Raw genomic sequence first — 119,994 nt, 5'->3', positions numbered from 1 at the left:
ATAAGATTTTATATTAAGAAAAATTGAAATTTTGGAGTTGATACAAGCCCATGTATGAAATTTAGTCTAAAAATGGTTTCCATGTTGACTTCTGAGTAAATTTTATTATTTAAATGCAAAGTTACTGTATATGAGACATTAAAGTATACTCCCACAACTTAATTTGCCATCTTTACAGAGGGAATTATATGTATTTAATGTGATATTTAATAGAAAAGGAAATTCAACTTTTAGAATTTGTTTCATTCTGTTGTAAATCATCTTCCCGAATTGTTGAATTTTACAGCAGTGCCATCAAATATGGAAGAATGATCCTAATTGATTGTTACATATCTGATAATTTTTAGAAAATTAGCTCTCAATTTTAGCAATCAATACTGGAATAATATACGGTCAGTGAAACATCTTACACCATTTTAAAGTGCAATTGTCACTGTAAATTTAACATTTTTCTTCCACTGAATTCCCATAACTGCATATCAGTTATTCTCTCTAAATACTATGCATTTGATCATACAGTCTTTAACTTGTTCAGTTTCTGAGTGATATCTTTTGCTGCCTAGAAACTCAGGTACCCCAAGTTGTGTGGAGCTGAAGGAACGTCTTTCCCTGAATTTGGGAGAGAAAAACACTTTTTACCTTTTGCAAAAGTAGCTTTTTCACCCCTACCCAACAACACAAATCACAAGTATTTCAGGCATGGCAAAAAGCATTTATTAAGGGGGTTGAGTCTTTTTATAGAGTACAGAAACAAATGATACATTCGGTATATGTGATACATTAGAAAGCAACTAATCAAACAATAACAAACTGATTACACGTGAGAATTGAACAATAGAAAATACTGATTACAGATAACATTCCACAAGTGGCAAATTTATGGGTTATATCACTCCCTTTCCCAGCCAGGTTTGTATCTTTTTTTAAAACTTGCATGTGTATTCAAGGGCTTTCAGAATACACTATTGTGGTATATGGAATAATACAATTTGTAAAAATAATAATACCAATTATTATTGATATTATAAGGCAAAATCATATAGATCTTGGTTGGGGGAGATTTTAAGGTATAAATACTAATATTAGTTAATAGCAAAGTTTAAGCTAGTGAGTAACACAATGATAAATAATTAAACTAACATGAAGACAGAAAGAGACAGTTAACACAGGTAAAGGTTTAAATGTGTAAAAGCCTTGGGCCAATGAGGTGGCTTACAAGTAAGAACTCTTTCAAAAGAAACAAAGGGAAGCAATTGGTCTCTAACTAATTAGCCTAACACTGACCAACAGAGGAGACATATGAACAAAGGCTCCTCCAGGGTGTGCTAAGCAAGGAGATAGAGTAAATGTAACCATATGAGATATTGTCCTATGAGGATTTCACTGTGTGAAAACCTTGGAATGTTTCAAATGCTTCAAAATAGGCTTTTACAAGCATAAGCAAAATAAGATAGAGGGGTCCAGGGAATGAGGCGGTCGGAAGATTGTGCGTCTGAGTGCCCAGCCAATGGGTAAACAGGCCAGAAAGGAGAAGGGGGAGGCTGGACAGGGAAAGGTATAAGAAAGTGTGTATTTGTAATTTTGTGTGTGGCATCTTTCCTTTTGATCGGACTCTGCGTAGCCTGGTCAAGGTGCCCACCGCGCTTTGCAAACCGCTTCAAATAAAGTAAGTTCCTTTTCAGAAATCTCTGGTCCAGTTCTCGTGTTTTTCATATCTAACAAATTGGCGCCCAACGTGGGGCTCTGCACAGCACCTCGGGGCCGGATGGGGGCCACGGTCTGACCTCCTGGAAGACGCGTCCTACCCGGTTTTAGGTAGCCAGGAGGGCGGAACGTGGAGACTCCGGCCTGAGAGCAGAGGTGTTCGAGCCAAACGAACAAAAAGGACGGACCATCGGAGCACTCTGAAAAGGAAAAAGGAAGGGTGAGGGATGTCAGAAGGGTGATGTTGCAGCCCCTGTAAAAGGCCGGGAAACTCCACGCGTGGACCCAGGTGAGTAGACTTGGTGGAAACAGAGCGCCACTTTAAGACACCTGGGCGGTTGGGGGATTGGGTAGGTCTCTCCAGGTTCGGAGATCCAGTGAAAGTGTGTGTGTGTGACGCCCCGAGGGCCTCAGAGGCTGGCAAGGCGGAGCGAGAGTGGATCCCCGAAACGCCGCGGTTCCATACCCCCGAGAGGGGATTGGCCGGAGAAGGGGAGAAGCGGAAGTGAATAACTGGATCGAGGAAAAACTGGGAAGGGAGAGGCTGAGGAACCAATAAAGGCAGCGGTAAATTCCCTTCTGGGTAACTCCCGAGGTTGTTGTGTCCGCTCTGGGACGATTGGGAACGCTTCTTGAAACTCTTCTCGATGCCATAGGTTGAGGTTGGACTTTAAAACTAGCCAGCGCTTGCTGGGAGGCCAGCCCGGTTTTACCCCCGACAGTCAGAGGCTTAAAATTGCTGAAAAGCACATCCAGCGTGGGCTGGAGTACTCTACTTTGGGTGTAAAACAACCAGATGATCGAGAAGGGGCCCCATAATCCGGGTGAAGGAAGGCGATAACCAAATATGGGCAACACTAAAAGTTCCGGAGGAAAGGAACGGTCCCTTCAAAGTATACCTAAAGAGTCCGCTCGGACTCTTGTTGGAGAATTGGGAAAAGAAACCCTATAGAAAAATGGTAAAGAAATGGCAATTAGGTAAAGAAGTCACTCAGTTAAAGGACTATGTGGGAGGGAATGGTCTCACGGACCAGGTGCCTTATGTAGAAGTCTAGTATCATGTGTCTTGGGAAGGGCCAGACCCGCCCACAGGCATTTTTGTAAGTAAAGAGAACAGCAGCGATGAGGAATGCCTTCGAGAGGGGCTAGTGCTGATCAAGGATCAGGGTGAGAGAAGGCAGTAACCAAGATGGGCTGAGGAGAATATAGAGGATTTCTTAAAGGAAACGCAGAAAATCTATGTACAAAAAGAAACAGTGAAAAACGTAAGCAGAAGGGCAGGATCAGGGTAGCAACAATAAGGGAGGTTATGGAACAAAGGGAACACAGCAGGACGCCGCCACTCAGAGATGAGGAAAGTATAGGTGTGGAAATGGCGGGGAAGAAGAGAACTGGTAGAAATCAATCCTGGGAGTCCTTCAGGACTGTCAGAGAGTAGTATGAGTATGCGGAAAATGTTTTCTGTTTGTAGGTAGTTGCCTGTGTATTGGTATGTATATTTGTTGAGGGAAATGGTGCAGAGAGTCTGTGTGTGTGCTCATGTATGTGTATGTGGCATGGGCATCTGTCCTGAGCTGAGGAGAGAAAAGCTATGTGAGCTTGTCCCTTAAGGAGTTAAATGTGAGTCTGTCCCTTTATAGAACTGAATTCCTCCGCAGTAAAAGGGGAATGCGTCAAGTTTTTGGAAATCCATAGCTCTGGCCAGGCTGCGGGTCTTCCAAATTTTTGGCTATGCCATCCCGTCTGTTATTTGCTGTGAATGGAGGGACATGGGATTTGATTGTGCCATGTGTTCAGTGCTGTGAGTAGGTGACCACTTTAATTTGTGTGGAAGGGAATTGAGTAAAAGTGAATTAAATAAAGTGAAGGAGAAATAAGAATGAACTTGTGATGTTGAGATGACTCGAGAGAAAGAATGCCTATGGGGTGGTACACAATTTTGGAAAAATATGGTTAGAGAGGGGACTAAAGGGAAAGAAGTTTTTCCCTGTAATAACACCACAATTACAGGAGCTTAAGTAAAGTTATCCTAACCCCAGAGGAAGAAGCAAGCTGGATTACCCATGGGGCAGTAACAATAAACTAATGTTGCCAGAAGGGATAGAAATAGTAACTAAACCAATTATGCAAAGGGCATACCAAAGGTCACACTGAGGAACACAAGCCTTGTGTTTTGTGTTGTTTGCTTAATTCGAATTTGGAAACAAGAGCTGAGGATTGGCAACTGTATGTGGATGGAAGGTTGGATGGATGAAGTGTCAGTGATTTAGTTGAGAGTCTGTGGATTGGATTGATGCAAACCCACAATCCAAGGTGACAAGATATTCAGACTTTGTTATCAGTCTTCCCGACACTGGAGGAACAGAGGATGGTTATTGAAATAGGACAGAAAAGGGAAAGGTTGGGAGGATATTCTGGCAGAGCCCATAAATGAACAGGGTGTTTGCAGGGCAACCCCAGGAGGAAGAGAGAAAAAGAAAGATGAAATGCCTTGTTTTTAACTCAAGGTTTGCGGCCCCAAAGAGGGGGAGGCAGGGGGAGTTCTCGGAAGATTGGGTCGAGGAGGTATCCCATGGAATGGAGGGCTCGGGAAACAGACAGGCACGAAAAGGCCCTGGAGAGACGCAAGCTCTCTGGAAAGGGAGTTAAATCACAATAGGGCAGTTGACTGTGGATTGTCTCCAATAGGCATGGGAGCAGCTAGATTCATCTTGATGGGAGCTATCGCCCTTTTAATAAAGCATTCCTTTCTCCTGGCTGAGAGGCAGGGAGGAAGAGCTTCTGTGTTCTTGCAGGGCTGTGATGGATTGCATGTGGCAACAGCCTGTTGAGGCATTGGTGTGCGGTTTTCTTTTTAAGAACATATGTTTGTCTGAATGTGCGCATACATGTAAGGTTGAGAAACTGTTTTGAGTTGTGAAAAGAGAGTTGAGAGATTGTGTGAGTCTATTCCTTAGGTTTTGTGTGTGTGTGTTGTGATTTATGTAATTTGAATGCATATGATGGGAAAGTTGAAAGGTTTTTGTCAATCCTTTCCCACTTTTTTTAATTGTTTGAGGTGTATGTGTGTTTCATTATTTGCCCAGTCTCACCCAAACTTCCCCCTTCAGTCTGCCTCTTGCCTGCTTGTTACAGGCTTGAGGATCCAGATGAGGGGACAGAAGGGTGACAGAGGGGAGGGGCAATGCTTTTACAGAAGATCCTTTACTCCCCCATCTTTTTAGGATTCTTCCTTTTGCAGTGCCTTTACACACATCAGGGACAATCTTTTAAGTTTCAGAGATTTCTCTTTCTGCAGCTGCTGCTGTAGGGGGGGGAAATGTGGGCAGTTTCAGAGAAGCAATGACTCAAAGAAGGGGGGGGGCACCCCTTTGCTCTCACAGCTCCACTCTGCTCTGCCCCTGCCATTCTAGTTTTTAGAAAAGTGTTTTTTTTTATAAATTTTATATGGATTAAATTTTAATCCCTCCTCAACATGGCACATGATGATAAAAACAGGAGAGGGAGGAAAAAAAAAAAAATTTTGGACAACATATGGTTTTAGTAGAGCTTCCATGGACTGGTATGATCTACCTGAATTTTTGTTTTTGTTTTTGTTTTGACAATTTTGGTTATGGAAACAGTCCAAACACTAGATGGGCTCTTATGTCAATGCTTTCTTTTTGTTGTGATTGTTTTACAAGTTTTGATTTTAAAGAAGTTATTGGGAAATTAAAAATTGGCAAGTGAAGTATATAATATGGTTTTATTAGAAAAGAGAAATGAAGTTGTTAAAATTAGAGGTTTGGCTCTAAAAGTCTTGACCCAATTCTGGGGCTTTTGGAAAAGACTTGTTATTTAAACAATTGGGTTAGGTGGCGAAGAGATGGCTAGCCTACCTACTTAGGGTGGTGTTTTGCTAGGGCAGAAAAATTAGTTTTATCCAAAATAGTTTTTAGATATATCCCAAAACTACACTTACCAATCTAGTCACATGGGACAAACGCTTTAGGGGATTGTGTGTCTAGAATATTTATTTGTCCTGGAATCTTTTTGAAAGCCAAACAGGTGTGTGTGAGAAATATGTGGTATGCCAAAAGGACAACCCAAAGACCAACCAGGTTCAACTCCAGGGGAACCTCCAAAGGGGGGTGGCCCTGGGGTGAACTGTTTCTTAGAATGGGTGAAAGGCTTTCTTTATAGGCTGAAAAGACACTTGGAGGGGCTAGGACCAAAGGCAGCATTAACATGGACACAGGCCTTTTTAGTGACAATACTAAGTCTCTGGATTGCTCCTAAGAAAAGACTAGGAGTCAGTCCATTTGAGATGGGTGACTCTATCTTGGAATTCTTAGTGGAGAAGTAGGAGACATGCATGCCATGGGGAAGAAATTTGTCTGCAAGCATTTGAAACAGTTATCTGCGCAAGTCTTGTCCTTGTCTCCCTATCTACAGGAACACAGAGTCCAACTGTTGGAACAGCAGACGCATCCTTTTAAGTCTGGAAATCGAGTTAAACCAGACGGAGGGGAGTCAGCAACTGAGTTGGGAGAAACCCTAAAGAAGACACTGGTGTTGCCAAATACTGCTGGACACTGAACTGTGCAGAAAAAGAAAAAATGCGCCTGAACTTTTTTGTCTAATACCTTGTAGTTTTGATGACCATACGGGTCCCTGAACCTGGAAAAGAGAGTCACAGGGTTCAAGGGAAGCTTTGAAGATGCACTCAATTTAGAACAATAGGGAATTTATATTTTCATATGAAAAGGTATTAAGATACAATTCTGAAATCCAGCCTACCTGTAGTATGGAACTATGGTTAATCCACTGGTTTGAATTTGTTAGCCTTATAGGCTGGCGCCTGAGTCACGAGTGGACTGATGAACAACTATTGAAGGAGGGTGAAAAATTTAACACCTTAATAGCTTTAACTCAGAAAATAGCTTGTCAGGCTACATATCTTAATTGCTGGTTGTGTGGGTTGACAACTCTTCATGGTGGACATGCATTTAGAAAAGGCTGATGGGCTCTTAAAGAGGGCAGTGGCAAAATTGGCTCAGGAGGCGAAATTGAGGTGGCCCCAGGCCTTGCCAATTGCTCTCCTGAGAATAAGTATTCAGACATCCGAAAGACTGGGGCTCTCCCCTTTTGAGATAATATAAAGTCTTACGGGGGAAGAGAAAGCTCCAGCTTTAGGTTTGCCAACCTCAAGAAGCCTTTTGTTTTGTTTTGTTTTGTTTTGTTTTGTTTGCTTCCGAAAACAAAGGGGTTGCAAATGGGGTACTAACTCAGAAATTGGGAAATTGAAAACGGCCTGTGGCAAACTTCTCTAAGCAGCTGAAGCACAAGGCTGGCCAGCTTGCTTGTGAGCAGCAGCTAAGTGGCCATTCCATTTACTCTTGCATTTAAAAGGGGTACTTTAAAACCCAGAAGGAATAAGAGGGATGCACCGGGAGGATCATTTGACAGTGAAGTGTGTGTAGACAGGGTGGGAGTGCCTAGGGGAGTGCCGGATGAGTTCAGGGCTAGAGGCCAAACTTTGGCGGGATTTGAATCCTTTCTGTTTTGGTGGGTGATGGTCTACCGGGGATGTGGATTGGATCAACTAAATCTATTGTGGCCAACAGGGGTTCATGAACTGTACCGGAGATGTTGTGAAGGGTATTGCAGAATGGGTGGATGCCACTAGTGGGGTGGCCTGGGAGAGTGGAATGGCATTGGATGTGCTGTTGGCAGAGAAAGGGGGAGTCTGTGTGGTGCTGGGGAGGGGAGCTGTTGTGCCTTTATTCCGGGCAGCACAGCCCCCGATGGAACTGTTGCTTGGGCCTTGCAGGGTCTGGCTGCACTGTCTGGGGAGTTGGCTGAGGGTTCGGGGGTAGACACCTCCCTTGCAGGGTTGCTGGATTCTTGGTTTGGTGGATGGAAAGGGCCCCTAGATATAGGACAAGAGGGATTTGGGGGCGGGGGTGTTATTCAGTAGTTGGAAACAAGCTCTAATGATGGGGATCCTATCCCCCTTATCAAAAGCATTGTCCAAAGTACAATCAAAAGCATGATGCCTCCAAAATCAATAATGTACCAAAGCTTGGGGAGCCACGATACTCAAGGATATCTAGAGGCAAGAAACGTTTTACAACAATTCGAGTTACAAATTGAACAAACTGATAAAAATTAAAAGGGGGGATTGTGGTATATGGAATAATACAATTTGTAAAAATAATAATACCAATTATTATTGATATTATAAGGCAAAATCATATAGATCTTGGTTGGGGGAGATTTTAAGGTATAAATACTAATATTAGTTAATAGCAAAGTTTAAGCTAGTGAGTAACACAATGATAAATAATTAAACTAACATGAAGACAGAAAGAGACAGTTAACACAGGTAAAGGTTTAAATGTGTAAAAGCCTTGGGCCAATGAGGTGGCTTACAAGTAAGAACTCTTTCAAAAGAAACAAAGGGAAGCAATTGGTCTCTAACTAATTAGCCTAACACTGACCAACAGAGGAGACATATGAACAAAGGCTCCTCCAGGGTGTGCTAAGCAAGGAGATAGAGTAAATGTAACCATATGAGATATTGTCCTATGAGGATTTCACTGTGTGAAAACCTTGGAATGTTTCAAATGCTTCAAAATAGGCTTTTACAAGCATAAGCAAAATAAGATAGAGGGGTCCAGGGAATGAGGCGGTCGGAAGATTGTGCGTCTGAGTGCCCAGCCAATGGGTAAACAGGCCAGAAAGGAGAAGGGGGAGGCTGGACAGGGAAAGGTATAAGAAAGTGTGTATTTGTAATTTTGTGTGTGGCATCTTTCCTTTTGATCGGACTCTGCGTAGCCTGGTCAAGGTGCCCACCGCGCTTTGCAAACCGCTTCAAATAAAGTAAGTTCCTTTTCAGAAATCTCTGGTCCAGTTCTCGTGTTTTTCATATCTAACACTATTGTTTAGTTGCTGAAAAGGCAAGTTCTCGCATATGAAAAGAAATGGCCTTGGCTCAGAAGAAAAAAACATGCTTTCCTAAAGTTAGCGAAGAGGCCTAGACTGCCATGTTAAAAATGCTACATCACCTTTTTAAAATGCTAATAATGAAGCCTAAAATTCCAGGTAACATTACCAACTAGGAGCAGAACTACTGGACCTTTCTGGATCCTTCATGCACCTTGGGCAGACCACTTGAAAGGGTCCACCATCTATACTGAAGTCAAAGGCAGCTCAGAAGTGGTTTGATGAGGAAATTATTTAACCACAACAGTATAAGTTAATGTCTTTCACTTCCAGATCACAATTCATCAGGTCTGAAGTAAAGACCAGATCTAGTGTATACCCTCCCACATGTGTCAGAGCTGAGATTACCTGAGAAGGCCCATGGTTGCCATGGAGACCATGAATATACAAGTTTCACCAGACTTCTCTCCCAGGGCATTTTGGGAGTTCCAACACCAGCCCTGAAATGACAATCAGGAGCTTGTGAAGGGTCACTGCCATGCAGCTAAGTACTCAGCATCCCAGCAGTAACACCAGCTTGACTCAACAGTCCAATTAGAAGCACTCTCAACTTGTTACCTCTAGGGCAGTGCTTACAGCCATTGCTTTTACCCAGCCAAACTGGTGTGGCTGATACAGGACGCAAAACCAGGGTGGGCAAATTACTGACAAGGTTATATTCCCACTGCTAGGTCAGTGTGCTCATTCACTACAAAAGATGGATGTGATCTTTGGTGTACTGCCTGCCTGTTAGGGCTCTATATAGAGATTTCCCATTTGGCCACTGTGATCATTTTGCACAGCATTTTGGCAATAAAGTTGCTCAGATTTGCTGTAGTCTTGACTCCAAGTAGGCAGAATCCTTGGTAGAAAAAGTTTGACAATTTTCAGTGGCAATTCCTCTTGGAAGTTTTGAATAAAATGAACCCTGGAGAAGAGTTTCAAGCCTGGGTTAAAAGTATGTATCAGCAGCAAAAAGCAAAGATTATGGCTAGCGGAACAGTCTCTGCAGATTTTCAAATTAATAAAGGAACAGGCAAGGATATCCACTCCTTTATCATTCATCATTGTGTTAGAAATACTGATGAAAAGGTCCAAGGTGATAAATAACAGGTCTCAAAATTCACAGAGAGGAATATGAGCTTAAATGTTAGGCAGATGAGGTAGTATTAACTATCATATGACCACAAAAGACAATAAAACAGTTAATGAAAATGATTCATAGTTTTGGAGAATACTCTGGATATAAAATCAACATTAAAAAACCAAAAATAATTACAAGATTTTTAACGCAAGGAGAAATCAATCTTCTGCAAGAATATGGCTGTCAGATAGCTCACTCAGCAAAATACCTTGTTTTGCACCTGACAGGTTACAGCCAAGAAATATATAAAACCTATGTTAAATTATGGCAAGAGAAAAGATTTTGAAAAGTGGAGGAAAGTTATCTTGGTTAAGATCAATTGCAATAATCAAAATGAATGTACTACCCAAGATAAACTATTTCAAATGGCGCCAATAAGAATTTCAGAGAGAAATCATTTTCCTCAATAAATAAATGAACAAGTAAAATGTTTTTGACATATTTAATTGGGTTCTCTTTATCTAGTTTTAGGAGTTGTGTGGAGAACAGATCACATTTTAGGTCATATTTATGCAGATGTTGAAAATTCAAAAGGATTCAAACTTCTAAGCACCACTGTATCTACAGTAACTCAAGTTTTCATTGCCACCCAGTGGGACTATTACGATGTACTATGGGGTTGCCCTTAAAGTTCACTTAGAAATTGCAAATAGTCCATAATGCAGCTCCCAACTCACTGGCTCTTGGCGCAAGGAGTATGTAACACTGATTCTGTGAGACCTGCATTGGTTGCCTGTTGGTTTTCAGGTACAGTTTAACATGCTTATTTTGACCTATAAAGTTCTTCATGGATTAGTACCTGGGTATATGCAGGACCACCTGCTCCAACCAGAACTGACCTGACCCAGAAAATCCTTTAGGAAGAAATTACTTTTGGTTCCACACTTCCAAGAAGTTGGGGGGGATAGTGGGGTAAAAGCTAGAAGACACTTTTCCTTGGTAGCACCAATAGTTTTGAGTAACTCCTGATGGCAATCAGGCTGGCTTCTCCTTATTGACCATCAGGAAGACATTGAAAATGAGTTATTTCAGAGGGCATTAATCTAGCTTAAGAAATGTGCCATCTTTTATTCCTTTGTTTCCTTATTTGTTACTGTTTTATTTCTAGGGTTTTATGATTTTTTTTTAGCCATACCTTGGATGTTTTAAACTGTTACATACTAGTGAAACTGCTGGGAGTCATTAGTGGGGTATAAGTCTAGTTAATTAATTAATTGAAATACTCAAGATCTATTAGCAATACCACAGGACACTGAGTAGCTAAATGTCATGAATGACTGCTAGAAATAGTATTGCATCATAATTACATTAAACTTTAGAGCTACTGTATAACTAAATCTATGTTCATTCTTCATTTCTCAACTTGCAATTCTGTTATATGGCATTTCTATACAGTGATTTCAGCCCTTTCCAAATTGGATTAAAAATAGTAATTTCCTTTTTTGGATATTGACCATTAAATTAGCAAATATTTTATTTTGGCTGCACAACTGGAATTATATTTAAAAATTCTCTTTTGGGAGGGCTTTTAGTTTTTTAAAAATATCTACTAAACCATAAGTAGGATCGGTGGTCTATGGCTATCTAACTGTAAATATAACAATGTTCAATGGTATGTAGAATAGTATTTGCTGACAGGTCAAAGTATGGTATACAACAAGAAAGGAAATTGATCTTCCAAGAAACGTTTATTTTTTTTATTTGTTTCACTGACAAACATTTCAGCTTTTTGTTACTCAATGACCTGTAAGAGTTAAATGAAAAAATAAGCAATTTTCAAAATTTTAAATCAGATTATGGGGTCTTGAGTTACATTGTTTAAAATCAAATAGCCAGCTCCACATAGTCTCTGAAAAACTGACATAAATTAAGCACAAAACAAGTTTAGTTTTGGTAAAATACTGGATAATTAGATCCATCTTTGCCAATTTGTTTACATATTTATTGCAGATACTGACAAGACTTTTAGTGAGAGGTTTGATTTTCAGTACAATGTGGACATTATCTGTGCAAGTTTCCACACTGAAAATGCATTCCAACTATATGGAAACACGCATCATTCTTTAAAATTGAAGAACTGTTTTTTGCTTTCAATCATCATCCACAGTAGGCTTGATTGTCACTCCTCTTCTAATCTGTCCCCATCCAATTAAACTGCAAGACAACAAAAGCAGATCAGAATTACTTAGAGGCATTTAAAATAAATTAGAATAAAACAAGATCCTCTAAATACAGTATATAAGATAATTTTATTTGAATTCCTAATTGTTTTCAAATTAATTACTTAACTTTGTGAACAAGTATCACTTCATGAACATCACATGAAGAAACGGGGAAATTCCAGGCTTATGCAGGCCACTCTCTGAGGCCCTCGGGTAAAAATATTTCCTCCGAGTTAGAGGCAGGAAGCCATCCTTCAGCATTAGAGAGTTACCTGAGCAACACAGTTTGGTTCAGATGGCAAGGACTTTTTCCCCAACTCCTGACATTAACCTGCCCAACTGGGAAGTCTGACACCAAGTTCTCCACCTTTCTATAACTGAAGGTAGTTAACAGCCTTGTGTGGTGCAGAGTAGTAGGTGGCAATATTGCAGCTGAAACTCTCCCCATGACCTGGGTTTGATCCCAGTGGAAGCTGGATTCTCAGGTAGCCAGCTCGGGTCAACTCAGCCTTCCATCCTTCCGAGGTCGGTAAAATGAGTACCCAGCTTGCTGGGGAAGGTGACGACTGAGGAAAGCAATGGCAAACCACCCCACTCTATAGTCTGCTAAGAAAACGTCGCGAAAGCAGCATCCCCCCAAAGGGTCAGACATGACTCAGTGCTTGCACAGGGGAGAAGTTAATTCTGCTTTACAGTTTGTGTTCTTTTTCTTCTCTAATTCTAAAGTTGACATCTAATTCAGTTACTTGATCACAGTTTAGTACAGAATATAAACCAAACTATTTTTACTCCCAGACTTGTTGACTTTCTTTTCCAATTTCAGCCTTTTGGATTCTGTTGATTTCTGTTGTAGTGGGGGAAAAAAGAAAAGACTCTGCAATCAAAATGACCTAAAAGAGTCCTACTGGTAGTCCAGAACATCCCACAAGCTCTCCCATTAAGTAAGGAATGTGGGTGATTATGAAGGAGAGTGTATTTTAACATCCTAACTCAGAGGGATAAAGTAAAAATATCCAACATCTCTTTCCCGGCCTCTATACAGAAACAAGCAGTAAGAAACTTATATTGGAATCACGTTTGCAGTTTATTCCTTCTCCTTTATAGACACTTAACATAGCAGGTATGTGTTCTTGCACTTCCTGAAACACAAACTCCTGATAGCTATGATGCCCAAATGGCAAAAATAAAGACTCCCCCCCCCCCGCCACTTTCGTTTAGCCTGAAATCCTGACCATTCAGAAGAGGCTGGATAAATATTTTTATTCTATCCTTTTATCTATCTGTCATTAAGTAATCCTTCCCAGAGTTATATTCATTATGCACTCAGGATTTATTTATCACTGTTTTCATTTATGATTTATTACATTTTCTCTAGTTACCATATTCCAGATTTGTGTGTACATCCATGTGTGCACAAAATTCTTGAAATATGAAAACATTTAATTCAAGGATAAGTAATACTAATCTTTAACATTTTAAAACAAATCTCCCAGATGGGCTGATTTAAACAGAATGGGCCAATGCAAACGCTAGAAATCATTTCCCATTCTAGATAATTCAGGAATCACCTTTGGAATGCTGGGACTGGTCCATTCCCAGAAAAAAAACCTTAGATGTTCAAAAGTCAGATCGCTTCAACATGAAATGTTTTATACATTGCTGTATACAGGTAGTCCTCACTTAATGACTGCAATTGGGACCAGTAACTCTGTCGCTAAGCAACGTGGTTGTTAAGTGAAACATCATGTGACTGCACCTGACTCACATCAGTTCTGCTGCAGTTGTTAAGCGAATCACCCATAATCGTTAAGCGCAATGTCATGTGACCGCGACTTGCAACTTACTGCTGGCTTCCCTACTGACTTTGTCAGAAGCCAGCTACGAAGGTCACAAATGGTGATCATGTGACCGCGGGACTTTACTGGATGTAAAAGCATGCCAATTGCCAAGTGCCTAATTGCAGTCACATGACCATGGGGAAACTGCAGCCATCATAAGTTCAAGGACCAGGCATCAACCAAGGACTACCTGTATTGCATTTATTTAGCACCTTTATCATTTTATTACATTTGTTAGGAAGTATTAATGGCAACAACAATGATCTAGAACAGAGTTATCTGATATTTCAATACGTGGAGTATTATTACTATAATACTTCCTATTTTCTTGCATCTTAGAATTTTTACCATTATACAGTATATACAAATTACAATCTCTAAATGGTGGTTCTTATGTTGCTAAAACAATACCATTTGTGCAGAAGAGGAGACATCAGGAACACAAAGGTTTGCAAAAATACAAAAGTTATCTGAAAATATTATGGAGGAAATTCCTCTCAACAAAGTAATGAAGATACAGCATCATTCGCAGCATCTACAGAATGGCAATTGTCAGGATAGAGGGAGAAATGGAAAACCATTGGGTAGATTGGAAAGGAATATCTTACTTATCAGCATGTCAAAACATTGCATTCAGTGTGCTTTGAAACATGTTGTTACAGGACCGACTTAATTACTTATTTACAATTAGTATTCTTAATTATAATGGATTACATCCAGCAGATTAGATACTAACTTTACATTATCTGTCATTTGTGCTATATATAGCACAATAATTTGTGTTTAGTTTAAAATATATTCACGGTGATAATCTATTATATATTATTTCAGTATGTTTTATTTCAAATCAACTTACCGCCAGTGTTTCTCAACTCTTCGACTAAGGGCAATTTTTTCTCCTACTTCAGTGCATACAGGATTAGTTAGCACTATTTTCCCCAGATCAGCTTTCACTGCACTGACCCGTCCTCCGGTTGAAAGAGATCCTATGTTTACCATTAGGACTTCATTTTTGGATAATTTTTGTACCTACAGCAAGTAGTAAAGAATTTCAAAGACATATGCAACTTTATCATTTTAAATTTGCAAGCATCCCTTTTAAAATATAAGGAATTAACAGAATTTCAATGCCCCACAGTTTTACCAGAAACAGTTTAACTAACCTTGGCAGCTTTCTTGTCCCCTTCAGTACGGACACCCAGTAGTCGTCTCAACAAGAAGTAGGAAATTTCAAGTTCTGTGAATATTTCAGGTAATGCTTCAACTGCACCTAGAACTTGCCCTACCATTCGATCAGCTCGGCACAAAGTTGGGTCAATCTTGGTACCAACACCTAATAACAAAATACTTTTATTTGAAAAAAGCTACAAGTTTTCAATCATTAAGTTACATTTAAGTCACCAGGGAGCATTCAGTGCTTTTGGAATATTTATTTATTTATTTAAATTTATTAGCTGCCCAACTCCAATGAATTTTCTTTTTCTTGGCTCTTGTAAGAATAGCTTGGCAATGTAATGAATTTGCCAAAAATATATGCTGCTTTTTAGGCTACGTACAGTCAGGACCAGAAATATTGGAACAAGGATAACTGTTTTGGTATTTGGCCTCTGTATACCACCACATTGAAGTTGAAAGGAAACATACCCAGATGGGAGTGAAGTCAGGACTTTCAGCTGTAATTCAAGGGGTTTGACAAAAGTGGGGCACTAACCATTCAGGAAGTACAGCCAGTGGCATAAATACACCCCCATCGTTGGTGGCTCATAAGTAATGGAACAAACCAACATCATTACAAACGTAAGGATTGCCTTTAATACCTGGATGAAAATCCTTTGCAATCAATGACTGCCTGAAGTCTGGAAACCATGGACATGACCAAATGCTGAGTTTCCTCCCTCGAGATGTTTTGCCAGCCCTTTACTGCAGCTGCCTTTAGCTGCTGGTTGTTTGTGGGTCTTTCTGCCTTCAGTCTTGTCTTCAGTAAGTGAAAAGCATTCTCGGTTGGGTTAAGATCAGGTGACTGACTTGGCCATTGAAGAACATCCTATTTCTTTGCCTTGAGAAACTCTTTGGTAGCTTTTGCTGTATGTTTTGGGTCATTATCCATCTGCAATACGAAGCAGCGTCCTATCAGTTTGGCAGCATTTGGCTGAATCTGAGCAGAAAGTATAGCCCTATACACTTCAGAATTCATCCTGCTGCTTTTATCAGCAGTCAGGTCATCAAAAAACACCAGTGACCCGGTTCCATTGGCAGCCATACGTGCCCATGCCATAACACTGCCTCCACCATGTTTGACAGATGATGTGGTATGCTTTGGATCATGACCTGTTCCTTTCCTTCTCCATACTTTTCTCTTCCCATCATTCTGGTGCAAGTTAATCTTGGTTTCATCAGTCCAAAGAATCTTATTCCAGAACTGGGCAGGCTTTTTTAGATGTTTGCTGGCAAAGTCTAATCTGGCCTCTGTTCTTGAGCGTTACCAGTGGTTTGCACCTTGTTGTGAAGCCTCTGTATTTACATTCATAAAGCCGTCTCTTGACTAGAGATGTTGACAATGACATGCCTACCTCCTCAAGAGCATTCTTGACCTGCCTAGATGTTGTGAAAGGGTTCCTCTTCACTATGAGCAGAATTCTGCGGTCATCTACTTTAGTTGTCTTCTGTTGACTTCCAGACCGTTTGCTGTTGCTGAGCTTGCCAGTTAATTCCTTCTTTTTCAGGATGTTCCAAACTGTTGTATTGGCCACTCCCAATGTTTTTGCTCTCTCTGATGGGTTTGTTTTCTCAGCCTAATGATGGCCTCCTTCTCTCACATGGACACCTCTTTGGACCTCATTTGAGAGTTCCAGTGAACAGATACCAAATGCAGATGTAACAGAACCACCTCCAGGCCTCTTATCTGCTTGATTGGTCATGAGGTACCCAGGAAACAGGCCACACCTGGCCATGCAGCTGCTTGTCAGCCATTCGTTCCATTACTTATGAGCCACCAATGATGGGTGTGTGTGTATGCCACTGATGGGGTGTATTTATGCCACTGGCTGTACTTCCTTAATGGTTAGTGCCTCCCTTTTGTCAAACCCCTTGAATTACAGCTGAAAGTCCTGACTTCACTCCCATCAGGGTGTGTTTCCTTTCAACTTCAATGTGTTGCTGTACAGAGGCCAAATGCCAAAACAGTTACCTTCGTTCAAATATTTCTGGTCCTGACTCTATATGATTAACTCTTCTGAAGTTTATTTGATTAGCTTTGTAATTTTATATTATTTGCACTACTCTATAAATATGTATTAATATATGAACATTATAACATTTGTTGAATTCTAGAGGATTTGAAAGACACTAAATTGTTCACACATTCTCGGAAAAAAGTGAAAGCTGGTAAGGACACAGCTGACAGTAAAACAGCATCACTGCCACGAATATAGCCTCCTTAAATCATGTACACAGCAAAACAAACATAAGTGTTGTAACAGTCATAGTTTCCTTTCCCCTTCAACCAAGAGCCATTGGAAAATGAGCTAAAACTAAAAAACAGACTTAAATATTCCTCTTGTTGACAGATCTTCATTCTATCTACCACCTCATGCTGTTCATATATATTAAGTGAAACTAAATTGAAAAGTATTCAGTTTTAGCTGAGTTACTTTATATGTACATAATGTACATAGCCCCACTTTAAAAATAGTTTTAGAAAGTATAGACACATTTATAGCTGTTGCGTAAAAAAGATGCTGCTGGAAGTGTATGTTCGTAGGCACAGCCTTATTTTGGTATTTTCCATGATCTCTTAAGCATAAATGCAAAACAAACATACCAATAAGGCCTCCTGGTACAGCATATTGCAGATCATTATGTTCTGCAAACAGAGATACAATTTTGGAGAAGATAGGCTTGCACATAAGTTTTCCATCATTATCCTTTGAGACAATGCCAGGTCTCACCTCAAGTTCCTGGCCAACCTAGTAATAAAAGGTATAAGGAAGGAAGGTAATTACATATCAATTTCTCTATAGTGCATTAGTAACAGATTTTATTTATTGAACAGAACTAAAACATATCTTATAATAGAAAGCAATGCATTTTCATGAATGTTAGCATTTAGCTCTGAAACACACAAAAAGGATATGTGAAGCATTGTTCCTTAGTTGTACCACTATACATTTTATTATCTGTAATAGCACAAAAAGCACAAAATGATACCTGAAGTTTTAGCATTATTTAAGAGTAAAATGTCAATTATTCTATAATTCTAATTGTTTATGTCTGTATGCTATAGCCATGGATTATACAGGTCCATGTAGAACATTGATCTTCTCATTGATGGTAGCTTTTTCTCCTGAAAAGGGCCTCTTTGCTGACCATGGCTCTGAATGGGCAATGGAACGGGTCTATCTTGGCAGGTAGTCAGTCCTCTTTGGGGAGGAAGTGTACGGACAGGATGCCCATGACTGTGACTTCTCTAGTCCCTGGAGAAAACATCTGATATGTCCAGGACACTAGAGTAGAAGGTGTACTAAAAAATAATTCAGACAGTAGTCATTGAAGAGTAAAACCTGAATGTAACTTGTGTTCCAGAACTAGACAGGGCTAGACCTTGGAGGGATTTATCCCCTTACTCTAACTTTTAGTCTCAATTCTAATCCTATCTTCCAGAGCAATTATAAGAAGTACCCAACTTAGAATACAAACCTGCACTATAGGAAAATTGATTTACTTTGAATTGATTTATATTTAGCACAAGTATCAGTCTTTTTTTAAAAAGTAAAACTTTTATCACCTATTTGTAATATCTGAGGTATAACACAATTAAATAAAGCATTTGTTGCCAACTGTAAAATCTTCACTTTTCTCTATTTGTTTTAAACAAAACAGAGATCAGAAATATTAAATTAGGAAAATTAAATCATCATCCAGAGACACTCATGACTAGTTTCAGAAGCAGTGGGAATGCTTGTTTTTCCCCAATCATCAGTGTATATGATAAACATAATGGAAATGAAGGAGATATCATAAATAGTTTAGAGTAGGGCATGGGGATCACTGTTTCAATGAAAAAGCCAAGCATTCCATAGACCACATCAAAGACCTTGGGAAAATCTCATTTATTCCATTCTTGAGCTACTGTCATTAGCACAAATTCATACTACACACATAGTATTACATCTAAAACTATGTGAGCAGACTGTGATTCATCCAACAGGACTTCTTTTTACTCTCCTCCCCTTCATGTTCCCCAAATAGGTTCTGGAGAGTCCCCCAAATTCCAGATATGCAGAGGGAACAGGAGGAAGAATATAATCTGTTGGCATATATTCAATCAGCAAGTAAACCACTATAACTCTATCCTTAATATAAATGTTAACAACCTGATAATCAGCATGGGAAAGATACATTACCTTTAATACACCTTTTAGAATACTACCACCAGCTACACCTCCCTTCAAGTCATCAACTTCACATCCAGGCTTGTTAACATCAAAAGATCTAATAACTGAAAAGGATATACTCTATTAGGTTCAGCTTAAAGTTGATGCAATAAAACCTTAAGCATTTTACTATTATAATATATTGATTGATTGATTGATCAAACTCTGGATCGAATGCTTTTTCAAACCACTGATTTGGTGTAGTGTTGGCATAATATTTTTTTTTGGAAATGGTAAGACTATCTGGTTTTGAAAAAAAACTCTGTACATAAAGAAATGTCTAGACATGTATGTGACTCCTTCCCCAAAATATAGTTTCTTGACAGACCTGTCCTTCATGCAGTAGGTATATTATCACAAACTATTGAAACGAACATTGTGTGACTAGAAACAAATTCCTTATAGACAGCCTACCCACTTAGGAAAATATGTCTGACAAGGTTGAATTCAAAAACAGGTTACTAATTGTAGGAGGACAAAGTAATATCAGATTTATTTCTCTTGAACAGAAACTTTCAAGACACATGGTAATTTACAAACTGGAATTTCAAAATCAGTTTGTAGGAGCCACCTGTTTTCTTGAATAAGGACCTTATGAACATGAGCCAAACCTCTTTGTGATTTGACAAATAACTCTCTATGGATAATAGAGTTCTACTTGTAATCTGCTAAAACGCTGCTGTCCGAAAATTAATAAATATTGGCCCTATGAAATCAATGTGATTAAATTTAATTTATCACAACTATGCTTACCATCACTCCATTAAATAAGAGGGTCCAGAAAGTTACATCACTAAGAAGTTATAAAATGTGTTACATAAATACACACTATTTTTAATGTGTTTCAACTCATTTAGATATATGTGTTAGTAAAGGTAAAGGTTTCCCTTGACATTAAGTCCAGTCGTGTCTGACTCTAGGGAGCGGTGCTCATCTCCGTTTCAAAGCCGAAGAGCCGGCATTGTCCGTAGACACTTCCGTGGTCATGTGGCCAGCATGACTACACGGAACACCGTTACCTGCCCGCCGAAGCGGTACCTATTAATCTACTCACATTTGCATGTTTTCGAACTGCTAGGTTGGCAGGAGCTGGGACTAGCAACAGGAGCTCACCCCGTCACGCGGATTCGAACCGCCATAACTCACTTAGAATTAATGATATATAGCACTAAGTTGAATCCAAGTAAATTTTTGTCATATCAAAATATTTCCTATAATGTCTATGTAGGAAAGATGTTATGTTAACAGTAGTAAAGATGCTATGCTATGTAGGAAAGGTGCTATGTTAACAGTAGTAACAATGAGTATGGTAAATACCTATTTATCACATCATTTAACTAAATTCCTGTGTCAGCATATGTTGTTCTATGTAGAAGCAAACAGTGACTCAAACAGACATACCAATAAGCCTTGGTTCTGATGTGAAGTCTCTTAAAGGCACTGGAATTTTCTTTACAATGTATTCACAAACAACTTCAATGTTGTATTTTAGCTGTGCTGAGATTGGAATAATTGGAGCTCCTTCTGCAACTGTACCTATTTCAGCAGACAGTTATACATTATAATACTTGTAAAGCTCTATTTATTATGATTAACATATTATAAATTCCAGCATAAAACATTTCTATAATCTACAGAACAATACATACTATTCTTGGACAAGAAAAAAGAAAAAAAAACATACAGATTCACTTACAGAATGGTTTGTTTAAAAAAAAGTTGGCTCAGGAGAAATAAACGTAATTTGCAATAAATCAATTCTACCCCTAGAAAATAGATGCTTGAGGATGAATGTCTGAGATTCAGTGTCCAAGGAGACTTGATTTGTGTGCTTCGAAGAGCCCTTCATCCATAATCAGGGCTAGGAAAGAATTTGTAATGGAGTAATGCTTCCTTCAGCTGAAGCATCCCAGTTCATCTGTCTTTCTTCAATTTGAAGTAGTAGCTGCAATTAGCCAACACCCCCCAAATTCCTTCTCTGAGTAATCAGTAAGAGGGAGATTTTCTAATGATAAAAATGGCTTTTCTGGCTTCTCCTTGACCAAAAGTAACTGAGAATTTTCAGGATTATTTTGTACTAGGAAGCATTTGTATATTCCTCTACTTCCTGAATTGAATTAAGGAGTTCTATGTAAGAAAAAACAAAGACTAGCATGAAAAGGATTAAAAGGATAAAAACTCATCCTCAGTTTATTTTTACCACCAATGTCTGAAAATCCCTTACATTAAAAAAAAAAGCCAAGAAGCAAATGGATGTCTGAGACAGATTAAGGTTTTTTACTCATGTTTTTGTTACAATTAAGACTGCAAGAGTATTTAGTGCAAAAACTGAGTCCATAATTTTGCTTGAGAACAGATAAGCAAAGGACAGTAACAACATACAGTACAACGCTTTCTTTGAGATAAGCACTCTACAATGACTTGAAATCAGTTGGGTAAATGTTTATTTACAGTATCACTGAGATTTCTGTTTTGGTAAATGATACTCTAAACAGATACAGGTTATTAAAAACAGAAAATCTAGTAAACCTTTAAAATTTCAAGTAGGAGTATGGTTGTAAAATGTACCAACACCAGTTGCAGATTCTATACAGATAGCACTGTTGCAATTGAATTGAATTGCCTGTCTCTATCCATCATATATTTGTTGGCTCAATGTTTAAATGCCCCATTGCAGATTAAAAGTGATTGGATTATACGGTGCTAATGCTCAACCAAGCTACCAGAAGTACTACAGAGACTGCTTGGTATGTGCATCTGTGCAAAGGGCCCATTGCTGAACCTATTCTTCTAGATTTCTTGTACCTCATCAGCTTGTCAAAAATTTTCCACTGTTAATTCTAAAAACTATTACAGCATGGTATAGAATTAAGAAATTATAACTTTGCTTAATACTTATGCTAAAGACATAATTCTTAATAATCAATACTTAGCCTGGGATTTCTGACAGAGGAAGGGTGTAAAAGTTCTCTCTTTAGTTTTAGGCATCGGCAACTGTGCCAAGCAACAGGACTTCATCATTTCTATCAGATCACAAACTACTCCCATAAATCCCTCACAAAAGACAGAGCTTCAGAAGGTGGCAAGGCACAGGACTGCTTGGCTACACAGCTAAAGCATGCAAGGCTACTTGAAGGTAATCTGAGGTACACCAGGCTGATAAGGGCCAACTATGCTTAATGTAAGATCTTTTAAGAAGCGACTTTGGCAAGCCTAAGGCACTGGTGCAATCTTCATATATGAGAGTCTGGCTTGACTCCCTCCTTGTCAAAGTCCTTGCTATAAAGAAACTCCTGGCATTTGACTAGTCCTTTTTCTGGAATCCCCCATTTGTTTAACCCTTAGTCACTTGTTTGTTTCCTTTTGGAGTTCTGACCTTGGGTTACATTTACTAAAATTAGTTAATAAATTTACAAAATTAGCTTGACAGATTTGATGATATGGCAATAACTCTGAAAATGAGCTGCTGTTTGTGAGGCCAGGCAAAGAGTTGGCTTGCAGTAAACAAGAAAGACTTCTTGATTTTGATCTGAAAACTCACCTTGCACAAATGCTAGAATTTGTTCATACTGTTCTTTGGCTTGGCTCTCTTTTACCAAATCAATTTTATTTTGTAGAATTAGAATGTGTTTCAGTTTCATAATTTCAATAGCAGCTAAGTGTTCTGAGGTCTGTGGCTGAGGACATGATTCATTGCCAGCTGGAATAACAGAAAAACAAGTAATATTTACAGCAGAATATAGAAGACCGATCACTATCTTAATGAAAGGCTAAAATGCAGGGTGCTAATCCTCCTGTAAATTAAAGTTAGTTAGAAATAAGTAGAACACCTGAGAGTGAAACTTTACAAGTGAATTACACGTAATGAGTAAATATGAAGTTTACCTTATAATAAATATTACAATTAAACGTTATTTACAAGCATCTGAAGTTCATCACTCTAATTGTTTATTTCATTAACCATGGTGCTATATTTTTGTGCTATCTTGTTATGAGTAGACATTGATAACCTGCACAAATCTTACTATGTAATCCAGGAAATGCATCCTTATATCAATATGAATAAACACTAGCACAACCATATTTTTGTAAACCCCTGCATTTCATGATAATGTACGTGTGTATGTGTGTGACAAAAAAAGAGAGAATATGTGGATGTGAGGCTGACCGAATACGTTCACTGTAAACTAATCAGTGCAGTATCTAGAAAGAGAGCTGGCAATGGATTTCTACCTCACACTGCTCTAAATTTCACTTTCCTCCTTTCTCAAGCAGAGATGAGAGGAAGCCCACTTTATGGGTCTGCTAATGTCAGCCACCAATTTTATGGCTATTCTAATGCTCAGCAGAGGGGAAGCTCTCAATCCTTATTCCAGGAGATTGAGAAGAGAACAATCGGTATGCATAGGATGTGACTCCAGAAGCATGTCCTTCTCTATGTTTGTATGGAATATGAGGGGTGCAGCTCTCCATGATCTAAATGCATACTTCTGGGACCATTCTCTTTGCCTTTTCTTGTTCAAGAATGATGACTTAATTGGAAGATAGGTATGGATGTAAAAGGAAATGTAGAAACTACCTATTTTTCCAGCAGGGAAAGTAGCACATAAGGTTTTGAAGAAGTTAATATATGATTAAATTCCATCAGGCAATAAGGTTTAAAGGTTATACAGCAGTGATTAAATCTTCTTAGACGATACTAGGAAAAATGATGAGGATGAAATGAGAATTACTTTGCTTTCTCTACTGGTGGTTGCCCCTTTCTCTGCCCTCTTTGTCCCAATAGGTACTTGCCACTATCTTTTTAGGAATGCATATAATTATATCTACCAACAAAATCCCTCCAGAATGTTGCCTATTCCAGCATAACACAACATAATGTATCTTGCAAGCACAATATTAACAGTAAAATTCCTTAGCCATAAATATGCCCTGGGTCTATACCAATATCAACTCCTACAATAATAATTACCTATTAACAGTAGAGCTGCATCCATGACAGCTGCTCCATTCAACATAGTAGCCATCAGAATGTCATGGCCAGGACAATCCACGAAAGAGACATGTCTGTCATTTTAAGGGAAGAATGATATTAAAATAATTAGGTGTAAAAATGTAAAAACATGAATTCTGACACATAGTAAATGTGAAAAAAAGATCTGTTATATCTTCTTAAAGAGACTACAAAATTCTAATACAGAATACAGCTTTCTCATAAATTTAAAACTGATCCATTCTTCCAATTGTGCAATCGTATATTAAGTTTTAATTATTAATTTCATAATGATTTTAAATGTCATACTGCATTAGGATAATAGTGTGTGTGTGTATACACACACACACACACACACTTTCTCTCTCCCTATTTTGTCCTGTGCTATGTATTTACATATTTTATGGGTTTAAATAAAAACAGATTTGTATTTTGCTTAGAGCACACAAAGAATGTATTTTCATTTTTTTCTAATAGAATGTGTTATGTTTGAAATATTAGCATTAATGAACTGAGATGTGTAACATAATTACAAATAAACGAGGCACAGCAGAATTTATGGAAATGCTTAGTTAAGATTATCAGCACACTGTTTCCATGTCTAATCACTGAAAACAACTAATACCAAACTGAAATTCAAAAAGACTACCACCTTTTCTCAGTGCAATTTCTTCAATACTGGCTTCCACCACTCAAATTTCAACTGCTTGCTATTTACCAAGGATACAGGAATGTCAAAGAGTAAACAAAAATGGCAGACTCTATTTTTCTTTACTGCCTTTCAGAAAAGTTTCTATAGGCAGTCTTGAATGAATTCCTAGTCAACTTGCTGCCATAATAGCAAACCAACATATAGCTGACCCCTTAGTGGTGTCATGAAAATCAAGATTTAACTGTACCTACTTACATATATTCTCACACACAAAATTTATACATAAAAAACAAATCATGTTGAACTAGACTTGTCACCTGACTAGTTTAAAATTCCCTTTGGTCCCAGAAATATCTGTGGGGAATTCATCAGGTGTACTACTCCCACAAGATCGGTAACATTCTGGTCGGGAACAATTTGGATCATCAAGCTTGTAAATCTAAAGAGAAAGGCAATATAAAGATTAAGTTTACTACTGACCGGTGGAGTTTAAAGAAAGCAATATGATGGCTCAAATAAAAACTGTTAATTTGATTAGATGTACACTAGTGACAAACCTTAGCATTGGCATAGCCGAGCTTGATAGTGATATTTCTTTCCAGTTCATTTTTGAATCTGACTGTGTGAACTCCAGAAATAGCTTTTACTACTGTTGATTTTCCATGAGCTACATGGCCAATTGTACCTAGATTTGAAAAACAAAAGTTGTCAATTTCATAAAAATTCTCTAAGCAGTGAATGAATTTTATAATCTTCAACATCCATCTTAAATATTTTCACTATGTTATCCCAATGCATTTATGAAAAACTCAAGTAATTTTTCTTGTAATGGACAACAGAACTAGAACCACACAGAACAGCATTTCAAAATCTAGATTATGTCCTCTATGAACCAACATTTCCTTTCCATGTTAACTGAGACACTAGCCAAATTAACCAATTTAACAACAACAAAAAAAGTATTACCTCATTGTACTCCAAGTCTAGCTGTAGCAGTATTAACATATTTTATATGAGAATTGCAATTAGGAGCAAGGCCAAAAAGATGATATATCATTTTATTTATTAATTAAATAAAACTAATTATCCCACCCTTATTATTTTTATAAATAACTCAAGGCGGCGAACATACCTAATACTCCTTCTTCCTCCTATTTTCTCCACAACCACCACCCTGTGAGGTGAGTTGGGCTGAGAGAGAGTGACTGGCCCAAGGTCACCCAGCCAGCTTTCATGCCTAAGGAGGGACTAGAACTCTCAGTCTCCTGGTTTCTAGCCCGTTGCCTTAACCACTAGACCAAACTAGCTCATTTCATATGCATATCCAGTAATTCTGAAACTAGTCTTATTATATTACATGCATTCATGGAAAAATATTTCAGTGAGCAGCATAAACCGATAGCCTGGTTTAATACTGGCAGCAACTTTTTTATTTACAATTAACCTCCTTCTATTTGAGAAAACATCAGTTGTATAATAAAATATCTTTTGAATCCTAGCCTTACTGCTCTTTCTCTCTCTCGCTCTCTCTCATACACACACACACAGACATTACTTAGAAAAAATTCAAAGAACGAACCAGAGTGGTACAGAGAGGATAAGAACCAAATGAAGCCTGCCTATTGAAAATGCAATACAATTCAGGAATCAAATTCTCTATGCAATCATAACCGTTATGGGGAAAAAACCCCATTTAAGATCCACAAATTAAAACAAATTCAGACTACTTAGGTGGTGAATTTAAAAAACTGAACAAAGTCAAGCCATAAAGCATATGTATCCCAGGAAAAAGAAGTTCAAAAGTTTTATGTCAAACCTATACCCACAGATATATATATATTTACTCTGATTAGAATTGATTAAAACAATGATAGGATTATGATTTGTGATCCAATTAAACAATACATAGTACACACTCAGGGCCACATGCACTTATGCCTTATAGACTCACACTTTAGGTTAAACTTTAAACTAAAAAAAACCCCAAAACATATCTTACAGTACTTTCTAAAAGCTCCTACTGGAGTATTGTATGGTGAGTGGCATGCAATTAATATTGGTCAGCTCCTTCTAGTTATAATTTGCTATATCTTACCTATATTAATTGTAGCTTGTCTACTGATGACTTCTGGTGACAGAGGTGTTAACTTAGTAACATCCTGCAGAGAACAGATTATTAGTGAATTCCAGAGCATTAAAGATCCCAAAATGCATATAGGATCTTTTTGTTTCCATAATACAGAAAAGGACAAAAAAAATCTCAAGTCCAGGTTTTGCTGTGCAAGTAAAATTATACTTTGGGTACCAGCTCTACTAAGAATTATATACATAGTTTAAGGTTATATTTTGCAACTAAATAAAACTGAATTTTAATACAGTAGCTTTTTTCCCTTCCTTCAATGCTTTTATGAGATTTTTAAATATGAACTCTGAAATAATGTTTAAGAAGCATTTATATCAATTAAATATTTACTAGCTATTCATGTCATAAAACATCTAATTAGCTATAAAGCTTGCCTACAATACAAAGGACTTAAGTTGATGTCCTGTGATTTAAAGCTGAAATTAATTCATCAAAATATTGTTTTTCATATCTACTGGACACCATATAGAATGTTTCATTAAGGATGGACTAAGGATGGACTATTTGCATTGGCATTGCAAGATATTTATACAAATCGTTGACATAATTATTGAGAAAACTCAATAATGTACATATATTATACTGAATTATATGCCGACTACTTGGAATTTAACATGTTCAGAACAAAGATGGGGTTTTCGTGCTCTAACAATAGGAAGAAATAATTCCTAGGACATGGAAAAATACTATAATTTCAGACATAAAGGATTGGATTTCAGAGATGTGTAGCAATTTTTGAGAAAATTATATATTTGGTTAATCAAAAAATGTCACACTAACTCTCCCTTTGGGAAAAAAATTTGAACAGGCTTGGTCAACATTAAAAGCCTAGTTTTTCATTTTAAAGATTTACAAAATTAGGTGAATTTGGGATATAGTTGTAATTACAGTTTGTGTCTTCATGTTATATATTTTCTTCTGTAAAGTTTTTCTTTGCTTTTGTGTATGGTAAATTGTTTGTTTTTATTTTACACTATTTTATATATGTTTGTTTGAAAATGAATCAATAAAAGTATTTGGGTTTTGGAAAAAAAATGCAAAGTGCTTCATGTTTTTTTTATTTGTCCTGTAATGTAGAATTAATATAGTCCTATTTTTCAAGTAGGAGAAGTAATGTGAAAAATGTCCAAGGCTACTTGATAAAAATATTAAATTACTTATTTATCATAAGATCACAACTACAGTTGCAAAGCAACAAATATACTACATTGCAAACATGCAGTGTAGTTGAGTAATATATTTTCCCTAAAGGATTCCAAACAATTTTAGATGCAACAAATATCTAAAAATATCAAAATCACACTATGCAATGAAAGCCACAGCTCATTTTACTTTTTATACAAAACAAATGCCAGCTTGCTACTCTTAGTGAAACAATGGGAGTCTGAATATTACACACATTTTTGCATCACAAAAAGCTCTGGTTTAAGCCTTAACCCATGTGAATTCAATCAACTGTAACTTATTTGATGAACTATAAATAAACTGTGACTAGTTACAGTGTAAAAATCCTGTCACAATCAGGCTGGTTTGCTTTAACTTAGTATATTGTTTGAACTGAATCACTATGATTTGTAAGTCACAGCTTACGGCAGGGGCAGGCAAACCTTCAGTTAACAAGGGATTCCCCCAATATTCTTTGAGGGGAGAGGGGACCATGGGCATAGCGATGATACAAAGCATGTAGGGCAATGGAACATATCTGATCAGGGCTAGGATTTTCGATTTCTCCTGGTCTCTGGGTGATAATTTTTTTTAAAAAATTGTTCTATTATTTTAGTATTTTAAAATATTGAAGTACTCATATATTTCTCAACTCAAATGGGAACATACCATGCTGACAATTTTTCATAATCATCAGCAGCAGCGTTGGGGGCCACAATTACTAGAAGGCCAGCTGTGGCTTGGGAATGCACATTAATTATTCTTTTATGGTATGACTTTTTATGCAAACCTGAGCGACGGTGACTTAAGTAAAACATAGCTTAGTATGCTATGGGAACTCAGCTTCTTTCTGTTCCACCATGTATTGGTTGCACTACAAAAAGGAGTGAAATGAGAAGGAAATAACCCCTATGAACACAACTATATAACATCGAAATTCAGTTACCGATAGAGATCACTCTTCTTTCGCTGGAACAAGCTTATAAAGGCAGGATGTCATTTTGCCTGGCATTGTGGCTTTGCACTTACGCACTAAATGAAATAAAGCTGCTGTATGTAGGGAAAAAGAAGTGTGAGAACATTTGGGAGATTTCCTTTCCACCGCCTTCCACCGAACCGTTTCATAAAGCCTTTCCTTCTCATTCTAACTACCCTTTGATGGGAACAAAAAGACAGCAGTGACGAGGCGAGGCAGATTTTCTGAACTCCCGACCACCACCTAGACCTTCGATTGCCGGGCACAGAACAGCGCACGGCAACCTCTGGGAACACTGCACCCCTCAGCCGACGCGGCTTCCCCATTTCGAATTCCCTTCTCACCAAAGTAGTCAGGTCTTGCCGGGAAAGGTGCGGCTGCCCCAGTGTCACTCCCGCTTCATCCCCCGCCATCTTGCCTGAAAGGAAGTTAGGAGCCCGAAGAGCCTGCCTGACCTTCCACTACAAGAGTCAGCGATTTCACTAGCACGCAGCTTATTCACAGACGATGTTGCAGAATATCTAGGAACAGAATTACATCCCGCCACCTTGTTTCGTCCAGGCAGGGGCTTGGAAAGAATTCGCAGTTGGCTCAGGCAAGAATAAGGGCAGCTCAAGAAGGACCCCGGGCCTGGCTGATGCAACCGGCGCTTGTGAGGAAAGGCGCGACAGCGGCAGAGTGGGTTCTCTTCGGGCGGCTGAGAAGTGGGTGGTGCTAACGGCCGTGAGTTTGTGACCGAACCGGAAGCATCGTTGCTTAGGGATGTCTCGTTAGAGCTATAATTTTTCCCAATATTCTATCGCAGTGGTGCTAAATATATACATAAAGACTTAGTAAGTTGGACAAATTGCGCTATCGTACCCTTGATAGGATTTTCCTCAGAATTCATTGGTGGGGTGTGCCTGTTGCTAATTTGGACCAGGCTTCCTAATTTGATGTGTGATCCTTAATCATCATCATTCTAAACCTCTGTTAGCTTAACCATACTTTATAAAACGCAACTTCGTTTGTACAGCATGCTAAACTAGTTTCCCAACCACAATGGTTTCATAAAAATACGCATGTGCGGATGAGCTATCCTCTGCCCCCTTTTCCTATGTATTTCTGACTTTCACTTCACACTAACAGGAAATGAAATAAATTGCTAATACTCCCATGCCATATTTTTGCTACAAATATTCACTAGATTTTCGTTTGCTAAAACTAACCAACTCTGAACTTTTGTGACAAGATGAATCTCCCTTATTTAAAAAATGACATTTTCCAATATTAAAAATCCCTTTGAGACCTGTGTCAACCATTTTACAATCAGATACTATCATAAAGCTTCTATGGTTATAGGGTGCAACAGCAATTAAAGGGGAGGTGGGGCATGGGAATAGGAGGTGATAGTTTCTTTAAAAAATGCAATTTTTTTTTTATGCTGCAGGATCTGGGATTTACTGTAAGGATACTTCCTTATTACCACTATTTCCACTGCACTGAAATAATAGAATCTCATCATTCTCCTTCATTTATTTATGGAAGCCTGAAAAATGATCTGATGTTATGCACTTGGCTCCTGCATTTTTCAAAAGTTCCAAATAATTTTTGGAACATGCATAGCTCTATTAGAGGTTTGGTGCTGCTTTTCAAGTGGGAGAGTCCTTTGGTGGAACTGTCCTAGGTAAATTCAAAGTTTTGACAGTTCCTCTGAAGAGCTCAGAACAACTTAATATAATGTGTTCTGGGCCCTGTATGAAGCAAGGCCCAGAATATATCAAGTTCCTCTGAGCTCTTCAGATGAACTGTGGTACAAACATAACAGAAAGAAAGGTTATTGCAAGAATGATTTTGAGTCAGATAGTAACAAAGTATGTACAATATTGGGAATCAATTAGGATTTGATTCTTCGGTGTTGCTATCTTCTGTTGGTTGTTGTCTTTTCTTGTTTTTGATACTGGACACTGCTCAGAGTAGTTTTTATATTGGGAGGCTTTACAAATCTAATAAATAAATGGGAAAAATAAAAAACTAAATATAGGGTTTAGGGTTCAGATACTAGGCCTAATTCCATACTTAAATGTGTACTTTGAACACCATTAATACAATTCAGAAATTGATTTAAAGAAAGTCATAATGCACACTGGGACGGGAGTCTAATGCCATAAATGTTGAATGATTGCACGCATGGTAGTCTACACTGAGATTTCATGTGCAAGACTAGAACAGAGGTACTTTAACACCGGTATGATTCACTCCACAGAAGAAATTTCTCCTTTATGGTATTGCTTAACAATGGAGACCAAAACACCCATCAATGGAAACACAAATTACATTAATTTCAGTACAGGGGACTTCAGTAGCACACCTAAAATGGGGTGAGAATGCAACCCCCTTATATAGGCTTATGCAAATCAAAGTATACATGTAATCCATGAGGTCAGAGGTACTGAGGTAATAAAGATGGGACTACAAAGACAATGATGTTATTAAAAATACAGAGACTGTGTGTTAGAATAGCCATTCCTGTTAAACTTGTTATTTGTAAGTGTTACCTCCCTTGGCCTTGTTTTTTGGAGCTTTCCTCAACTTCAAATATCACTTCTTGTTATCAACATTCCTTTGCCTTCTAAGCATTTTTATGGCTGAACTGGTATTTTTATTGCTTCTCTAAGAGGCCCATGAAAGGTGATAGGGGAGACAGTGATCTGCTTAGCCTAACTAATACCATTTTCTCCTTCATATATTCCCGCCATTGTGCAAGGGGAAATGAATGAAACAATGGAATAGTATTATGTATGCTAAATAGCACTGATGTTAAATACATTAGTATAAGCGACTAGGTTCCATGTTGTGATGCGCTAAAACGAATGGCTAGGTTTTGGCCCAGTATTGTACAGATATAACCTATTTATTGTAAAGCAGCTTAGTTAATTCAGTAAGTCATGGTTTAATAAGCCTGAGTTAAGGTACTATAAACACGATCGCAATGTCTCTGATTATGGTCACTGGCCAATATTGCTTATATAACATTCCCTTGTACTTTATATTAATTAACTTGAAAAAAGAACCATTATCTATTTTGTTCTTACCAGAAAAAAAGGAATTAACATTACTTTATCTGCCCAGAAGTGCAACCTTCTGGATGTTGTTGGAGTCTAATGCCCATAATTTTTTATCATTGCCAGTTGCACCCTACATTCTATTTAAGACCGTACCTGAAAGCACAGTATCAGCCACCTGATTTTTCTCTCTCTGCCTCCTTGTTTTGTTTACTATCTATCCTCATTAAGACTATTTTGTGTCCCTGTGTTGACTAATAAAGGTATTGCCCCAGTTGTTTTTGGAATGAATCTGTATTAATAATCTTAAGGCCATAGCTACACCATAGACTTAGCATTTTATTTACTCTTTCTCTACAGGAAGTCATTCCTGGCAAGGTGAGCTGTGAAGTTGTGATAGCATGTTAATGTCTAGAAAGATTAAATAAAAATTTAGACAGATATCGTCTGTCACACAATCATGCTTTCAGTCTAACTTGTTTCATCTAACTGTTACGAGGAAAAAATGATGTGGAAGATTGTTTCCCTGAGCATTTATTACAAATGTAATAAATAATGTCTATCTCCTTCCAACATTAAACACCTTTATTAAACTACAGTTTCCCTAAATATAAAGGACATATGACAATTTAAGTATAAAGTTTATATAGAGATAACTTGTTCACAGAGTCAGTATAAGTCGAGGGAGACTTGACTATGTGGTAAGTGATATCCTTTACAGAACTGTAAATTTATTTCTTGAGGTGTATGTACACCCCATGAAATAAGGCCGTTTCTTACCTCGTTTAAAATACGCATTAATAAGGGATTTGTAGCCAAGGCCAAACAGGCTATGAAACTTTGCGTGGAAAAGGCTACCTACCTACCTCGCTCAAGATCCCAACCCCCCATAATGTGAAGCAAATTTTGTGAACTCCCAAAGAGCACAAGCTAGGGCCATCCTATCGGCGAAGAAGAGGCCAAATAAGAAACGCGGCGATGAATGAAAATCCCAAGGGGAGGAGATTCAGAGGCCAGGGGCGCCGGGCGAGGTGGGGCTAAGTGTTGCGTGCGCGGTTGGCGGCTTTTGTGAGGCAGCGGCGGTAGCGAATAGGGCGGCTCCGTAAGGGGTGGCTGATATGCGTGAAATGGGAAGGTGGCGACACTGGGAAATTGCGACGCCCTCAGCAGCAGTAGCGACTTCGTATTCATGGAGATTTTTCCTCCTTCTTCTCTGTGTTTCTCTGCCTTTCCTAAGGTGGTGGTGGTGGTGGCGGTGGCAGCGGCGGCAGCAGAAGCAACAGCGGAAGTGACGGTCAGTGTGGGGTGCTTGTCGTTGGGGGAAGATGCCGACTGTGGCTGTGCTAGGCAGACCAGAAGGTAAACAACTGTGACAGGGAAGGGAGAGGCAGGGATTCTGGGAGGGGGGCGAAGCAGGGCCCGGCGAAAGCCGGTGCCCGGACGTTGTCGCCGAAAGAGGCCTTTCTCACGAACGCGTTGACGAAGAGGGAGCCGAAGCGCGACACCTCAGTTGCCATGTTCACCTACTTTAGTCCCACTGTGAGACTGTCCTTCTCCTCTGTCTTTATGTTCCCCAGAGACCGCCCCTCTTCGTAGGGTCAGCGGGAATAGCTGTGCTTCAGAGCTGCTGAGAGGTAGGTGAAGCTGGGACCGGGTGTTCTTCACCCTCATTGCCCTCCCTTCTCCTGGCCTCCTCTTTGCTGCTCTTTTAGTCTTCTTGGGTTGTACTTTTCCCTTGGATCCTTCTCAGATAAAGCTTTTCTACTTCTTATTACCCTTTTGCTACCATGTTTGGCCCAAAATGAGTGCATAAACTAGGCCTTTTTACTTTTTTCCTAATTCCTAATTTTGAAGGTGCATTTTAAGAAGAGAGCAACGTCTTCGTTGAGATTTCTGACACAAAAAGACTGGAATGATTTCCTGATTATATGATGCTGCTATCCCACATGGTGGGGGATGTTTTTTTGACTACCCTTCTTGCTAACTGAGAACTTGGGTACTGGCTTTAGGCATTTGTATAGTATCTTTTCCTTTCAGATATCTTTATTTTGTTGTGTGGCATTTATTTTCTCTCCTTTAATTATTCAGCAAAACCATAAATAAGGTGGGAAAGAAGGTTGGAATATGGGCTGGCCTTATGTATCTGTGTAAATGTATCAGTGATGTTTTCAGAGAACTCCAGCCTATTATATCTAAAATATCTTTCCCATTTTCCTTATCCATATTTTAATCCTGAGTGATATGAACTTCTCAGCCTTTTGGCTAAGATCAAGTGCAGATATGAACTATTTGGATTTAATTTCAATTTCAGTCCGATCCCATCCCCTGCCCCAAGCAATATTTGGAAAATGCCTGAAAATTTCTGTTAGTGTGAATTATTTGATAGTACTGTAATCCAATATTGACAGTATGTTAAGCATTCAAGTAATTGGCATGCTAATTAGCTTTGAACCCTTGATATATTTGAGCTATATGTAACTTTCTTTGAGCTTAGTTAACCTGCCATCCATTTAAACAGGGAAAAAGGAAAAATAACTTATTTTGAGATGATGTATGTATATTCTGCAATACTGTTCCCTTTTCGGTATGTGTAAGCAAACAGCACTATATTTTTTGCAGTGCCATTTATTATTTTTGTTGTTAACATCTCATATTAAAAATAGTTTAATGGGGCATTTTTAAAATAATCAGGTCCCAATTTTGCTCCTTATTAACCCGATTACCCAATCAAATGCTTGTTTATAGGACAGGAATAAAAGCTGACACCAATGCATCATTTTTTAAGAGAAACAAAATATGCTATACGGTTAGTCCACAGTTGGCTTTTTCAATTAGTTTAAATGACTGTTTCAACTAATTTTATAATGAAAATAATAAAAGTAGAAGAAATAAGCATTGGCCTTAAGTCCAATAAGGTTATGGAGTAATACAAATGACTTTTCCCATGACATCACTTCATCCATAATGTCATTCATAATTCTGATATGGATTGTAGTGTGTATATTTGCTTTCAGCCTTTTGTACAGGAACTGTTTCTAGAACAGGCTATTTTACATTCACAGTTAATTGGTTCTAGGCAGGAATCTTGAATGTATGGGAAAAATAATTCATTGCAGTTTCTATATCATATTTTTATTTTCTGGTGATAGAAGTAGACAGATTTTTTATTGTTCCTTATCGTTCCTGGACATAAACAGTCTGGTATGTTATATGTTGTTATGAGCCATCTGTGATTAGTAGAACATGTTCACATTTTACCCTGCAGTAAGTATTAGTATTAGGTTTACAGAATATTGGAAGCTGGAGTCCATACTATTGGACAGTGCCCAGGTTGGGGATGGTTGTACTAGCTCCTGGATATCAGCATGGCCTTATTCTGTTTTTTTAATCACAGGGTAGATACAGTATAATAATATATCTACACGTTACTAATTTCAGAAAATCAGTATGTTGTATCACTAGAAATTAGGAAAAACCTGGGCTAAGTATGAAAACAGGAATTTGGAAGTGTGTCCTTGTGATTTTCAGTTCATATACTGTACTTGTAGACAAACTGGATAGCTAGCTTGTTGTGGCAATTGAAATGCGATAAAAATACTTGAAAAATGTGTCTAGCTGAGAGTGTTTGATGGACCTGAGTGGACATATGACTATTTTACATGAATATTTTCTTTAAACTAGAAAAAATGTATTGTCCAGTCATATGCCGTAAAATAGATACTTTAAGAAGTGAACACCTACTGCAACATTAGTAGTGTGTAGCTTGGAGTTATACAATAATATTATACCTTTCTTGTTTTTGTATATATGATCCATAGTGTATACTACTTACAACAGAGTTAAGGGACTTGGAGCATTCTAGCTTTTGCAGGGTTGTAGAAGGTATTCTAAGCTTGAAAGGGCCATTTTTAGTATTTTAGTTTTCTTTGGAGTTTGTTTTGAATGTGGAATTCAAAACATTTGGTGTTTTACATAAGCAAAGGCTTCAAAATGTGTTTATATGTTTATTATGGATTTTTTTTTTTAAATGCTTATTTTATAATAAGCTGGATGGTAAATAGCACTCATCACAGACCTTTTGGCCTCAAGATAAAACATGAGTGAGCAAGGAGTTGTTTCAAATGATCATTGTTCTCTGTGGTAGAACATTCAAGAGATGTCAGGTTTTGTTTGGTGAGAGGCCAACCCAATCAAATATTCTGCTATAACATTTCAAATGGTGCTGGTTGTAGTTATACTGACTCCTATAAACTACCAATCCTAGCTTTCCTCACCACTAGCTATGCTGCTGTGTCTCATGGGAGTTGCTGGTTTCTACCTTTTATTTACAAAATGGATTATGTGCCTGTATGAAGATTCTCAGTAGAAACTACTGCCAGAGCATGCTCAAGTCAGTGTAAAGAATCTGTAAAGGTCTATATTGCAACTTGTTTTGATTTGCATTTTACTGTTTTCAAATGTAGTGGCTGACACTGGATAGAATCTTTGTCTCTGTGTCTCCCACTCCATTCTCTTATTTAAATGTTGGTAACTTAATTTCATATCCTCTAAAATACTTTGAAGGAATGTCCTATATCCTGTCTGACTACTCAGGGTGGAATAATGTGAAAGACATGCTGGAACTGCATTTGGGATATTTGTTTCAACTCTTTCCTCCCTGGTCTCTCCAGAGTTAGAATAAGTCGAGAGATTTAAAAAAAACTTTCTATGATAAAATGAAAAGTGTAAGAGTTAAATAAACAGTGTATGAAAGTATGAATCATAGTTCTCTTTAAAAAAAATTGCAACAAACCAAACTGAAATAAAATGACTTTAGTGTAATTTAGAAGTTTGCTATGTTTGACAAGAAAGTTTCTTGACTATGTATCATGAAAAAATGCATGAAAATATTTACTAACAGTTCATTGGGTACTTTAAAGATCTAAATTATAACACATTTTCATGCCAATTAATAGGACAATCATAAGTATTTCTGTACTTCTCAGCTTGACTGACTCCTGAGGGTTTTCAATAAAAATTAAAAACATTATCAACAATCTATAAGAAATACAGAAGAAAGAATAGACATGGCTGTCCAATGTGAAAAACATTCCATCCCACAGTGATCAACTTCTGAATGCCCTTTCCAACAGTATATTTCTTACTGTCTTGCAAAGATCAAGAGGGAAAGTATCACACATACCTGTAGGGGCAAGTTGTTCCATAGTGTGGGTCCATGCTCCTTTAATTTCTGACAGGAGTGGAACCTTAAACATCCCCTCCCTATGTGCATTCGTGGACTGGGCAGATTCTCTTCGGAGGAAATAGCTTGTGAAGTATTCTAAAGCCAAGCCTTATAGAGCTTTATAAGTCAAAATCAGCATTTTGAATTGCACTCGGAAGGCTAGCTTTAGCCAGTTCAGTGATCAGAAAATAGATATTATGCTCACATGTCTCTTGCCTGCTAGCATCCTGGTTACCACGTTTTTATCAGCTTCAGCTCCTGAATTATTTTCAGAGGCAGCATCAAGAAAAGTACATTGCAGTAATTTAAGCATGTAGTAATGAGGGCATGTTGCCAGGGCCTTTGGCCTCTCTGCCAATGGCTTTCATCTACTGTTTGAACTGGAGACATGAGTCCAAGAGGATTCCAAGTTAGGGAACTGTTCATTCAATGGGAGGATGATCCAATCCAGAGCTAATGGTGGGGCCATATTTGAGCCAGGGTGTTTTTTTGACAAACAGCAACTCCATCTTGCTGGGATTTAGTCTGAACTTTTGTCTATCATCCAGACCCTCACAGCCTTCAAAAAACAGGTTAAGATTTCCACAGCAGCCCTGGCTCAACCTGGAGTGGTGATGTACAGTTATATATCATCAGCATACTGAAAATACCTTACCCAAAACAGATGGATGATCATTCCCAGCAGCTTCATATATGTGTTAAAGAGCAGTGGGGGCCTTATGTGTTGGAGGCACTGTTTATTAATAATGATATTACTGTGATGTAACCGAACTGATGTTACTTGTACTTCAGTTCATGTTTTGAAATACTTTTTTCCTCAACCTGTTAATTACAGTTGAATGACTGATAAAAAAAATACTGTACAAAACTTTCCTGAACAAGTAAACTTACTGGTATGTTATGAAGTTATATTATTTTCTTTAAAAGGCTATGCATTTTAGTATTTTAGTTATATACAGATGGTTAGGTGTGTGAAGCAAAAGGAAACTTATTCTCTAATTGTGTGATCATACTGGCTTTTATCTTACTTTAGTTAGCTGGAGTAAGATAGTAAGTAACAAGGTGAATCTTTGCTGTGAAGGTAGCCTGGGGAGCACACTGTCCAGTGAAATGTGTTTACAAAGCAAAGTAAAACAGTTTTGATCTGCAACAAAATGCTAAAGCTTTGGGAAGTTCCTTTTCAGAATTCTAGCTGTCTGGGTTCTAGGATATTCAATTCACTCTTGAGTTTTCTATTTTTTTTAATTGCATGCATTTTCTCTTGTTTTCTCTTGTCCAAGATATGGTGGCATTGGACATTGTGTTATAAATCTCATCCCTCCTCCTCCCTCCCCACAGTCAAGTAAGAAGGAGATTTGGGCTTGAGAGACAGAGGGAGATAAATTATTTCAGTCACTAGCCAGCATATAGCTGGGTCTGAAAAGGCATCTACCCCAAGAGTTGCAACCCACCCCTCCCATTCTTTTCTTTTTTTTAAGATTCGTGTTTATCTGTATACATGAATTTTATCCTTTATATAAAAAATAAACTCTGTCACATTATACTTGTTGTAGTTCATTCCTTAGGTGTCAGATTGATCTTGAAATCTCATCTTGAAATGTCATACAGTGCATTTTAACTATTGGTATTAATAAGAGTTGCACACATAAAGTAAAAAAGGCTATTTGCTTTTTTGTCTAAAGGAGGAATTGGGTTGTTCCAATTCGAACTGAAGTGTCACCAACAAAATTGCATTGCCAGACAAATTTCTGTCTGTCTGCCTATGAGTATTCCGTGTTATGAACCATCACCTGCAATCTGGGGTAGTTCTGTAAATTCATATTAGCAGAATATGGCTGAAAGCAAAGAGGAACTGAGGAGCCTTATGATGAAGGTGAAAGAAGAAAGTGCAAAAGCTGGCTTGCAGCTAAACCTCAAAAAAACCAAGATTATGGCAACCAGCTTGATTGAGAACTGGCAAATAGAGGGAGAAAATGTAGAAGCAGTGAAAGACTTTGTATTTCTAGGTGCGAAGATTACTGCAGATGCTGACTGCAGTCAGGAAATCAGAAGACTCTTAATCCTTGGGAGAAGAGCAATGACAAATCTCGATAAAATAGTTAAGAGCAGAGACCATCACACTGACAACAAAGGTCCGCATAGTTAAAGCAATGGTGTTCCCTGTAGTAACATATGGCTGCGAGAGCTGGACCATAAGGAAGGCTGAGAGAAGGAAGATCGATGCTTTTGAACTTGGTGTTGGAGGAAAATTCTGAGAGTGCCTTGGACTGCAAGAAGATCAAACCAGTCCATAATCCAGGAAAGAAAGCCAGACTGCTCACCTGAGGGAATGATATTAAAGGCAAAACTGAAATACTTTGGCCACATAGTGAGAAGACAGGACACCCTGGAGAAGATGCTGATGCTAGGGAGAGTGGAAGGCAAAAGGAAGAGGGGCCGACCAAGGGCAAGGTGGATGGATGATATTCTAGAGGTGACGGACTCGTCCCTGGGGGAGCTGGGGGTGTTGACTGACAGGAAGCTCTGGCGTGGGCTGGTCCATGAAGTCACGAAGAGTCGGAAGCAACTAAATGAATAAACAACAACTGACTTCATATTTGAACTAGACCCTACAGTGCAAGCTTCTATCTGTCTGTTCAGAAGTAAGATTCAGAAATAATTCATGGGTCCCCCAGTACCAGAATGTAAGCTTGTGATTATTAATTCTCAGTATTATCACAAGAATTTAGTTATTTACATGATTTCTATCTTATAATTTGAAAATACCATTCTATGTTATTGATTTAACAAAAATAAAAAAATATACTGTAAATATTAAAACATACAAAATAAATATAAGTTGAAAATAACAGCAATCTAATTAGACTAAAGCCATGCAACTTAAAATTTCAAAAAAAAGTTCTTGATTTTTTTAAAATTCAGTTTACTGTGTCAGACATTTATGAAAAGTCCTTATGGGTCTTAGAAGGCTTCTCTGAAGAGGGTATTTTGAATTCAGGTCCTTGGAGAGATGCCCCAGATTATTACTGCACTGACCTATTTGAAGGTACAGGAGGAGGAGAAGAATTCAAAGATAACTGTTTTAAAAATCTTTAAACTTGTGTTGTGACTCTGCATGCTCCTTGTGCATAAATGCTATATTAGGAAATTTATCATTTGGACTTTGCTGATATCTATAGAAATTGTAAGCAAATTCTTCATATGTTGAAACGATAAAGGGAAAATAACAGTAAGTTTAACTGTAATTTGTCCCATTTCCAAACTATGTTTAAAAGATTGGGGATTAGCAACATAATTGCTTATTTCACATTGCCAAATCTTCCCTGGAATGAGCATTCTATTAATTGCAGTAGAGGTGCAATTGTCTAATTCTTTATCTCTTTTAGCAGCTGAAATATTGTGGATTTAACCTGAGCTCAATATTTTATAAGGCTGGATTTGGTCCTCTATGCTACCTTATGATTGAAGCTGTTAAACTTCAGACAAGTTTTAGGATCATCTTAAGACAAGATGATCTTAAGACAAGACTTAACTTCAGACAAGTTTAGGATCATCTTAAACCAGTATGAATGTATTTGTATGATACAATGTCTCTAAAAAAGCTCAAATGAATGAAAGAAAAATGTAAGAGTGCAAGAGTATATGCAGTGCAAGCTGAAATATGATTACATTCTGTTCTGTGTATATGAAATTAGTGGCTCAGAGGAATGCTTTTTGAGGATGTGCTAATAACTTTCAAACTAGTTTGTCGTTAATATAGTCTTTTACCTTCATCAGTAAAATATCTCCAAGTGCAATTATGAGCCACTTACTTTGGAATCACTGGGTAACCAGTTTTAAGATAAAATTCATAATCCTTTTTTGGATTAACTCATCTGCTTAGTCATACCTATGTTCCTCATTTGTGCAAATACAGGTAGTCCTTACTTAACAACCACACTTGGGACCAGCAACTCCATCATGAAGTGACATGGTGGTTAAGTGAGAGATCACGTGACTACAGTGGACTTACGACCTCACTTCTGCCATGGTCATTAAGCGAGACATCATATGACTGTGACTTACTGCCGGCTTCTCCGTAGACTGTATTTGTTGGAAGCCAGCTGTGAAGCGCACAAATGGCGATCATGTGACTGCAGGATGCTGTGACGGTCATAAGTGCGAGGACCGGTTATAAAGTTACTTTTCTTTGGTCACTAAGCAGGACATTCATTAAGCGAGGAATACCTGTAGGCAACTAAAAGAAAGAACCTAAACTACTGATTTCTTCAGATAGTAGACTACTGAGTCCTTACTTGTCCTAATAGAGAATATATGAAGCTCAGGGTTGAAATGTGAAGATTTTGGTGCTCTTTGAGCTTGATTGTTTGCTTGCAGACATTTCATTACCCAACTAGGCAATATCGGTGCAAGTGAGTGTGGGGTTTGCTGCCTTTTTATATATAGTAGCTTGCCCTGCCAGTTTTGGTGGGGGTGTAGTTTCCTCCTTGCTAGTTCCTTAATTAAAGTATTGTTTTCTGCTGATTGTTTGTCTGGTGTTGATCTCTGCTTATCTGAGTGTTGGCTGTTGGAGGGATGTGTTTTAGTTTCCTTCCTAGGTTTTTTAGTGTGTCTTTTGAATGGTATGTAAATGTGGTTTATCTCTGTTGATGGCTGATTTGTCTGAATGTCAAACTTCCAGGAATTCCCTATCATTTTTCAGTTTGGCTTGATCTAAAGTGCTAATAGTTTCCCAGTTGACATTGTGATTGAGTCTGTCCATGTGTTGTGAGATTAAGGAGTTTTCGTCATATCTTCTGACTGCTAGTTGGTGTTTGTGGATGCATTGTGCTAGTCTTCTGCCTGGCTGTCCTACATAGTGGCGGTTGCAATGTATGTTGTAGATGACTCCTATTTTCTTTTCTTGGTCTTTTGGTTTGCTTAAGATGTTTTGGAGGGGTTTAGTTGATTTGCATGCCACAGTGATGCTGATTGGTTGTAGTAGTCTGCTGGTAGTCCCTGAGATGTTTTTGATGTATGGGGGGCTGCTATCCTTTTCATAGGTTCTACTGGTTGTGTTGTAGCAGGTTGTGTGGTCAGGCATATTTTGATAAAGTTGTGTGAGTATCCATTTTGTTGTTACTTGTCCCAGCCAATGAGATGGGCTTAAAGTTCAGTAACCACAATTAAAATACAATTAGCTGTCTGACTTAATTATCTGTTATTTTGGTAACAGGGTGTCCCTATGTAATATATTGTCCTTGATGCAGAATCAATGCACTTGCCGTTGCTTATAATTGGTGTTGGCAGAAGATTCAGTGCTGATTGATACATCGACCCAAGTTAGCTTGTGTTTTTTAATAGGACTATTAAACCAGACATTTTATCATCTTTGTAGCACTTGTTTGAATTTCTCCCAGGATAACATCCTTTATGAGCTATATTATCAGAACCCCAAACTGTTATTCCATGAAACCTTGTACATCTGTGTTAAGTGATCCTCTTTCAAGCCCTGAGGTTTTGAAGCAGTTTGAAAATGGTATTCATGTTAATACCTTAAATATAATAAAAGTACTGATAATTCATGTGCTGTCTATTTTCTGATAGAAACTATGATTTTACCATGTACTGATTTATGTCTATCCAGTTTCCAAGGCAAAACAGTAGCTTACTTCCCTGGATTGACTGGATAGATTTGAATCTGCTCCATTCCAATTTTTTTCTGGGCCCTCCAAGAAGGTATAATTTTGATTTATTTCACTGGGTATCAGGGATACCGCAAAAGGTGGAAACACAGCAGCTACCGAGGAAAAGACAAAATTACTCCCTAAATCTCACTGTTTATATAAATAGTTAGGAACTTCTATGTTCTTTTGCATGAAACACTGTGATGAGGAAGCAGTAATACCGGATTTAATCTTGGATTTGACAATAGAGCTATCAAAGTGACTCTTCTGGCCATTTATTGGTTGCCTTAGTCACCAGCCTCCTGGAGGCTGGAGAAATGCCTTAATTTATCACTCATTCTATCATAATACCTTACTCTTATCTTCACATGTGATGGTCTTTTCTGAGTTGCTTCAGCTGGTGCAGTAATAGATTTATTTTATAGAAAAGATCAATGTTCTCATCTGTTACATATCTGCTGCAACTCCCATCAAAACCCACTTGGAAAAAACATAATTGTTTATCAAGTCTTATTTCCTTTATATGAATCCTTTCAATTTATCAATTTGCAATTTGGAATGGTTTGACTCCATTGAAGTTATCGTAGTTGCAATTTGCTTCACTTTCTGTCCCCAAAAGACAATGTTACAGGGACTTCTAAAATAAGATTTCAAAGTAATGTTGCTTGAAAAGCTTTGCATTGATTTCAGAGAAATTTGGTATGATTTGACAAAGCTCTAGCTTGCTTTCATATTCCTTCCCATTCTGTAAAAGTAAGTCAAAAATAAAGTTGTTTTGTTATTCTAGTTTATCATGGGAAAAATATAGCTATGATTTTCTAAACATTGCTCCAGTTCTAGGTGTTGAGTCAGATGAGATTACATCCTGAGCAATCAATGTTGGATTGGATAATATGCATATTTCTTGAAACACTTTGGATGCAGTATTGTGCATTTCACTTGGTTCTATGTTGTGCTTTTGATTTAACACTTTGTATATATATGTGTCATGTTTACCACTATTAGTAGTAAGTTTCTTTCTTTAAGTTTTGTTCATTATTAATTTGAGCAAGAGCCCTTTCATTATTATTTAGTATTTGTAGTACTCTATCTATAATTCATTTTTGATGGCTGCTGTTTATCAAGTACTGAAATATTAATTAGGTATGTAAAAAGTCTGTATAACCCTTTATTTTATGGTAGTTTCACTTAGCGTTTTTCAAACATTTTTCAGAAATGTTACAAAACTTCTAATTACTTTACATTTTTGTTGGTGTTACTAACTCTACTTTGTGTTTTACTACATTCTTGTTATAGACCAAGCTATTTGCCTATAAATCAAAAGTATGTACTGAACCATTTTCTGATTTTCAAAATGTCAGCATTGTCAAATAATATTTAGTGAGTTTAGTCAGCTAAGGTATAGTATCATTAGGAAAAACACTGAATCCTACAATTAGATTCAGACTGTGCCAATGAGTATATTTTAAAATAGTTTAATTTCTCAATGCTCATATTAGACAAAATTGATATTTTGATTAAAAATATTGGGAGTAATGAGTTATATTTGTATTGCTACAAGTTCAGCATTTCTTGTTTTCATGTGAAATGATGCCTATTCCATTATTGAGTGACAGGTTAAACATAGGTAAACTGGAGAGAGTAACTAAGAAGCTGAATATCTTACAACTTATTGCATGACTCAGTATAATATTGTAGGTAAGGCAGCAGCTGTCTCTGGGCTTTTAGATGACTTTACTTATAATACAGAGAGCCAGTTTGGTGTAGTTGTTTAAGGCACTGGGCTGGAAACCAAGAAACTGTGAGTTCTGGTCCTGCCTTAGACACAAAGCCACCTGGATGACATTAGACCACTTACTTTCTCTGTGCCCTAGGAAGAAGGCAGTAGCAAACTACTTCTAAAAATATTGCCAGATAAACTGCTTGGACTTTTCTAGGCAGTCACCAGGAGTCAAGAATGACTCGAAGACATTAAAAAAAAACTTACTAAATTTAGTATCTTCTGCCCTAAGATCCCTTTATTTGCAAATAAGGCTGCTCTTTGTTCAAGCTTAATATTTCCTGGTTTAAACCTACTTCATGCCAATGACACAGGATTATAGTTAATACGCATAGTGTAAAAGTTGGGAATAAAGAGTTTAGAAGTTAATACTGAAACAAATCTTTCTTCAACTGATTGTTACAACTGCTTCACTTTCGCTAAAGCAAGATTTTGTATACTGACTTGCTGTATAAAATGCCAGTTAATATTATTCAAGAGTAGAAAATGAAACAATGGATTAAATATTAAGGTGTTTCTAACCTTCAAGAAATTTATGAAATTCTAAAGTTTTCTTTATTTACATTTTTTCCAGGTGATTCATGGCAGGGGACGTGGAAGGATTTAGTTCCTCCATCCATGACACCAGCGTCTCAGCTGGGTTCAGAACACTGTATGAGGAGGGATTACTGCTTGATGTCACCCTTGTTATTGAGGATCACCAATTTCAAGCTCATAAAGCACTTCTTGCCACCCAAAGTGATTACTTCAGGATTATGTTTACTGCTGATATGAGGGAACGAGACCAGGACAAAATCCACTTAAAAGGACTGACAGCAACTGGCTTTAGCCATGTTCTCCAGTTCATGTACTATGGAACTATTGAACTGAGTATGAGCACTGTTCATGAAATCCTGCAGGCTGCTATGTATGTTCAACTTATTGAAGTGGTGAAGTTCTGCTGCTCCTTTCTCTTAGCAAAAATATGTTTGGAAAACTGTGCAGAAATTATGAGACTTTTAGATGACTTTGGTGTAAACATCGAAGGAGTAAGAGAAAAGCTGGATTCCTTTTTGTTAGAAAATTTTGTGCCTCTCATGGCCAGACCTGATTTTTTGTCCTATCTCAGTTTTGAAAAGCTTATGACTTACTTGGATAATGATCATCTGAGCAGATTCCCAGAGATAGAACTCTACGAGGCTGTTCAGGCTTGGCTGCGGCATGATAGAAGACGCTGGAGGCATACCGACACCATCATTCAGAACATCAGGTTTTGTTTGATGACACCATCCAGTGTTTTTGAAAAGGTTGGTGCATTTGAAAGCAGTAGATAGTATTCATGTGTTTAGGGCAGCATGCTATTCATAAGTAAAATTCCCAAAATTAGTGGAAGGGGAAATATAAGACAGTGTTTTAGAAAGTAGAACCTTGAAATCATGTCTGAAATGAGTGCCATTTAATTTTAAAAGCAAAGTTTCCCAGTTAAAAGCTAAAAGGATTTACAACCAGGAAACAGGTAGGTTTACAGTTTTTCTGAGTATCAGTGAAAATGAAAACCATTCAGTAGTGAAAGACTGTGTTTATGATAATCAGTGAAATCTATGGTTTGCAGATACTGATGTGTATGAATATGGCACAGTTGTGGAAATCTTACATATTTCAAAATAAATACACTGTCAGGGTTTTGGCTTCCTCCTAAAAAATGGAAGTTTAAAAATGTAAGGGTGTACTAGAAAAAGAAACTTAGCATTTATCTTTAGGTGTTGAACCTGATCTGTTGATTTGATAGATACACCATTTGTACAGGAGCTCAAGGTGGCATACATAGTGCTCTCTTCTTGTCCTTATTTTCTTGGTTATGACAGTGTCAGTGTAGGATCTAAGTTGTAATTTAAAAAAAATCTAGGGGTCTTTATTAAGTTTAAATAGTTGATGTGCTCAAGAACTGTAGGTGAACTCTGATATCAGCTGTTCATGCTGGTACGTATAGGGAATCTGGCACTCTTTTTATTCTGACTCTTTGTAGAAAAAGATATGAGGGGCTAAGTTTTTGTTCTCTTTTCTGTTCTTTCATAAGAATAAATTGGAGGCTCTGTTTGTTTGGGATATAACATAAATTGTTTGCTTGGGATATAAATTGTGTTCCTTTTCCAGCATTGTTCTTCTTCAGTGGCGAAGCAGTGGGGATTGTGGTAGATGTGCACTAGGTTGAGGCTGATACAGATCTTTGGAGGATATGGTTGTTGGAGTGTAAGAAATAGCTTGAATCATTTAGGGGCTAGTTTATTGAACAGGTTTACTAATTAAGCAGAGGAGGCTTTATCATATGACTTTAGGAGTTTAGCACAGTTTGACTCTAGAAAGACTCTTTAAATTGGAAAGGTCAGAAAATATTAAAGAAGAATAAACAGAATATGAATAAGGGATGAAGCAACAGAGAAACATGATATTGCTTAAACAAATTAAATGCAGAGAAAGTTAAATATGGCCAAATATAAGTGTTTCCTTTTTATGTAGTTAAAGGATGGGTCTTCTCTGGTTACTTGTGCATCAGAAGCACGCGTAGCCTGTAAGGGATGTAGCATCCTGCTTGGATAGGATACCTACCTCCCCCTTCCCTAAATCTGATTATATAAACAGTCCTTCTATAATTTCCAAATAAAAACTGTTAGTATCATAGTGTAATATTGGAAAACAAATCTCAAGATATAGCTCATGTACTACTGTGTTATACAGAGTTATATTTTTTGACAGCCTCAACTTATCGGTGGTAGGCTGAAAATCTTGCCCAGGAATGTGTGAATATCTCTTTTGGTACTAGAATGTAATGTGATTAATCTAATTTTAAAAAGTATAGCGATGGAGAAATGATAGCTTTTTAGATGTTGCTGACCTACAACTCCCAGAAGAGTTAGCATGCCTAAACAGTTGAAAGAGATGCTGGGGCTTATAGGCTAGCATATCTGGAGAGCTGTAAGTTTCCATATTCCTGTAATAGATTTTAAGAAAGCAAACTCTTCTCATATATATCTTTTGTCTATGCATAATCTGTTATTTTATAGACAGAGCTTTAATTAATACATAGTACTTCTGAAATACCTTTATGTAATCAAGTATAAATTCTGCACTTGCTATTCAGCTGCCACTAATACATAAATATAATTTGTAAAATTGAAGTTATCTGCAAACTATAATAGTGTCATGTCAGGTAAAGATGTTACGTCAACTGCACAGTTTTCTCTTAATATCTATAGAATTATTATGCCTGTTAAAAATATGCAACATGCTAAAATCCATGTATATTTTGATAAAGGTATGTGTTAGATGAAACTTAATTGATGTGGTTGACATTAAAAGCAAATTTTAGAGCAAAGAGAGTCTTTATTACTGTATTTTGTATTTTCATGTTAAGGTACTTTATATATATTTCTAAAATCAGATTTTATAACAAAGGCAAACTTTATTAACACATGTTGTATGTTCACCTTAAGGTACAATATATATATATATATATAAAAACACAGTATGTGTCTGTGTGTGTATATATATCTTAAATGAGATTGTGTGCTTTGAGCTAAAAGTGAAATGACTACATCCTAAGAGATCAAGCTAAGTAACCAATAGTAATGCAAGTATATTTTCCAACATTTAACCATAATGCTACATACTGAATTTTTAAAAAATAAATATTTAAAAATAAATATTCTGATTGTTGTGTACTGTAATCATTGGTTACAAATATTTGAATTGGTGAAACTTCTAAACTTTAATTTGTTTTCCATATATGATATTTTGCTTATTGCTTCATTCACTTTTAGATATTTACTAGACAACTCATGACCCATTGGGTCATTGTTTCAGAGATATTTCCTTACCAGATTCCTCAATGCCTTCAACAATGGTAGAGCTTCTTTTTTTTTAAAACAATTTTATTAAATTTAAATAATCTAAATAAAGAGTCCCCCTTTTGGGGGGAGATGGGCGGTAATAGAAATATAAATAATAAAAATAAAAAAATAAAAAAATTTCAGAAAAAGATAAAAGATACAAAAAAAATTACAAGAAGAAAAAAAAGGAACTAAAAAGTGAAAAAACAAGAGAAACATTTTTAGATAGATTACAAAAAAAGTGACTTCTGACTTTAAACGTCAAGGATATACAGAAATTTCCCATAATCAATCCCTTACTCTATATTAAACCGAAATCACATTATTTCTACAAATCAACCCCTTAGCACATTGTAAAAATCACTAAGTACCATTGCTTCCTCCCTTTATATTAAAAAAAAGAAAAAATATAAATCACCTAATTAACTCCCCCCCAAAAATAACACTTAATTATTCCTATACTACTATTCTATACATTCCTGTCTACTATAATAAAAATAAAAAATAAAAAAACATGTAAATTGTCCACCATTATAATTAATAATACAAAAAACATGAATACAAAAAAATGAAGAAAAAACCTTAATAATTATAATCCTAATCATTAACAGTAAAGTCATCCAAAACCATATGACCATCCAAATAAATAAATTTTAGTTCCTTAACCCACTTCAAAGTAGACCAAGACATTTACATATCCCCATAATAGGCACAAAGCTATTTTCTTAAAGAAATCAAACAGCCCAACTGCTCCCCTCACAAACACAGACTTCTCTCCAGAAAACCTCCCATACATAATAACTGCTTCTTTTCCATAACATTCCATCAAAAAGCCAAATTCACTCATAACTTGCAGCTCAATTTTTCCGTTTAGGTTCTTCAGTTCAGCATTGCCATTTTCCTCCAGGATTTCAACACAAGCCCAAATCTCACTCTTAGGAGAGAGAATTCCACCACGGTTAGAGTCTTCAGATTCATCCACATCATCCCCAACCAGATGGCATATTTCAGACCACATATTTTCCGCAATGCTCTGAATGTCTTGCAGAATACCTTGGCAGGAATCAGAAAGAATCTGCTTAATATCTGCTTTGATACCTTGGCAACGGTCAGAGAAAGCCTGGCTAAGATCCTCCATTTTTGAAGCAGTAAGTTATGCCCCCACCCCCAGATACTTAACCAGCAAAAGTGAGAGTCAATGGAAAATTTCCAAACTGAATTAAGATAACAGACAGTTCCCAGAGAAAGTAGTGGCAGGAAAGTAAAAGTTCAGAATGGCAGATTCAACGTGTAGGAACAATGCCAAAATCTTCAAAATTAGCACAAAAATAATAACAGGGAGATGATAACACACTCTCGACCCTCCTTAGTATTAGGTGGAAAGCAAAATCCAAAGCTTTAAAGATTTTTTTTTAAAAAAATGATCACAAAAATAATGATAAGCACAAGAGAGATCATTTCACCTTAATGTAGAAAGCTGTTATGGAGATTGCAGGTGAGGAAGGGGGGGCGCCTTCCAAGGGAAGAAGCTCCCTTCCTCACCTGCAATCTCCATAACAAAAGCCTCTCTTAAGGTACAAATACTTTAAAAAAATAATAAATTGGGTGCTTTAGCAATGGGGTGGCTGGATTTAATGTCCCTTTAAGGGCTGTAGCGCGGCTCGGAAATGATGAATTCCTAGCCTCCTGGCGAAGTCTTACCCATTGATTGTGCACGCTGTCCATGATCTCCTGGCTGCAACTCGCCGTCCGGAGGACAAATGGGTTGATTCCAAGCATTTTCCTTAATCCAGAAAAACGCTCTGGGCTAGAGGAGAAACCATCCTGAGCCCGAAAAAGCTGCCACAATGCCAGTTCTGCCCATGGAGCTCACAGGCACAGCTGCTCAGTCTGCCATATTCCCACTGGAAGTCAAAAATGGTAGAGCTTCTAATGTACTGGAAAAGTTCTTAAAAGTTCAGGGAGAGATGTATCTGTCTTGAAAGTAGCCCATGTTGAACTGTATAGCCCAGTCAAACATCAGGAGTTGACCACAGGAAATGTTTTATTTTGTACTATGTCATAAAATGTTTTATGATAATCTTTATGTTATAAAATGTTTTATAATATTTGCCAAATTTCTATTCCATGGGGGTCATGGGTCCCAGATTTTGGATTCATTCTGTAAGTTAGCCCATTTGAGATACCTTGGTTCAAAAATTGTTGGCCTATAACACACTGTTTCTCCCAGTTAAAGGTAACAAAGTACAAACATGAGAGTTTTAGTAGTTTATTTATTTATTTATTTATTACATTTCTTCACTGCCCATCTTGGCAAGCAACTATGGGCGGTTATAGATATCAGTATGTAGATACCTGTTTTTTCATCCTTTTGTCTCCAGGTTTAGTTCTTTTTTTAGTCTATGCATTTGTATTCTATCTGCCTGCCTGCCTGCCTGCCTTGGTATAAGTTCATATACCTCATCTATTAATAAGGCTAACGTATAAAGAATCTGTAATTCTTCTAGCTTCCAAAAGACTTTTTTTTCCCATTAAAGCTTTGAGAACTTGTCACCTTAAAGTACTGCACTTTTATTGCTGTCCCTCATCTCCTATCTGCAGTGTAGACTTAGTCTCATTTGTATAAGTAGTCCTTGCTTAATGATTTCCCTGTTCAACAACTTCAAGGTTACAACAGTGCCGAAAAAGTAACTTTACGTCCGGTCCTCACACTTATGACCATTGCGGTATCCCCATGGTCACGTGATCAAGATTCAGGGACTTTGCAACTGGTGGGTGTTTACAACTGTCACAATGTACCACGGTCACATGATCGCCATTTGCTCACCTCCCAGCCAGCTTCCGACAAGCAGAGTCAGTGGAGAAGCTGGCAGTAAAATCACAAAATGCTTTGTTCTAGCACCATCTCTTTTATCCTGTGAATTGTTAAGTAAATGTAAAAGATATCTTGGTACGCATATTTTGAGTGGGGTGGTGAAAGAGAGGAATGGGGTGATAGATGCTCAGGCTAACAGCTGATAGCATTGAGACCCAGGATGGCAATAAAGGACTCTTAAACAAATAGTGACAAAGGAATTAAAAGTCCCAGAAGTATTTAGGCCTGCATTGGCAGAATAGAGAAGGAAGTGTTTCTTTTTTATGAAATGGGTCCAATTAAAAAAGGAACTTGGTATGGACCAAACAAAACTGTATAAAGGAGTTATTATATAAACTGATATTTGGTTTGCTTCTATATTCAGATTTCATTTTTTATGAATATAATAGGTAGTCTGTTCAAGCAAGAACCATGTTGTACACCAATTGCTTTACTGTAGTGATCCAAAGTTTAATTCGTGTAAATGATATATGAAATAAACTTCATTAATTAGTAAATAATGGACTTCTGGTCAGAACATGGCAACATGCTAGACAAAGCTCTGAGAAGCTTGTCCTAGCTGCGCTCGGTGTGCGGTGGGTCTTGGAGGAAGAGTGACCACCGAAATACTCCCCTGGATAAGGAGAGTTCAGAAGATTTCCCGAAAGGGTTGCGGATCGCTGCTCCTCTCGGCTCTGTCGTCCTTTCCACCACGAAAGAAGTGGTGAGTTGAAGCGGCGAAAGCAACTGGGGAACAACGAACTCTGTGGAACGCAGCAAACCTCAAAGTAGAGACTTTAGCGTCAGCTTACTCTGACTTCTTAGATCACTTAGAGGGGAGGAGGAGGATTTTTATTTTTTCCCTCCCCCTCTCCTGTTTGGCTTTTTTTTTGTTTTCTTCTGAATTTATTATTATCTAAGATTTATCTCTGGACTTTACTTGTGGATGCTGGTGAACTGCTTTCCATTCTTTGCCATGAAACTGTTAAATGGTGGAAAATAAGAAATGGACTTTGCCTGGATTTGGGTTTTTTTTAATGAATTTTGATTAGAAGACTTTTTGAATACAAAAAAAGTTTACCCCTCTTTTGGGATTACACTGAACTTAATACAGTTTGTGAATTACGGTTTAAGAAGAGAGACTTTTTAAAGTCTGATAGTAGTGATACTATATTTTTATAATGGCCCCAAGAGGGTGGAAAGAGAAAGAGAGAAAGATTTTAGAAGACTTTCATTAGAAATACCAGAGGGATCCTCTATAGAAATGCAAAAGGTATTAGATGCAATTACAACACTGGGTCACCAAGTGGATAAAAAAATGGAAGATATGAAGAGAGAGTTGACTCAGGATTTAAAACATGAATTTAGGAAGGAGGTTCAAAAAGTCAAAGAAGCTGTAGACAGTATGTTTAATTGATCTTAAAGAAACACAAGGACGAGTGCAGAAGTTAGAATTTATATCAGAAACGATTGTTAAAGATATAGATTGAAATTTAGATGTAATTGCTTTAGTGGAAATGAGGGAGAAAGAATATATTTTGAGACTGAGAGCAGTTCCTGAACAACTGGATGAGAATATAAGGGAAAGGATTGTCTCTGCATTAGCTAATCTGTTGGAGATGAGAGAGCAGGATTTTGACCCTGAAATCGATAAAATTTTTAGAGTTAACTCAAGTTATGCTAGAGAAAGAAAAGTCCCAAGAGACATATTGATACATTTTGTGATAAAAATTACAAGAGATCAAGTTCTGAAAAGATATTATAATACTGGATTGAAAGTAGAAGGAAAAGGAGTGATTATTTTAAAAGAAATACCTTTAAGAATATTAAGAAAAAGAAAAGATTACTCCTTCCTTACAGATAAATTAAAGCAACATAATATTTTGTTCAGATGGGAGAAATTAGAAGGGGTAACTCTTATGTATAAGGAGCAAAGATTTAGATTAAATTCTATCCCAAAGGCGAGAGCATTCTTAGAGAAATATAAGACAGGTTTAAGTGCTGCAGGTAAAGATTTAGAAGAAAAAGAAACTGTTTTAGAAGACACTGAAACAGGTGGTGATCTATATGAGTTGGGGGCTTCTGGATCAGATTAAAAAAAAAACATAAACATGTCTATGGATTATAAATAACTTGGAATATAAATGGAGCAAACTTTCCCCAAAAGAGGAAGAAGATTTTCCATTCTTTGAAGAAACTGAAATTGGATATAATTTGCTTGCAAGACACTCATATTTGTAAAAAAGATATCAAGTACCTGATTCATAAGCAACTTGGAGAAGAATTTATTTCAGCTGGATTAAAGAAAACTAAGGGTGTTGTCTTTTATATACAACCAAAATTGAATCCACAATTTATATTGACTGATGATGAAGGAAGATACATTGGAGTTGAAGTTAATATACAAGGGACTAAAATGTTGATTATTGGACTTTATGCCCCAAATGTGGAAAAAGGAATATTTTATAAAAACTTAATGGATAAATTGTTGGATTTACCTTATGAGAATTGGTGCCTCATGGGAGATTGGAATGGGGTAATCACCCCGATGGAAGATAGACAACCTCAAAAAGGACTGAGACTTATGCAGGGAAAATTACCCCAAACATTTTTTGATCTGAAAAATATGTTTGATTTACAAGAGGTATGGATACTTTTGAATGGAAATTCTAGGGAATATACATACTTTTCTGAGAGATTTAGATCATTTTCTCAAATTGATACGTTTCTGATCTCTCAAAATCAGATGATGGATGTTATTAAAGCTGAAATATTACCTAAGACCTTTTCAGATCATAACCCAGTCATGTTGACTATGAAAGGGAAAGGGAATACATTTCGATGGAGATTAAATGAGACAATTTTAAGGAAAATCGAAATAGTTGATATTTGGAAAAAAAAAGTTAAGAGAATTTTTTCAATTGAATCTAGATAAAGGCGCTAATATATATACTGTCTGGGATGCCAGTAAGGCATATATGAGGGGTTATTTTATACAGTATAATGCTCAGATGAGACAAAAACAAGATAAAATTCAACTGATTTTAGATGAAATTAAAAATAAAGAGACTGATTTGAGAGAGAATCCATTCGATGAGACCTTGATAACCCAAATTAAATTTTTACAAAAACAAATATCAATGTTGATGATACAGGAATTAGAGATTCAGATGAAATTTGTGAAACAGAAACATTTTGAATTTGCAAATAAACCAGGTAGATGGTTAGTTTATAAATTACATAAACAAAGACAAAAGAACTTAATCTTTAAAATACAACATGAGGGGAGGGACTTGATGGATAATGTAGGTATTCAAGATGCATTCTATAGCTACTATTCAACATTATATAAAAAGCAGGATGTTCTGATAGAAGACATTGACAAATATCTGAGTAAACAAAAATTATCTCTTCTAACTGATTACAGAGGCTAATACTTAATGGTCCCATAACATTAGAGGAAATAACTGCTCTTAAGAAAATTAAAAGTGGAAAGCACCTGGTCCTGATGGTTTGCCAGTGGCTTATTATAAATGTTTTGGGGATGAGCTTTGCCTCCCTCTACAATTGACTATGAATTCGATTTTAAAAACGGGTGTAATGCCAGAATCTTGGAAGGAAGCTAATATTGCATTGATTCCAAAAGATCAACAAGATTTGACTTTAGTGAAGAATTACAGACCAATATCTTTATTGAACAATGATTATAAAATATTTACAACAGGGTTGGCGGAAAGAATGAAAATTATTCTTAAGGACTTTATCCATCAGGACCAGGTGGGTTTTTTGCCTAAAAGGCAAATCCGAGATAATGTATGAAATGTTTTGGACATACTGGAGTATTTGGAACAATGTAACAAAAAACAGGCTGCTTTGATATTTTTAGATGCTGAAAAAGCCTTCGACAATTTAAATTGGTCTTTTGTGTTTAAAATATTGGAATCTATGAATTTTGGGGAAAACTTTATTAAATGGATTAAATCAATATATATCCCTCAAATGGCTAAAATAATTGTCAATGGGATCCTTAGCAAACCATGTGAAATTCAAAAAGGTACAAGACAGGGCTGCCCCCTCTCTCCACTCTTGTCTATATTGGTATTAGAGGTGTTACTTCGAGATATTGGGCAGGATGAGGGCATTTCTGGTATACGTGTTAAGAAAGAAGTTTATAAATTAAGAGCTTTTGCTGATGACCTTGTTATTACTTTACAAAATCCATTGGATGGGATTGAGGTATTAATGGAAAAATTGAAAGAATCTGGGTTGCTAGCAGGATTTAAAGTGAATCTACAGAAAACAAAAGTTTTGACCAAGAATATGGATTGGTATCAACAAAAGAGCTTGGAAGAATTAACTGGATTTACAATAGAGAAAAAAGTGAAATATTTGGGAATATATCTAACAGCAAAGAATGTTAATTTATTTCAGAATAATTATATCTCACTTCGGTTAGATATAAAAAAAGATTTGGATTGATGGGAAAAATTACAATTGTCATTATTAGGTAGAATATCAGTGATTAAAATGAATGTTTTGCCAAGAATCTTATATCTTTTTCAGACAATACCTATATTGGCTACAGAAACGCCCTTTAAGCTATGGCAACACAACATCTCTAAATTTGTATGGCAAGGGAAGAAACCTAGAATAAAATATAAGGTATTGCAAGATGCGAAAGAAAGAGGTGGTCTGGGCCTTCCAGATCTTAAGTTGTATTATGCTGCTTGTTGTTTAGTATGGCTTAAGGAATGGATAGTTTTGAAGGATGACAAATTATTGAACTTAAAAGGCCATAATTTAAGATTTGGATGGCACGGATATTTATGGTATGGTAAAGTCAAAGTTAACGTGGACTTTAAAAACCACTATGTTAGACGATCTTTGCTAAGGATTTGGAACAAATATTGACAAATTCTATGTCCTAGGATGCCCTTGTGGACCTCTCCACAAGAGGCATTTTATAGAATGGAAACAAGAGATAAAGATAAATGGTTGAGTTACCAGGATTTATTAGAAAAAGAACAAGGAGAATACAAAATCAAATCGAAAGAACAACTTGCTTTAGAAGGATATACCTTTCAATGGTTTTCTTATATACAACTAACAGAGAAATTTTAGATAAAAAGACTTTGGATTTCAACAGAATAAGTCAGAATTTGAAGTACAACTTTGTGAAACAGATGAACATTTAATTGCTAAAATGTATAAATTATTGCTGAGGGGAAATGGTGGAAGAACAAGTGAAACAATGCATGATTAAATGGGCGAAAAACCTTGGTCATAATATATCTATACAGCAATGGGAACATATGTGGTCTAAAGGGTTGAAATTTACCCTCTGTTATAATCTCAAGGAAAACTTTTATAAGATGATGTTCCGTTGGTATATGACCCCCCAAAAACTCTCTAAAATGTATGGGAATGTTTCCAATGTTTGCTGGAAATGTAATAAACAAGAAGGGTCGTTTTACCATATGTGGTGGATGTGCGAGGTTGCAAAGAAATTTTGGTCCCAAATACATGTGTTGATGCAGAGTATATTAAAGATATAGGTACCATTGAAGCCAGAATTATTTTTGTTGGGGATATTGGATTTACAAATAGAAAAGCACCTTGTCAGAATTGTACAATATATGATCACCGCAGCAAGACTTCTTTATGCACAATTCTGGAAAACTCAGATTTTACCAACAATACAAGAATGGTTATTAAAATTGATGGACATGGCAGAAAATGACAAATTGACTTGTCTGTTGAAAGAAAACTTAAGTTGTTATTATCTCAAAGAGTGGAAACCATTATTGGATTATTTATGAAATGCAGAAGGGGCAAAGCTTACTTGGGGATTTGAAGATTAGATTGTAAATATAATAGGGTATATTAGACAAAGAATTATTTCTATATAGTTTATGAAAAACTAGTACTTAGGATAGATTCTTATGTTCTTATGACCAGAGATAGTGTCATGAGTACTGATGGTGAGCAGGAGGGGGCCCCTATCCAGGGGGGAAAACGCATGCGTAGTACTGAGGAGTTAAGCAGCCATTCAAAGAGAGACAGATCAGACCCGCCTTGACTTTGGGGGTTTATCTGTCTGGGTTTTTTCCACACTTCTTCAGTTTGTTAGGATTTTCTGTCTAATGTAGCAGTAATAAAACACTAGAGACCTATTCCTTGTCTCAGCGTGGTTCCTGACTGTTAGGACAGATAGATTGGAAGTTATTTATCTTTCATACTTTTTTCGGTCTTTACTATACTTTTTCTATACTATACATACTTTACTACACTTTTTCTTTTCTTTTTCTTAATTTTGTATTTCTATTTCCTTTTCTATTTCTAACTTTTAATTATGTATTTACAATTTCAATAAAAATTCAAAAAGATTAATTAGTAAATAATCATTCTCATGGTGAAGACAAGTAATAGGGATGTAACTTACATTATTTTTCAGGCTGTCTTAAAGATGGAACTTTAGAAATAAAAATGTTAAAACTTAAGCTTTCCTTGTAACTATGACTTTTCAAGTTAGGTTGTCCTAAATCTCAAATAGGTTTATTTCAAGATCACTTTCATTTAATGTAATTTACAAGAAGACACTTACCAACTAAAAATACATTTCTAGTTTGGCCTTGCTATTTTGATAGATAAGATATGAGATAGGGAAGCACTCTTGCACTAAGAAAGGCATGTTGTATTAAAAACGAATTCATGCAGGTTGAAAATGAGTCATAATAATTTTCATTCATGTAATTGATAGTAAGGAGACTTTCCCCTATTTTTAGGTAGAGAAATATTTAATTTTAAAATTACAGGTAGTCCTTGCTTAATGATGGTAATTGAGACTGGCAACTCCATCGCTAAGCAATGCAGTCATAAAATGCAGCGTCACATGATCATGCTCTCTTAGATGGCAGTTGTAGTTCCAGTTGCTGTTAGGCAAATCCCACATGGTCACAGCATCCCACGGTCACATGATCGCCATTTGCGACTTCCTGCTGGCTTCCCCATTGACTTACCATGGGATGTTGTTGTTGTTTATTCGTTTAGTCGCTTCCGACTCTTCGTGACTTCATGGACCAGCCCACGCCGGAGCTTCATGTCGGTCGTCAACACCCCCAGCTCCCCCAGGGACGAGTCCGTCACCTCTAGGATATCATCCATCCACCTTGCCCTTGGTCGGCCCCTCTTTCTTTTGCCTTTCACTCTCCCTAGCATCAGCATCTTCTCCAAGGTGTCCTGTCTTCTCATTATGTGGCCAAAGGATTTCAGTTTTGCCTTTAATATCATTCCCTCAAGTGAGCAGTCTGGCTTTATTTCTTGGAGTATGGACTGGTTTGATCTTGCAGTCCAAGTCACGCTCAGAATTTTCCTCCAACACCACAGTTCAAAAGCATCGATCTTCCTTCTCTCAGCCTTCCTTACGGTCCAGCTCTCGCAGCCATATGTTACTACGGAGAACACCATTGCTTTGACTACGCGGACCTTTGTTGTCAGTGTGATGTCTCTGCTCTTAACTATTTTATCGAGAGTTGTCATTGCTTTTCTCCCAAGGATTAAGCGTCTTCTGATTTCCTGACTGCAGTCAGCATCTGCAGTAATCTTCACACCTAGAAATACAAAGTCTTTCACTGCTTCTACATTTTCTCCCTCTATTTGCCAGTTCTCAATCAAGCTGGTTGCCATAATCTTGTTTTTTTTGAGGTTTAGCTGCAAGCCAGCTTTTGCACTTTCTTCTTTCACCTTCATCATAAGGCTCCTCAGTTCCTCTTCGCTTTCAGCCATCAAAGTGGTATCATCTGCATATCTGAGATTGTTAATGTTTCTTCCAGCGATTTTAACTCCAGCCTTGGATTCCTCAAGCCCGGCATGTCGCATGATGTGTTCTGCGTACAAGTTGAATAGGTAGGGTGAGAGTATACAGCCCTGCCGTATTCCTTTCCCAATCTTAAACCAGTCTGTTGTTCCGTGGTCTGTTTTTACTGTTGCTACTTGGTCATTATACAGATTCTTCAGGAGGCAGACAAGATGACTTGGTATCCCCATACCACGAAGAACTTGCCACAATTTGTTATGGTCCACACAGTCAAAGGCTTTAGAATAGTCAATAAAACAGAAATAGATGTTTTTCTGAAACTCCCTGGCTTTTTCCATTATCCAGCGGATATTGGCAATTTGGTCCCTAGTTCCTCTGCCTTTTCTAAACCCAGCTTGTACATCTGGCAATTCTCGGCCCATGAATTGCTGAAGTCTACCTTGCAGGATGTTGAGCATTACCTTACTGGCATGTGAAATGAGTGCCACTGTTCGATAGTTTGAACATTCTTTAGTGTTTCCCTTTTTTGGTATGGGGATATAAGTTGATTTTTTCCAATCTGATGGCCATTCTTGTGTTTTCCAAATTTGCTGGCATATAGCATGCATTACCTTGACAGCATCATCTTGCAAGATTTTGAACAGTTCAGCTAGGATGCCATCGTCTCCTGCTGCCTTGTTATTAACAATGCTTCTTAAGGCCCACTCAACCTCACTCTTCAGGATGTCTGGGTCTTGCTCCCTGACCACACCGTCAAAGCTATCCCCGATATTGTTCTCCTTCCTATTCAGGTCTTCTGTATATTCTTGCCACCTTTTCTTGATCTCTTCTTCTTCTGTTAGGTCCTTGCCATCTTTGTTTTTGATCATGCCCATTTTTGCCTGGAATTTACCTCCGATGTTTCTAATTTTCTGGAAGAGGTCTCTTGTCCTTCTTATTCTATTGTCTTCTTCCACTTCCGCACATTGCTTGTTTAAAAATAATTCCTTATCTCCTCTAGCTAACCTCTGGAATTTTGCATTTAATTGGGCATATCTCCCCCTATCACTGTTGCCCTTTGCTTTCCTTCTTTCTTGGGCTACTTCTAGTGTCTCAGCAGACAGCCATTTTGCCTTCTTGGTTTTCTCTTTATTTGGGATGTATTTTGTTGCCGCCTCCTGAACAATGTTGCAAACTTCTGTCCAGAGTTCTTCCGGGACCCTATCTACTAAGTCCAGTCCCTTAAATCTATTCTTCACCTCCACTGCATATTCCTTAGGAATATTAGTGAGCTCATATCTAGCTGATCTGTGCATCTTCCCTAATCTCTTTAGTCTGATCCTAAATTGTGCAAGAAGAAGTTCGTGATCGGAACTACAGTCAGCTCCAGGTCTTGTTTTTACTGACTGTATAGATGTCTGCCACATTTGGCTGCAAAGGATGTAGTCAATCTGATTTTGGTGTTGTCCATCTGGGGAAGTCCATGTATAAAGCCATCTCTTAGGTTGTTGGAAGAGAGTGTTTGTTATGCAGAGTAAGTTGTGTTGGCAAAATTCTATCAGCCTATGTCCTGCTTCGTTTTGTTCTCCCAGGCCATGCTTACCTGTAATTCCAGGTGTCATTTGACTGCCCACCTTAGCATTCCAGTCTCCTGTGATGAAAATAACATCTCTTTTAGGCGTGTTGTCCAGTAGGTGCTGCAGATCCTCACAGAACTGCTCTACTTCAGCTTCTTCAGCATCTGTGGTTGGGGCGTATATTTGGATCACTGTGATGTTAGATGGCTTGTCCTGAATTCGAATTGAGATCATTCTATCGTTTTTTGGATTATATCCAAGCACTGCTTTAGCCACTTTACTATTAATTATGAAGGCTACTCCATTTCTTCTGTGGTTCTCTTGTCCACAGTAGTAGATCTGGTGGTCATCTGATGTGAAGTGGCCCATTCCAGTCCATTTCAGTTCACTGACGCCCAAAATGTCTATCTTTAATCTTGACATCTCACCAATAACCACATCCAATTTGCCCTGGCTCATAGATCTTACATTCCAGGTTCCAATGGTGTGTTGATCCTTAGAACATCGGACTCGCCGTTCACCACCAGCACCGTCGGCCACTAGCCGTCCTTTCGGCTTTGAGCTAGCTGCGTCATCACGTCTGGGGCTAGTTGAACTCATCCTCTGTTCCTCCCCAGTAGCATTTTGACCATCTTCCGACCTGGGGGTCTCATCTTCCGATGGTATACCGACATATCTCTGGTTGTACTGATCCATTTAGTTTTCAGGGCAAGAATACTGGGGTGGGTTGCCATTACCTTCCCCAGGGATCGCATTTAGTCTGACCTCTCTGTCATGACCTTCCCATCTTGGGTAGCCCTTCACGGTTTGGCTCATGGCATCGTTGAGGTGCTCAAGCTCCAGCACCACGACAAGGTAACGATCCTTTGCTGAAGGGATGCTGCAGCATAATTGCAAGCCATTTGCCAAGTGCCCACAATCACATGACTGCAGGGACACTGCAAGGACTGCAAGTACAAGGAATGGTTGTAAGTTCCCTCATTTAGCACCATCGTAACTTTGAACAGTCGCTGAACGAGTGGTTGCTGAACAAGGACTCCCCGTGGATATGTTCTAAAAAAGTTTATAATCTCAGAGTGGGTTCTCTAAAATCGTTACCGTTTTCTTGTTAATTTTAATTTGTGAAATAAAATCATGTAAGTCCTGCTAGATATAACTGAATGATGATCAACCTTCCATTGTTACTGTGACTGGCACTCTTGTACAACTAAGGAAGAGTTGAAAAGTGTTAAATGCATAAGCAGATCGTGTAAACGGAGATGGATTATCATTAAAGCAAACATGACTATTTACATCTTATTCAAATTCTGAATTTTGCAGGGCCCTAATTTGTAGCTGTGTTGTCAAGTCAAAGCAATATAATGCAATTGGAGAACTTGCCTCAGTGTTAGACTAGACAAGTTTAATATTCTTTAAAAAGCAGAGCTTTGGGGAATTCAGTATCAGTGTTAGGGAATTCACTATTGGTGATGCTGTATATGTATGCTGACTCCCTGAATTAATCAACTAGTGAAATACAAGTTTGTATTTGGCTGATACAGAAATCTTTTGTACTTTAGTTTAGAGTCTGATAACGTTATGCTATAATGAAGCATATTTGTGAATCAGTGTTTGAAAGGTGTGTTTCAGGGGACCAGACATTTAGTTCCTTGTGTTGGACGTTTTTATGGTGTTGGAGAAATATATATCAAAATATGGGGAAAGGGGTTTATTTATTTATTTATTAAAAGTATTGGTGTATTGCTTCTTGTTTAAGAGGATCAGAACTGGTTTACAAATCTAATAAAATTGTTCATTAAAAGATACATGATAGAAGGAGTAAAATGGTAGGAGTTAATGATGAAGAAAGCTAATCTAAAAATGTTAATTTTTTTAAAAAATGCCTAAACAAATCAGTGTAGGGATCTGTCATACTGAAGAAGAGAAAAAATGTTGTAGTGTGGCCACAGCCACCAGAATTGTACAACTTTGAGTAATTCTGTTGAAGAGCAGCAGAGAGGAAGTGATACTGGTTGATCAGATTATTTAACAAGTTCTGCTGGGTTTTTAGGACTTCAGCTAATAAATTGAAGTATTTGTTTCATGATTTCCCTTAATTGGAGAAATTAGGCCAACTTATTTCTGAACAACTTTTCTATAATGTTCTCCTTGGTTAGTATGCTACATACAAAATGATATAGCTGCATATTGTAGGGAGAATCTTTTCTCAACAGTTTTTCCCCTTTGCCCCCAATGGGCCAGTTATGATGGGAAGGGTCCCAGCATGGGGTATTCTTTGTAGAGTTCCCCTCCTTTGAAATAGCTTACCCTCTGAAGCAAAGATAGCCCTCACCCTCATGGACTTCTGGAAGCAAGTGAAAACATGGCTGTCCCTGAAGTCCTTGGGAATAATTATAACCAGCAATGGTATATTCAGTAAATTTAACTTATTACTTTTAGCATTAATTTGAGGTTTAATTGGATTACCATTTAAATTATTATATTGACTTACATTGCATTTTATGTGTAAGTTCTGTAACCTAGTATCTAGGATACCTAAAGTCTGCCTAGTTTCAGGTGATAGATATATTTTGCAAATAAACACACATATTTTGCTCTATCCTTAGGTGAAAACTTCAGAATTTTATCGTTATTCCCGCCAGTTACGGCATGAAGTGGAGCAGGCTATGAATTACTTCCATAGTGTGCATCAACAGCCTTTGATGGAAATGAAATCAAATCGCATTCGTTCTGCCAAACCCCAGACTGCAGTATTTAGAGGAATGATAGGACACAGCATGGTAAATAGCAAAATTCTCCTCCTGCACAAGCCAAGGGTCTGGTGGGAGTTAGAAGGCCCACAGGTACCTTTGAGACCAGACTGCCTTGCTATTGTTAATAACTTTGTATTCTTATTGGGTGGGGAAGAGTTGGGGCCAGATGGTGAATTTCATGCTTCCTCCAAGGTGTTCCGATACGATCCAAGGCAAAACTCTTGGTTGCGAATGGAAGATATGTCTGTACCACGGTCAGAATTTGCTGTTGGTGTTATTGGAAGATACATCTATGCAGTAGCTGGAAGGACAAGAGATGAGACATTTTATTCAACTGAACGATATGATATTACAGAAGATAAGTGGGAGTTTGTAGATCCTTATCCAGTCAATAAATATGGACATGAAGGAACTGTTCTTGGTAGCAAGTTGTACATCACTGGTGGAATAACATCATCATCTACATCCAAGCAGGTGTGTGTGTTTGATCCCAGTAAAGAAGGGACTGTGGAGCAGCGAACAAGGAGGACTCAAGTGGTAACTAATTGTTGGGAAAACAAATGCAAAATGAATTATGCAAGATGTTTTCACAAGATGCTTTCTTATAATGGCAAGCTTTATGTTTTTGGAGGTGTCTGTGTAATCCTGAGAGCCTCGTTTGAGTCTCAAGGGTGCCCTTCTACAGAGGTTTATGACCCAGATACTGATCAATGGACAATTTTGGCTTCTATGCCAATTGGTAGAAGTGGCCATGGTGTGGCTGTTCTGGACAAACAGATAATGGTTCTTGGAGGCCTTTGTTACAATGGTCACTACAGTGATTCAATTCTTACTTTTGATCCTGAAGATAATAAATGGAAAGAAGATGAATATCCAAGAATGCCCTGCAAACTTGATGGTTTACAAGTTTGTAGCCTACATTTTCCTGAGTATGTGCTGGAACATGTTAGACGTTGTAGTTAAAACAAAAGACTCAAGAAGAAAGTATTTATAATTCATGAGAAAAGCAGAGTAGGGGGAAAGAAAACAGATTAAATTTCATTGTCCTGTGTAATATACATCTTAATAAAAAGAAAAAAGTGTACAGGAATGCATCTACAAAGTTTATTAGGAATGCCAATAACTGCAGTTTCATATTAATTTTTTTACATATTGTATGGTCTGAGAGAGGGGAAAATAAAAGTTGTTCTTCCATTTTATGTGTGGTAAACCTATATAATAGACACACACTGACACAGTTCTCTATAAGCAAAAATTTTATTGTTCAGAAATTACTGGAACATACTGTTTTTGAAAGATGGTTTAAAAACAAATGTATTGTGCATTTTAATTTTTTAAACAGGCTAAAATTTCAGCACCCTTACTATAACATATTTTCTTCTAATATAGCAGTGAAATGGGCCTTTTGTTTTATGTACATCATTTGTTCTTTTGATACTTCTTTTTCACTTTTATGCCCCCTTGAGCAAATTTGACACATCACATTTTGATATTGGTCACAATTTAAAATAGTTTTATATTTTTTTATATGATTTTCCTTAATTTTATGCAATAGTTCCACTCAGTCTGCTGAAAAATAAGTTTCTAAAAATAAGAGTTTTTTACAAAAATTCTGGACTGCCTTTGTTTTGTTTGTGAATAAAATTTATGTATACAAACGTGAATATACATGGTCAAGATAAAATGCATATTTTTATGTGCAGCTGAAAGTCTATTTTTACTAGTGCACAGGTATCAGCCATATCTGTAGAATTTTAGCTGTAATGGTATCCTTTCATATGTACATTCATTGGGTAACTGAAAGCTTCATTCCCATTAATGTAATATACGTTTGGTATATGCTAATGGATGCAGTAACGTTTGAAGTTCTTTTAATGCAAATAAGGAAGAAAGCAAACCTACTTGTATGTGTGAATTTTTTTAAAGATATTCCAGTTTATCTTCTTAGTGCTTTGCCCCTGAAGTACCTACCAGAAATGTGTGTATTAATCACAAAAACTGCTCTCTTATGAGCAGATAATTTTCTCCAGGTATTACCAGCTGTTGGCAAAACCAGTTCCTTGCACTGATTAAGCTACTGTCCTTAAAAGCAGAGATTTGACTGACCCAGCATTATTTCAGCAAACTGGAAATATTGCTGGCTTCACTATCCCTAAATAGGATGGCTGGCAGGGGCAGGGACACTATATCCCTTGAAATGTTGTTGAATTACAACGCTTAACCTCAGTCAGCATGGCCAGTAGTTGTAGTTCAGCAACATTTGGAGTTCCCCACCTCTGGACAAGAGCATGTTGCTAAAAGCACTTTCTAAATGTGTAGATACATGTCTGAAAATGAGTGATATCACTTAATCTGAATAGAACTCTGAATTGATACTGAACTTTCACTATCTCTTTAAAGTAATGTGGAAATGTGAAAAATAATACTTGACAATTTGAAACTTGCTGACTCTGGGCAGACTGCTGAGATGGTTTCATGAGACACAATTGCTCATGTAAAACATGGAAATATAAACTGCACAATTTTATTTATAATTGGGAATCTCTGTAGAACAAGTATATGCTATATTCTGGGAGTTTAAAATCATACATGTGATAAGTTCCCAATTTGTATTGTATATAACAGTAACATATTTGGCTGAAGTAAATGAGGCTTTAATGTTTATATAATTGTGCCCTTTCCAGGCTCTTCTCTCTGAAAGATAAATTCATGAGGCAATATTACTTTGTGATTATCTCCAAGATCATGAGTATAAACTACCCCAATAATAATATGCTATATTTACTGAGGTCATACTATATTAAAATGAAAGCTAGACCAAATTTTCCCATTAGTTTCTTGCACACAGCCAATATTTGAATGGTCTTGAATTGCGTATGTTTCTGAAAAAAAGAAGCATCTTACTAGCACAAATTCAAATGCATGTTAAGCCAAAAGTGATTCTATTGTTCTGTGTAACTTATGTTTACATCTGCAGAAGTATATTTTAATGTGAACGTTGGATAGTTACTGACTTTCCTAAGATGCAAACAAAACTAAATTCTGTAATTGGCAACTTCATAAGACAAAACGGAATTTGTGTGTTAGGGAAAACGCAGTGGCAGAGACATATTCTGTTCTGCTCTAAGACAAAACAACCCTGCTCAGAATAGGTTTGAAGGTATATCGGTAAATCTGAAATATAAATAAATAAAATAAATAAAAATATACCATCATTCTCCCATTTTGCTATAAACCCATTCATTTCTGTATTAGTATATAGATAGGGGGAAGTGCAGTTTAATGCACAGCATGTTCCAAGATCTGATGTATAACTTCCCACATCCCATCTTAAGAATTTATGCATTGCTAGAGAACAGTGTAAACCTAAGTCTCTCAAAATAAGTGGAGTTCTGTGGTAACTGCTTGAAATTTTTCTCACCATAAAATTTACTTTTAATTATTTTAGTCAGTCTATTCATTAGACTAAAATTAACTCATTCTAGAAGTGTTTGTAGTAGCAGGATAAAATCAGATTAAAATTGAAGTGGATTTTTCCTAAGTATGTTAGAGCCATTTTCATATGATGTTAATTATAACATGTATGAATAGCAGAGAGGCTTAGGCACTTACTGCACTTGCTTCACTATGGTTGTTACGAGATCAAAGACTTCTGGTTGTAAGAGAATGAGAGTTCTTGATTGTATCTAACTTGGGGAACTTTCATTAGGCTAGGTTTAAACTATAGTTTACCTTCTTGGCTTTTAAGAAATGTTTGAACACAAATGGGAGCTCTAGCCAGTTTTAAAGTGAACTTTACAAGTCGCCTTGCAGCTATATCTGAAAGGGCTTCTAAGCCCAAGGTCTTCACTGCTTATGTGTATAAATGTTTTTATAAAATATGCCAGAACGTGGCTACACATGCAAAGCTCATAAAGGCATTTTTACTCTAGGAGTGCTTTTAACAGAATCCTCCATATCCAAATCTGAAACAAAATAATTTATATAGTATGTGGCCTGATCAATACCTAAATCAGCTTGAATATCATATAGAAGAAATGTTTAAAAAACAAGTAATTTATCATTGAAGGAATAATAAAGTTATGAAATATGTTAATAGATATTTGAACTTATGAACTGCTTTCTCACATTATAAGTTATCTGAAAAGATACATAAAGGTAATGGAACCAGTTACTTAAGATTCTATGGTGCTTGTGATTTCTACTTAATCACTATTTCTCATTCCATTGTAATACAAGAGCCTGGTTTTATGCACATTTAATAAGAAGTTAGCTCAAATGAGTTTACGGTACTTGGGCTGATACTTAAGTTAGCCTACATAGGATGTCAGTCTTAAGTTGTTCAAGCCTGCTCTTACACACACTGGATAAAAAACTTAACCATCTTAACGTGAATTTTGCTGTTCTTGCTTTTTTGATTAAAAGGCAAATACTTTCAGCTTATAAATGCCAGATGACTTCTAACCTATTATCTTCCTTTGGTTCATGATATTATTCTAAACTGTACATTCTTGAAATTCCTATGCATATGAACATAACTTATCAGTTGTTATATACTTAAGGTTACAAGAGAAAAGAATGTAAGAATGTAGCAGATACAGCAAATCACTCACCCTTTTGGTATTAAGAATTGTAATTATTTGGCATTTCTCCATCCATGTCTGTCACAACTATAGTTTGTTGATTCCTGTGCTCTCCTAAAAAGCTCACTATTTGGTTTAAGCCATTTTCATTTGCATTGGTAATTAAAATGCCAAATTTAGTGCCAAAATGGGAGAAAACTAAAAACATGAAAACGATTTTTAGAGGATTTAAGCATAATGCAGTAGACTAAGGCCTGGGCATTTCACTTGGGAGGCTGCATACGTTAGGTATAAAAAAGTAACACTTGGCAGGGTTAGAAGAAAAAAAAAGACTTTATTCTTAGGGACAAATGGTTCTCCAGAACCCCTAGTGTCTTGCAGCAATTAACTAATGTTTACATGTGCTTAATAAATTATTTTTTAAAACATCTTACTCTAGAAAGACTGTTCTTAACTTTTATGACACATTCATGTTGATGCAACTTAATTGTGAATAGCATTTCCCGTATTATCCTAGTGGAGGAAAATAATACAACTAAAATGACAAGGATACTACTTTAAAAAATTAGGCACCAATAAAAACTTTGAGCATGATTTGTATGTCCATTTCTTATGCCAGGTTAGTCAATACTAGAAGAAAAGTTATTTGGTCACACTTAAAACTGTAAAAATCTCTAGGCTAACCTCACAGAGTTCCATCACAGCTAGTTTTTTATTTATGTCATGGAGTAGTTGAATGTGAAAATTTTGTATTTTTTTATTATCACGTAAGTTACTGATGTTCGAAGGCTTTTATTTTTTAATTCCATTTCTGAAATGAGAATGTCTGTACACAATTCAACAATATCACTCCTACCATGGGTATAAACAAGAAAAGGAAATAAGGGCCAATACCTGAAAACAAAATTTGCTTCAAGTTCCACACCAGAAAATGTTTTTCCCCTGTTTTATGGCATCATAGTAATTATAAAGTTTATTCAACTACTATAGAAAGGGACACATACATACATTTGAACGATAATCAGGACTACTTATTCTGAATTATATTAGTAAGTTTTAATTAGGATTAAATTTCATATGTAAGTTTTATAACTAGAATTTCAAATACCACACCAAATAAATTTTGAGAATATAGTAACAAGTTAGAGGAGCTGCTGTTGCAGGATGATTATTTATGCATATCCAGTGTTGCTTTGCAACGTATCTAATAAAATGTTTTCATGTTAATTTGAAGTTACCTTTGAATTGTGCTACAGTAAATTGGAATACTTTGCTCAAATATGCACTGTGCAGTTGTAATAATTTTCCTGAAGCAGTTGTAAAACTGCAATCTTTTAAATTTTTTAAAAAGCATTTTTTTCTTTCTACTTCTCTGCGAACGTTAATCTGACTCATCCTGTGAATGCATTTTGTTCAGCCATGCATATATACTCTATTCTGTTTTTAAGCAAGGTGTAAAAATTGTATATAAATAAGAATGTAAATAAAATATTTTTAATTTTCATTATAGCTTTTCCATTCTTTTTGTTCTTTTGCCATTCTTATGCCTAATGTTTCATGTTCTTAAAGTCATATATATTGGCTTACTTGTGAACATACTCAGTAGTACAATGCTGAGCTGAAATGCAAATAGAACAGTTTGGGCCAGTTGTAAATTTTGACAGTCTAATGAAATTTGACCACTTTAGAGCCCTAATAACTTTGATGGGAGAAAGTAAGGGTGCTGTACTTTCTCTTTGAAAGCAATATTTAAAAGTGCTTAGCTTTGGCTATATACTGTCCATTGATATACTAAAACTAACTTACTATGGCTGTGCAAAGCATTTAAAAGAATTGTTTCATAATGTGTGTTGGAGCCAATTTATTTTATTTTGCAAAAATTTATGGCACCCTTATTGACTGAAGGAATTACTTCTCTTCAGAGCATTAAACTAGTGGCAATCTTTGCAAGGCCCATGTGGCTGTTTTGAAAGCTGTTCTCAGATGTCTTACATGGATAAGCATGCACAGCCATGTTTTGCTGGTTGACTGAGTGGAAGGGTTGCAGTGCATGTATGCAGAAACAACTGGAAGCCACTTTTGAAGCAGCTGTGTAAGTCTTGTGAAAGACCTGGTGATTTCAGTATTTCAAAGATGCTTCCTTCATACTAATGCATGCTGTGAAGCACTTCTTCAGTAACCCTTAATATTTATCAACCTCTTTCTATTATTTCCCATCCAGATGCCTCAAGTTACTGCTTGTAAAGATGCATGTGCTGGTTGGCTATACCATTTTCTTCTTCTCACATAATATCATCACATCTATCAACAGTAACTTGTTTTGTTAGGAATTTCCTGAAGCCAGAGAATTGTGCATATTCATCTGCCATGGTCATGTCTGCACATCAAGAGCAAAAAACTATATGGGGAAGAAAAATTTCAATGGTTGCTACAACCATATGGTTGAAATGGAGGAAGCTTAAAGGAAAAATAAATTTATCACTGATTAATCTTCCCAAATATCTTCAGTTTGGAGTGATCTGGTCCAGTCATAAAGCCTTACTGCTTCTTGCTCCCAGTCTTCAATAGCAAATAGATGTTCGGTCCTTGCATCTCCAGCCGAATGATCACTCAAAGAAGGACTACTTAGGTCCTGAACAACAAAATATAAAAACAGCAAAAATGTAATTTGAAAGCGTTACACATTTCAATCAAAATTCTTGTTTTGCACAGGTAGTATTTAATACAAATGCAGCTATCTACCCTGAGGATTCAACAGAATTTAATGATATTGCAGTTTTTCAAGCTTTAAACCAAAATTAAGCATATTTCTTCCCTCCTGAATTAACCATGCTTTGAGCAATATATCCTTTATGAAAGCAGTAGCTTTGGATATAGGATTCATGTGACCACGGCAGCTGTGTATTTAGATTCTTAATCTCCAAATAAAGTATTAGATTGAAGAGTATTGTTTTTTTGTAAGTAAAAATAACTAGAAAGGTAAGCATGCAAAGTATATCTTTGGCCTTCTTTCCAACTCCTTTAACCAGCAGTGGTCATATAAGCACCTTTTTCTATGTAACAAAACATGTTGCATGTGGGTTTGTGTGTGTACTTCTGCTGTCCCCTTGTGTTATAGCTGTTGTGCTTGTATGTATGCACTGGGAAGCACAGGGTAAGTTTCATATGTTTTGATCTGGCTCACATGATCAGAAGGAGAGGACAGGCAAAGGCTAGCTTAAAATGGAACTGTGAGCAATATTCTGAACCATTGCCCAACTTTTTCCACAGGCAGCTCCTCTTATCCCATGACTGCTAATTGTCCTCAGGTGCCTTTGAGGAGATTTTGTCAAAGGCTTTTTGAAAATTCAAGGATAGAATGCCATTCAGATGCCTGCTGACACTTTAAAAAAACTACATAGGTGAGATAGGGTTTTCTTTTACAAAGGCTTATTTGCCTATGTACTGAGGGTTTTTTTGATTACCAGTTATATTAATCTAGATGGAGCTGATGTTCAGGTGACCAGCCTATAATTTCCTGAATCTTCCTTTAGACCCTTTTTAAAAATTGGTATCAACTTGGCTATTTTCCAGTTCTTTGTAATGCAGATAGCTATTACCAAGTATGTGATATTCTCCACACATGTGCTTTTTCTTGGGGTATGCTCCCCTTGGAATCTGCAAAATCCTCTCCTTTTTACATTGTTTATTTAAAAATCATTTTAATTTAAAACAAAAGAAATGCTGCAAAGGAAATTGTTAATCTCCTGCATGGTTATTTCCAATAATGCCTTTGGACCCAAATGGGTACCATAAACTTTCTTAGAAAATAAAAATAGTGGGTGGTTGCAACTCAAACAATTTTGTCTGAAATTGTGACCACCTTCCCAAGAAAAGGACTTTTAGATTTAGGGGATATCCTAGGTAGAGGCTAGACTTTCAAAATTCCAGATGTACCCACTAGTCCAAAATATTGGGGGGCCCTTGCCTGTCTATATACCCTTGTAAATGTCCACAATTCAGATTCCTGGAGTCTGGATCTTGAATACTTTTCAGTATATTAATTCATTTATTTTATATCCCAGTCTCACAATCTTGCATATGTCTTTCATTTATATCCTACATGACAGGACAAAAGAAACTATGGAACATGGGAAAATGGCAGATTACAAAGTTAAAAGAGATGAAGCTTTGTTTGCAAAGAAAGGAGAAGAGAATGTGTGGACATACTGATGTTACCAAAACAATAAAGCATTGTCTATCAACATTTTAACTGAGCCAGGCCAATATAAAACAGTCTGATTACCAAGTAATAAATCCCACTGAAGTCAGAATGACATCCTTTCAAGTAAAGACCATGATAATAGACTGAACAGTTAGTTTTTAAACTTCTGAGGCAAGATAAGCTATAAGAAATCCTTGGTGAAGTTATTACTTCTGGGCCACTTCGCTTTTGGAAAGTGGGAACTATTTTCTAATAACTGGATTCATAATATGCTCCCAGCCATGTTATCACAAAATTCATTGATCAGCAAAGCACCACCTTTAAAAACATTTTTTATCAGGCTGGATAATTATAGAAAAAATTAGACACAGTAGCTGTTTTATTCTTTTTTCTGATGTGGATTCTATGTACACGTATGCTATCCATATACAAGAAAGCTGTATCATACTCTTTGAAAGCTCTACTAAAAAATAAGTTTTCACAAACCCGGTACTTGACTAAGCCCCTTTAAAACCTATTGGTAGACTTCTAGTGATAAGATCTAGCAGTGCTTATGTGAATACCAAATACTGTGTGTTCTTTATCCTTGCTTACCTCTTCTTCTTTCACAGCTCTATAAACTTCTTTCATTTTTGCAATCTTCTGCCTAGCTTGATTAGAGCGACGTTCTGATGTCCTCTGGGCTGCCTTTCGTTCTCGTCTTGATGGGGAGGTGGTTATGGGACCAGATGACAGAGACCTAGAAAAGAACCTACGTTTTGAATACTATTTTCACAGATCCTACAGTGCCAATGGTACAGTGGATGTGAAATGTCATTATAGAAATATAAAAGTAATTGCTGTGAAAACTATTGTTTTTGTGCTATGAAGCAGGGGTGTATGTAGCAACAGTCATTGGCTTCAAAATGGTGGGCACGGCCAGGTGATTGAAACCCCACCCCTTTTTATGTACATACAGTGCACATAAAAAAAGGTGTGGCCTCAATGACAAAGTGGCACCCACCATTTTGAAGCCAATTAATGTCACTGCAGACACTCCTAGAAGGTCATGTTGCTGACCTAATTTTTTTCTTCCTAGTGAGGAACTTCAGTGCAAATTTACATTGCTATTGCTTTCTCCTCTCCCACTTCTGGTGAGCAGTCACTAAGTAAATTCTATACAGTACAGCTTATCAGAAGTAGAAATATTATACCTTTCTAATAATATCAAATTATTTTTCCCCAAATGATTACCCATTAATTGGAGGATCATAAAGAAATGGGCAAGAAGTGCAAATATCTGTGGATACTTGAAAATCATGGATGCCTTTAAAAATAAATCAGTTCTGAAGATCAGTTCCTGTTTAGGAGGCCTGTGGACAATCATAAAACAAATCACAATGTCAAAAAAAAAAGCCCACATAACTAGTAATGAAAACAAGTAACACAATTGGAGCATATATCCAACTTCCCAGGATGAAGCCATCTAACTTCCTGGTCTCAAAGTCTGAAAGAACATCTAGTTCTTCAGAGTCTTCTTAAAGGCTTACAGGATTGGGGCCAGTTCGAATCTTAAGGGGCAGATCATTCCATAGGGCAGGTGCCACAAATTAAAAGGAAAGTATCCTGGGACCCTGAAGATTGGGGAGCCTGCTGTATGGTTATATTAACTGTTGCTGTTGGTTGTTTTTCTTCCCTTAGCTGCTATTTCTGTTATTTATAATTTTGTTATTCATAATTTATAAAATAAATAATGCCATACACATTTTAGTGGGTTTAGATTTAAGAAATTAGTGTTTGAAATTATAGTTACAAATATGAACTCTTCTTTTCTTGGCGGTAATTCTTATCTGTCTTTAAACAAATAAAAATAAAAGGGAAGAAAGACATTCCAAAGAAAGTTAGCAATCAAATATGGCAACAATTGACAATCTTTACCTAATTTGACAAACAGCCAAGATTTGAGCACGACTTGTTTCTTCATTCTGTGGTTTCAGCAACAGAAATGGAAGTTCCGCTCTAAGTCTAGCAGACAGCTTCCCAGACTGGGCATAATCCATGATGTCATACAATATCATTGCTCTAGGCAGATTTTCCAATGTCAGCCTTCGCCAACAATTATGTCTGCCACCATAATAAGCTGGAGTTTCATCCATATGACTGGCATACTAGAAAGTGATAAACATTTATGAGATGTTAATTTTAATACAATTAAGCAGGTAGCTCAATTATATTATATTATTTATTTATTTATTTATTAAATTTATATGGCCGCCCATGTCACTTGCACATGACTCTGGGCAGATTACATAGTTAAAACACAAGTAAAATCATAATCTTCTACCATTAAAAGTAATTAAACATTAAAAACTACTTTTGAAATACAATAATAAAAAGACAGAGGAGAGTGCATGCTAACAATACAATCATTAAACGGGCTCCATACTTCCTTGAGATCCACAAGCCCAATGGCACATCCACGTTTTAAGGGCCCGCTGGAAGGACTGGGGCTAATCTCACCTTGGGGGGAATGATGTTCCAGAGGGCAGGTGCAACAGCAGAAAAGGCTCTCTTTCTGGATCCTGCTAAACGAAGCTCCTTGGCTGACAGGACCCACAACATGCCCCTCCTGCTAGACCTATGGAATGGGTAGATGTAATTGGGAGAGGCGGTCCCTCAAATAACCTGGCCCCGTGCCAATGTAGGGCTTTAAAGGTCATTACCAGCACCTTGAATTGGACCTGGAAGCAAACTGGCAGCCAATGCAGCTCATGGAGCAAAGCTGTGACATGTTCAGTTCTGGAGCACACACAACTGCCCACGCTGCTTCATTCTATACCAGTTGAAGCTTCCGGATACTCTTCAAGGGCAGCCCCATGTAGAGTGCATTACAGTAACCCATTCAGGAGGTGACTAGGGCATGGATGACTGAGAGTAGGGCCTCCCGATCCAAGAATGGGTGCAACTGGCATACAACATGGAGCCTTGTAAAGGCCCTCCTGGCCGCGACTGCCACTTGCTTGTGAGTCCAGAAGGACTCCCAGATTGTGCACTGAGTCTGTTTGGGATAGTACAACCCCATCCAGCACCAAAGATAGTAAATCTCCTGATACAGAAATTCCCAAAACCCAAAGCCATTCAGTCTTGCCAGGGTTGAAACCTGTTGTTCCCCATCCAGATCCCACAGCCTCCAGGCACCAAAAGAGGACACCAACAGCATCACTTAGCTCACTAGGGGTGGAAATGTATAACTGGGTATCATCAGAATACTGATGGTACTTCACCCTATGGTGACAGATGATCTCACCCAGAGGCTTCATGTAGATTTTAAACAGGAGCGGGGAAAGTACTGAGCCCTGTGGCAGCCCAGATAGTAGGGGCCAGGGGCTGAACCTCTTGCTCCTGATCAACACTGACTGGAACCAGCCTCAGAGGAGAGAAGTAACTCATTGCAATATTGTGCTGCCCACTCCCAGCCTCCAAAGCTTTCCAAGAAGTATACCATGGTTGTTGGTATCGAAAGCTGCTGAGAGGTCAAGTAGAGCAAAGTTGAATGCACTACCCACATCCCACTCCCACCAGAGGTCATCCGAATGCCAATGCCATTTCTGTCCCTTATCCAGACCTGAATCCTGACTGGAAGAGATCCAGATAATTCATGTCATCCAGGATCCTCTGAAGCTGTTGTGCAACCACCTTCTCTAAGAAAGGAAGTGCGATTGGATCCAAGGTCATAGCTGCCCTCTCATTCCAAGCAGTGACTAAGGCCTCAGTGGGACCATGCAGCAGACCATCAGGCATAACCCCTAGCTCCCTTTGGAACCCTTCTGGGTGCACTAATCACCAGGGGCAGACCAATCTAATAGGTCCCACCTTTCTGCAGTGGGGGGGGGGGTAGTGTCAGAAAATCTCATGGCCACCAGGTAGTGATCTGACCAAGATAGGGGGGGTCAAAGAGAGCTCCCCCACTTCCAGATCACATTGCAACTATTCCGACAAGAAGATTAGATCAGGTGTGTGACCGCTGTTCCATGTTGGGCCCTGAATGACATGGCATAGGTCCATGGCTGTCACAGTTGCCATGAACTCCCGACAACCCCACCCTAGACCCTACCCCTAGAGAAGGCAGATTGAAGTCTCCCAGGACCATAAGCCTGGGAAATTCTACTGCCAACCCAGAGACAGAGGCAAGAAGCTCAGGCACAGAGGTTGCTATGCAGCAGGTAGGCTGGTACAGTATTAGAATTCTTGGGCAACAACCTGCTTCTTTTTTTGGAAGCATTCAGTTTAAATTACTAAAAATAATTATTAAAATAATTTAAATAAGGAAAAAATGGAAGACACAAAAGAGATCACTATGGCTGCACGAAAAGTTTACAAAAGTTTTACTGACAATCTGAAAACAAGGGCATCTGCAGTGGAAAGACCGACAGGTTTCTAAAGAAAAGTACTAGAGCTACTATATGTAGTAGAAAGTATGGGGAAGTAGCAAATTACAAGCAGGCCATCTCAGAAAGACAGCCAAGACACTATTCTACTGATTTTTGTGTTTTTCTTTTTGGTTTTATTTCAGAATTGTGTTATGTGTTTTATGTATACATGTAGTAAGTTGTCCAGAGTCTTGAGATTTGGGGAGTGGGAAGGTAAGAGTATAAATTTCATATGGATAAATACTGAACTGTCACTTCCATATAACAAAGTGGGCAGAAACACACTCTACTATAAAGCCATTTTCATTTCTTCTGACAAATATTCCTTGTAACAGATCACATACTACCATTTTTCCATAAACATTTGCATGTCTTAACATTTCTGTTTTCCTATTGTTAGTTTTTTACCATTTATGTACATGTTGCAATCATACAATCTGTTTCCCCCATCAACCAATTCTGTTTTGGTATCTGATTCATTAATTTTCAGAGCTACAGTCCTCATAGAATCTAAAATTTTCTGTAACTTCTTCTGGTTCTCAGCCAGGAACAAGGTGTTTTTTGTATACAAAAGTGCATACACATTTATATCACCAACCATCACACCTCTAATGTCACCACAGTTATTCTCAGTCACTTGGTGAGATGGGCGGCTATAGAAACCGAATAAATAAAAATAATAATAAATAAATATATTAATCTATGAATACATTAAGCTACGAAGGGACCATTATACATTCTCATTTTATTCTCTAATCCATGCTGAACAGCTGCTAAACACTTCCACAGGCTTAACTTTTATCTTATACTGTTTTTATCACATTCACCAAACAAGTTTCTATCCCACTGTGGAAAATGATCCACAACTCCAGCCTAGTCGTTTTATGATACACTTTCTCTAAGTCAATGAACATGCAATAAAAGCATTCATGGTCAAGAGGTAAGTCTGTAAATATTGACCTTCATTGCTTTCATCATGGTTTAGTCAGCTGACTGTTTCACACAATGCTTTCTAGTAAAATAAAGACTAGGCTGTTACATGCAAGATTTTCTGCTAATGGTTGACACAAAACTGGTCATTTTTGGCACCCTGTCTGATTAACAAGATAGTTAATTATGGATTACACTGCAGATATGCTATTTAAATTCATACTTGGCTTAATAATCTTAGTAAAAGAGTGCTCAGTTCAGTTGCAAGTCCCACACCCGCAGGCAATTAAGTGGTTGCTGCTGGGTGGGGAGGGAGCAAGGAGGCTTGAGGGGGAGGGTCAGGGAGGGTGTGCAAGGGTGCACAAGAGGTGCACGTTGGGGAGTGTGCGAGGGTGCATGAGAAGTGTGGCGTGAGTCAGGGAGGATGCAAGTGGGTACGTGAAGTGCCACGCGGGTCAGGTAGGGTGCATGAGGCACCTCCCAGGTCAGGGAGGGAGCACTAGAAGCGCCATGCTAGTTGGGGAGCGTGCACAAAGGGGTGTGCAAGAGGCATCACATGAGATGGGCAGTCACATGAGATGGGGATGTGCACAGAAGTGTTTGAGTGGCCGGCACAGTGCAAGCACAGATGGGTTGGGAGAGGATGAGTGGGTGAGGGAGACTTACCCCAGTGACTTACGACCTGCTGGTTTCCCCATTGACTTTCTGGGGAAGCTGGCAGCAAAGGTAGCAAATGATGATCACGTGGTTGTGGATACTTGGCAACCAGTTATAAGTGTGAATGGGTTGCCAGGCAAGATCATGATCATGTGACTGCAGGGGTTCTCAGACAGCCAGAACTCCAAGGACCTGTTGTAACTACCATTGGAACAGTCACTGACCGAATGGTTGTTGGTCAAGGACTAATGGGATGGGTGGGGAATATGACAGCTATTTTCAAATCCCTGAAGCGTTGTCAAACAGAATATCAGGACCTGTTTTCTATGTTATTGTCTCAGAGTGTAAGATATGAAATGATGATCTTAAGTTACAGGAAAGTAGACTCTGATTTAATATTAGGAAAAAGCTTCTTAATAACATGAGCAGTTAAACAGTGGTACCATTTATACCAAATGGTAGTGGGTCCCTTCAACAGAACATTCAAGCAGAACTGGGCAACCATATATTTGAGATGCTTTAATTTGGATTCTGAACTCAGCAGGGGATTAGACTTGGTTGCCAGAATGGACCTTTACTACTCTATGATTTTTTTTTTCAAATACATATTCCCATGAGATTGATAAATCTAAGCACTGCTTACTTGCATGTAGTCTCTTACTGTAGCAATGTCTATTTCCTCTGTTATTCCATGCATTTTATACTGAAGTTCATCTTGAAGAATCTGATTATAATATGTCCGATATCCCATTAATTTGCAAGCATCAGCAGCTGCCTGGCAAATATTAGAAAATATAGAGTAAATAAGCGATAATATATCCTCTAAGGATGAGGTCAGATGCTTAATGGAAAATATCCTTATTTTTAAAATAAAAGTGCATTTCCTCTTCTCCCACAAATCTAGTCCAACATCTAATTTAGCACATCATGGGGAGGCCAATATGTTGAAAGTTTGATAATCCAATCTTCTCTCTCATACCATTTGGGGTGTGGGTGCGGGGGAAGCACTGGGTGAAGTATTGTGACCCAGCTCTTATATGCTCTTTATCTGCTTGAGGAAACCTTTCTTTGTGTTGTTTTCAGGCTATGGAATGAAATCCCTTGGAAGTTATATTCAACTTGCACTTCTCTGCCTTTAGAATAGCAACCAAGACACATCTCTTTCACCATATTTTAACTGTTAATTAATTTTACAATCAGGTTCAAATTTTTTAAATTTTGTCTTCCATATTTTAATTACTGTTACTGATGACTAAACGATATTTTTACTGTAACTACTGAGTAGAAAAGCAAGATGTAAATCAAATAAATATATATAGTCTGGGGGAGAAATATATGATTTTTAACTGTTTTACTACCAAGGTTTACATTACTGAGCTAGTTACTTACTAAGTAATATCTTAGATATTTAATAGTACTACTGCTATAGCCAAGTCTCCATATTTGCAGGATCTGTATTCATGAACATGTTTTTGTGGTGGTAGTTGTAAAGTTTATTATACTAACCTTCTTCTACATAGGGCCAGAGGCCATGCCTCTGCCGCCATTTCCTCCTCCACCACCACCTCATGGCTCGCTCTCGCCAGTGCCAGGTGGAGAATTTGTTAATCTGCCTGCACTGAGGTGGCTAATGAAGCCGTCACCAAAACTACTTCCAAAGGAGGTAGACAGCACTCTCTCCCTGTCTCTCACAGACTGGATGAATATATTTCTTTTTGGGACCACAGGCCACATGATTTCAGGTAGCAGGCCACATCTGAAGTGTTAAGGCATATGTAAAAAACTTCTAGGGCTATTTGGGTAAGAGTACAAATTTTCGCGGAATTTCACATTTTTGCAGAAAGTGTTGACATTTAATCCCTGAGAATTCAGACACCCAATTGTATTCATAAAATAATTGTTTCTTTAAAAAACCTTAAAGTATTTTGCTAATTTATCACATTCAAGAACCACCTATTAAAAAGAGTTTTAACAGATAGATTAAAAGGTAAAGGTAAAGACATCCTTAAATCATATTCAATTTGAATATTAAATAATAATTGTTAAATCTGCAATTTATGACAAGTAAGTTACATGTGTACTCCAGCTGAAATAGCATATGATATAGATATTAAACATGCAAAAAAGTTTGGTTAAATAGAAAATTATCAGAATGAACAGTAGATTACCTTACTTGCCAATGTTATTACTCTTTTTCCACTGATGTATTGGTTGCTTCGGGTTCCTGTTTTAGAAAATATCTTGAATACAATAAAAGGGGGGAAATCAGACCCAGCAAATCTGAAGGGAGAAAATACAAAAATTGAGTATCTATTTTTATGGAAAATTTATTTTTTATGTTCTGCCTTAGAAGTCGTAACTCATTTAAATATTTCTTATTCAAATGATATGATTGACAATTATTTTAAACATTCTTCTGTGGCTGCAAATTAAGGCAACCAAAAGAACATTTCTGATCTAAGCACAATGTAAAAATATATTCCTTGAAATAAATTATTCTTTATCATAGTCTCAGTCAGCATAGGTACTCTATGCACAAATTCCTTTCTGTAGTTGAGTCCATTACAGTAAATATTTCTGTTATGGAAAAAAAATTTTTTTTCCAGCTGTCCGCATCCAATTCCTAAGAACTCAGTGAATGTCTCCCCTTTCTGAATTAGAACTGACTAGCTACTTCTGAAAAAATAGATGATTTCTCAGCAACCATAATAAAAACTACCTCTGAATGTACAGTATACCTCTTGCTTCATCTTTCCTATGAGCAAGTGATCAGTTTAGTCACATCAATATTTGTTTGGCTGGACCACATGAATGTGTTAAAGGCTATAGACAGAGGCATAATTTTAGAAAATAGGATATAATTTCCATGTTCAGAAGGAAGGAAGGAAGGAAGGAAGGAAGGAAGGAAGGAAGGAAGGAAGGAAGGAAGGAAGGAAGGAAGGAAGGAAGGAAGGAAGGAAGGGAAGGGAAGGGAAGGGAAGGGAAGGGAAGGGAAGGGAAGGGAAGGGAAGGGAAGGGAAGGGAAGAGTCCCTCCGGTGGGAGGAGATGGGGGGTGACAAATTTGATAAACAAACAAACAAACAAAATCATTCGATAGAATCTATACCACTTCAGACTCTCCATTTGTAAATTTGAATGCTCTCCCATGGCATAAATAAATACTTTCTGAAAACAGATTAAGGTGCAAGGTATTAATCTCTTTTCCCCCACATCTCTTATTTTGCTATTAGTGTGGATTCTATTATTTCTCCTTAACCACAGTCTGATCCATGGACTGTTTGAACAATATGGTAAAAAAACCCACAATTGGCTTAATAGTGTGGAACACAGTGGCTCTTTCCCTAATGTTATGTTTGACTCTGCTACCTGTAAAATATGAACAGTGCTTAAAATGCACTGATTCCAGTGGGACTTCTGTGTACACAAAAACATTGTCAAATTTATTTATTTATTTATTTATTACTCATATTTAGCCACCGCCCATCTCCGCCAGAAGAGGGACAAATTGACCAAAAGTAATCTTATACATGGAACCAAGGGAAATAAATATACTAATTTTACCTGAATCGGACTTTATACTGAATAGTAGGTTCTTTAAGAAGTTCAGCCTCCAAAGGACTCACTCTTTTTAAAATGTCATAGCTAATACAATGCTCCTGAAAGAAATACAGTATTTGCCCAATGGATTTGCAACATTTTATTTGTATAACTACCATTAGCATTCTATTTACAAAGAGAAAACAAATGTGTTATGATCACTGTGAACCCAAATTGAGACTAATAAGAAAAAACAGAGAGGTATGCTTAAGTATGCTTAAGATTTAGAAACAGAAATATTTGGGGAAGGTTGCTAACAAATAGCCCAATGAAGACTCAGTATACTCAGTATTTATGCAATTTTGAGTGTCACTGGGATGAGGAAGTGGGAAAGAGAGGGGTATGGAAAACCCTGAAAGAAAGGGTAGTTATATTGCTATTTGGAGGAAATACTGAATAGCATGATCCATACTACAATATTACAGTTCTAGTTTTCATATTTTTCATTAAGGAAAAGAACATCTGCTTTTCAGTAAATTTTAATTAGAAAGTTGAGATATTTGTTAGCACTGGATCTAAGACTACCAAATCATCCCATCTTTAGGCAAAATAACAATAATTGTAGTATTATAAGATAAAGCCGTTCAACTCTAAAAATAAATTTTGCAATGTATAATTTGTAATTACTGCAAATGTAGGGCAGAGATAGGCCAGGGCTGCATTGTTTTCAGCGGAACAAGAGACAGGGTGAGACAATGATGCAAAAAAGGCAGAAATATATTACATATATAAGAAAGACTGACGCTTTAAAAAATCTGGGTTTTGGGGCATTTTATTTTTTATAGTAGGTAAAAATTAATTTAGAATATGTACTATAATTTAAATGTCTCCTGCTGAAAATGTTGGGAAACAGGACAATTGGTTTCTTCCTGCCAATAAATGATTAGCTGACTGGTGGAGACAAATAATTACTTTCCCATTACTAATGGCAGCAACCTTCCCCAAATTTGTAGTGGGTGGCTGAGAGGAGAGAGGGATGAAACTGTGGCATATGCAGAGGAATGCAACTGGTGTCATTATCGTAGCCAAAAAGCTCAGCCAACATACCGAATATGTATATACACAGGTCACACGTCTATATCCCTGGAGAGCTTATGATCTTGCAAAGCTACAATACTGTACTGTACTGCATTTTGAATGGTCACCGTTAAGGCTCAGATATGAATCTGTTTTAATTATTGAAATAAATTTATCCTTTTGTATGTTGCCTTTGGTTCTGCAAGGTAGGTTTCATTCTATCTCTTTGAAATCCTTTGAAATCTGTTGAAAGCCTTTAACTTAGCATGAGTATCTCTTTTCTATCAGCTGTTTACAAGGGGAGGTTTTGAAAAATTCCCATCCCAGAATGGCATGGCCTTTATGAATCTGAAGCAACTGAGAGTTGATCATGTGCTCTTACATGTCTTCTAAATGGAAAAATCTGGAAAAATCATTTATCTTCAGTTTAAGGCAAAGTCTCAGGGGCTGCAGAAAAGCACCAGGTTCCCTTTTTTGGTCTCAGATCAGGATAATAAAATTATTAAAAGAATTACTAGAGTTTTGCTACTGAGATTATCTTTAATTCTTATTATGTTTGAATTACCTAATGGGAATAACTTCTAAATTTCTTCCTGATATGATGCTATTCTTTCTCATGCTCCTATTTATATCTTAATCTTTTGTTTGTCTTTGACTGTAACTTTGAATGAATAACTGCAATTACAACAAAACATTTTCCTTACTTTAACTGAACACAGCCAATGCAAAACAGAAAAATATGAAACCCCATATTATTTTAAAGTAACTCCATTTAATTCATTAAATATATTTAGTTTTGTAACACACTGAAAAAGATAAACTACCAAGTGTTCTCATCTATTCTAAAACTTATACTCACTGATCAGAACAGTGGGAAAGAAAAGCAAATTTCATTTTTACTGACCAACTGGGCTGTTAACTGTTTCTGTGTTTTTTTCTTACATCTTTACAGTAAAAGTACTAAAGATTTTTTAAAAACAAAAATGAAAGCTGAACATTCAATAAGAAAATCAAATATAAGTTCTTACCACAGTAATATAGATGGATATTAATTTTACCTCAATATAGCATTGCACTAAGTACTAGGTTCTGTCACACTTCCCCTAGAGAATCAGAATGAACCTTCAAAATTTTAATTTTCCAGACAGCATCCAACTCTGCAGTCTGGAACCTAAAGGGAAGATTCAGACTTTCATGTGATTGATTGGGATCCTTCAGCAGAACCAGGGAAAGTGGTAAAATAGTTGGCTGGCACAAAAAAATGAGGATCCAGTCTGAAAAAAACATGGCATTTAACTGAGAAATAAGAATGCTAAGTAAAGCTTATTTAGACATTAGGCACTATTAGCCATAATGAATTTTATCTGACCTGATGGCTAGCTGTGCTAGAGTCTGGATATGTTTTCAAGAGCTCTGGCTTTAGAATACCAGGTTCAAACACTAGTACTGGCACAATATAAACTACTGTAATGTCCTCTTCAGTTTTGTGTGCTTTTTTATAAGTTTTAAATACATTTAATGATGATTGTTTTACATGTATTTATTGGTTTTCTTTTTAACTGAGAGTTGTATACCACCCAGAGTCACTCTCTGTGAGATGAGTGGCTACATAAATATGATGTAATAATTTGATGTAATAATACTGCCATTGCCTTCATTCTTTCAACATGTGTGGACCTCTGCCTATTGACCCCCTGAATTTGTCTTTGGACACTGTTTCTGTTCGATGTTTTATGACTGTCTGGAAACTTTTGTCTGGTATGTGGTCTGGCTTTCAGTTTGGTTATTCAGTAGCCTCTTGACATAGCTTGCCACTGAGTAGCCACATGGTAGTTCCGCTGCTTCTACAACTTTGATATTCTGAAGCAAGACAAAATCTTTCATGACTGATGGTTGAACAAAAATCTTTATGTTGTGTGAACACAGCCAATATGTCAGCACATAGGGTATCTACCTTAAAATAGGGGGAGTGGAAAGAAAGCGAAGTTAAGAGGTATACAATAAGGCTACATATCACAGCGTACAAGACCATACCGCTGCACGAATTGTATGTTTCAGAAGTTTAAATAGTCTTTTTGTCATGTGCGTCCACCATATCTTCTGAATTTTTTTAACTGCTTGCTGTCTTTTTGCCCTGGTGGGAAAAAGTAAATGTTACCGGATTTCTATATACTGTAAGATGTTTAAACATTAAAACATTGAGAAATTATTTGAACAGGCAACTCAAAAAAGCCAGATATTTCTAGACTACGGTTATTAGTAACAAGCCAGACATTCCTATATTGCTCAATGATTCAGTTACCTTAGATGAGTTACAAATCGGAGGTCTGTATCCCAACTTCAATAATATTCAGAACAAATCCAGACTGAGATCTAAGTGGTCTGAGATGATGGAATGGCCCAAGAGTTTGGACGAGCCTCAGATAGGACTGCTTGTCTCCACATAAGATTTTTATCCTTCCTTTAACTAGAAAATTGGAAAAGTGGAAGGATATAGCTTTGTGACTGACACATCTAGACTGTCCAGTCACAATACTTTTCAGAAAAAACACTGAGATATAACTCTTTTTAGAATTTTACCTTCTCTTGAGAGGCGTAGTAACTGTAATGCTTAGTTTGTGTGACTTTCTTTATTCCATTTATATTCCAGATCAGTCCTTTCCCAATATTTATTGAATTCCTTGTATCCTATTTTCCCATTTTTCTTTTTGATGTTTTTGTCTTAACTTAGTTTTTGTTAGTTAGTCAGTTGGTCAGTCAGTCAGGTCCTTTATCTCACTCCATTACAATCCTAATTCCACATGATTTGTAATGATAATCTACATTTTCAATAAAGGGGAAAATAATGTCCATATAGAAAGATAAGTAAGAATACTGGTGATAATTTATGAATTAAAAGGTATATTTATGATTTCTAGGAATTAATGTATAGTTTGTGAGATTTCACTGAGAGAACAGCCATGTAGAGACATCCATTAAAACACACTGTCTTTCTCTTTGATACTTCCTTCTCCTTTGGCCTCATTTCAGTGAATTGCCAGATCATGCCATTAAACTCTCTCAGTATTACAAAAACTTAGGTCTCCTGTCTCTCCCCTATAATCCTTTTCTTTCACATTATCATCTATCCACATCTGCTGTCAAATTATTCAGCTTTCCCAATCACCTGAGTCCTAATGCATGTCTCCACGTATCCCTTCTCTCCGCTATTTCCTACTATATGTTCCTTGATATATGGATTAGTCATGTCAGTTCTTTGTAAAGCAAGTATACAACTTTGTATTTCTTCATGCAGTGTCACATCGCTTGCATCAGTTCCAAGAAACCACCGAACACCTTTAATAAATAAATTATCCTCAATGTTCCTATCTACCTTTCTCTATGAACATTATTTTTCAACTTTACTAAAAATATAGAAGTAACTTTCTATACTCATTACAAATGTATTTATTTATTACTCATTACAAATGAGTATAGTGTTAAAAATTTAAACAGAAGAATCTTCATATATTTTAGCTGCCTTGGGATAACGCTCTACTATGCAGATTTCTGATTTTTTTACCATGTTAAGCATGGTATTCCAAAACGTTTTTCTATCTTCATCATCATCCATGCTGGAAAGAGACTATTGATTTTTATTTGTAGGCAAGTGTACTAGATCTAACATATAGAGTATATTATTTTGTAAACTACAAACAGAACGAGTTGTCGTTCACAACAGAATTCAAAATCAGGATATGCTATCCCGGTCCCACATCACAGCCGGGCTCCTGGAATAACAGGGAAATTTACCTCTTCCTTTCCTTTTCATTTTCGCTTAGGACGAGAGACAATGTTTGCGTACCATTCAACATCGCACCGCACCTTGGCTTGAAGATCCGTTTCCTCGGCGTCTCCAGTTGAACAGCTTTCAGTGGTTGCCTAGATACCAGTACAGAAAGCAGGACGGACAATGCCAGCTTCTGCGTAGTTGTTTTTTTTTTTTTAAATAGAGGGTAACGGCTTATGCCATTCTAGTACCCGTATATCCAGCGCATACTTTTTACGTCATCAGCTCTGGCCACCCTTCAGGAGAACAAATTTTTACCGCTATGTTCAAGGTGAGAAAGTTTCGTTAGTACTTTCAGGAACAGAATTGGCGACATAACCCTCCTCACCTTTGTTGCTGTCCACGCAACGTGCATATTTTGAGCTGTTTGAGAGCCCTTGTATTGATCTCTAGAGCAGTACTTATTCTTCGGGATTTTGCTTGTTAGTTGGAGATACGCTAGTCGAAGTGGAGGCGGTATTGCACTCGTGCCAGTTTATCCAGCCTCGCCCGCCAACGTTTGTTACCGAATAGGGTATAAGGAAAGGCAAGATAGGAGGAAGAAGAGGGCCTAATGGGAAACGGACAGATCAGTGACTAATAAAGCGATGATCGACGCTTCGGCCCATTACAAAAGTAAAGCAACACTTCAGAATGTATAGCTGAGTATTATCTTCATTAGGATTAGGCAAAATGTCACAAAACAGTAACAACTCTTCCTCATGTTAAATGATACAAAAACGAAAGTGGGGAAAATAATTAAAAAAACACCTTTTAAAGTCCAGCTGCTGTGTTCATTTTAGAGTTGATAGCAAGACTGAGATAGCAGATTGAATGAATTTATGCTTTTGTCAACCTGAATGCCTCCAGAAGTCCTAAATCACGACTTCCATAGCTCCCAACAGAGTGTATGATTGCACATCTAGAGGGCATAGGTTTGGGGGAAGAGCCAGTTTGGTCTGGTTAAGGCAACAGTCTAGAAACCAGGAGACTGAGAATTCTAGTCATGCCTTAGGCCTGAAAACTGGCTGGGTGACCTTGGGCCAGCTCAGACCAGCTCACCTCACAGGGTGGTTGTTGTGAGGAAAACAGGAGGAGGAAGGAGTATTAGGTATGTTTGCCGCCTTGAGTTATTTAAAAAATAATAATAAAGGCGGGATAGAAAATAAATAACAGATGTCTATTAGTAAAAGCAATGGCTAACTTATTTTGAAAACAAGTTTGTCTTGTAGAGCAGATGTGAAAAAGAAAATACAACTATTAACAAAGCTAAAAGTTAACCCCTGGTATGTAGGAATTACACAAACTTCATATTCTCATGACTTCGCACACTGTGTATCTCAGTATAGTCTTAAATTCAAAAAGTGTATCTTGATTGTCCACATTAAAAGGAGACTAAGGATAATCAAATTCTAATGGAACAGTCATTAATATAGTTCTACGTACTGTATGTCTGTTTATATGCCATTGAGTTCAGATGCCTACTTTCAGAAGAAGCTTATAAGATTGCTGCTTTAAAATTTGTTGCATAGTGTTAGTTTGTTAATTTATAGCAAATTATCTGTAATAAGGTTTTACCACATGATAGTTTATATGATAATAAAGCGTATGATAATGTATATGATAATAAATGTACCGCTCAGCAACATTCTTATACATTTATCATATTTTGTTTGAAAAAAATAACAGACCTGGATTTAAAACAACTCCCTCTTTAAAAAGGAAAATTAGGCATAAACAAATAAATAACAATATGTCTCCGTTTCCACTTCTGCAAATCTAAGATGACCTTTCATTTTAAAGATAAATTATTTGGGTAGAAATCCAGTCTTTTTTTCAGGTGTGTTGCAGTATGAGCTGTTAAGAAGTCAGCTATAGTCTACAAAAGTTAAGTCCATAATTAATCAAGCTTCGTAACATGTATTTGCTAGTATGCAAAGGACAAACAAAAGAGTTCCTGTATAAAATACATTTTTAAAAATTTGTTCTCAATCTTGAGAACAAAGGTTTCATCTTTGGGGACAAAATTTCTAGTGTAAAAGCACTATTTAAATAACTTGCCCTGGAATTTATGAAAAATTGTAATTTTAATGAGATTCATTTTTTGATGTCAGGTCATATATGATATGAGATTGTTGTAGATCGTTTTTGGTAGTAGCTTCTCTTTTGGCTTACTGGTGAACTGTTGAGTACTGACATGGTTTATTTAAATATGCCTGTATGCTTTCCATATATGCTGATTTTGTGGTGTATTTTTAGCCTTTATACAAGGGAAGCTATGGGATTTGGTTTTGAAATGGAGAGGTGTTTGTGTAGAAATAATATAATTCAGATTGTCAATCAACTTGTAAAAGAGAATTCATATCTCTTCACTACTGAATGGCAATCCTGGTTTCAAACCCCAGCCTGAATGTTCATTTACAATATAATTTGGATGTATTCCTGGTATATTCCTTAGTTATAACATATTAAATTCTTGTGCTGTCAGTTAACAGCTTTTTTAGCCCACTTACAATAGAATCATGAAATAGGAAGAGGCCAATGAGTTTAGCTCCACTTCTCAATGCAGATTAAGTATACCCAACAGGTGGCAGTCTAGCTCCTCCTTGAACATATCCTCTGAAGGAGACTTCACTTCCCCAGGTAATTGATTCTACTGTTGAATGGTTAGATTGAATTGTTAGATAGCTTTTTATAACATTCAGCTAGAATCTCTTCTCTAAGACAAATTCTGTACCCTGCACTTTGAGCCAATAGAAAACGGGTCATGTCCTTTTATGTCTGTATTTATCCTATTTATTTATTTTGCCATATAGAACACTCTTAAAATTGATCGTTGGAACAACAGTTAATAAAAAGGCATGTACAAAAATAGCTAAACAGCTTAATACAAGAAATAATAAAAGCATATGTTGTTATTCTAATGAAATCATCATTAAATCATGTTTAATTTTCAGTTATACATAACAGTATGATACCTTCTTTAATGTTTGTATAATATGAAAACTTAGACATTAATATTTTGTACCAAATAATATTTTTCCATTTTCTCAAAGATAATTCCTGCCCTTGTCACTCTAATTTTTTAGAAAAGAACACTGAAATTAATAATGTTGATAATCATCTCTCTGCCTTAAATACCATTATTCCACCTATCTTGTTCACTAAGTATTGGCTTCATTCATAGATGTCCAAGTGGCAAGGGAGGCAAGTAATTAAGCTTGCACTAGGATACCAGTGCATAAGGCTTGAATACACATTTCATCATTTTTCATCATCATGGTTTGTTCTGGATGCCACTGGCTTTATGATGCCCAGTAAATTTCTTGATAGATTTGCATTTACAGAAATCTGAATATTTAAATATTTCTCAATCTTCAACATATGTTTCTAAAGTCTGAACACTGTGTTAGTACTGTGTCTAAAGCCTGTACACAATATGTTAGTGTTGTACACTTTATGCAAGGTGTTATATTGGTATTGAACATTTGTAACATTTTCCCCTTATAACATTTTGAAAATTGGGATGTATAATTATTATTATTTATTAAATTTATATGCTGCCCAACTCCCAGAGATTCTGGGCAGTTTACAAATGATTGAAAACATGAAAACATGACAATAAAAATAACAAAAAACAAAAAAAGGTAGAGATGGCAGTATAAAAAACCAGGTAGACAAATAAAAAAACCCTAAGTTAAAAGGCGGCTTCAGACATCTCCACCAAAGGCCTGGTAAAGAGCCAAGTCTTCAGGCCCCTTCGAAACACTAGCAGGGTGGGGGCCATTTGGATCTTGGAGGGAACCTCATTCCATAGAGCAGGCACTGTGACAGAGAAGGCACGTTTCCAGGGTCTTGATAGGTGGCATTGCTTAATTGAAGGAACCTGTAGCGTGCCAACTGTACCAGATTGAATCAGACTGGCAGATACGATGGGAGACAAGTGGCCCCTCAAGTAACCAGGCCCTATGTCATGTAGGGCTTTATAGGTAATGACCAGCACCTTGAATAGCACCCAGAAGCAAACTGGCAACAGTGCAGCTTACGAAGCAGAGGCGTCACATGGGCATACCGAGGCATGTATGGTAAATTAAAGTGTGCATGCTGGGCAGTGGGAGGTAGAAAAAAAAATCAGTATTGTATGTATTTTACTGGCAACAGAATTCTTTTCATGCTTACTCGGAAGTTCAGTGACACTACAGTACATTCGAGAAAATGAATGTAATTAGTGAAGAAGCTATTTAAGAGTAAAAAACATAAGTGAATGTCTCATAGTCCTTCCTGAATGCCATGGACTTGATTACCAGTTTTTAAAACATTAGATACCAATAGAGCAGGAATACCTGTGTGTTGTATTCCTGCAGGAGAAATTCCCACAGGAGCAATGCCTCTCCATTCAGAATAAGCAATTAAAGAAAATAAGTTAATTATAGACATAATATAATATGTAAGCATGATATAATTATACATAATATAAAAACTAATGGATGCCAGTTTACAGCCTTGAACTAAAATATGAGTGTTGAAAAAGGTCTTGGGCATTCAGAGTAATATTCTATATGACTTCGTGTAAAACTATAATATGATCCTGGTGGCAGCTGGAAGCTTTAAGTGAAGACAGATCTCTTTGAATATGCTTGCTATGCTATTCAGTATTCTTTTGGGGGGGGCTGCTGTTGAGTTTTTTTTACTTTATTGGGTCTTTTAAAATATAATTTTATTGTGATATTGGGTGAAACAAGTGATGTAATATTATGACAGTTGTGGAGATGATTATATTATAAATATTTACTTTTTTCTCTGATCTAAGCAATGGGCAACAAGTAATATCACACAGTGTGAATAAAATATTGCTACTTAGCCACAGGTTGTACAAACAGCAGAGTATATTTATTTATATTGTTTTACTCTCCGTTTCATTTAAAATAAAATATTTTGCTCTTGGGGCAACTTCACTAGTTACGCAGGAATAATTTGAGATTTCATTGTCTCCATGGATTTCACCCAGGTTGTTTCATTGTTTCAGATTTCATCCATGATGCAGGTCATGTGCTTGATCTGGTTTTTATCCAGGGAAAATGTGATCCTAAATTAGGAGTCCAGAAATGGTATTCTTTCCATGGAGTGATCATTGCTTGCTGAAAATTAGGCTATCAGAATAAATAGCAATCTACTTGGCACAGGACCAAATTATATCAGTAACTAATAGATCCAGTTGGATTTCAGGCAGCTCTAGGCAAATGTTTTCTCAAATATAGCCTGTTATTCCATGAATAATCTGATTAAGGCATAGAATAATGAAGTTCCCCAGGTTCTTATTTCATGATTCCTAAGTCTTCACTGTCTTGTGTCACAGCCTGTAATTCTCCATGGTGCACAAAGGTTATATGAACAGTGAAGCATGAGGATAGGTGAAGTAAATGACTTGGTACAGCTCTTGGGGGACACCTGATTGGACATGGTATAGCATTATTATAAGGCCTATAATACAACAACCAGGGGAAAATTGTATCTTCATTTATTCACTTACTGAAGCTTCTGTGCCACTCCAGTCAAAAGACCAAGTGGCTTTTGTATACAGTACAGTAATCAGAGTTAAAACAATACAAAGCAATAAAATAATCAGAAAACTAACTCTGCTCCATTACAGGTATAATTCAAGGTGCTAGTCATTACATTTAATGGCTTAGGACTTGGATATCTTGGAGACCTTCTGTTATAGATGGAATTTGCTCATCTGGTAAATATGTAGGCCCCACCTCCATAGGAATGTTGTCATCAGGGCCCCCAAAGTTGAGCCTTCTTAGTGGTGGCCCTATTCTCTGGAACAGCCTCCTGCCAGATTTAAGGACAGCCCCTTCCCTTTCAAGTTTTCATAGAGCAGTAAATATCCAATTCTTTTGGAGGACAATTGGAAATGGGATGGAAGGATGAATATATCCTCAAGTGTATAACAGCCTCCATGCAACAAGACAGGAATCTCAACCACATATTCTGCATGGCCTGGGGTTTTTATATATAATCAAGTATTATTCACATATTGATGATGGCCAGTGCTGATGGATGATATCCCCCAATGGCACCATGTAGATACTAAACAATAGGGGAGAAAGGGCCAAATCATGTTAGATCCCTCCCCAGGTTGGTTTAAAAAAGCCCGGGAAGGAAGGGTCTTTTAGGCAGGAAGAATTCTTCAATGCCCAAGGAAACAATGTTGAAATCCTTCAAACAATGTCCTTTGAACAAATTATGAAGCCAAGCAAGAGGAAAGGGCTATAGTGTTAGAGCTACAGCAACTCTTAGGTAACATGGATTGTTAGATTGTTTTCAGCCTGGCTTTATATCTGGCTTTGGCACAGAGAGAGCCGTGGTCACCATGATGGATGATCTGTGTAGGGAGAGAGGCAGGAAAAGTACAATCTTGATATTGTGGTATTACAGTATTTTGAAGTTACTGAGGGAGCTAGGGATTGGAAATGCCAGTGATTATGCTTTAGTCTTTTGGAACCATCAGAGGTGGCATTGGGAGAATTCTGTTGGCTCTGTGGGAATTGTCCTGTGAAGGGGCACGCAAGGTTGCAGCTTGTCTCCTTTGTTCTTTAACATAACAATGAATCCACTTAGATGGATTGGGTATGGATTTGGAGGTAGTCACCAGTATTGATGATACTAATAAATTGTACTTCTTTTTTGTAAGTTCTAAGTTAGATGTCTCAGGAGCCAAAAGATTGAATGTGGGAAACAAACTGAAGCTGAAATTGGACAAACTGGAGTTGTTGATTCTAAGTGGCTGGATTCAGTGTTTTAGATATAAGCCTGATCTGGAGAGAGTTACACTTCCACTTAAAGAAGAAGTTTGCAGCTTGGTGGTTAAAGCAGCTGCAGTAGTTATTGTTGCTTTCTAGCTCAATTCAGTATGATGTGTAATGCCTTATACAGCTAACTTAGATAACTTTCAGGACTTCCAACACCCATATAAACATTTATCCAGGCTTTTAAAACATTGTAATAGTATTCAAAATCTGGATATTATTTTTACTGAACTTGATCATCTCTAAGCCATCAGAGCCACAAATGAGAGTGGGTGGGAGTTTATTCAAAATAAATAAACTGGGTAACTTGACATTTTAACTGTAGTCAAACAGAATATATTACACTGATTCATTACTTCCAAGCCCATTTCAAGATTCTGCTGCTTATTATTAGAGTGCTAAAAGGTTTGGGCCCCAAATACAGGATGGATACCAATCTACCCATCCCTTCAAAGCTTTAGAAGAGGTTCTCTCCTGGGTTCCCTTGACAAGTATATTGTCTAGGAACCACTAAACTGGGAGCCTTTTCTGCGTTGACACACAGATCCTGGAATGTTCTCCCAGCTGATCGTTGACAATTATTTTAGTGGTAGGATGATATTTCTTTTATTTTTCCAGGCATTTAAAAATGTTGTGCTGTGTTGTTTTTATTTTTTTACTTTTGACTTGTTAGGATATTTTATGACTGTATGAAATTATATGGAGATACAGTTTGGTGTTTTATGTCTTTTATATACTATCCTGATATTGTAGAAAGAATAACATTTTTTAAAGTTTCTAATAAATTATATATACCATGAGATGCTTTGTACAGTGCAGGTCATTAAGGATTTAATTTTCTCTTAATGTTATGCATTGTCTTCACGTATTTATTACTCACATTTATTACTGGTGTTTTTATGCTGCTCTACTCCAGAATAGCTCTGAGAATTTCTTCTTTCAGTGACTCTGCGGCTGGTATCTTCGTTGCCAGCATGAAGGCCTTCAGATATAGCTATCTGCAGGCATCTAGAAATTAAGAGGAAAATACTGTTGGACTGATACAGGACCAGACACAGAGCATTATAATTGCTGATTGTTCAACCACTGGGCCCTGGTACCTAAAGCTGGGATGGGGGGTTTTGTTAAGTTTTTAGAAGAATATTTTAAAAAATATTTTAAAGATTTAGTAATTGGGAGTAAGATTTGCAAGTTGAGACAGCGCTGAGGAAAAGTCATCTTGATCATTCAGAGGTTTGCTGTTTACTCACAGATTCAAACAACGTTGTTTTAGCCAGCTTCTAATACATAGAAAAGCGTGTATTAGCATTACAGAATTTAACACATGTGCTGAAAATCATTTCTTGCTTCTGCATGGATTTAATTTTGATCAAGGTATCTTATAGCAGTTCAGATTACAAAAGGAAAATAGCCTGTATTGTGACAGCATTTCCCAGAAAATTTTGTTGAGCTAATTAGTGAGTAAAAAACTAATTTTCAGGTGGGTTTTTTCATAGTTCATACTACTTGCATGATGAAATACTATGAGCCATTGGCATCTCATATTATTAATATATTAAAAGTATAGTGGCAAAGAGATCTATACATAAGCAATTTTATTTTTTAAAATAGGCATACCTTCTTTTGTCCTGGAGGGGCAGACTGTCCCCTCCAAATTGTGTGTTTTTTAACTATGACAGATCACTGCTGCTTTAGGTGAGTCCTTAATACCCAAATAACAAGTCTTGTAAAGTATCTGCAGCCCCTTGAAAGCTCAGTGTGGCTGCTTTGAAGCATCCTGAGTTTTCTGTGCAAGGTGCCTCTTAAAGGATCTGCACAGCTCTATTGGTAATGTGATTGTTTTAGTTTCCTTGAATAGTGAATGATACATTGCCAATGGCAAGGAGTATTAGGCCTTAGCTGTATGTGTTTATGTTTTGACTTTGTTTTAAACTTCTGTTATTTTTGAGGGGGTTGTAGAAGTGTTAAACTTCCAAAAGAAGTTATTCCTGTTCAATTATTTGAATAAAAGTGAGCTCTTGCTGTACAAGAAACATCTGCCACTCCCTTGTTTCTAAGACTAGTTCATGGTGTCTATTAGAGAGCAAATTCTAATTGGCCATAAAAAGTTGACCTTGTAATTTGATCAAGAGGATGAATACTTTTCAAAAACATGTTTATCCCTCCTTGAAAAATGTCATTGGCTTTTTCCCATAATCAACACAGTGCTTTGTTTAAGTTCCTGGCTCCTGTACAACTTTTTCCTTCCAGTAATACAGGTTTCAACTCTACTTTAAACAAAAGCTTACATATTTGAAATACTGTAATATACAGCAAGTACAGGAGATACAAAGAACAGCCTTACGAGGCTCAGAGATGCGCTTTTGTGGATTATGTGCATCTTTCAATTTCTACCTTACTGAAACTGTCCAGGCTCTTGATAATATCTTTGCTTAATTCATGTTTGAAATGTGATTGTGTATCTGTGTAATTCCATTTGTACAGATAAAATAACCCCATTTTCATTATATTTAGATAAGGCAGTTGATCGCTGCACCTGGTACCTTAAGCTTGCTTGCAGTACAGGTATATGCTGATTCTCTTGAGAATGAATCTTCCAAAAAGAACCTACTAAAAGTTGATGAGGTATGATTCTGTCTTTTCTCTAAAAAAATTTCTAATTTACCCATTATCTAATTTCAATGTGTAGATTCATAATTCAGATTTCTTTTCTTCTAATGCAGTTATTCTTTTTATGGAGGTGTGTTGCAGTGTTGCAATTCTGCTTCATTCTTGTTTACGTAGAAGAATTTCCCATGTGCAGAGACCCCTGATACATACTTTTTTTGTAACATAAGTAGTAACTGTGTTTACTGCTATTTACAGCTTTCACTCTATACCAGTCCAACACCAAAATTAAAATATGTGGAAGATCCACAGTCACAACTGGAAGAAAGTATTTGTCATCTGCGGCATTCTTTGGAGCCATATGCAGCCTGGTTTCAGGTAAAGCAGTTCATTCTGTTACTATCCCAAGAGCTGAATAATTTGTACAAGCATGTGGCTTTTATTGCAGAAATTGCATGAGTAGAACCTATTCATCTTGCAATCTAAATTGTAAACACCATAATCTCAGTGTTACTACAATATCTTGCCGACCTTGTCTGATCTCACAAATTTAATCAGGGTTGGACCTGGCTAATACTTAGATGGAAGAACACTAGAAAATGCCAAGGCCTATGGCTTACACTGGTCCAACAAACATCCCAGAAGGTAATGACAAACCTCTTCCATATTGTGTCCATGAAGTCACCAAGACTCAAGCAGAACTTGAAAAATACTATTATTTTTATCACCTAACCAACCAATACTATCATTTTCTAAAAACTGTATATGATTGATTCAATAAACTTCCTAAAAGAGCTTTTATTTTGTTTTGAAACAAAAAGTGAATATCTAATATTCAGATAGATACAAGTGTTTCTAATTAAAACTGCTTAATTGGTTCTTTTTATGGATTTTGTTAATGGAACTTCCTGATTATAAACTGAAGCATGCGCACAAATGAAATTTTCCAGATAGATACTGGTTTTGGCTGTGAAACAGTAAGTGCAAGAAATCCAGTATTGATCTTCTATGCTCTTGTTCAGCACCACATCCATTTTGACAGGCTACAAGAGAGACTGGTTACCTGGCTTGTATGGGATAAGCCTCTATTGGGAATTATTATTTTGCTATAGGACTATCAGTTTCCCAGGAGATTGATGGTCATACTGATCTATAACTAAATGTCCAAAACAATAAAAACATGCTGACCACTTGGTGGAGTATATGAGGGGAGTTGGGTGAAGTGGGTCAGAGCTCTGTTTATGTGCACATGCAAACATCTTCCTTTCTGACAGATTGTGGTTTGTTGGTTTGTTGGTTTGTTTGTTTACACAAGACTGTCAATCTCCCAGGAGACTGATTATCCTGTAGTCCCATGGCAAAGAAATAAATCCAGTTGGTTGGCTGGCAGGAGAAATCATTCAGAGTCCCTTGAGTCCACCCTTCAACACTCTTTAGAGGTTAATTGGTTGTTTTTTCCACTGGTAGATGATGCTGAGAAGGAGCGGAAAGGAAGCTGGGGAATCCAACAAGCCTTGCCCTGAAACTATCCATATTAAATCTGTAAGGACAGCATCACTCACACACTTGACACAAAAGAGCTTGCCTATGGGGGCAGCAACTTTTTCTGCCAGTTGAAGGACAGAAGCAATACACATTAACATAGATGTGAAGAAGTGCCCTGAGTCACAATCCAGATGAACTAGTGATAGCACTTATGATTTGACTTCTGGTCTTGTGTCACAGATCTGGATGAGAGGAATGGTTTTATTCTGCTGATATGCTTCTAAGGATTCCATAGTAAAACCAAAGTAAATATATCTAGACACATCCTAATTTGTACAGCTGGAAAATTCTTAGCTCTTCTGCTGGGAGTCTCTCTTCAGCCCAACTATAAGAATAATAGAAAGGAAAATGCTTTAGATCTGTACCCAATGCCCAGACATACAGATTTAAAACAACTTATTCAAATCATGAAATATCTTAGGGATTGTCTTCTTCTCCAGATAGAATCCACTCTATTTATATGCATATGGAGGGAGGGGATACTAAGTGAGGCACCCATCCAAGAATTTAGGGGAATGTGGGCCTGAAGGCAGTCCTCTGTGATGATTACCATGCTTTGGAACATCTTTTCCTGGAACTTCAACCCCTTACTAGCTATTCTGCATCTCTTCCCTTTTAGAGCCTGTCTCTTCTTTTTATAGACTGTCATTTTGTAGATTACAAGGATAAGGGAAAGACAGCCTCATAGGAAAGACTGATTGTTTCTTCAGTTAAGAAATACCCTTTTCTGACATCTCATGTCTAATGAATCAAAAAATTGCCTAGTGCTTGAACCCTTCTCCCGACTACCACATAGTTGAATGACAAAACAACTGGCTAGTTCTAACTCATAGCCTGTTGTGTGAAAAGGTTTATATTGGATATAGGGTTGAGAAACAAAATGTGACCTCTGTAAATGCCAACCATCATGGAGCCAGCAAAGGAACAGGGACACTGCTGAGTTATATATAGTTGTGGTCTCTGTGCACCACACATTTGGGTGATACAGAGAACCAGCTAACATCAGAAGTTTCTAAAGCAATGGAAAACTTTCTGGCAGGAAGAGGTCCCTTAGCTCTTACGCTGCTGTGTATGGTACCTGCTTCTGCCCTTAGTTTCTTTATGATGACCCCAACAGTAGTAGCATTAGCAATTGCTCTTGAATGGTCACTTTGTTGACATGGAAGATTTCTCCTTTGCTTTTTCCTTGCATCTTTTTCACCTTCATTACCCCTGAGAAAGCATTTATTCTGAAGGAGAATGCATACAGTTTGGCTGGAAGACCTTTGAGAAAGTGTATGAAGCACGGAGGAAAATTGTCTCCAACTGCTAGGCATTTACTTTGTCTAGTCTGTTTGAATGATGGGAACACCATTGATACCTGCCCTTGCTGTCAAATGTTCATCAAAAAAGTTAAACAAATTGTTCAGATTGACTCAATATACATTTGTGGGGAAAAGCTCTTGCTGCTACTACGCGAGCCTCAGTTTTCTTCAGTGTCAAAGGCACCCAACCAATCCTTCATGGCAATTGCCTGCATGTTAATACTGACAGCCTCCTTATCTGTCCTTCTTGATTATGTTGTATTCCTATATGAGGATAATTTGGTGTTTTTCCAAATAGCTCTAAGAAGTAGAACAAATTAAAGTGGAACTTATCAAAGTATTCACACAACCAGCTGCTTTCAAAGAAAAAGAAGGCATAGGAATCTATAACATGCCATTAAGTATGGAATACTAAAACAGACTTTACCCTAGGTTTATGCCATGATGCATTTCTTCCTCCAAGGAAGGAATTACTACCCTACATTTTCCTTCTACTGTCTTTATTTTTTTATTTTTCAGACTTTTTTATCCCACCTATATTATTTCTATAAATAACTCAAGGCAGCGAATATACCTAATACTCCTGCCTCCTCCTATTTTCCCCACAACAACCACCCTGTGAGGTGAGTTGGGCTGAGAGAGAGTGACTGGCCCAAGGTCACCCAGCCGGCTTTCATGCCTAAGGCGGAACTAGAACTCACGGTCTCACGATTTCTAGCCTGATGCCTTAACCACTACACCAAACTGGCTCTTCCCATTATCATAACTAACCATATTGTGGATTCAGCTTATATTCTAATCAGATGATAGAATAGGTTTTATTCTAATTGTTTGTGGTGCCAAGGTAGGATGAGACCCAAGTCTTTCTGCACCAAATGCACTTATCTACCATTATCATGTTGATCAGATTTCCTGAATCTCAGTGATAGGAACTTGAACATGTATCAGTATAAGACTGACATTGAATTTAGTTTATTAGGTAAGTGGCAGCCAGTGCAGTTACTTCCATAGAGTTGTAACATGTGAATGACGTGGACATTCTGCACCAGCTGTAGCTTCCTGACCACATGCAATGGTAGCTCCAGTAACCTAAATGTGAGGTATGTGCATGTGATGTATAAAGACCACAAAAAGATTGGTTGTTTACCTATAACTGTGTTACTTAATGTGGTCACCTGTGCATTTACACAACTTGTCATTGTTTCCATCTGGTATCTGCAGTTAGATGTTTGGTGTAGTCTTTTTCGGTACTTCTATAGCATTGTAGAAGAAACTGATGGAATATATAAAAACCACATCTAGTAATATGGGCACTGAGAAGTGACTTTCTTCCACTTGTGATATTAGCTGTTTTTCACAGATGCACTACAATATGTGGACAAGCATAAGTGACAATTTAAAGAAGGACATTTGCAAGTAAGCAACTTGTGTTTACTGAAACTCACCATTCTTATGAATATTTTCAAGGACTAAAAACTAGTTAGCTGCAGTATGCTAGCAATTACCATTACAACAAATAAAAGTATTTGGGTGATGTACACCCCTGGATGTGGTTAAGGACTTATGCTATTTTCATTGTTCATTCGCTGTATGGGACCTAAAGTATTTAAATTGCTTTGAAATAAATGCCACAATCTTTTAATATACTAACAGTTGTTTCAATATTGCCCCCCTCTCTAGGATTGTACTGGTAAAGCTATGCCCAAGGTAGAAAAAACATGTGAATATGTTAAAGGTGAGAACAGTTCATGTTTCCTAAAATTAAACTATAAGCATTTCTGGAAATATTATAATACCCTGTTATGTCCCTGAGTTACTGTATAGTAACTGCACTGTACATTCTGCTTACTTTCCCACCTCTTATGATTGTTTTATGAATGAGGTCATAATGAGGTCATAACTGTCACCAGATAACAGTGGAATGATACTTAACAGGATAATTTGAGGATATTTTATACAATTAGAGTTCAAGTATCTAGATTCTGTTTAGATGCAGGCATTCATACTGGAAGTAAGTAAATATTTATGTAGTTGAAAAGACCATGTGGGATCCAGAATGCAACCCTGTTCTCTGTGTAGGAATCCAGACTAAAGCATCCTTTTTAGATACTATTTAATATCTACTTGAACAGTTCCAGTAAAGCAGTACTCCATCCCTCTCTCCCTCCCTCCCTCTCAACATTCCTTTGGCATACTGTATGTTTTCCTGTAATTTAATCCATTATTCCATTGGAACAACAGGCCATGACATCCTTTCAGATAATTTCATTAGGTATCATTTTGAGCAGAAATATGTTTTAATACCTTAATAACATGAGGATTGGAGGTGAGAGATACGGAACAATTTTGATGAGTTCCACAATACAGGTAGTCCTCACTGAACATCCATTCGTTCAGTGACCGTTTGAAGTTACGGCAGCACTGAACAAAGGGACTTACAACCAGTCCTCGAAGTTCCGGTCATTGCAGCACCTCCACGGTCACATGAACAAAATTTGGGCCCACCGTCATTTACAACCACCTTTTGGCTGCCCACCTATCCACTGCCGCCAATTGCCCCCGGTCCTGCCTGCTGCTGCTGAACCACCACACCACGCTCCACTACTGTACTGACTGGGGCCTTCTTTTGCAGCCGAGATGTCCGGGAGATAGGTGGATAGGGGGAGTTGAAGTAGAGTCACTCCCTTGACTGAATGGCTTGGATCTGAGTGGGTCCTTCCCTAATGACGGCATGGGATTCACTCAACAACAGCAACTGGGATTGCTGGAACTGCTGTCTCTAAGTAGAACAGTCACATGACATTTAGCTTAACGACCATGTTGCTTAGCGATGGAGTTGCTAGTCCCAATTAGGGATATTAAGTGAAGGCTACCTGTACATACTGATAATGAGGAGATAATTCCACTTCTAATAATTCTAGAGGCAGGAGGAAAGAACTACATATTGATCCAACTCAGTGAAAAAAAATAAGAAATTCATGTTTGAGCAAAATCTGTTGCAGAAATTTCCATTGCATCATAACAAAGGGTTTTCCACAGCCATTGAAATAATTGCCACTGGTTTCAGTTTTTCTAAATATAATCCAGAATATTAATTAATAATATAATATTGGATTATTGGTGACCTTTAGTACCAGATAGGTCATTATGGATGATTGAAGGTAATAAAATCTATCATCTATGTGTCAGGATCACTGTTAATATTTTTGCATCAATGTTTAGCAAGAAAATATGATGATAACTTGCATAATTGACAGTCTTTATCACCTCCAAATCTCCAGTTGTATAAGCCTCAGTAATGGAAGGTGGAAAATCCTTATTTAAAAGTGCAGCATTATAAACCTCCAGTAATACTGGGGCAAATAATGTATTTCTTAAAGCACTTATTAGGATAGCCATCCAGACTGGGAGTTTTTGATAGATTTATTCATGTATTTTGATTTAATGATGCCTATTATTTCTTGGAGAGATAAAGGTACAGCTAAATAGAGAGTTCATGCATAATCTTAGGAAAAGCTATTATATAAAATTAACTTCTTCAGCTTGTATATTTGACTCAGTACAATATTATACAGTATAGACTAAAAATAAACATGTTGATTTATTAAAACAGAATCATTCTGTTTTTTTATTCTGGGCATTCTTAATAGTAGATATAATGTTACATTGTTGCAATTGTTTTAACAGAGAAGCTAATAATCTACAAGCTCTTTCATACATTTCAGTAAGCATAGGTAGTCCTTGCTTACCAACCACTCATTCAGCGACCGTTCGAAGTTATGATGAGGCTGAAAAAATAACTTTACGGCCAATTTACAACCATTTACAACCTTCACAGTGTCCCTCAATCACATGATCTCCATTACAGTCAGTATGCTTTGTCCTGTGCCTGACCTGTGTTTTTTTTCTTTATTTCCCCCCTTGCAGAGCAGAGATTGGAGAGGAAGGGATTGCAAGAGAGTAAATTGTTTGCTCTTCCACACATTGAAAGCAATGCAATTGTGCTGGCAGCCTGGAACTGGAGCCACAGCATGCTATGCAAACAGCTTACTGTCTTGAAAACCCTTCCTTTACAATCTCTCTGTTCAGCAATGGGGGGAACCAAGCAATATCTGTAGGCAATCTCTCTTTTGCCTGACCCTTCCCCCCCTCGCAGGGTGGAGAGATTGGAGAAGAAGGGATTTCAAAAGAATACTATAAGCTGTTTGCTGTTCTGCACATTGAAAGCAATGGCAGTGGGAAAGGGTCAGGCAAAGGAGAGATCACCTACAGAAATCGCTTGCTTCCTTCCCCCTGCTGCAGAGTGGAGAGATTGGAGAGGAAGGGATTTCAAGAGAGTAAGATGTTTGTGTGGTACACCTGTAACTCCTAGCCCTGGACTGCGAGGCTGATTCCATCGCTTTTGATGTGTACAAGACATCAATCCATTCAATTAAGGATTGAGATACTAAAAGATAATTTAAGCAAAAATACAGTAGTGCTTAAAAGTTTGTGAACTCTTGGATTTTCAGTATTTCTGCATAAATATTCCTCAATAAATATATGAACATGTATCATTTTTTGACTAATTTGTTTAATTGAGTTCTCTTTATCTAGTTTTAGTGCTTGTGTGGAGAACAGATCACATTTTAGGTCATATTTATGCAGAAATATTGAACTTTCAAAAGGGTTCACAGACTTTTAAGCACCACTGTATCTCTGATACGGAACTGGAAATAAGGTATATTTTTGTTACAAAGGATTTAAAAGTTGCCTTATATCCACTAAATTAAATTCTCATGTATAATGTATTGTATTTCCTTGTATGAGAAAGTATGTCAATCTAATAGAGTCTAAAACTTGATCAAAATTCTAAATCTACCAGTATGGATGCAGGAGTTTTAAATTACATTTAAATTACTTTTTTTTAAACTTCCAGTCTTGACATCAGGAAATTCTAAGAGAACAAAAAGCTTTTAAACTAACACAATAAGTTAAAAATATATCATACGGTTACATTTCAAATGTAATGCTGACCTGGGAAATGGATCTTGATAAGCTGATCACCAAAGAAGAGTGGCAACAGATCTGGTATAGAAATTTAGAAAACAAATAAAATTGAATTAGTCTAATTAGTGTTAATTTTTATTGCAACTTTTAAAAGTAATTCTTTTTCTTTTTTGCTCCTATTTTGTGGTCATTTGGAATTTTGTGGTCATTTGGATTTTTGCAGCCCAGATAAGAACAGAAAAGAATAGGGAAAACAAAAGAACCAAATTGTTAATATTAGACTATGGCAGGTGTACCCTGATTCAAATCCCAATTAAACATGAAACTTGATTGATACTTCTTTGTCAATCACTGTTTCTTAGTCTAACCTACACAACAAGATTGTCACAAGAACACAATGCAAATATCTTTCTTCAAACTAGATGACAGGAAATTGGTTGTGCTTGTAACTAGCTATTTATAATGGAAACATACAAATAATATTTAAACATTCTGGAATAATATTTAAATATTCTGGAAAATAGGTAGTAGTTATAAATACTGTAGGTAATGTGATTCTGTTTGTTTTTTTAAGATTGTTATGAAATTATTAAAACTCCACCTCCAGGATTTTATCCAAGGCTTGGTGTTATAGGTTTTGCTGGTGTTGTTGGATTGTTCTTAGCAAGAGGTATGTGTTTGTTTTCAAAGTCTGTTCAAATTTTGGTGCACATTCACACTTTCAGCAACACAGAACTTAAACTGCAGTGTACAATTAATTTATACTGTAGTGCCCGTCCAGAGTTTTACCAACATTAGGCTACAAATAAAAACTTCTATACATCAGCATTAGAATTTATTTGGGATAGGCTGGATATGTTTTGTCATGAGGCTCCTTTTCGGAGGCCAGTGTACAATACAGCTGTAAAAATACTTGTTACAAACCAACAACTGTACCAAATCAAAAGTAAATTCCATTAAGGAATAGAAACACAAAGATTTTACACTTAATAGCTCACATTTTATGTGGTAACAATGTGCATATTCTTGTAGAGAATGCTATCATATTTATTTATTTATTTTTATTGATTTGTCAAATTTATCACCACCCATCTCTCCCTCAAGGAGGGACTCTGGGCAGTTTACAGTAAAAAACAATTAACTACAATGTGATAAATACTATACGGTAAGTATAAATCACGAGCCTCCTTTTTAAAGCCATCAATTACTGTATGTATCAGGGTATATATAATAATTGTGTAACTTCTGGCCTATATATGAGCCTGAATGTACAGGGTTCCCCGAGGCTTGAAAAATATTTCAAGGGTTCCTCCAGGGTCAAAAGGTTGAGAAAGGCTGTGAGATATATCCTGCCTTTATTATTTTTATAAATAACTCAAGGTGGGGAACATTCCTAATACTCCGTCCTCCTCCTATTTTCCCCACAACAACCACCCTGTGAGGTGGGTTGGGCTGAGAGAGAGGGACTGGCCCAAAGTCACCCAGCCGGCTTTCATGCCTAAGGCGGGACTAGAACTCACAGGCTCCTGGTTTTTAGCTTGGTGCATTGTTTTTCATATTGTTGCTGAATTCATCTGTTAAAGATCATAGCTTAGTTTAAAAATATATGTTGTATATGATAAAGTTCTCAGTTCAGTCTCTATTAGAGGTGGAGAAGAATCCTGATTAAACCTTGTCTCTGCTGTTAAGTAGAGATCCTGCTGGGCTGGATAGGTAAATGGTTTCCCAGATGTTTTGAAATTTGGAGACCTGAATTATAAATTAAGAACATGTGGGTAGGGTCTTTCAGAGACTCCAAAGCCAGGCTTGCATGATCTTGCTATTTAGTATTCCTTTGCTCTTCACTATCCTGATTCACTATATGATTATACCTTATTGCCATCATTTAACATACTTTCCCCAGCCTACTTACTGCCAAAGTAATTCTTGCAGTAATAATTTAAAAATGTTATGTAACATATTTCGGCTGAGAATCTGCCCTTTAGCGTTACCTTATTCTGTGTATCAGACACCAGAAGTAATATTTCTTCTATGGAATAGGTTCCAAAATTAAAAGATTGGTGTATCCAATAAGCTTCATGGGGATTGGTACCGCGCTCTACTATCCACAGCAAACAGTTGCTGTTGCCAAGGTAATTGTTGAAAATCATCCTTCTTATTCATATAGCTTCATATTTTTTGTAATCTTATATTATTTCTTGTAAATAATTTACATAAGTAATATATTCAGTCCGAAGAGTTTGATAAATATCGTGTAGGATGCTGTGTGTGTTTCTCTCTCTCCACACACACACACTTAAGTCTACTTAGGCTCTGTCCCACAACATTTCTTGTTTATCCCAGTATATCAGATGGGCAGATTTTAGGGATTTGCAAATCTAGTTTTGTTTCCTGAATGAATAATCCAGGAGACCAAATGCTCTCACTGCTAGCCTATATTTGTATAGCCATTTTTCCTGCAGACCCTCTCATGAAAAAGCTTTGTGAGTTTCTGTAGTTTCTTTTCTCATCAATTATGTTTTCCTCCTCTTAGTAATGTTGTATACACACACACACACACACACACACACATATATACACAGTATATACATACATACGCACAGATATACATATACATATACGTACATACAATATATATATATACACACACAAACACACACAGTATGTACTGTATGTATGTATATATATTCCAGCTGAATATAAATTTGTTTCTTCATTTTATGAATTCTAAAATGAATTAAGGCTCCACAAATAGCTTGACAGTGACACCTATGAAACTGTACAAATATGGAATACCAACTTGGAGCAGACTATGAGCTTCGGGTATTAATTTTATGGGGTGCCTATAAAATTTGTCTGCTTAACCAGTTGCAGCAAAAAAAAAAAAAAAGTATATTAGCACTGCATAGCCATCCTTCCTTGAATATAATTCAAGGAAGGATGGCTATGCAGTGCTAATATACAATATGATATTTTCCAAAACTAAATATCGAACCATAGAACAAAGCCATGTATTGTACGAGTCCTGAAAGTAGAATATTCTTTTAAACTTGAAGCGATCACAGTTCGAGTTGTTTACAAGGTGGGAACTTTCTTGTCTGTTAATGATTACACAGAGCTTCTGCATATCAGCTTTTGCTGCTGAAATTCAGAACTTCCATTTTTAAACTGTAAATGTTCTCAGAGAGAACTGGCTTTCATTTCTTTATGTCGAGTCTCATACTAAATAATAATTTTAGCTATATCTGTTCACCTTTTGTAACTCTGTAATTTGTTGTCTTCTCCTGAATCACAGCATGGGAATTTAAGGCCGTTTATACAAGGAGAGGTTTTTCTCCTCTCCTTTATAGGGATTTGAGGCCTCTGAAAACCTTTCTGGAAATACTGCTTGTCAATATGGAGTAAAGTGCAGGATGTTGCTATGTAAAATAAGCACAGGAATCTCTCTTTGATTATGTAAGCAATAATTCACAACAAGGCTTCTCCTTACAGCTTATTTCAAAACCTGATAAGAAAGTCAGGTGCTTTCTTTGTTCTGTGCTGACTTTTTCTAAAAAGAAAAAATCTGACTGTTCTTATTTCTTTATATCATAATGAAGTCATACTGAGCAATACTATTTTTTATGTTATAATGAAGTCATACGGAGCAATACTTGTGGATAATCTATAAATTAACTCTTATAGTGGCACTGGAGAAGTTGAAAAAGTTGTATAACACGTGTGTTGCAGTGTAGTGTAGTGAGCTAAGTATGTGATCAAGGAATCTTATGTATAAGTTGAATGGCCTAGCAGTTATTTCTTGCTGCCTCGTTTATTTTGTAATTATAGCTTCCTCTGTCACTATTAAGCAGGAATCATGATTTGTTACAATACTTACCTAAACTTTTAGAGAAAATAGAAATGAACTACTTGATAAAGCCAACTTTAGTTCTGAAGGTGACTATCAACTTATCTCTGGTTTTTGAAAGGTAACTGGCTTTCGCCTATATGATTGGAGTCTACAAGCATATGTAAGCCTAGAATCCCTTTGGAAAGATAGTTCAAAAAAGAAAAAGGCTGCAAAAGCAAGCAGCAAGGTATGGTATCTGAGAGGTTTCTCTCCTCATGAGCTCATTCTAGTGGTTCTTGGTATTTTTGTTTTGATTTGTACTTTGTTTTTAGATTTGTTTTTGTCCTACCTTTATTATTTTTATAAATAACTCAAGGTGGCGAACATACCTAATACTCCATCCTCCTCCTATTTTCCCCACAACAACAACCCTGTGAGGTGGGTTGGGCTGAAAGAGAGGGACTGGCCCAAAGTCACCCAGCCGGCTTTCAGGCCTAACTTGGGACTAGAACTCACAGTCTCCTGGTTTCTAGCCTGGAGCCTTAACCACCACATCAAACTGGCTCTTCCTTGTTTCTGCTGATTTGTCCTTATATTTTAGTTATAAAAGCTGTGCAGGGAGTTAACACAAGCCATCATATGCTGCTTCCACCTGCAAACTACAGTAATAATAGGAAAGGCAACAAAATGCTGCAAATAGCAAATTGGTACAGCTTGGTGATTCATTATTGTTGCATATTATTGTTGCTCTTAAATTAAACTTACTGAAAGGAGATAATATAGAAATTTCATGCATTGGGTCACAACTCAGCATTCAAAATGTGTGAATTAATGTGTATTCATGATTTTTTTCCCCTGTGTAAATAGCCTGTAAAGGTTTATATTTAAATTCTTACCTTAATTAAAACAGAACCTGGGTTTCATTCCATACAATCAAGTGGAGGAGTCAGTGGTAATTACCATGCTTTTGGTTTTCTGCTGCTAAATCTAGATTGCTAGTTAATGTCTTGTCTTTCAGAATGTGCTCATTTAAAAATCAACATAATTTTTCTTCTGTATTTATAGATTCTTACTTAATAGTGTAACTTGATGTAGAGACTGGATATACTCCCATTTTTATAATATTCTGGAAAAAGCTAGCTCCTTTAGTTGACCCTTTTGGGGAGCTAAATGGATCTCAGATTAGAACTTCAGATGATCAACTACATCATAATTTAGTGAACAAAGTAGGCACAGTGAGCATGGGCTTGCACATTCCACTCCCTTTTGATCCCCTATTACATGGAACAAAAAGTAAAAATCACATTTTTTCTTTAGAATAGTTATGTGGAGTGTTCTAATGAAAGTTTTCTTAAACTATGATTTTGGATTTTAAAACACATTACTTAGATTAAATGACCATTTGCTGATTTCAAGAGGTTGATTGGAGAGCATGCAGGGCTGGGATTTACAATGCCTTACTTCCAGTTATCTAAATATATTTTAGGTTAGAGATAAACATCTTGATACCTTCAGTATAGCTTGGACTACAGCTCCTTTGCCATTGCCTATGCTGGATAGACATAATGGCAGTTATACATCATAGCAACTATAGAGCATGAGATTTATTTTCTCCATCTTAGATGATTGTTTGAATTAGAGTTAAATCTTAGCAGAAATCTTAAATCTTTGATTAAATCTTTGGCTTGCTAGGCTCTCTAAGCTAGAAGGGAAAAACAGAAAGCTTATGGATGCCAGTGTATTAGCCTCCGAAGCAACGCCCATACCCCTGACATTAAAATTAATAAATGTGACCAGTATTTCATAATCTGAAAAGGTTCCTAACCCCCATTTTATTACTAAAAAAGATATAGACACTTTCCTTTTAATATGTAACACTATCTTGCTTTTTTATCTTAGGTATCTGATTTACTCAGATATCTGACTATTTCACTCAAAAGAGTGGGGTTTTTTTGTTCATAGGCAGAGTTATATAATCAAAGGAGTTACTTTGTGATTTTTTTTCCCTGAAAAATCCAAGGCCATATACTAGTTTTTCTCAAATATTCCAAAAATATACACTTAGAAGGAATTAAAATTAGGTACCATGTTAACATGAAGGTATAGAATCTGAGGTGTTAAATATTTCTAAATGTTTCAGCAGGTAGTTTTGTAAGAGTTCCTTTCTTGGTTATCTCCTAGTTATCTTTGTTTCTAAATAACTTCAATCTGTATGTTTTTTGTTTTTAATTTCCTTGTTTATTTGTTCATTAAGTCTGATGCAGAAAGTGATAAAGCATTGGAAGTACAAGAAGAAAGAACAATAAAATAAAATACTCCATTGTTTCTTGTTGAACAGGTAAGAAACAGCAATCATGTACTGTTCTTAGGACAAAATTATAGTATTAAAATTGTGCTCTTTATAAGGAATACAAATGACAGAGAATAAAGGTCCATTCAGTGCTACCAAGATTTCTGGCTATTTGTTGGAATAAAAATAAATATTGTTGAATTCAGCTCCAAATTGTTCTAATAATGTAGAATAATGGAATAATTTAATGTACATATCAGATTAAACTAATCTCCACATACTTGATATGAGCAATTTTAGTTTACTGGAAGCTGCCCACTTTGCATAGAGAAGTATATGCTGAATCATAACACTGTCTAGTTAAAAGAAATTGTTTGTGGTGCTTTGAAATATTAGTACAGCAACAATGAGGTCCTGTGAACAATTAGAATAGTCAAAACTAGTTTAAATAGAGTACATTTAAACATAATGCTGAATTCCCCATGCAGAATTCCAACTGGATTTGGGCCAGGCAGTTAGGTGACCTCTGCTGGTAATCTGGCTTTTGTTTTGGGCATTATGATTTAACTGATGCACCATGGATTTATATTGTTATGATGGTTTTAATGTTTGTATGCTACCCAGAATAACTGCCATGAAAGGGTGGCTCTATAAATCATTTAAATAAATAAATAACTTCCCCCTCCATTTTTTCACCATAGTTGTTAGCAGTTTAAAAATTTCCATTTAATGGCAGCTGTTTAAAATATTGTCCTCCTAACAAATTCATAAATTATGGTTTTAGTACTTGAGAGTAAGTTGTGCAGATTTGGCCATTGTATTTACTTTATTAAATTTATATCCTGTCTTTCTACCAGGAACTCAAGGTGGTATCCCCACCAGTTCCTCCTCCAGTTTACCCCCATAAAAACAGCTGTGTGAGGTAGATTGGCCTGAATGAGAGAAAGTGACTGGCCCAAGTCAACCAATGAGCTTCCATGGCTGAGAGCAAACTTGAACCTGATTCTCTGTAGTCCTAGTTTAACTAGATATAGTCCTTAGCCACCATTGCTTTATAACATACAACATAGTATGCTATGATTCATTTAAAGCAGAAGCAAAAACTTCTAAATCCTCCTTACAGCCTTACTAGGGAAAAAGTGAAGAAATATGCAAACTCAGGGAGAGGTAAGAGAGGTTAGACTTGTTTTCATATTGCTGACCCATAGCTCTCAATGCCCATTGTTGGGTTAGGTCTTAGCTTTTTTTTTTAATGTTCAATAAAATTAGATTCCTTCTTACTTTCTCTTATATATGCTGAGAGAGCAAACATGTCAATAGGGCTACTTTAAAAACCATTAGCCGTGTTTTATTACTGATGTTATCTCTTCTGATGATTCCAAAGGTATGGTGATGTGCACAGTGTTTTTAATTACAGCAATAACATGTTTTTTTAAAACCTGTAACTCTGTAAAAGCTTAACTTTTAAAATAGGAACCAAGGTATAAATTCTGCTATGTTGTTCAATGGGAGAAATCATGCTTTGGGATCTCCAGTGAAAATACCTTTTGGACAGAACTTGCTGGTGCCAGTTCAAAAAGATACATTCAGCAAGTTGGGAAAGAAGCTGATCCAACATGTTTCATATGTTCCCATCTGTTCAATTTATAATACTTGTTATTGCAAACAAATAGAAAAACTACTGCTACCCATGGGATAATGAACATTTTCAGATTATTCAAAATATCAGCACATGTCTCTTGAATATCAAATAGGGAATCTGGTTCCACCTTTTTGAGCTAGTACTCTCTAAAAGTCTCAAGTGAGCTATCTCTGAAGACCAAACCAATCAGGCTAGCAGACCAATAACTGCTTCAGAGTCTGAATACAAGGCGAACAATGGGTAAGAACCCAAAAGTATAAAACCATTTCTTTGACTCTCCACTTACTTAATTTAGGAAAACATTTTCATTTGTATTCCTTGTACATGATATGGCCTTATTTCTCTACTTCATTTCTATTCTATGTCTTATGTATGCACAATCCACACTGTCAGTTCACCTCCTGGCTGCTTCATTTCCTCTATCTAGATTTACCCACCCTAGTTGCCCTGCTGCACTTATCCAGCCTTCCCCTTTACTAAGAAGCAGTGATAGGGTTTCTTTTTTCCCATACTGAAACTACATCTTTACTTCCCATGGGCCCAGAAGCATTCTGAGTAATTAAGAAGGCAGGGACCTAGAGGAGCCAATGGAATACCTTCAATCTGTCAATCTGAAACTAGGGCTTTCTTTCAATTAGTTGGAAAGTGATACAGAAAAGCAAAGAGATTCTTCATACTGCTCCTGGATAATTCTCTCATGTTTTTTCTGTTATGTCAGAATTCAACCAAATTTTGCCAATCTCACTTCTGAATATACTTTACAATTTTTGGCAACACAAAGATGTAAAAGATTGTTGTGTTCCAGATCACTATAGTCCATATTTCCCATATTTCATAGGGATGGGAAGATGTACTTCAAGATAATCTAACTTACATCATTATTCTTTTGAGTATAGATGGATAGAGAACAAATAGATGATCAATACTTTTTTTTTTTAAATTACAGAATCTATGAAGATTGACCATGGTTTTCCACTGTCTTTGTTTTGGAAAGCCTGGCTTGAAAACATATCTGAATTACCTAACCATATGTTTGATATGGTATCTGTATTCTGCCAGCTTTGGACTTCCAGTCAAAGTTCTGCATGATTATCTTGGGCTCCTTTTACGACCTGAGTCTCTCTCTGAATTCCTGAGCAATACTTGCAAAGAAGTATGTTTAATTAAATCTAATGGGATGTAATGCTACATAAATGTTTAAGATTGGGCTGCAAATTAAATCTCAAAACTTCTCGGTTCCTTGTTACTGTTTATAGGCTTAATTAAAATGAATATTGAAAAAAACATTTGTCTCTTTTTCTTCTTGTGTTAATTATATTGTGTTATCTCACTAGCATCTGTATAGAAAGTTAAGAGGAGAAAATGAATAACATTTTTGGTAAGTAACAAAGCTAACTTGTCGATGGAGGTAGAGGTAAAAAGATCACAAATACAATAGATTGTCTGGATTTTCTCTTTCCTCTGCAAATTAAATTCTTCTGGATAACAGAGGTCAGTGGGAAGTATATAATGGGGCATCTGTGAGCTTGCCTCTGTAGACTGATGGGAACAAACTCTCTTTTTACTTTAGGCATTTTTTCTTGCCTGAATGCACAGTTGAGTGTAGAACAGAATGTTCAACTGGTGGGAACTAATTATAACACAGCTAATGATTTATTCTTGGCCAGCCAGAAAGAAAAACGATATAGAAACATCCAACCCAAGATTGGGCACGACACATAAAATTTGAATTGCTTACTGCTATTTACATGAAATGCTTGTGATGTGAAAAAAGGCTAGCACAATCATAAAATATTTTTTCAGTTTCAGTTTAAGTCTCAAATGTAAAAATTTGCAAATGAATTCAAATATGCAGGCAAAATAACACAAGCAGCACTGAATATTTACATATTCCAAGGATATTGAACACTCAAACCAGAGACATTTTCCTTTGAACATTTTAAGAAATTTCATTCTCAAATCTTGTACAGTATCTTTGTAATGATTGCCTATTCTAAAACAGTATCAGACTCACAGGCAAGATTCAAGGATATCTGATTTATTAAAGAACAGTAAGCAGGATCACAAAGAAAGCTGAGAATGATGAAAGCGCGCCAAATTCAAACTAAAAACCCTCGATGCAAATGAAATCTCTCCCCCTGTAGAATCTTCTCAAGTTCACAATCCCAGGTGCTCCTAATGGTTTCTGATGTAGAATGGGTGCTGTAGAATGGGTTCAGCAGTGAAAAGGGCTTTTAGTTTCTCAAAGGCTGCCTGACATTCAGGTGTCCAATTCAGCACCGCCCCAGGGTTTTTTGCTTTGCGGGTTTCCCCCAAGCCCCTGGTATGGAGCAAATCAGTAAGGGGCAGAGCAATCTCAGCGAACCCCTGGATGAATTGCCGATAGAAATTACTGAATCCTAGGAACCTTTGTAATTGCCTCCGGGTGCGGGGCCATTCCCAATTGAGAATGGCCTGAATTTTAGCAGGGTCCATTTCTATACCCTGGTCAGATACTCGATAGCCCAGATAGTCAAGTTGGGTTTTGTGAAACTCACATTTGGAAAGTTTGGCATAGAGTTTGGCATCTCTAAGCTTGCATAACACCTGTTTGAGGAGGCGTTCGTGTTCCTCCTCGGTTTCAGTGTAAATGAGAACATCATCTAGATAGACCAGAACCCCTTTAAACAAATGATCATGTAAAACTTCATTAATCAATTGCATGAAGACTCCGGGTGCCCCGGCTAACCCAAAAGGGAGGACTTTGTACTGGAACGATCCTAGCGGGCAATTAAGAGCAGTTTTCCACCCATCCCCAGCTTTTATGCGATTGCGGAAATAGACTTCGCAAAGATTGAGCTTGGAGAAAATCTTGCCCTTTGACAAATGAGCTAACATGTCCTTCATAAGAGGGAGAGGGTACTTGTTGACAATAGAGACGGAATTTAACCCTCGATAGTCCGTACAGAGTCGAAGCGTGCCATCTTTCTTTTCCCAGAATAACACAGGGGCCCCAACTGGGGAATTAGCAGATTCAATAAACCCGCTGGACAGATTTTTGTCAATTAAGTCCCGTAATGCCTCAAGCTCCCTCTGAGTCATCGGATAAATTTTTGGCTTGGGCAATTGAGCATTGGGGACCAACTCTATTGCACAGTCAGTTTTCCGGTGAGGGGGTAACTGATCTGCTTCCACTTCCCCAAATACGTCTGCAAATTCTTGGTATTGAGCAGGCAAGCCTTCTAAATGTGGCAAGGTAGGGCGCGGCGCTTCCAAAGAGGCTAAGATAACTGCCATCGCCACCAAGTTGAAGGGTCGAGTGGCTGACTGGTATGTTCAATTAAATGATGCTGACTCCCCTGCACTTTCATCATTCTCAGCTTTATGTAATGATTGCTTATTCTAAAACAGTATCAGACTCACAGGCAAGATTCAAGGATATCTGATTTATTAAAGAACAGTAAGCAGGATCACAAAGAAAGCTGAGAATGATGAAAGCGTGCCAAATTCAAACTAAAACCCTCAGTGCAAATGAAATCCCTCCCCCTGTAGAATCTTAAGTTCCAAATCCCAGGTACTCCTAACGGTTTCTGATGGTCTGCAGGAAAAGGCCTTGAACAGACAACATAACCCAAACACATTCCATTGTAAGGAATCCAGATACAGAGCTTGGTACAAGGTTTCACAGCAGTTCCCTCCCAAACAGAAACACGCATCAGCGCCATGACATGTGAAACGTTACGATGTATAAACTACATTGAAACAGTGAATATGACAATCTTCTTGGACAATTATGTGGAATTTCTTTTAGAATTCAAGAAGAGGTTATAAAGGAAGTGAATATTTGATTTTCTGTATGTCTTCATAACTTCTTAGCATGTATGCATATACACAAAGGGAAAGAGAGATCAAAATATATCTAATCTGTAGTAATGCTTATTGGGCTTGTCACAGACTTTCTCAGCCCAGCCTAACTCACAGGATTGTTTGGAATGGAATGAAGGGAGATTGCCATAAAAGCTGTGTTGAGATCCTGAAGAAAAGGCAGTATATAAATATACTAAATAATAATAATAATAATAATAATAATAATAATAATAATAATTTATTGTTTCCAATAAAAGATTCTTCAGAACCAAGTCAAGGATGAATATAGTCCAGTTTCCTATTTCCAATAATTGCCAATAAGATACATCCCAGATGATGAACAAAGCAAGAAGATGATACTCAATTTGTCTCCTAAAGCCATAGATAGATAATACATTGTTTTTCCTCTTTTAAGAATATATGTTTGGTTAACATGACTACAATATTTCATAATACCTATAAGTTACAATATTAACTGTTAAGATAGCTGGAAGTGATCTGTGTGGAGTGGAAGATTTCAAGGAGCTTCAATCTGTTGCAGCAGCATTTTCACCTCACCAGCTTTGCTTCTGTCTTCAAGTACTGGCAATGACTATAAAAAGCCACTCTTGGGGCTGGTTGGTTCCCTAGTCCTGCCAGGACCAGTTCTGGTCCCCTTTGGGTGGGATTAGATCTGCCATCAGTTGGATTGTATTATATTTTATATGTATATTTAATGATATTATTCTGATTTTATTGTATTTTATACTGTTTTATTGTGAACCGCCCAGGGTCCACTGAGTGGGGGAGATGGGTGGTAATAAAAATATGACAAATAAATAAATAAATCAGCTGAAGCACCAGCACATCAGTAATTCTAATCTGTGTTTGCATATCATTAATTCTGATCTCTAATAAAAACAGATGAAACCCCATCTTATGACTAACCTAGACCACATAAAAGCAGGCATTTCAAAAATGGTCAACAGTTCTACAGTGGATTTTGTACTGACATGCACATATGTTTAATGAAAGAGAATTCCAGAATTCTGGGATGGTGAATGAAAGTTTCCTCGTACGTAAGATAATCAAGGTCACATTTTTCTAACAGAATGTAAAGATTGTTTGCTGGATAAAAGTAAATATGGAAAATGGAAAGGTCCTGAATTGAGTCATTTGATATTGCATGCCCAATGGAATATCCATGTGGGTGGTGTTAATATGCCATAAATAGCAAGCCAGGGCCAAGCCTATCGGGCTGCTTTTCTATAAAGATGGGGTAGAAATGAGTGAACGCAGTTGCACAACTTTCTATTTAATACAGTGCACTCTTTTAAGAAAAACTTTGCTACTTGATTCTACTGAATGCATAATTTGGTTCTTTTAAAAAATAATCCTCTAAGAAAAGAATAGTTATCTTTATTCTGAGGTATTTTTCATTTTTTAAAAAATTATATGTTAAGTTACCAAAAGCTAGTCTCATTTCCTCTTACAGTAAAACCACAGAAGCTGAATTTCCTGTTTTGCTAAAATGCTGTGCATATAATCTGTATGTTCCAATTTATGCAGTAATGAAGAAATAGTAGACTTATACCAAAATATATTGTTGCATCTCTTCACTTAAACTCAATAGTTTTTTTTTCAATATTATTTCATGCTCAAATTGTTGCAGCCGTTGTGATTATTGATGCTAACTCGGCTAACCTGAATATGAACTTTTATCCTACTGAGAGAAATCTGAACAATGCCATGGCTGTGATACCAGAAGTTTTTATGGCATGTATTTAGCTAACAAATTTATATGTAGCCTAATTTCAGTAGTTCTGGGTGGCTCACTAAAATATAATCAGATGGTACAGTAGTAAAATCCATGGAAACCATAAAATGTATAAATTCTAAAAAGACTGAATGAAAAAGTATGTTTTGAACTTGACTACTAAACTGTGGTGATATGGGCCTTGTGTGGCGCAGAGTGGTAGGTGGCAGTAGCACAGCCGAAACTCTCCCCACGATCTGAGTTCGATTCCCAGTGGAAGCTGGATTCTCTCTTGGGTAGCCGGCTCAGGTCGACTCAGCCTTCCATCCTTCCAAGGTCGGTAAAATGAGTACCCAGATTGCTGGGGAAGGTGACGACTGGGGAAGGCAATGGCAAACCACCCCGCTCTATAGTCTGCCAAGAAAAGTCGCTAAAGTGGCGTCCCCCCAAAGGGTCAGACGTGACTTGGTGCTTGCACAGGGGACTTTCACCTTTCACACACTAAACTGTAATAAGGAGACAGGCTGTTCTACATTATTATCATAGTATAGCAGTCCATTGAACATGCACAATATACTGCCCTGGAAGAATTGTTTTACATCCATTTTCCCATTTGCTACTAAATGTAAGGACAATTGGTAAAACAGGAGAATCAGTACTTTGACCTCCTGGCTCAAATCCATCTCTAAGAGACATGGATTTTTATCCCAGTGTCCTGTATAATATGATAATCAAAAGATGACGGTAGTATGGAGATGCCATGTTGACAGAGGAAGAAGGATAGGGAAGGCTTTCCACTACTTATCCCTGTTTCTGAGTTTTCCAGGAAAACAGGTGGCTAATTAAAAAAAAAAGTGCACCACTATTTGATGCCAAATACTTTGTAGAAAACTTCTAAAGGAAGGGGAAAAAAAATTCAACAAGATGGGTGGATGCAAATGTAAGGAAGCAAGTATTTCTAGAACGTGTGCATTTGTGGGCTCTTTTATCTTTACAATTTATCTTGTTCGTTTATATACTGCATGTGCCTAGTCTATAGGCCAGCCAGTAGTGGTAACAATAGAGTCAGTAAATAACAATCAAGTATTCTGCAAAATCAGAGCCAGTTTGATGATGGTTAAGACCCTGGACCCGGAGTAGGGAAACTTGATTTGCTAGTCCTGCCTTAGTCATGGAAACCAGCTGGGTGGCTTTGGGCCAGTCACTTTCTCTCAACCTAGGAAGAAGGCAATGACAAGCCACATCTGAAATGTTGCTAAGAACACTGTATGGATTTGTCCTTGTAATTGCCAGGAGTCAAGTCTGACTCAAAGGCACAAAACAAAAACAACCTTTACACAATAGCAAGGTAAAACAACCTGAAGAAATTGTATTGAGGTATGCATGGATGGGTGAAGAGAATGCAAAAACGTGTTTTCTATCTTCTGTAAATTGCTGCAACATTGCTTCTGGCTCAGTGCTTTGAACGGCCATTAGACACTTTCAAGCCACTTTATAAAATAGCCACAATGCATAGACTGGATAAATGTGCCCCAAATTAATCCTGGGCGACCCTAACTCGTATAATCATATTTCTGAAAGAATAATTTCTACGAGATGTCAGGATTTTTGCCTGGATCAGTGCATCATTTCAAGCATATGTCATGCCAAAAAATACTTCAGGGAGTGATTTCACTCCCTTAAAAGACTTTTAAGTACACATATTGCCAAGTTTGTTTGCAGCTGGGGGTTTCAGAACAAGAAATTCTGTAAGCATATTGTTTCCTGGACAGTGCAAACAATTTTTTTTTGCATGGGGTTAACTCTAAAAAGCAACTCGGTGTAAATATGAACATCTAGTGAAGTTTATCTCTGGCCTGACTGTTTCCCTACTTACGCTGCTGAGATGTTTGAATCAGTCTGATGCTACGAAAAACTAGTTTGTAGGTAAGGAGCTGATGTATGGGGAAGTGGAAGATTCGTTTAGATTTAGAAACTGCAATACCAAGACCACTGAAGGAATTGTCAACAACTTGCAAAGGCTTTTGTTTTGTTTTGCTGCCCAAGGACAGCTGACATTACACTTGCAGGGTTTCTGCATCTTCGGTATACTGTGAAAGATGTTCAGCTGTGTTGCAAGCAGCTTTCTTAAAATAAATCAAATAATAAATAAAACCTGCAGAACTGCCTGCCACTTTGCTGGGGGGAGGCAAGACAAAGGGAGATGCTGACCACAAGGAAAGCTACACCACCAACACCCCCCTCCCCATTCTGGCAGGAAGGAAGATGGCTCACCCACTCTCTCCCTCCCCTTCCTTCCTCCCCTCCCCACATTTCTCAATGCCTTCAACAGTGGCAGAACTTCTAATGCACTGCCTTCACTGGAAAAGTTCTTAAAAATTCAGGGAGATATGCAGATACACATCTGCCTTGAAAATAACCCATGTCATTCGTACTGAACTGTGTAGCCCAGTCAA

General features: G+C 37.1%; 4 protein-coding genes across 7 annotated transcripts; 2 read left to right on the top strand and 2 right to left on the bottom strand.

Moving 5' to 3' along the window:
* Positions 1-11,483: 11,483 nt before the first annotated feature.
* EIF2S3 (eukaryotic translation initiation factor 2 subunit gamma) lies at positions 11,484-29,626 on the bottom strand. The gene is made up of 12 exons (XM_063305189.1): positions 29,519-29,626; positions 26,987-27,050; positions 25,449-25,576; positions 25,209-25,330; positions 24,219-24,313; positions 22,788-22,946; positions 20,648-20,782; positions 19,217-19,311; positions 17,635-17,779; positions 14,978-15,147; positions 14,671-14,843; positions 11,484-11,968 (listed from the first exon to the last, which is right to left on the bottom strand). Exons 1-12 carry the CDS (start codon positions 29,585-29,587, stop codon positions 11,905-11,907), a joined length of 1,419 nt encoding a protein of 472 aa, XP_063161259.1. The 5' UTR covers positions 29,588-29,626; the 3' UTR covers positions 11,484-11,904.
* Positions 29,627-33,202: 3,576 nt separating this feature from the next.
* On the top strand, positions 33,203-69,823 carry KLHL15 (kelch like family member 15). Of its 4 annotated transcripts, none has more exons than XM_063305186.1 (4): positions 33,203-33,512; positions 33,796-33,852; positions 45,463-46,174; positions 63,587-69,823. In XM_063305186.1, the coding sequence occupies exons 3-4, from the start codon at positions 45,470-45,472 to the stop codon at positions 64,694-64,696; spliced, it is 1,815 nt and encodes a 604-aa protein (XP_063161256.1). In that variant the 5' UTR covers positions 33,203-33,512; positions 33,796-33,852; positions 45,463-45,469; the 3' UTR covers positions 64,697-69,823. The 4 variants fall into 4 exon arrangements, with proteins under 4 accessions (XP_063161256.1, XP_063161254.1, XP_063161257.1 ...); XM_063305184.1 differs by having other exon boundaries at positions 33,203-33,577; XM_063305187.1 differs by lacking the exon at positions 33,796-33,852.
* C5HXorf58 (chromosome 5 CXorf58 homolog) lies at positions 69,101-85,324 on the bottom strand. Its single transcript, XM_063305188.1, has 7 exons — positions 85,166-85,324; positions 82,079-82,173; positions 80,685-80,796; positions 79,160-79,291; positions 74,438-74,667; positions 73,115-73,259; positions 69,101-70,948 (listed from the first exon to the last, which is right to left on the bottom strand). The coding sequence occupies exons 1-7, from the start codon at positions 85,211-85,213 to the stop codon at positions 70,802-70,804; spliced, it is 909 nt and encodes a 302-aa protein (XP_063161258.1). The 5' UTR covers positions 85,214-85,324; the 3' UTR covers positions 69,101-70,801.
* A 114-nt stretch (positions 85,325-85,438) lies between these two features.
* APOO (apolipoprotein O) lies at positions 85,439-113,191 on the top strand. The gene is made up of 10 exons (XM_063304689.1): positions 85,439-85,456; positions 87,124-87,231; positions 96,266-96,376; positions 96,617-96,736; positions 100,888-100,942; positions 104,771-104,866; positions 106,237-106,328; positions 108,165-108,272; positions 110,280-110,363; positions 112,904-113,191. The coding sequence occupies exons 1-9, from the start codon at positions 85,439-85,441 to the stop codon at positions 110,334-110,336; spliced, it is 765 nt and encodes a 254-aa protein (XP_063160759.1). The 3' UTR covers positions 110,337-110,363; positions 112,904-113,191.
* The last annotated feature ends 6,803 nt before the right edge of the window (positions 113,192-119,994 follow it).

This window comes from Candoia aspera, chromosome 5 (assembly GCF_035149785.1).
Source record: "Candoia aspera isolate rCanAsp1 chromosome 5, rCanAsp1.hap2, whole genome shotgun sequence".
In the NCBI taxonomy this organism is placed as follows: Eukaryota; Metazoa; Chordata; class Lepidosauria; order Squamata; family Boidae; genus Candoia; species Candoia aspera.
The sequence above is the reverse complement of the archived record's forward strand: the minus strand, read 5'-3'. Positions and strand labels throughout refer to the sequence as shown.

Coding starts and splice junctions, on each gene's coding strand:
- EIF2S3 (XM_063305189.1), bottom strand. CDS start 29,587: ATGGCGGGGGATGAAGCGGGAGTGACACTGGGGCAGCCGCACCTTTCC. Junction 27,051..29,518: donor GGCAAGACCTGACTACTTTG/GTGAGAAGGGAA, acceptor TGTTCTCTGCAG/GATGTTACTAAGTTAACACC. Junction 20,783..22,787: donor AATTCTAGCATTTGTGCAAG/GTGAGTTTTCAG, acceptor CTGCTGAAATAG/GTACAGTTGCAGAAGGAGCT.
- KLHL15 (XM_063305187.1), top strand. CDS start 45,470: ATGGCAGGGGACGTGGAAGGATTTAGTTCCTCCATCCATGACACCAGC. Junction 46,175..63,586: donor CATCCAGTGTTTTTGAAAAG/GTTGGTGCATTT, acceptor CTCTATCCTTAG/GTGAAAACTTCAGAATTTTA.
- C5HXorf58 (XM_063305188.1), bottom strand. CDS start 85,213: ATGACAAAAAGACTATTTAAACTTCTGAAACATACAATTCGTGCAGCG. Junction 82,174..85,165: donor AACATACAATTCGTGCAGCG/GTATGGTCTTGT, acceptor TATTTCTTTCAG/GAGCATTGTATTAGCTATGA. Junction 79,292..80,684: donor TAATAACATTGGCAAGTAAG/GTAATCTACTGT, acceptor AATATTTGCCAG/GCAGCTGCTGATGCTTGCAA.
- APOO (XM_063304689.1), top strand. Junction 87,232..96,265: donor TTTTTACCGCTATGTTCAAG/GTGAGAAAGTTT, acceptor CATTATATTTAG/ATAAGGCAGTTGATCGCTGC. Junction 104,867..106,236: donor TGGATTGTTCTTAGCAAGAG/GTATGTGTTTGT, acceptor TCTATGGAATAG/GTTCCAAAATTAAAAGATTG.